The 144,179-nt window shown below is 38.7% G+C and overlaps 3 protein-coding genes across 15 annotated transcripts in view; 2 read left to right on the top strand and 1 right to left on the bottom strand.

Annotated features, from left to right (window-relative positions):
* LOC114256461 (putative LRR receptor-like serine/threonine-protein kinase At5g10290) overlaps positions 1 to 6,245 on the top strand; it is a 23,905-nt gene extending 17,660 nt beyond the window's left edge. For both annotated transcript variants that reach the window (XM_082866844.1, XM_082866843.1), the window contains 6 exons: positions 1 to 61; positions 218 to 282; positions 397 to 540; positions 2,182 to 2,523; positions 5,004 to 5,398; positions 5,791 to 6,245. The exon at positions 1 to 61 is cut by the window's left edge and continues 5 nt beyond it. In XM_082866844.1, coding sequence (XP_082722970.1) covers positions 1 to 61; positions 218 to 282; positions 397 to 540; positions 2,182 to 2,523; positions 5,004 to 5,398; positions 5,791 to 6,105 — 1,322 coding nt within the window. In that variant the 3' untranslated portion in view covers positions 6,106 to 6,245. The remainder of the gene's footprint in view (positions 62 to 217; positions 283 to 396; positions 541 to 2,181; positions 2,524 to 5,003; positions 5,399 to 5,790) is intronic.
* Positions 6,246 to 46,255: 40,010 nt separating this feature from the next.
* On the top strand, positions 46,256 to 91,146 carry LOC114278303 (ubiquitin carboxyl-terminal hydrolase 3). Its single transcript, XM_028220329.2, has 6 exons — positions 46,256 to 46,686; positions 49,075 to 49,191; positions 52,497 to 52,595; positions 84,685 to 84,873; positions 85,107 to 85,288; positions 90,269 to 91,146. The coding sequence occupies exons 1-6, from the start codon at positions 46,570 to 46,572 to the stop codon at positions 90,672 to 90,674; spliced, it is 1,110 nt and encodes a 369-aa protein (XP_028076130.1). The 5' UTR covers positions 46,256 to 46,569; the 3' UTR covers positions 90,675 to 91,146.
* A 6,950-nt stretch (positions 91,147 to 98,096) lies between these two features.
* Positions 98,097 to 123,957, bottom strand: LOC114278284 (calmodulin-binding transcription activator 3). 12 transcript variants are annotated; one of them, XM_082866838.1, is made up of 16 exons: positions 123,489 to 123,774; positions 121,933 to 122,052; positions 117,354 to 118,583; positions 116,974 to 117,144; positions 116,277 to 116,561; positions 114,887 to 115,002; positions 114,616 to 114,704; positions 113,607 to 113,649; positions 105,439 to 105,646; positions 105,179 to 105,292; positions 104,716 to 105,041; positions 101,551 to 102,117; positions 100,699 to 101,399; positions 99,908 to 100,472; positions 99,428 to 99,751; positions 98,097 to 98,456 (listed from the first exon to the last, which is right to left on the bottom strand). In XM_082866838.1, the coding sequence occupies exons 9-16, from the start codon at positions 105,485 to 105,487 to the stop codon at positions 98,343 to 98,345; spliced, it is 2,760 nt and encodes a 919-aa protein (XP_082722964.1). In that variant the 5' UTR covers positions 105,488 to 105,646; positions 113,607 to 113,649; positions 114,616 to 114,704; positions 114,887 to 115,002; positions 116,277 to 116,561; positions 116,974 to 117,144; positions 117,354 to 118,583; positions 121,933 to 122,052; positions 123,489 to 123,774; the 3' UTR covers positions 98,097 to 98,342. The 12 variants fall into 12 exon arrangements, with proteins under 12 accessions (XP_082722964.1, XP_082722960.1, XP_082722965.1 ...); XM_082866834.1 differs by lacking the exons at positions 116,277 to 116,561; positions 116,974 to 117,144; positions 117,354 to 118,583 and adding an exon at positions 122,812 to 122,918 and having other exon boundaries at positions 123,489 to 123,853; XM_082866839.1 differs by lacking the exons at positions 116,277 to 116,561; positions 116,974 to 117,144 and having other exon boundaries at positions 123,489 to 123,853.
* Between the last annotated feature and the right edge of the window lie 20,222 nt (positions 123,958 to 144,179).

Below are 144,179 nucleotides of genomic sequence, written 5' to 3'. Positions count from 1 at the left end.
TTGCTTCAAATGGTCTTAGTGGTCAAATACCTGAGCATTTATTCCAAGTTCCAAAATACAAGTATGAACAGCATTTTTCCCCCAATAATATTAGCTCCTAATTCAGACAGTCAGCAGTAAATTTCTCATTAATTTGATAATTTTCTGCTTCTTTAGTCTCTCTCACTCTCTTGTTAATCAGCATTGAAATTGATTTGACTTCTGTTAATCATTTCAGTTTTACAGGAAATCATTTGAATTGTGGCATGAATTTCACCCACCCTTGTGCATCTGATAGTGGCGGTAGTAGAATTAATCTTTTCACACAACTCGATCTTATGATATTGTAAAAATGTGCAGCTGTTCAATTCTTCCTTTCTTGGGAAAGCTTATTTTTTGACATGGCTGTGTTGGCAGGTTCTTCTCATAAACCAAAGATTGGAACTAAAGTTGCAATTGTTGGTGGAGTTACAGGTTCTCTTATTTTTGGAGGCCTGGTGTTACTTCTGTGGAAGGGCAGGTGTAAGGGATACCGGCGTGATGTCTTTGTAGATGTTGCAGGTTTGTGTTGCTTGGTAGTTCAGGGGCAGATTGATTGCCATTGCTACTGGATATTTGACTGGCTGGATTCTATAAGTTCATATCTGATAAAATATGAATCTATCATTTAACCCTATTCAATCATTGCATCAGATGGTACTTAATGCTGAATGGACTGGTTTCTATAAAATCCAGTTTGCCCTGCTCTCTGCACAAGCTTAACCTTTTCTTTTGGTTTCGTGTTGTATACACACTTTACTTTAGGAACCTGACCAAGAAATTAACCCTTAATTTCATAAAAGTTATGATATATTGAGTTCAATGTTGTAGAAACCGTACCAGACCAAACATATCGTTTCGGAAGAAATATGCCAGTAAATTCCAGCAGAAAACATGCATTCTGCTAAATTTGCTGGTACAAATATATTATTCAGCTATATATATACAGTTATTTATCTATATATATATTCATACCAAGTAATGGAGATTTGAATATTCAGTAGCTTATCCTCTGTCTTCGCTGTTGCTGCTCAGTTGCACGGTGTATCACAGGATCGTTTGAAGTCATTGGCAAGTCTGGACTCTGAACTTCTTTTACTGAGATATGAAAGTGAAGAAAAAACATGACAGCCTAGTTTAAAAGTTACTCTTTGTGCCTTGCAGCTGTTTGCCTGGCCCACCCACCCATTAGTTTTCTGAGGCTTGTTTGGGTTTGTTAGACGTAAACACACATGTTATGTATGTAGCCTCTTTAGGTGCTGGACACACTTGTATTAAATATATATATATATATATATAAAAATCATGTTCATTATCATAATAGATTCATTAAAATTTATAAAAATTTAAATGAATTACATATTATTTAAAGCGATAAATGCAAAACAGTATCTGAAAACTAACTAGTGCCGGTACATACCATACCGATGATACAAACGGCACCATACTCGTTGCGGTATTCACAATATTGATAAAGTCATCTGATTATTTTGACTGCCTTTCTTCCTGTTGTCAACCCTAGATTAATTGATGACAACATTCTGGGACAGGTATTTGTGGCAGGAGAGGGAACCTGCCACCAAATTTGGTCAATGCGGTTTAGCAGTTTTAACCTGCCACCGATCTTGGTCAATGCTGGTCAGCAGTTAGCAAATCATGCCCTGTAAGTTGCGCAGTTTAAACCAGAACAACAGAGCAATAGCCCGTGTTCTTTGTTGGGAAATGAGTTTACGGCCAGGGTGGTTTCGCCAGCAGTGCCCGGGGATTCCAAGGAATTCGACAAACATAGTTTGCAATTTGATAGGGATGTTTACTATTATTTTAAAAAACTTGTGGAGGCTGATCTGATTTGTTCAGGAAACAAAATATTTTTAATTAGTATTAAAACTGATTGTAAACTGACTTTCAAAATAATATTACCAGCTACAAATATGAAATTTGAAGTTTAGTTGGTTTAGTTTAATAGTTTGTTACGGCCTTTACATGGTTAATTATAATTTAGGTAGTTCACTGTGTGTTTTGACATATTTTTTTCTTATGTGTATTACTATTAGCATCTAGCTCTCTCATGAATTTTAACACTTGTTTGTTAGACATAAAATTTAGATGCGACTTGGGTTCCTTTGTGTATTTGCTGATGGATTATTTTTGTTGCATGCACAGGTGAAGTTGACAGAAAAATTGCATTTGGCCAATTAAAAAGATTTTCTTGGAGGGAATTACAGCTAGCTACGGACAACTTTAGTGAGAAAAATGTCCTCGGACAGGGGGGCTTTGGAAAGGTTTATAAAGGGGTGCTTTCAGACAATTCAAAAGTTGCTGTGAAACGATTGATTGATTATGAGAGTCCTGGTGGAGATGCAGCATTTCAGCGTGAAGTTGAGATGATTAGTGTAGCTGTTCACAAGAATCTTTTACGCTTGATTGGGTTCTGCACAACACCAACAGAACGCCTTTTGGTGTATCCCTTCATGCAGAACTTAAGTGTTGCCTATCGTTTACGAGGTGGTAGTTCTTTAATATATTTATCTAAATAAGAGATGCTAATAGATATCCTTTAGCTTTTCTTTTTTCTCTTTTGGGTGTAATATAGGTTTATTCTTTTATTAATTTTTTTGAGTACCATGTGTATCTGCATTTTAGGTATATATATGCATATACATATATATATATATTTAGATAAAGGATCCATATGTAATGTTAGTAATAACCAGTAATTGTTATGCAACACAAGAACAAGAGAGATAAAATAGAAAAAACAAGCAGTGAATAGAGGTAGAACCATAGACTAAGGGGATTTGGTTGCCTCCCACAAAATCATTCTGAGCATTAGAGTGATGCCATTCAAAACCCTGTTCCATCTTATAGCCCCTTCGCCGGCAATTTGTAGATAAACCTCAACAATTTGATAGGCAAAAAGTCCCTCAACCCCCCAGTGGTGCAGAGCATAAGAAGCTCAAGGAAGAATAAATTGAAAGAAGTGATGATGTTTGAAAATTGACATGATTTTAAAGAAAAAACCAATAGAAACCACACATTTTCATGTTTCTAGCATTATTAGTCTCATTTTATGATTATTTTCATGTTTTCTAGGACTTTTAGGTCAAGGATATTTTGGTAATATTTATATTTGCTGACATGAATTGTAGGGGGCGCTCATGGGTTGTCTTGTGGGTCCAGTTATTTAATTGATTTTTATATATGTTTCTTATTTGGTCCGAAATAGGTTTTGGAAGTCAATATATTAATAGTTCCTATTTTGAATCCTAGTTGGTTAAGGAAGTCTTAAAAGTCTATATAAAAGTCCTCTAATACTTTTAATTCAATAGAGTTGATATTTTAGAGAATTTCAAGAGTTTTGAAGTTTTCTTATGGATTGTGTGATGCACTCAAACCCTAGGTGCGATGCCTAAGGGATCCTAAGAGTGATTCTTAGACCTATCTTCTTCTTCTTTGCGCACATATCTAGTTACCATTCTTGGGTTCCCATTCATAGCCCTCTAAAAGTACACTTTTCAACCTCAAAATCCTACTCAATCACCCCCAAATTAACCCTAATCCATTCCCCTACCTATTAGCCTTCAATTTAACTATTAAAACCCTAAATTACTCACTGTCTAGGCCACCAAATGACCTTTATTTTCAAAATCTAACACTGTCCAACATCACTTGAGCCTCACCTTTCTTAGGAATCAAGGCTATAAACGTAGCATTGAGATTCCTTTCAAAGGACCCAAACTCATGGAAGGGCCGTAACATTATCAGAGACATCCCATCCTCTCTTAGCACCTCCCAACCTTCCTAAGAAAAGACTTCCAACCATATCTTATCTTCTCTTGAAACTAGGGTTGTAATCGGTTCAGTACGGTCGGTATTTAGGTAAAAAAATTTACTGAATCGATAATGTCGGTTTTATTATTTTGAACACTGATGCAGACCGCTTCTCCCATCAAACCGCATATAAACGAACCAATTGAAACGGTTTGGTTCGATGTGATTTAATCGGTTTAGGACCTTTCAAACTTGAGCTATTTTTAAATATAATTACTAATCCATATAAAAACATTAAATTAATTATTTGTCCACCTTTTCAAACATATCCAATCCAGCCATTTAATAAATACTTTTCAATTCCTAAATTAACAAAAAAAAAATAAAAAAATACTAAAATTTCAAGAATAATGAGTTAGAGTTAAGATTATATATAATAAGAGTTTACAAATTTAGAATATAAAGATGATAAGGTTAATTAATTAAGGTTAATAATTTATTATACTTATTAATACCATTATATTATTAGATTATATATATATATATATTATAAATACAATATATGTTCAAGCGGTCAGTTTTAGTTTAGTTCGGTACACAAGGTGTTTGAACAGATATTGAACCGAAAACCGAAAAAAATAAAATTTAAAAACCGCACAGATTAATTCTTATTAAAAAACAAACTAAATATCGCCGTTTTGGCGGTTCAATCAGTTTGGTTGATTTGTTCGATTTTTCTTACATCCCTAACTGAAACAGTAGAGAAGCTCAAGCCATACAATCTAGACCTTCTATTGGAGGACTCTTTGTAGAGAATCTCATGAGAGCTGATTACACTCTTACAAATGTCTCTTTTGAGGCCATTTTAGCCAGAAAAGGTGTGTTGACTGACAAACTGAGCAGAATTTAGTGACCACTGTAAATAAAATAAATGCTGTAAATTTTCCCTGAAGCCGAAAGCGGCTAGAACAAGATCGACTGAGTACCAGTACTGAGAATTTTGTATCATCGTCACCATCTTTATTGTGTAAGTTTACGAGTCTTTTGAACTAACACCCCTGCTTTCATTTCTGGAAAAGTAGAAATGTTACATAATCATACAATTGAACTTGGGAAATATATAAATTTTAATGGCCCTTATTCTTCTGTGAGTATCATTTAACTTTTTGTGGATTTTCTGATGATGTTTGACTAGTTTTAAACACTGAATGCAGAGATTAAACCTGGGGATCCTGTTTTAGATTGGCCTACAAGAAAACGAGTGGCTTTAGGCACAGCTCGTGGGCTAGAGTACCTTCATGAACATTGTAATCCCAAAATAATCCATCGGGATGTTAAGGCTGCTAATGTGTTACTAGATGAAGATTTTGAAGCAGTTGTTGGTGACTTTGGCCTGGCAAAGTTAGTGGATGTGAGAAGGACTAATGTGACAACTCAAGTTCGTGGAACAATGGGTCACATAGCACCCGAGTACTTGTCCACTGGGAAGTCATCAGAAAGGACAGATGTTTTTGGTTATGGGATAATGCTTTTGGAGCTTGTGACAGGTCAAAGGGCAATAGACTTCTCACGCCTGGAAGAAGAAGATGATGTTTTATTGCTTGACCATGTAAGATAACCTTCATATGTTACTATCTTCGTATGTGTTCCTTCCATGTCTGTCTATGCTCGAGTTGTACCCTGCCATTTGGGTTCCTTTGTTATCTCAGAGAGCTGAGCCCATTATAAATCTTGTTCATTGAAACATAAATCTTGCTATGTTATCTCAGACATCTATATAAAAGCATCTACTTTGATTAGCATCTCCCTTGCCACTGGTTGGTACTCATTTAATTCAACCGGACAGTCATTTGTTTCTGATGCTCTGGAAAAACTGGACTTTTGGGATATTGGATTTCCATGTAGTTTTTGAATACCATAATTCTTTACTTCCTTGGTTATCCGGCCTCTTTGCTTTTTACTATTTACTGTTATAGTTAATTTGTTTATTTTTGTTTGAAGGTCAAGAAACTGGAAAGGGAGAATAGACTGGATGCCATCGTAGATCCGAACCTGAATGAGAACTACAACATCCTAGAAGTAGAGATGATGATCAAGGTTGCTTTACTCTGCACACAAGGATCACCTGAGGACCGTCCTGCAATGTCAGATGTGGTTCGGATGCTGGAAGGAGAGGGATTGGCTGAAAGGTGGGAAGAATGGCAGCATGTAGAAGTTAATCGTAGACAAGAGTACGAGAGACTACACAGAAGATTTGATTGGGGAGAGGATTCAACTTACAATCAAGATGCTATTGAGTTGTCTGGTGGAAGATGACATGATACACAATTTTGAACCAGTGAAGTATATAACTTCTTTGTGATTGTAGTATTCCCTTTGTACGACAAGCATTTCTCTTTGCTAATATGTAACAACATTGCTGGTTCAAATTTATGGTTTTAGAATTGAGTTTTTTATTTTTTTGGGTCTATGGTTGGGGGATTGTATGAAGATGAAAGAATTATTTGTATTGCTTTTGCCTAAGCACACAGAAGGCCTAGATTTGACATAATACTTAAACCTCATGTATTATTCATTTGTATTAAAAAGTGTTAGCAATTAATAATTAATTTTTGTTCTGAAAAAAATTAATTCATTTGTCGATCAAAAAAAAATAAATTATACAATTAAATACTCATCTTCTTTTTCACCTCTTTCAAGTAACAAAATTGAATATTTGATTGTATGATTAAAATTTTGAAATAATTTTTCTGCCCATCAAATTATATTTCAATGGTTATAATGGCTTCCAATTTAAACTCTGGCCGATCCAGAGTATATGGTCAATGGTTGAACTGAGTCGCAGCCCGGACTTGAAAAATTATTGGTTGGTTTAAGGGTATCATGTGGTTATGCCTTCTAATTACAATTCCCTATATATCTCATATTCTCTATTATTTAATATAAATTCGTAAGTCTCATCTTTTTCATCAATCACAATACTATTGAAGTACCACGTGACGGTGTCCCACCAATAACTTCTCCCAAGACTCAAATAGCATAAAACTAAGCGGCTAGCCAAGTTATCAAGATCAAGGGTCCCACATGGCTGTATAACACCAGCCTTGTTTGGAAAGGATTATTTGTGCTAAAATTTATATCTATATGTTGTACAAATGAAAATGAGTTTTTAGCGAGAGGAGCCTTATAAGAGTGCTAAACCATCAAACTAAATTTTATAATTTTTGATTTTTGAATAATAAAAACATTCAATTGGTTAAACTCTCCTTTAATCATAACAATAAAACTCTAATTATTACAAAAATTACGATTTTTAAAAGGATAGTATATTCAACTATTTCAAAAGTTAAATTTGTATGCCACTATATATAGAAGTAATTCACTAAAATCTAATTATATTTTATTTTTAAAAAAGTTTATTGGTTAACACTAATTTAACCATAATAATTAAACTCAAATTATTCCATAAATCATGACTTCTAAAAGGAAAGTACACTCAATTATTTCAAAATTTAAATATGTGCGCCATTAATATGGAAACAATTTATGAAAATCTAATTATAATAATAATAAAAAAAACTCTAATTATTCCATAATTTATTATTTTTAAAAATATATATATTTTTCCATTTCAAGATTTAAAATTATGTGTTATTAAATATGATAAACGATTCAATAGAATTTAAAATTTATAAAAACCTTTTAAATGTTCACATTATCTGTTCTACAACTAATATAGAAATTATTTTCAAAATTTATAATAATGTTGTAGATCGCCCGAACTCGCTCCACGCGCCCTCTTTTCGGAGAGGGGGCGAATTGTAGTTCTAGCTACTACAGTTCGGACTCCTGTCACGGTTCTGAATCTAATCTCACAAAGTGCAATGTAAGACTGATAAATCACCAAAGAGTCCAAATCCGGCAAATCGTTTTGAAAAATTGATTTTAATCAAGAAGTGCCAAACATGGACTGCTTTGCCAGATTTCAGAGTCGCCATTTAAATATTTTGCTTTGGAAAATTTAGGAAATCCTGACTCGTACCTAAGGCCACGTGTCCGTCATCACCAAAGTTGTCTCGGCTCGGGAACTTGGGTACGAAGGGGGAAGGTCATGAAATGAGCACCCCCGCTCGCCCGATCAAAGGATCGGCCTCTACTAAACATGATATGTTGTTTTGAAAACACATGTGTCCTTATTCTAATTATTAATCTAGAATTACTATGTGATGCGCACAGCATACAAGTATAGACTAAATCACTCAATTTGGAACAAAACATCTCATGTTTGTTTTAGAAAATGGTTTGAAAATGCTACTCGCAAGTAGGTTAAAGCGCAGATTTGCTACCCTCAAGTAGGCTTAGAAAAACATGATTTTGCCACTTCAAGTGAGCTTAAAACGCACATTTTGATGAATTGTTTCAATTCAAGCAATGAAGCCTTCATCCACAGGCATTCAAGTAGTTATAGCAGTTAAGTACATAGCCTCATGGCAAGCATGCTAAACATGGCAACACTTACACGCATGCAAGGATGCTAAAGCATAAACACTCACAGTGTACTCCGAGCCAAAACAGAAGCTAGTTAGTAATCAATGCATGATCCTAGCTATGTCAACAATGCCTAATGCAACACATGCAAAAATGCAACTAAAATAGACTCGGCTAGCTAAGACAGCATATGAATGCAACACTTGATAACATGTTGTTAAACACGTATTCAAGTAAAGTATATTGAAATACAATGCAGTTTGAATGATGCGCCGAGCCCGGTACATGCAATACGAATGAATGATGCACGCATGCAAAGCATAAGTATGCTAATTGAAATATGTCCTAAAACTAACCATCAAAAGTTGGTAAATAAAAGAGAGAAAGACTTGAGGTTGTAAGACATGCACACACTCACACACACTTATTACAACATTTGCCCTCTCGACGAAGGGTCTAAGTGGAAGCTAAGCTATTCTAAGCTAAGCTACTTAACTAATCTAATAATCTAATTAGACTAATTATTACAAACCAAAATTAATTAACTATTCCTAGTTAACTAATTATTACAAAACAAATTAATTAATTAAGCACATTAACTAATTAAGTACAAAATCGACGAATTAGCTAACCAAGTAAAGCAGCTAAAACAGTTAAAAGAGGTCCTCGGGGCGAGGGATGCTGCATGCTCAATTGCCTCGCTCGGAAATCCATTGCTATGCCCAGAATTGTCTCTGTTTGCATTTGATTTGATCTCTGAAAAGTGCATAATCTCCAGAATGCTTTTTCTCCAACATGGGGACCTCCTGGTGGGCTGCCGACCAGGAAAGGAGGCTGTAGACCAGAAAAACTGGTTGTAGACTAGAAAAAGTGGTCGGTCGACCACCCCTACTGGTCGGCCGACCAGAAAATTTGCCAAGCTCCAGTTTTGCTCCAATAGAGAACAACAAGGGGCACAGCAGTGTATTTGCAAGATATGTGTGCATAACCACCCTCCCTATCATTTCTCAAGCTCAAGGGAGTGCGGTACTTGACTCTCGGGCCACCAATCGAGCATTGCAATGCGCGATAGTCGAGAAGCCAAGTTTGCACAAGTCAATGTCGATGAATGCACAAATAACACATAAGGGCCTCCACCTCTATCATGCTTGATCAAGAGGGTCGGCGACTAAAAAATGTTACACGTTTTATCACTTCGAGTATGAAACGTGCCACATTCCTTGTGTTTGGATTAACGTTCGATCCAAACACAATGCAACACATACAATATGCCTATCTATCAATGCTAATGTGACATGCACAAGGTTCTATCATGTGAACAATGCATACAAGACATGTTCGGAGGCCAAGAACATCAAAGCTAGTAAAGAGCATCTCACAAGAGGCATACAATACCAAGTTCAAATGGCTAAACCAACTATGGACAGACCTAAACCGTGCCAAAACAGTGGCCTAAATGCACTGAGATGATAGCATGAAAGACAAGACAATGATGTTCATGCATTAACCTATGAACAAAGCATAGAAGCACAACTCTCAAACGTAATGAAGAAGTGACAAATGTGAGAGTGTAGCTACACTATATGCACTGAAATCATGTGTGAAATGATACCAAATCATCCAAACAACATAAGCATAGCATAGCATCCTAAGGACCTTGAATCATTAGGCTAGTCAAAGCTATTGCACTACAACCATGTATAACAAATCCCATATGACCCAAACTACTTAAAACAGAGTTGAGGCATGCTAAATCAAAGCCAAAAGCATGCTAAAACATAGACTCAAAAGGGAAGGAAAGCATGTTCATTCATTGGCTCACAAACAAGGCATAATGCATAACCCTCAAGGGTAATGAAAGAGTGATAAACATGAGAGTATAGCAAAGACATAAGCTCTGAAATTACATTCCGAATGATGCCATATTATGCACATATCACAAATAAGGCATGCTAGGAGGCTCAAAGCTCAAGACTAGCTAAGGTACTTGCACAATAGCCATATCAAGCAAGCCCCAAAGGGCCAAGATAACTCAAAACAGGCCCAAGGCAAGTCAAAACATGGAGTAGAGCTAACACATGTTAGAATGGGAGGCATAAAGCATGCCGCATGCAAGGCCAGTGAGTGGGATCACATTACACATACCAAAACCAAGCATGAGGTGACTTCACCAACAAAAATCGGAGTTGTAACATGGTAAAATAACACCAAAACACATGCTGAGATGGTAGCCCAAAAGCTTAGGCAAGCATGCATACATATTGGCTCATAAGTGAAGCATAAGGCTCAACCCTCAAAAGGCATCGAAAGAGTGAAACATGTGAGAGTGTGTCTACACTACATGCACTGAAATCATGTGAGGGATGAGGCAAAAGCATGCAAACAACTCAAATAAAGCATACTAGAGACTTTGAAACTCAAAGCTAGTGAGGAAGATTGCACTATGGCTATACAAAGCAAGGCATGCATGACCAAAACCACTTAAAACAGAGCTTAAGCGTGGCAAAACATGAGTAAAAACTTGCTGGAGTGGAGCAAAAAACATGCTAAAATGGTGGTCCAAAGCATGATGCATGTTAAGGCTATGGGGAGGATTGCACTACAAGGGTATGAAGCATGCAAGAGGCAACCAAACCGACCCAAAACAGAGCTATATCATGTTAGAATAAGGCCTAAAACATGCTAAGATAGAGCCTTAAGAAGGTAGAAAAGCATGCCAAAGTGTTATAACACATGCAAACAAAGCACAAAATGGGGGGAGCACCCCCATCCATTTTAGGCCTCAAAACACACTTTCCACCACTGAAACTCCTTTGGAATTCAGTGGTGAAAAGGCCAAAAGAAGGTGATCTCAAAGGCCTAAAGAGATGGCACAAAGCAAGGCCAAACAAGCCACCAAGGGAGGAAACCACTCCTAACCCAAACAAAGCCTTAAACAAACATTTTAAGCACTTAAATATAAAACTTTTTTCAATTGAAAGCTAAGCCAAAAGAATCATGCAAAGATAGCTAAGTAAGCAAATAAAACAAAGCTTTAAAGAGGGTAAAGACTCACCCTTGAAGAACAACTTCAAGACCAGCCACTTCTGAGGCAAAACCAAGCCAAAAACACTCAAATGCAACCTCCAAGAACCTTAACTCAAGAGTGAAGGTGTTTCACTAGGTATTTAGTGCAAAAGTGTGAACAAAACTCACTTTAAAGCACAAAACAGAACAAATATAGAGAGAGAGGGAGAAATCAAGAGAGATAGAGATATGTATATCCCTAATCCAAATTTTCTGAACCTTGAACAAGAGGGAGGAGGCTCCCCTATATAGAATTTCATGCCTCAAGCTTGTTAGACAAGCTAGAGGCTTAAAGTAATCCCTCCATAAACGTGTATGGAGGATGCCTTCTGTGCCCAACAGCTGGTACAGCTGGCAAGGAAAATATCTGCAGAAAATGCAGGAAGGCCGCTGACCAGTTAAAGTGGTCGACCGACCAATCCCGCTAGTCGACCGACCACAAAAAGTGGTCTACAGGGAATAAAATTGGCCAGCCAGGGAGGAAGAGGGTCTACAAAGAGAGTAGAAGGTGGTGGCAGGCTGCCGACCACCTTAGGTGGTCCACAGACCACCCTCCCTAGCTGGCCAACCACCAAAAGTGGCTGGCAGGGAAGAAAAGTGGTCTACAGGGGGGAAAACTGGTCTACGCCCCTGTTCCACTCTCCAGGCAAAGGATAACAAGGTTTGGTTCAAAAACAAACCAAAAAGAAAGCAAGATAAGAGTCCGCAAGGTGAGGCACTCAGCCGGTAGCCCCGAAAACTGGTCTACAGGCCACTACAAGTGGCCTACAAGAGGGAAAGGTAGCCTACGGCTACAAAAAGTGGTCTAAAGGCCTTTGTCTCCCTCTAGGCAAAGGCAACAAGGCATGGTCCAAAAACCAGGCCAAGAAGAGAAAGTTGAGAGGTCCCGAGACAAGGCGCTCGGCCGAAGGCTCCGGAAACTCAAAACGAGCACAAACATGCACAATCACCGAGTGCACAGACGATGACGTATGAGTCTTAAGGTCGGTCAAAAATGGGATGTCTATAGTTGCCCCTCTTTGACAGAACTCGGAAGTCATGAAATGACGGGAGTGAATGTCAAATCCCAGAGACGACCCATTTTTGACAAGGCCAAAGACTTAAACAAACAAGCAAGATAACAAAGAGATGCGTTCGCAGGCAGGGGCAAGATGCAAATGACATGCACAATGCAGAACATAACTTATGATTATGCAAAGAGGACTGTAATGAAGCATTTATACAAAATAAATACAACATTTTAAGCGAATGTTATGCAAAGAAATGCTACAGCAAACTCGTACATAAGCAAGTAAACACGAACTAAACTACATCTCATGTAGAAAGGATGTAAGAAAATTATGCGATCTTAACTACGGCTCACGCAGGAAAAACTAAAAGCGACTATTGGGAACACCCAAAGTCTCAAATGAGACAACCTAAACACATATCAAAAACGAAAGGAAAAGGACATCCAAACGTGTATCAAACGTGATAGGAGAAAGATACGTCCAAACGTGTGTCAAACGCGAAAGGAGAAAGGTACGTCCAAACACATATCAAATGCGAGAGGAGAAAGGTACGTCCAAATGCACGTCAAACGCGAGAGGAGAAAGGTACGTCCTAACGCACGTCAAACGCGAGAGGAGAAAGATACGTCCAAACGCATGATAAACGCGAGAGGAGAAAGGTAAGTCCAAACGCATGTCAAACGCGAGAGGAGAAAGGTACGTCCAAATGCGTGTCAAACGCAAGAGAAGAAAGGTACGTCCAAACGCGTGTCAAATACGAGAGGAGAAAGGTACGTCCAAATGCGTGTCAAACGCGAGAGGAGAAAGGTACGTCCAAACGCACATCAAACGCGAGAGGAGAAAGGTACGTCCAAACTCACATCAAACACAAGAGGAGAAAGGTACGTCCAAATGCATGTCAAACGCGAAAGGAGAAAGGTACGTCCAAACACGAGAGGAAAAATGTACGTCCAAACGTACATCAAACGCGAGAGGAGAAAAAGTACGTCCAAATGCATGTCAAACGCGAGAGAAAAAAGGTACCCCTAAACGCACATCAAACGCGAGAGGAGAAAGGTACGTCCTAACGCGTATAAAACGCGAGAGGAGAAAGGTACGTCCAAACGCACATCAAACGAGAGAGGAGAAAGGTACGTCCAAATGCATGTCAAATGCGAGAGGAGAAAGGTACGTCCAAACGTGTGTCAAACGTGAGAGAAGAAAGGTACGTCCAAACGCACATCAAATGCGAGAGGAGAAAAGTACGTCCAAACGCATGTCAAACGCGAAAGGAGAAAGGTACGTCCAAACGCGTGTCAAACGCGAGAGGAGAAAGGTACGTCCAAAAGCGCATCAAACGCAAAAGGAGAAAGGTACATCCAAACGCATGTCAAACGCGAGAGGAGAAAAGTACGTCCAAACGCGTGTCAAACGCGAGAGGAGAAAGGTGCGTCCAAATGCGTGTCAAATGCGAGAGGAGAAAGGTACGTCCTAACACATGTCAAACGTGAGAGGAGAAAGGTACGTCCAAACGCATGTCAAACGCGAGAGGAAAAAGGTGTGTCCAAACGCATGTCAAATGCGAAAGGAGAAAGGTACGTCCAAACGCATGTCAAACGCGAGAGGAGAAAGGTACGTCTAAACGCGTGTCAAACGCGAGAGGAGTAAGGTACGTCCTAACGCATATCAAACGTGAGAGGAGAAAGATACGTCCAAATGCACATCAAACGCGAGAGGAGAAAGGTATGTCCTAACACTTGTCAAACGCGAGAGGAGAAAGATACGTCCAAACGCATGTCAAATGCGAGAGGAGAAAGGTACATCCAAACGCGTGTCAAACGCGAGAAGAGAAAGGTAACCAAGAGAGTTCGAGGGAATATGAATGATTTTACCTGGAGTTCCCCTGACCGAAACACATACAACATCATCTGGTTGTGCCAGCTTCAAATGAACCATACATACAATATCGTGCCTGCACAAAAAGAAACTTTGACAGGTACAATATAGTAGAAACACATGGTTGACGTTGCATCAAGATATAACTTCAATACAAGATAAACGCGTGCATATATGATGCAAACGAAAAGGTGCATAACAATGCAAGGGAGACATGCATAATAATGCAAGTGAAAAGTGCATAACAATGCAAATAAAATGGTACATAGCAATGCAAGTGAAACGGTGCATAACAATGCAAGTGAAGCGGTGCATAACAATACAAGCGAAACGGTGCATAACAATGTAAATAAAACGGTGCATAACAATGCAAATGAAAAGGTGCATAACAATGCAACGCGGCATACACATTTTGTGCATAATAACAATGCATTTTCAGTGCGACATCAACAACATGTTTGAAGTAAAATGTCGAATAAGGAAATACACGCCTTAACGAGACCAATTCAAATGCAACCTCCGATTTACCTCTCGGAGGGGTCACAATGTACTTAAAAAGGATACACTTTGCTCCTGACAAGTGACAATGAGCCGTGCATCGAAGACGTGAATCGAAGTTCCCGCGGGGACCTTTTAAACCGAAAATAGTGAACTTTTCTTGCACTTTCTTGAGAGCCAAGGACTCCAAACAGCATAAAAACACACAGAGAGGACAATGGGACCCTGAAGACCACCCTGGAGGGCTGCCGACCACCAAAACCACCTGTAGACCACCTAGGTGGTCGGTCGACCTGAAAAACTGGTCGGTCAACCAGTTTAGTAAAATCCGGGGCAGTTTGGTCTTTTGAGGTTGTTCTCTTTAAATACACAACTTCAAAACACAAATGCTCCCACTCAAAAGGGCGAAAATCACTCTTCTTCCTTCCTAAACCCTTTTCCCTCTCAGATCTGGGCTTTGCACGCATTTTCCAACGCCCCACGTGAAGTTGACTCACTAAGATCTTTCAATTCCCTTCACTTTGAACCGATCAGAATTTGTTTTTGGAGCTTTTTTCTCCATTTTCACCACTTGAGGTATGTTTCTCTCGAAGTTTAGCATCTTTTCCCGGGTTTTGACTTTCTTTGACTTTTTCTTTTCCCGAGAGTTGACTTTGTTGACTTTTGGCAATTTTAGATCATTTCACTCATTTTTGCTCATTTTGCACCTTCTTTTCAGATGGCTGACGATGCTCCATACGACGAGGGTCCTCTGGGGATTGAGAGGGAGCCTAACATCATTTCGCTGCCGCCTAGGATCCGGCCCTTTGACCCTACGATGTACCGTCCCGAGGAGCACATCTTACCCCCTAGCACTTTTCATCACTTTACAGACTTTGCGCGACGAGCACCCACGAACTTGCTACTACGGGAGCCGGAGTCTCACCTGTCTCACTACGCGCCCGAGGTGCATACTACACTCTTACATTTTCTGCGATGTATTTTGTATTTCTTGCACACTTCATGCTTTCGCTTTGTATTTTATCTGCTTGTTCTGAACACATTTACATACACAGCACTTCTGCTCATTCTGAACACAATTCACGCATTGCATTTCTGCTGATTCTAAACACAACTTACACACTGCATTTGCTCATTTTGAACACAACTCACACACTGCATTTCTGCTCATTCTGAACACAACTCACACTGTATTTCTGCTCATTCTGAACACAGGTAGCTTCCTGTTTTACCTGGGGATATGGGTCGATTATAGCGAGGGAGTGGTACGTGGAGCTCCTAGACGGTGTTCGATAGATTGTTGATAAGGCAGGGTTCAGCCTATTTTGCATGGGGTTATCGCGTCTTGCGACGAGTAGGACCCTCCTGGGTGCACTAGTAGAGAGATGGTGGGACATCACCAACTCTTTCCATTTCTCAGGTACCGGGGACATAGCGATGGCCCCATACGACTTTGCTATGTTGACGGGCCTCAATGTGGGAGGTCAGTCGATCCCATATGATTCCGATATGGTGCGTGGGAGGCAGCCTGGACATATCTACTTGGAGCCCATCCGCCGCTCTATCGATTATCAGGCACAGTAAGATACATCTGGTTCATAGAGTAGTACAGAGAGACTATGCCCGAGACTGTTGAGGCGACGAAGCAGTACGCCCGGGGATTCTTGATGTTCCTTTTTAGGACCACATTGTTCTCCAATAGGGGGAACACGGTTGGGCTACATCTTCTAAGTGCTCTAGTAGACCTATCTCAGGTTCGGCACTTCGATTGGGGCGGCGCTGGCCTTACTACCCTTTATTGCTATATGAGCTCGACCTTCCGCAGGTGCGGGAACATAGTAGGCGGCTATTGGAGACCCTAGAAGGTACATTCTGCCCTTTTGATTTACATTTCTACTTTTCATTACCTGTACACTGCACACTCCACACATTGCACACATTACATTCTGTACTCCGCATTCTGCACTCTGCATTCTACATTTTCTGTATATTCTGTATTCTGACTGCCAATGTCTTGCCTTTCACAGTTGTGGATATGCGCCTATTTCTCAACGCTTGCTCCTGATCTAGAGGTTGAGGCACCACTTGAGGTGCCGTACTCGCGTAGATTTGAAGGTCAATGCCGGCCCAAACCCCGAGAGACCTTGCCATATCTCAGGCATTATTTTGACACAGTACAGGTGACCGAGGGAATCCAGAACTCTCAGTTCTTCATGCTTTCAGCTTCGGTTCATCTTGCATATCTATGACAACTAATCAATTCATGCACTTGCTATCCGTAGATCACCTGGCAGCCTTGGGTAGCGATGCCAGGGTTTTCTTGGTTCCAGTTTGCTGGGGCATGGGGCGCCTCCCGATACCAGATTCTGTTTGAGGGACCAGTTGGCAGAGCCTGGTTTCTCAGGGAGCGCTTCATGTGCCAGACACTGGACCATCCCGTTCAGGAGATCCCTTCACCACCTCCATTAAACATGCGGACCACAGAGAGTCTCTCTCCCCAGGAGGTTAGCGATCTTATGCAGGGTGCTGACGCAGTCCTTTTCCATGAGGAGGGGGAGTACACGATATACCTCCACACATACCAGATGCCCCCGCTGATAGGTGTTCGTGCCCCCATGAGGAGAGCTGCTGACATTCCTTCATCGAGCCGTGCCTGAGCTACAGACATCCCCTCGACTAGCAGGGCCAGCACATCGAGAGATAGGACTAGGGGGATGCCCCCCACTAGGCGGTGTGTTAGGTGGCCAGATCCTCCAACCGAGCTAACAGACTGGCGGTATGGGACGCCTTATCAGATTTCGCTTGAGCCTCCATTGCTAGATCATCGATATGTTAGGGCCCCTGATTCAGCATCGGTATGCTTCACAGCTTTCTTCTATCATTAAGATATTTAAACATTCACTGATGACTTGAACTTGCATCTGCAGCCTTCCACGGGATATGTTGAGGGGTTGCTTGAGGCGATGGCCTCACTTGAGTTTATGGTTTTAAGGGCAGAGACGATGCTGCACTCCCACGGCATCCCAATACTTTCCAGTTTCCTTGCATTTATCATACTTTTGCTGATATATAGAAATTGAACATTTCACTGCACTGATTCACTGCATGTATAGATCACATCCGATACATCACATTCACATACTATATCTGCATGCACTCACTTCATGCACCATACTTGCATCTGATATACATACCCTGGCTGATGTATTCAAACTGCCTTTTCAGGTCACACCTCTACAGCCCAGGCCATCCGGGCCTTCTCTAGTAGCAGGGAGAGGGATCCCGACACGCGGCCGAGGGAGATGTCGAGCGCCTGCCAGACGTGATGACCAGTCTAGTGAGGAGGAGGAGCCAGCAAATCCTCAGTCAGAGACATCCGAGGACGGAAGTGGTGACACTGGTTCAGGTTCTGTGGGCGGAGACGACGCTGAGGAAGATTCCGAGGATGGTGGCTCTGGTTCAGACGAGGGTGCCGACAGCGGTGGTGTAGGGGCTGCCTAGCCGAAAAGGGTGAAGAGGACCTCTCGATCCTGAGCCAGATAGCACCGACTTAGATGCCTTTTCTTTTTTTTCTTTTTTCTAGTAGTTATAGCACATTGTACAGCGTTAGGCAGTTTTATTTTCCTTAAAACTTGTATCCTGTTATAAAAAGAAACCATGATAGAATGAAAACAGCCTTTTGTTCAAAAGTGTTACATTTTATATTCCGAGCATCGCATCGCATCGCATCACATAGCATGAAAATGAGATTGATGGAATTTGAACATTTGTGTATTACCAAGTCAGGTAGTGAACCCACGTAACAGACAAAACAACTTAAAGAACAATTTGATAAATGAATTACAACAACTCGATAAGCAAAGAGCAACAACTAGATAAAAAAATCGCAACAACTCGATAATCAAATAGCAACAACTCGATAATCAAGGAGCAACAACTTGATAAGCAAAACTTAACAATTTGATAAGCAAATGCATATTGGATAAACAAAGCAACATGAGGCACCTAATGCAGAAATGAACTCAGATTTTTTAGCATTCTCAGCACACAGACAGGCTAGGGACTTCCTGTTGGAGACAAGAAGTAACTGTAGACCGCCTAAGCTCATTGCCAACCACCACAATAGATTTGTCGACCACTTTTGTGGTCTGTCGACCAGAAAAAGTGGTCAATCAACCAGAAAAGATGGTCAGTCGACCAGTTATGTAAGGGGTCTCCAGATTTTTGCCACTTGTCCTCTAAACAGTGCCTTATCCTCTATAAAGGTTCCAGCTTTGTGGTTCCCTCATTCTAACTCAGTTTTTGCACCAAATGGAGGCATTTCTTGTCCAAAATCTTACAAATTAGATTGCTAACTTGGATGGCTCGAAAAAGCTGAATTTCTAGGGCTTCGGAATAAATGCACTATTCACGCTGAGCCGCACCCCACTGCGTTTTCTGTTCCTTCATGCCGCAGTTAGGTGTTGGAATCTGGTAACTCATGTTTTTAGCTTTAGCGGACAAGAGATGTGTCCTACTTTCGAAGATTTCCAGGCTTTGATAAAATCTCAGCGCGATGAAGAGATCTTGCCCCAATTCCGCTTCGGCCACATCCAAGCCTTAGGACGGATGTGCGGGCTCACTTTGCATGATGCTCGGTCTTTGATTCGCGACGGAGAACTGGACATTCCGAGCCTGATTCGTCGGTTTTCTGATGCCGGTGACCGCGACGATCATCACTAGCAAGGTTTTCGGTGACATGCGCTTTGTTTGTGCATGTTGTCTCATTTCTTGCTTGCCCCAGGCTCCGGAGGGTCTAGAGTCTGTTTGATTGAGGTTGCCCAAGGTTTAAAAGAGGACAAGAGCTGTATTGCCATGACACTAGCTGAGACACTGATGGGTCTGGATGCCTTCCATCGCCGGGAGACGACTAGATTCGCGGGAAGTCCACTACTGCTGCAGGTAATGTTTCTTACCCTATCTCACATATATTTCTCACATCACTCGGCCCTCAGGCTAGATTTTTCTCTCAAAACCCTTTTCTCACTTTTTCTCTCGACGTACACCTCTCTATTCTTTAATCTCTCATTTTTCACCCCTCCCTAGATATGGTTGATGGATAAGTTGAAGGTCGTGGACTCATGCCCAGCATATTCAGCTCGCGGTTATTTCTTTCGGTGACACCTAGTTGATTCCCCAGATGAGGGATGATGGTGCGAATAGATGTACAGTCTGTCCGCTGTCAGCATTGCTTGGAGCTGCCCCTGGCTAAATCTGCCGATGATGAGTTACAGAATGTCCCGTCAGCCCGGGATTTAGTTGATCGGCCTGACACATTGTGTCTTTTACTTCCCATTTCGATTCCGGCGCCAATTTGGGCATGATCAGATATGCCCGGAAGAGGGGATAGAGTACCCTGCCGTATTTCCAGTCCGAGGCGCACAGCTAGCTCGGTATGCCACAGCATGGAGGACGAGAGAGCTTCTGGCCCCCGCTCTCACTTTCAGTTGCACCCTTTTTGATGAATGCATAGCTTGGCTTGATGACGAGGCGCAGGTTGGGCCTATTTTGGCATCAGAGGCTTTCACAAGCTCTGGGAGGGGGCGCAGGAACACCTGACTTATCCATGCCTCGAATTTATTGTTTTATCAGTACTTTCAAGTTTTCTTTATGAATGTAATAAAAAACTTCAATTTGTATTCAAGAGTAGGAGAACTCTGCACTTAAATCAATGTAATTGAAGGTTGTGGGTACTGAAAATTTTCCATTTGGTCCAAAAATGGTTTAAGTCGTAAAAAGATTAATTTGAGCAAAATCAACTTTTATTAAAACTTTTCAAAACCATTTTCGATATGGATCAAAACTGGACACGCTCGAGATCTATCACTGAGATATACAACCCCAGATCCCAGCAACTGGAAAGTTGCCCCTAGTCTGAATAGCACTGCACTAGAGATCACAACCGAACTCTTGGATGCAGAATAGACAAAGATGACCAACATGATCATACTGACAAAGTTGATTTGGAAGTGTTTATGGCTGGACTTCGGAATAAAGTTGCCTACTTATCCCGAAGATGGGAATCAAGCCTTACGTAGTTCGATTCAAGTTCACTCGTGTATTGACCCTCTCCTTTTGCGCTCTACCTTTTGCCAAGGCCGCCCTTTCTGGGTTTTTAACCTTGCGAGCTTAGTTTTTATTATTTCAAATTTTTCATGCTCTAACTTTTGCCTAGGTCACCTTTTCGGGTTTTCAACCTAGCGAGCCACTTAGGGATAGTATTTCTTCAACTTGTCCATGTTGATTTGCTGGGAGAACTCAAGGCCATCTAAGTCCATCAAAACGACAGCTCCACCTGACCAGATAGACTTGATGATGTAAGGGCCAGTCCAATTGGGTCTGAACTTGCCCCTAGGGTCGTAGATGGGAGCTCGATTGTCTTTGAGCACTAGATTCCCCTCTTTCAAATTCCTAGACTTAACCTTCTTGTTGAAAGCCCTGGCAATTCTTCGTTGATAACCCTGGACGTGATACAGTGCTTTCAGCCTTCTTTCGTCAAAGAGTATGAGTTCTTCGAACCTGCTTTGCTGCCAATCTGCCTCAGCTATCTGACACTCAGCCAATACCCGTAATGACGGAACCTCAACTTCGATAGGCAGAACAACCTCCATCCCATAAACCAAGGAATACAGAGTTGCCCCAGTAGAAGTTTGAATTGAAGTCCGGTAGCCCCAAAGAGTAAATGGCAGCTTATCTGGCCAGTCCCTGTAGGTTTCCACCATCTTCTGCAGAATGTGCTTGATGTTCTTGTTGGCGGCCTCAACAGCTTCATTGGTTTGTGGCCGATATGTAGATGACTTATGAAAAGCCACGTTGTACTTCTCCAACAAGTCGATCACCTCCTTCTTGAAGTGGGAACTATTATCCGAAATAATCTCATTCGGGACCCCGTAGCGATAAATAATGTTGTTCCTGATGAACTTAGCGACATGCGATATTTTTAACACAGCATAAGATTGGGCCTCAACCCACTTCGTGAAGTAGTCTATCACTACCAGAATGTATTCATGCCCGTTAGACCCCTTTGGAGTGACAGCTCCAATTACATCAATCCCCCAGACTGAAAAAGGCCATGGCGAAGTCATATTGTACAGCTTCGACGGCGGAATGTTCATGCGATTTGCATGGATCTGGTATTTGTGGCATCACCGGACAAAGCCAATACAATCCTCCTCCATGGTTGACCAGTAATAACCCTGTCTAAGGATCTTTCGGGCTAGCATCACCCCGCTCATGTGCGCTCCACACTCTCCTCCATGGATGGCCTCCATCAGGCGCTTAGACTCTTCAGCATCAACACACAGCTTATGCATCTAGAGATGACCCCTCTTGTACAGTTTACCCCTGCTGACAATGAACTGAACAGCCATTCTTCGAATTGCCTTATTATCTTTGGCATTTGCCCCTGGTGGATATGCCTCCTTTTCCAAGAAGTTCCAGATGTTGTAATACCAGGGGTTTTGATCTTGTACTTCATCTATGGCAGCAATCAGCTCGTAGGTCGGCACGAATTTCTGTTTAATGATGATCGGACGCATCCGGACTCCAAAAGGGATGTCTATCATAGAAGATAAAGTTGCTAATGAATCAGCGAACTTGTTGTTCTCTCTTAATAGATAAGCGAAGTTCAGTTTCTCAAACCGAGGAATCAGAACGTCCAAGGTCTGGTGATAAATTCTCATCTTTTCTTCTTTAACTTTCCAATCTCCTTTAGCTTGAGATACAACAAGGTTCGAGTCCCCAATGTCATCCAACCATTTTGCACCTAGTTCTAGGGCTGCTTCTAGTCCAGTAATACATGCCTCATATTCTGCCTCATTGTTTGACACTTTGAACTGGAGTTTGAAAGCTAAGGGTATGCGGGAATTGTCGGGCGCTATCAGTAACACCCATATCCCATACCCATATTGGTTTGACGCTCCGTCAAAGTACATCGTCTAAGTCTCTTCTTCGACATATAGAATGGCCTCGTCTGGGAACAGATATTCTACTGCTTCATCCCCTTCAACTGGGTGGTCGGCTAGGAACTCCGTTACCGCTCTCCCTTTCACTGACTTGCGCGTCATGTACTTCAGATCAAATTCGGAAAGCAGAAGCAACCAACGAGCTAGCCTACTCGTAAGTGCTGGTTTCTCGAAGAGATATTTGATAGGATCTAATCTTGAAACCAATATTACAGAGTGAGCTAACAGGTAGTGCCTCAACTTCTGAGTAGCCCATGCCAAGGCCAGACAAGCTTTCTCCAGCGGAGTGTAGCAGGTCTCGTAATCCAGTATTTTCTCGCTTAGGTAGTAGATAGCCTTCTCCACTTTGTCCTCAGACTCCTGTGCAAACATGCAGCCCATTGTCGGTTCGGTCACTAATAGGTATAGAATCAACGGTTTCCCTGCTCAGGTGGTGACAACACAGGTAGGTTCTGTAAATATTGCTTGATTTGCTCAAAAGCAACTTGGCATCGGTCGTCCCATTGGAACTTCTTTCCTTTCTTCAGGAGACCAAACAGTGGTTCACAAGTCAAGGTTAATTTTGCAATAAACCGTCTTATGAATTGCACTTTACCCAGAAAGCCTCGCACTTCCTTTTCAGTCCTCGGTGGTGGCATTTCTAAGATGGCCTTGATTTTAGAAGGATCGACCTCGATACCCCTTTGTGTGATCAAGAACCCCAGCATTTTCCTTGCTGTAACACCAAATGTACATTTCTGAGGATTTAGCTGCAACTGATACTCTCTGATCCGTTGAAAGAATTTTTGCAAGACAGTGTAGTGGCCCTCTCTTTTCTTGGACTTGACAATCATGTCGTCCACGTACACCTCAACCTCTTTATGGATCATATCGTGCAAAATCGTGGTCGCAGCCCGTTGATACGTAGCCCCAGCGTTCTTCAAGCCGAACGGCATCACCTTATAATAATAGGTTCCCCACGGGGTGGTGAAAGCAGTCTTCTCCCTGTCTTCAGGTGCCATCAAAATCTGATTATAGCCTGAAAACCCATCCATGAACGAGAGCAGCGCATGCCCAGCAGTGAAGTCCACTAATTCATCGATATGTGGCAGAGGAAAATCGTCCTTCGGACTGGCTTTGTTCAAATCCCTGAAGTCCACACATACCCGAATTCTGCCGTCCTTTTTCGGCACCGGAACTATATTGGCCAACCAAGTAGGGTACTCAGATACTAACAGGAATCCTACGTCGATCTGCTTGGTGACCTCTTCTTTAATTTTCAGAGCCCAGTCTGGTCGAATCCTTCGGAGCTTCTGCTTAACAGGTCGGGCCTCTGGGTCAAGAGGGATCCGGTGCTGTACAATCTCAGGATCGATTTCAAGCATGTCTTTGTAAGATCACGCGAAAACATCTTTGAAATCTTTTAACAAAGCGACTAAGCGCTCGCGCTCCTCAGAAGACAACGTGGACCCGATCTGGACCAGCCGCAGGTCTTTCTCAATACCAACATTAATTGTGGTGATTTCATCAACTAAAGGTTTTACAAACCTCTCCTGCTCTTGATCAAGCAAATATTTCAAAATCGGAGGAATTTCTTCCTCGTCGTTTTCATTAAAATTTTGAAAGTCTTGATTAATGCAATAAATTAAAGGCACAGAAAAGTACTCGGAAGCCACAACCATACCATTCTCTTTAATAACATCCAGTCCGCCTGATTCCTCTATTACAACAAACTCAAAGGAAAAAAAAAAAGACGACCTAAACAGGACAGTGGCATCCAGGTTATCACCCCCAAGAATACCGGACTCAAACTCAAAAGAGCTGGAATCTGATTCCGACTCCACAGACTCAGTGGAATCAGATTCCGGCTCACTACCTGACCCGGAACTGCTCAATAAAAAACCCTCCTCGTATTGCCAGACGAGGGAGGGTGCGATGGATGCGTCAAGAATGCCTGAAGATGGGCCCATAGCCGCTTCATCCCCGATCATGGAAACTGAGAACTTATCCCCCAAACACTCTGGTACGATCTGAGGATCTGAGAGGAGACAAGCCAGTGCTACCCCCATCTCAATTTATGTGCTCTCGGAATTCTCCTCCTTACACTGCTCAGCTTCAGCTGGTGGGACTGTCTGCTCTTTGGCAACTTCATCCCCAAACAACTGAAGATCAAAAAAGAATTCGAAATCGGGCAAGCGCCACTTCTCTGAATTCATCCAGGGCTTCGGAAAGCCACAGAATGGGAAGTCTTCCCCCTCTCGGACAAAGCGTCCGTTCAGGGTCCCCTGGATAGGTCAGTGCATCAACTCATAATGCTTTCCAACTTGCTTTGTCCTGGCTCTTTCGGCTATCTCTCTTCATTTCCTCTCGCAATCTTCTTTGGTAGGCAGATAACCTAAGCCAAAGGTATATGGGTTGTACAGCACTTCGGCCGATGCTGCAACGCTCTTCCAGCCACTTCACCCTAATCTCATCCCAAGCATGTGCTGCAGCTTGTTCATAAGGTAGACAGACTGTGCATTGACGCATAGCCCCTCATCAATAGCTAATATATCCTATATAACCCGGGCCTCAGCTAGGGTAAATCTTGAAAAAAATACATCTTCCGCGCCATGCTCAATCTCTAAAACTGGTGTAAAAACCTCTGGCGGCGGATGTATCGAAGAATTCTCAAAAACGATTGCCACCCCCTTCCTGTGGGGGTACTTCAGCATTTGGTGTAAGGTGAAAGAGACAACTTTCACCTGGTGCAGCCATGGCCGCCCAAGGAGTAGATTGAAGGTTGCTAGAACATCCAAGACATGAAACTCAATATCCTGCTACCTCGGACCAACCTGAGTCTTAATCCATACAGTCCCCATCACCTCTCGGCTGGTATTATCATAGGCCCGTATCACCTGGGCCATAAGCACGAAATCTGCGGGCTTCAACCAGATAGCATACGTCGTTCTAGACGGACATACATAAATTGCGGACCCCGTATTGACCAGGACCACCGGTATTCATTTCTCTCTACACTCCACAGAGATGTAGAGTGGTTTGTTATGATCTGAGCCCTCGGGTAATAGTTCTTTGTCAGTGAAGGTCAAGGTTGGGGAAGCTCCTTCTGGAAAAACCAGCCCTACCAACTGCTCCGGAGTTGTATCGATTGAAAGCTTGGCCTTATCCATGGCCATAAGGATGGCCTGTCTGTGAACCCTCGAGGCCATAAGTAGTCCCTAGATGGAGATGTCTGCTTGGATTTTCTTAAGCTGCTTCCGCACAGCTTCCTCCTTTAGCAGCTTTTCTTTCTGCCTCTCTGCTTCTTTGTCCTTCCCGGACGCCTCTAGCTGGTCTAAGTGTGGGGGTTTGAAATACCGCCCACTCCTAGTCACATGGTCAACCTTCTCAACGTACCAGGTGTCATCTGGTTGGTTCTGTCCCCAATCTTCGTCAGTGTGGGCAAGATGTAAGTTGTCGTCTTCCCACCACATCCCGTCGGCAACCGACAGACAGCTGTTCGGTTCCGTTGCAACTGTTTCTGTGCTCACAGCACATTCCGTCCCCGCAGGGGCCTTGGCCTTCCTAGCCCTCTCAAGATCCTCGATCTTTTCTTGCTCAAGTCACTTCAATGCAGCCTCCTGTTTAGTGTCTACTATACTCAAACTGCCCGAATCCCGAGCAAAATTCTTTGCACCAGTGCTCTCCTGCGATTCTTCCTGATTCTCAGCCATTCCGGCCACAACTGATGTTCTCGTTCCTGACGGTCCCTGTTCTGGTTGAGATTCTTTAAAAACATATGGCTGGTCACTGAGCCACCTCGTATTCTCTGCCGATCCATCCAAGTCAAACCAGTTGATGTTCACATCCCCTGAGTCCTGCTCTTCAAAGAACTGCAGATTTGCAATGTCTTCTTCCAATTCTACTAGGTCATCTAACCCCTGACTTGGTCCATCTTCCCGGACCACACTGATCTCTGCCCCAGCTGGCAACTCTACCCTCGGTTTGACCTGATCTGTTGATGTGATATAACCACTCGGGTTGTACACAAAGCTCCCAAACCCCTCCGGCTCTAAATCAACATTCACATCTGCCTCCAAAGTTATCCCAGTTCTGTCTTCGACAATCACCACCACTGGTTCAGATTGGGTTTGGGAGATGCTCAACATGCACAAGTCCATGCTGTCTGGGATGAACACCTCAGGCTTGGGTAGGTGGGAGGGTGTGATGTATATGCTTGGGTCATATGGAATGGCCACAGTTTGGATCAGGTTGATGTGTTTGGGTTGTGGAGCTTAGTTATGTGGTGAAAGTGAGTTGGTGGTGACATTTGGTTTTTCTGGGGGTGCAATCACCTTGTTGTCAATGAGATCCTGAATCTCATGACGAAGTCTGTAGCACGAGTCGGTGTCATGACCGTGTTGTTAGTGAAAGGCACAGTATTTGGCCGGGTTATGAGAAGGAAGAAGTTTGTCTGGTAATGGCCGCGGCTCCAGGGGCTTCAAATCCCTTTTCCTGATTAGAACCCCCAGAGCTTTGGACAGAGGCATGTACAGTGAAGTAAAGGTTCTCTGGCCTCGGGGTGGATATCTAGCTGTTTGTGAGCAGGTTCCAGACGCACCGATGAAGGGTGTAGTTGTAGGTGTTTTTGGAGTGGTGGTGGTGACCATGCCCACATCAGAAGTTCTGGTAACTGCCGCACTACTCGTGCCTGCATTCGAACTGCGTGTAAATGCCTGCTTAGGCTGTTCCCTGTCTTGGTCGATCAGACCCTACTTCATAGCGTCCTCAATCTGTACCCCAATCTCATATAAGTCCGCAAAGGTGGGAAGGGGTAAGACGATCATTTTTTGCATCAGCTTGGGTTGAAGGTTGAGCACAACCATCCTTATCTGGTCCTTCTCCAATGGCCGAGTTGTCATCATGGAGGCCTTGGCCCTCCATCGAGTGACAAAGTCAGAAAAGCCTTCCTTCGACTCTTGCCTAGTTGCTTCAAGATCACGGGTCGTGACCTCAATCTGGGTGTTATACGAATATTGTGCGACGAAGGCCTCATTCATTTCCTCCCAGCTCCTTTCACTGAGTCCTCCAGCTTGGCGTACCAAATGGCCGCAATACCCGATAGGGTCCGGCCAAAGAGTGATAGTTTCTGGAGTCTCGTTAAGCCCATCGGGCGCAAAATATCCGAGAACAGCCTCAGATGAACCATAGGGTCGCCCAAGCCATCAAAACGGTCTATGTGGGGCATCTTGAATCTGTCCAGCAATGTTACCGCCGAATCAGTGTAACCATCCTCTATGTCTGGAATGGAATTGACCCCCTGGGCCCATTTAAACAGCTTTTCAAGCTTACTCATCTTCAGAGCAGTCGGGTCCATCTCAGATTCAAACGGTGTATCTGTTGAGAAGGTCAGTGTCTTTGAAATCTGCGATAGAACCGGTGGCGGAACTAGTCCTGTTGGGGCGTCCGTATCTTCCTGGACATTTGCAGTATCCCCGAGTGCTGGAACTTTAGGTGGGGGCGTGGGTGGATGCGAAGTAGATGCTCCGACTTATTGTGGTTGCTGCTATTGCTGAAGTCCGACAATCAGCTCTGTCTGTTGAGCCACAACCTCTGCTTGACGCGCGGCAAACTCTGTCTGGCGGGCAGTATCCCGCTGCATGGCTTGCATGGTCTCTTGGAGCTGACGCATCATGTCCTCCATGCTGATCTAACTGAACAGTTATATCGCTCTCTGTGGTAGAAATGGAAACCTCAACCCAACTACTCACTGGTGGGGTGGACAATGATCGCTGAACCAACGACTGTTGTATCGATACTCTCTGCCTAACTGCCCTCCGTCTTGTAACCGGGGGTAATGAAAAGAACACTGCTTGTTCGTCAACTAGATCCTCGGATCGATGAAGCCTTCTACCTCTAACCCAGAGTGCTTTGAGGGAAACTGCCTCTTCGGAAGCAATGATGCTAAACTACCTTGCAAAAAGATAAATAAAGCAAAATAAGAAAAAAAACAAGCAGAAAAACGGACAGCATTTCGACTTAAATAAACACAACACACAGTTGATAATCACAAGCTGAACACACTGTTCTCAACACTGATTGTTGTCTCCAATCACTGCCTCAAATCTGATACCCCCAAATACTAATGTCCTCAGACTGATACCCAGACTTGTAAACTGATACATGCATTCCTATAGAGACACACTCTAAAAGCACATAGCAAGTAAGTGAGAGCCAAAACACCCCTATGAAAGGGTAAGGTTTCCCTGTCCTATTTTGTTAGGAGCTAAAGTTTCACTACACACACGGCGGTTTTCAAACAACCCATAATCGGGTAAGCAACCTGTCCTAGTTTGGAATGGTCTTTACGGATTCCGATATGCACTAGGTCGAATGGTCAAAAAGGGTGCCTCGGTAAAAACTGAGGTTTCCATCGTAGCAGAGCCCGTAACCGGTTAGCCTTATGGCATGCTTTTCCAAGAAAGCATCCGGCAAACTATTCAGGAATAGAAAATGGCAAACACGGTGTCCTAGGCGCACCAATGCAAATGTAATGCAAAGAAACATATAAGTGTAGACAAAACAACGTATCATGAGTTCGAGTCAAGTTCTCTAAATCCCCAGAAGAGTTGCCAGAAATTGTAGACCGCCCGAACTCGCTCCGTGCGCCCCCATTTCGGAGAGGGCGCGAATTGTAGTTCTAGCTACTACAGCTCGGACTCCTGTCACAATTCTGAATCTAATCTCACAAAGTGCAATGTAAGACTGCTAAGTCACAAAAGAGTCCAAATCTGGCAAATCGTTTTGGAAAATCGATTTCAATCAAGAAGTGCCAAACATGGACTGCTTTGCCAGATTTCAGAGTCGCCACCTAAATATTTTATTTTGGGAAATTTAAGAAACCCAGACTCGTGTCTAAGGCCACGTGTCCGTTATCACCAAAGTTGCTTCGGCTCAGGAACTTGGGTACGAGGGAGGAAGGTCATGAAATGAGCACCCCCGCTCGCCCGATCAAAGGATCGGCCTCTACTAAACATGATATGTTGTTTTGAAAACACATGTGTCCTTATTCTAATTATTAATCTAGAATTACTATGTGATGCACATAGCATACAAGTATAGATTAAATCACTCAATTTGGAACAAAACATCTCATGTTTGTTTTAGAAAATGGTTTGAAAGTGCTACTCGCAAGTAGGCTAAAGCGTGGATTTGTCACCCTCAAGTGGGCTTAGAAAAGCATGATTTTTCCACTTCAAGTGGGCTTAAAACGCACATTTTGATGAATTGTTCCAATTCAAGCAATGAAGCCTTCATCCACAGGCATTCAAGCAGTTATAGCAGTTAAGCACATAGTCTCATGGCAAGCATGCTAAACATGGCAACACTTACGCGCATGCAAGGATGCTAAAGCATAAACACTCACAGTGTACTCCGAGCCAAAACAGAAGCTAGTTAGTAATCAATGCATGATCCTAGCTATGTCAACAATGCCTAATGCAACACATGCAAAAATGCAACTAAAATAGGCTCAGCTAGCTAAGATGGCAAATGAATGCAACACTTGATAACATGTTGTTAAACACGTATTCAAGTAAAGTGTATTGAAATACAATGCAGTTTGAATGATGCGCCAAGCCCGGTGCATGCAATACGAATGAATGATGCACGCATGCAAAGCATAAGTATGCTAATTGAAATATGCCCTAAAACTAACCATCAAAAGTTGGTAAATAAAAGAGAGAAAGACGTAGGGTTGGAAGACATGCACACACTCACGCACACTTATTACAACATTTGCCCTCTCAACGGAGGGTCCGAATGGAAGCTAAGCTATTCTAAGCTAAGCTACTTAACTAATCTAATAATCTAATTAGACTAATTATTACAAACCAAAATTAAGTAACTATTCCTAGTTAACTAATTATTACAAAACAAATCGATTAATTAAGCACGTTAACTAATTAAGTACAAAACCGACGAATTAGCTAACCAAGTAAAGCAGCTAAAGTAGTTAAAAGAGGTCCTTGGGGTGAGGAGTGCATGCATGCTCGATTGCCTCGCTCAAAAATCCATTGCTATGCCTAGAATTGCCTTTGTTTGCATTTGATTTGATCTCTGAAAAGTGCACAATTTCCAGAATGCCTTTTCTCTAACATGGGGACCTCCTGGTGGGCTGCCGACCAGAAAAGAAGGCTGTAGACCAGAAAAACTAGTTGTAGACCAAAAAAAGTGGTCGGTCGATCACCCCTACTGGTGGCCGACCAGAAAATTTGCCAAGCTCCAGTTTTGCTCCAACAAAGAACAACAAGGGGCACAGCAGTGTATTTGCAAAATATATGTGCATAACCACCCTCCCTATCATTTCTCAAGCTCAAAGGAGTGCGGTACTTGACTCTTGGGGCACCAACCGAGCATCGCAATGCTCGATGGCCATGAAGCCAAGTTTGCACAAGTCAATGTTGATGAATGTACAAATAACACATAAGGGCGTCCACATCTATCATGCTTGATCAAGAGGGTCGACGACCAAGAAATGCTACACGTTTCATCACTTCAAGTATAAAACGTGCCACATTCCTTGTGTTTAGATTAACGTTCGATCCAAACACAATGCAACACATACAATATGCCTATCTATCAATGCTAATGTGGCATGCACAAGGTTCTATCATGCGAACAATGCATGCAAGACATGTTCGGAGGCCAAGAACATCAAAGCTAGTAAAGAGCATCTCACAAGAGGCATGCAATACCAAGTTTAAATGGCTAAACCAACTATGGACAAACCTAAACCGTGCCAAAACAGTGGCCTAAATGCGCTGAGATGATAGCATGAAAGACAAGACAATGATGTTCATGCATTAACCCATGAACAAAGCATAGAAGCACAACTCCCAAACATAATGAAGAAGTGACAAATGTGAGAGTGTAGCTACATTATATGAACTGAAATCATGTGTGAAATGATGCCAAATCATCCAAACAACATAAGCATAGCATAGCATCCTAAGGACCTTGAATCATTAGGCTAGTCAAAGCTATTACACTACAACCATGCATAACAAATCCCATATGACCCAAACTACTCAAAACAGAGTTGAGGCATGCTAAATCAAGACCGAAAGCATGCTAAAACATAGGTTCAAAAGGGAAGGAAAGCATGTTCATTCATTGGCTCACAAACAAGGCATAATGCATAATCCTCAAGGGCAATGAAAGAGTGATAAACATGGGAGTATAGCAAAGACATAAGCTCTGAAATTACATTCCAACTGATGCCATATTATGCACATATCACAAATAAGGCTTGTTAGGAGGCTCAAAGCTCAAGACTAGCTAAGGTACTTGCACCATAGCCATATCAAGCAAGCCCTAAAGGGCCAAGATGACTCAAAGCAATCCCAAGGCAGGCCAAAACATGCATGGAGTTGAGCTAACACATGTTAGAATGGGAGGCATAAAGCATGACGCATGCAAGGCCAATGAGTGAGATTACACTACACATACCAAAACCAAACATGAGGTGACTTCACCAACAAAAATCAGAGTTGTAACATGGTAAAATAACACCAAAAACATGCTGAGATAGTATCCCAAAAGCTTAGGCAAGCATGCATACATATTGGCTCGTAAGTGAAGCATAAGGCTCAACCCTCAAAAGGCATCGAAAGAGTGAAACATGTGAGAGTATGTCTACACTACATGCACTGAAATCATGTAAGGGATGAGGCAAAAGCATGCAAACAACTCAAATAAAGCATGCTAGAGACTTTGAAACTCAAAGCTAGTGAGCAAGATTGCACTATGACAATACAAAGCAAGGCATGCATGACCAAAACCACTTAAAATAGAGCTTAAGAATGGCAAAACATGAGTAAAAGCTTGCTGGAGTGGAGCCAAAAACATGCTAAAATTGTGGTCCAAAGCATGATGCATGTTAAGGCTATAGAGAGGATTGCACTGCAAGGGTATGAAGCATGCAAAAGGCAATCAAACCGACCCAAAACAGAGCTATATCATGTTAGAATAAGGCCTAAAACATGTTAAGATAAAGACTTAAGAAGGTAGAAAAACATGCCAAAGTGTTAAGCCAACAACACATGCAAACAAAGCACAAAAAGGGGGGACCACCCCCATCCATTTTAGGTCTCAAAACACACTTTCCACCACTGAAATTCCTTTGGAATTCGGTGGTGAAAAGGCCAAAAGAAGGTGATCTCAAAGGCCTAAAGAGATAGCACAAAGCAAGGCCAAACAAGCCACCAAGGGGGGAAACCACCCCTAACCCAAACAAAGCCTTAAACAAACATTTTAAGCACTTAAATACAAAAATTTTTTTAGTTGAAAGCTAAGCCAAAAGAATCATGCAAAGATGGCTAAGTAAGCAAATAAAACAAAGCTTTAAAGAGGGTAAAGACTCACCCTTGAAGAACAACTCCAAGACCAGCCACTTCTGAGGCAAAACCAAGCCAAAAACACTCAAATGCAACCTCCAAGAATCTCAACTCACGAGTGAATGTGTTTCACTAGGTGTTTAGTGCAAAAATGTGAACAAAACTCATTTTAAGGCACAAAATAGAACAAATATATATATGTATATAGAGAGAATTCAAGAGAGATAGAGATATGTATAGCCCTAATCCAAATTTTCTGAACCTTGAACAAGAGGGAGGAGGCTCCCTTATATAGAATTTCATGCCTCAAGCTTGCTAGACAAGCTAGAGGCTTGAAGCAATCCCTTCATAAACGTGTATGGAGGATGCCTTCTGTGCCCAACAACTGGCACAACTGGCAAGGAAAATATCGGTAGAAAATACAGGAAGGCCGCCGACTAGCTAAAGTGGTCGACCGACCACTCCCCCTAGTCGACCGACCACAAAAAGTGGTCTACAGGGAATAAAACTGGCCGGTAAGGGAGGAAGAGGGTCTACAGAGAGAGTAGAAGGTGGTGGCAGGCTGTCAACCACCTTAGGTGGTCCACAGACCACCCACCCTAGTTAGCCGACCACCAAAAGTGGCTGGCAGGGAAAAAAAGTGGTCTACAGGGGGAGAAACTGGTCTACACCCCTGTTCCACTCTCCAAGCAAAGGATAACAAGGTTTGGTTCAAAAACAAACCAAAAAGGAAGCAAGACAAGAGTCCGCAAGGCGAGGCACTCAGCCGGAAGCCCCGAAAACTGGTCTACAGGCCACTACAACTGGCCTACGAGAGGGAAAGGTAGCCTACGGCTACAAAAAGTGGCCTACAGGCCTTTGTCTCCCTCTAGGCAAAGACAGTAAGGTATGGTCCAAAAACCAGGCCAAGAAGAGAAAGTTAAGAGGTCCTGAGACAAGGCGCTCGACTGAAGGCTCTGGAAACTCAAAACATACGATGACGTCTGAGTCTTAAGGTCGGTCAAAAATGGAATGTCTACAATGCTCATTTCAAAATTCAATATAGTAAAGCTTTCAAAATTATATTTAAAAAAATAAAAATTATGTTTATTTTTTATTTATTTCCAAACCCACATACTAAATTTCTTGATTAATTTTTATTTATTATTAAAAAAATTTTAAAAAAATCTATTGGGTAACACTTTTTCAAAAATAAAAATATAACTATCTAATGATCTTTAAATTTGAAAGGAAAGTATACTAACCCATTTCAAAATTCAAAAGTGTGCCATCTAACCAAAAAAAAAAAAAAAATTCTAATTTTCTCATAATTTATGACTTTTAAAAGTAAATAACACTAAATCAATTTTAAAAATTTTAAATTATTTATCACAAATTGAGAAGCAATTCACATCTCCCATAAATCTTCTCTCTTGCACTCATTGGATTCAAAAAATTAGAATTGGCGTTCATCAAGTGTTGTAATTGTTGGTGATGGGATCAATTGTGAACAATTCAACTAATAAATTTTTTCACTGTAAGTTTTTGCTTTTTTATAGTGATCAATTTCTAATATTTAGTCTCCCGTATCCCTATTTCTATTATGCATCTAACAACTATGTTAATTCATAAAAATTTATTGCATGCTTATTTAATCTAAGTGTATTTTTATAAAATAAATCTCCAATCTCTTTTGTCGCAGTTCAATGGTTTAAAATCTATATTTATCAAGTGCATAAATATGAATAACAGAGGTTATTGAGAAAATGTGCATATTTATTCGCAATATAGCCAGTAGCAAATTTTCATTGTAAGTTTCTTCGTCTTCTGAAGGATGAATATGGTTATAACATTACTTATGCATTTATGTGTTGCAATTTTCATGATTTGACATTTCAAAATTTTTATAAGGTTTGCTTTTAATTTTCAGATTTTATAGTTGGTGCATTTTTTCTTGAGTAATGTTATACTTATTATATTTTATTTTATTTTATTATGTGACTAAGTTTATTTGGTTATAATTTTAAATTATAATTTATTTGATATTTTTATAGCTTATTTGGCTAAAAAATAGAGGTTCTTTAAAGGGATATTTAGTCTAACATCCATCGCCAACTCCTAATAACGGGAGAGGTCCACATTATTTTGTTTATAGCCTAAGGTCCCTCACTCACACCCATACATCACATCCTCTCTCTCTCTCTCTCTCCATCTTCTCTCCAGGTCTAGAGCCGTCAACACAGCAGTGCCGTAGGAGCAATGGTGCATGGTGGATGTCCTCGTTGTTGCCTTCACTTCGCCTTCTCTTTTCTCTCCATCATCTTTTGTGTAGGCAGAGGGCCATGGAAGAGGAATACTCCATTAAAGTTAGAGAGAAGGTTGTTGTGGCGAGAGATGCAGTGGTGAACGGCGACGAATGGAAAAAAGCAAACTAAAAACACCACCACCACCACCACTCACTCTAATTGATTTCAGTTTCTTCAAGGTAAAAATATGGGTTTAGTTCACTGATTCAATGGTGTGTTTGTTGATTTAAGATTTTAAAATGTATAGCAATGTGAAGAATTTATGTTGATGTATTGGCAGTAGCTTTTCTTTGTTCGAGTAGGTAGAAAAAGCTTCTAGGATTGAAGAAACTTTACCTCAACAACCCCAAGATGACCTGAAAACCTAACCCAACAAAAGCATCCTCTTCTCTCTTCTATACTTTTTATTATTATTTATTCTTAAATATGTTTAATTTTTTCTAGTTAATCAAAACACAAAAACAGAGAAAATTGTGGGTAAACTAAAGAAATTTCAAACCAAAAAAAATTGGTCAAAACACAGAGAAATTTATGAGCAAACCAGAGAAATTTCAAAATACGGAGAAAATTAGAGAAATTTCGCAAATCAAATAAATTTCAAACCAAAGAAATTTCAAAACACAGAGAAATTTATCTGTGTTTTAATATTTCTCTAGATCAAAATTTCTCTGAAAAAATGTTGAGGACTATAGCTTACTTTTCGTGCTCCTTTTGGATACGACTAGCCCTACAGTTCAGACTCCCGTGGTTCTGAATCTGATTTCACAAGTGCAATGTGAAATAGATAATCACAAATGAGTCCAAATCTGGCAATTCTTTTGGAAAAATGATGTTTGAATCAAATACCAAAAATAGACTGCTTTGCTAGATTACAGAGTCGCCACCTAAATATTTTTGAGAGATTTAGGAGACCTGTGAGTCGTGCCAAAGGCCATTAGTCCGTCATCACCAAAGCGTCTCGGCTTGAGAACTTAGATATAAGAGGGGAAGGTCAAGCATTGAGCATCCCCCTTACCCGATCAAAGATCGGCCTCTACTAATCATAATGTGATTTTTATTTACATTATATGCTCTTGTTCCAATTTATTAGCTAACATTACTGAGTGATGCACACAAGTATAGACTAATTTGCAAAAGTTAAAACGTTTTGATTTCATGTTTGCTTGAAAATTGTTTTTAATACTCGTCACTTGAAAAAGTGAGTTTGTATGTACATTAATCAATTTATTCTAATTTTAGCAATTAGCTTTCATCCACCGGCATTCAAACAAGTATATCATTTAAGCAATTAGCCTTATGGAAAACATGCTCAATATGGCAATTTAGATATTCAATGCAATGTGCTAAAGCAATAAGTGCTCACCTAATACTCCAAGGCAAGCCAAACAAAGCAAAACAATTAGAAAAGAATGCATGTTCCTAAACAATACAATGTGACTAATGCAACACACACATTTATGCAATTTTTATAGGCTTGGCTATGAGCATGGCATACGATTCAATTCAAGACATGCAATAAATCACGTTTTCAAACAATGAATTGAAATTGACATTGGTTAATATAATGAGTCGAATCTGAATGCATGTGAGACGCGTGTATGCGAACATGAGAAAATGCTAAGTGAAATATGATGCTCTATACTACCATCATAAGCGGGTAAATAAAAGGGAGAAAGAAATGGGAATTGGAAAACATACACCGTTATTACATATTTTGCCCTCGTGCAAGAGAGTCCGAATGAGTGTCCAAATGTTCGGATTAACTAATAATTACAAATTCGAATAAATGAATTAAAACTAGCTAACTACTAACTAGATATCTAAGGTATCAATTAGTTGTCTAAGTTATTACAACAAGGGTATTTCTAATAAACAACCATAATTGCACAAGGATATTATAATAATTACAACAATAAGAATTATTACAACAATGATAATTACAATAATGCTAATAAGAAATTTAATCCAAGCAGCCATGAGACATAATGATCACATGCACTGTACCCAGAAGTTGTTCTGCCTACCCAGATTGCTTTGTCTTACCCTTAGCCACTGCCCTCTGTTTTTGCCAAAACGTCTCTGCTTACCAAACATTGGGAGTCGGCTAGCCCCAAATGAGATCCGCCCGGGCCAAAAAAGTGTCGGCTGGCTCTAAATTTTAGGCCAAAAAATGTTTTGTGCTCTGAGGTGAGAACAGTGCAGACAGAGCCTTTCTAGGTCCTGTTTGTCCCTTCTATCCCTCTTTGTCATAGGAAACTCAAGAGAAGAATGATTTCGAGTCCGAAACCACCAACGGGCACCATTTGATGATTTGATGATTTCGAACACGTTTGGACAAAATTGAATAAATGTAATGGGAAACCACCCCCTTATCATGACGGCTCAAAGAGGGAAGTAGACACGCTCTAAGTCTTATCAACATATCATGTATTGATACGTGACAATTCTCAGAACAATGGACTCAGCATAACGTCCGGCCGAATCTAACCAACTCAAAACATTTTCTTTATGTCGATTTAGTTCATTTTAAGCCGATTTTATTAATCTTTACAATTCTTTAATCAATTTGTCCAAAATGATGGTTAAGTCCACTAAATGAGAAGAAACGTCAAACAAGAAGTGATCCTAAGCATGAAAGAGAGCCCATGCCTTAACGATGAACCTCCATAGAAATTAAGCCATTGAGCATATGTTTCTTTCTCATGCTTTGAATAATCGTCGATCAGTTGAAATGACTCTCAAACAAAAGAAGAGAAGAAGAGAGGGAGGTTGCAAAAATGATTGCGGGATCAATTATCAGAATGAGATTCAACATGAAAAATTAACTATAAAAAAGCTATCGAAGTATGTGTAACATAACACAACGAGGTAGATATGAAGACTTACAACACAACAAGCTAGATATTCAAAGCATACAATAATTAAATAAATTACAACAGCCCTAAACAGCTCCTAATATGCTAAAAACAGTAGCTAAAAATCATGTTAAAGAGCATAAAAATGTAGGAAAGAACAAGGAAATGCAAGGCTAGTGAACAAGAGTAAGGAGAGGTGGCTAACCTCTCCATTTTTGAAACCTTAAACCATGTTTTTTAGCCTTTTTTAAACTCTGAAAATCAGTTTAGAAGGAAAAGAAAATAGTGTAAAACAAGGTTGTGAGTTATGAAGTAGAGTGCAAGAAAGGGTGTTAACCCTTTCTACCCTTTGGTAGCTATTCAAACCCAAGTTCCAACACTTGAAATAGGATCAAAACAATACAAAAACACAAGAAATAGGCAGAGAAAAATAGAAATGAAAGCAATAGAAATGTGGTAAGCCTATACCTCTTGAAGAAGGTAAACTCTTGTTTGTGAACCAAACTTGGTCCAAACACACTCTCAAGCTTGAATTGTGATTCACGAAGCTCAACCAAGGTTCTAAGTTATGGTTCCAAGGTTGTGTATGGCATATAGATATGGTGTGTGGATGATATAATATCTCAAAGTTGGCTTGCACAAGAAGAAGGAGTTCTCAAGGGTTATTTTACTTCTTTGAAAATTTTCCAACCTTTAACACTAAGATATACGTTCGTATTTATAGAATTTGAGCAAAATTGGTTGAAAATATCTTCAAAAATGGACAGCTGGCTCATTCTTGCCCAGAACAGTGTTTCTCGCTAAAGAGAGCCAGCTAGCTCCCAATGGCTACGGCCGGCTCCCAATGTGGTACAACCAGCTCCCAATGTATTCCCCTGTTCCACTATTTTAAACTCAGCGTAGGGTGGCATAATGTTCAAAAATGAATTTCTAGGGTATGAATAGTATGGATATATGAAAGGTTTGGGATTGGTTTTGAAACGCGAGCTTACATTCATTCGTTGAGAATTCGAATCACACACAACACAATTTCATAATCAAGTGCCCAGAACAAAGTGCCCAAGTCTTACGGACGATCAAAAATGAGGTGTCTACAAAGACCCTAACCACTATGAAAATATTACATATCCTGTATCCTATTAAATTTTAATACTAGGGACATTAAAAAAAAATCCCCTATTTTAAACTACAATTTGTAAACTTTTTTTTTAAAAACTTATTTGAAACCCTAGAATACATATAAGCATAAGAGTCTCATATCTTTCATTTTAGTAATAACTTTTGAGGCATTATGAATATTTACACAATAAAAATGTTATATAGATTAAAAGTTACATTGCACCAAATAAATTTACAACTTGTTTTAAGTTAATAATTTAAAATTTTACTTACAATTTATAACCATTGACGGTAAACATGGTGCACTAACACGTGGATAGTTTTCCTAAATAAATATTTGCCAAAATTTTAAATGAGAAAATTTTGCTTAAAAAATAGGTTGATAATTAGATTTAGAGCATATTTTATAAAACTTAATTATTGATTTTGTAATGCTAAACGTTTAAATAAAGTATAAAATTTTCAAATTATATAAATTTATTCATAAATATTAAATGTGAAAAATGCTAGGAGTATTTGAAAATATTAAATTTATTCATAAATATTAAATTTTCAAATGCTAGAAGAACTATTTGATTAAGTATAGATTTTTTTAATAAAAATAATTTATTAATAAGGTTATTTCATACATATTTATAATGTATCATGCCTATTTTTTCTTAAATTTTTTTGATTAACTATTAAAATTTTATAAAATTCTTGTTTGAAATGTGGATTATGCATAAATCTATTAACAAATGAGAAATTTTTTTTATAAATTTACATATAGTACATACATTGCCTTTTATTTGAACCATGCTAACTGTATGTCAAGTAGTCATTCTGGCTCAGACTATCCACTGTATAAATATCGAGGTTTAGGTACTAGCCATTAAAATGGTCTAACACATTTTCAATTAAATACACAATAAAAAACTTAGGCCTATGGGTTAGAGTTAAGTTGTTTTATATACATACTCAGTTTGATTTATTTGTTTAATATATTAGTTCTAAATTTTTTAATATATAACAATTAAAAAATATAAAAAATCAAAAATTAAAAATGATCTATAGTGGTGATCAAATTAAGAAAATGATTTTAGGGTTTGCAGAATGTTCAATTGGTCTGACCTCTAAAAAATTAGTAACTAATATTTAATGAGACTGTTTTAGAGGTTATACCTAGCAGCCTAGCAGGATCAAAGTTATCGAAGTATTATTTAAGGAGTGGGTTGAAGATTGAGGTTATTGATACTCTTTTTTTTTTTTTCTTTCTATTTTTTATTTATTCTACAATTTGATTGATTGAATTCAACAAAATAGATAGAATAATGCTAGGAATTCTAAATGTTTTACTAAATATTCTACCAAATGTCTCACATAAGTATGAGATGTGGGTTTACCAAATGTTAAATTAAATTTTTTTTATAATATAAACAATTTTTTTGTAATAAATTAGTTTCAAAATTATTTTTTAATTATTTATTTTAATCCGTACATAGCACGGGTATTATGCTAGTTGTCAATAAAGAGAAAATAATTTAAAATAATTAATAAGAGAAAATGGCACATCTAATTCATAATTATTAGTTTTTTCTCATAACCATCAAATCAACTATAAAAAAAAAATTAACTATCTTCCCAAACATAATTTTTTTAATCAAATTAAAATAATCAAAAAAAATTAAAATCAGCATGGTATAGCAATAACGGGGTATTTTGAGGAGATGATTAAAAACTGATTTTTAAATTTTTTAAACTTTTTTTACTATTTTATGTGAAAAATAATATGACACAAAGTAAATTAAAACCTAACTTTTAACTTTTAATTTTTGTCCCAAAATAGGCCTACTTAAGATCCTCCTAGATTATAGTTAAACGGTCCAGATCAATGGAATCTGGTTGACCCGTGTCCGGCACAAAGACAAATCGTGTGGGCATGTCTTAGGGTTGGTTTGGGGTACACTATATAATCCATCTTTTTATCTTTTTTCCATTACATCACCTCTCTACTTTTTTGCACATTTTTTCATAAAATGACTAAAAGTGCACTTTTTGTGGACGAATCCGGATCCTCGGCCGCCCTTCTCGGCTGCCGTTCCCAGCAGCCCCCCAAAACGACGTCGTTTTGGGGGTTTTCTGATTTTTTTTTTTCTTTCTTCTTCCTTCTTCGCAGACCAGAGTAGAGGGGAGGGGAGGGGAGGGGAAGAAGAGAGAGAGAGGAAGGGGAGGGGAGGGGGTCTCGCCGTCGCAGGTCGTCCGATCGTCGCCTCGCCTCGCCTCCGCCTCGCCTCGCCTTGCCTCGCCTCCGCCGTCGCAGGTTGTCCAGCCGTCCGATCGTCGCCTCGCCTCCGCCTCCGGCCCGCCTCCGCCTCCTCCTCCTCCTCCCCCGGTGATTATGGCCCCCTCCAGTCCGGCCCACCGGCGGCTCCCCTCCCCTCCCCCTCTCTCTCTTCTTCCCCTCCCCTCCTCTCTGGTTCGTTCGAACGAGGAAGAAGAAAGAAAGAAAAAAAAAATCAAAAAAACCCCCAAAACGACGTCGTTTTGGGGGGCTGCTAGGACGGCCGCCGAGAAGGGCGGCCGAGAATCCGGACTCTTTGTAGACACCCCAAACCAACCCTTATTATTTTGGAATCTGGTTGACACATGTCCGCCGCTTCAGTTGCAATTTGATGGTGAAGCTCTTAGCTAAATAAAGCTTTTCCAGCTTTTCTCATTACTCCGACGTGGAATCCATATCCATCAGATTATGTTATCAGTAATAAAGAGTCGAATTGTGATTGCAATCATTCCCAATCATCATTCTTCATACTATGCCAAATCCAAGCATTATTTGCTAATTAATTAATCGCCATTTTGCAAGCATGCATGCAAGATTGTCGAATCACCTTCAAAATGGCTTCCTATTTCCTGCAAATTTGATTTCATTCCAATTTTAACATCAAAACAGTTTAATTTTCAAAAAATGAAAAAATATCCTTTGAAGCCACTAACAAAAGTAACATATTAATAATGTTAAATATCACCATACTACTAGGTCTGCCTTTACTATTAAAATTTTCTAAATCAACGACCACTTCATTATTCTCAAGCACGGTGATGAACTGCGATGATTGTTCTTTCATGATTTCAAACAAGCCTTATGCAATGGTCATCAATTGCAATTGGCTACATTTATCCTATGACTTTTCAGGCCAAGCAATTAATTGAAACACTATTTTGAAACTAACAACGAACAATACTTATCGTAAGCCATATTATACCAAAATCAAATCTTTGATCTGCAAACTCACAAAAGGGTGTTGAATGTCATAATCTATGGTTTTGTATGGTTCAAATATTTTGTAAAATTCAACATTTTGAATGATGTCGAAAATATTAAATTCATCATAAATGAATTGTTCATCATTTGTAGCCATTGTTGGCTTTAAATTACACTTTATAACCACATTATTTGCATGGCTCTCTGGACTAAGAGTTGCAACAAATGGTTGATTTTTTTCCTTCACACATCAATGGATTAGAAACATCTTTTGAACATCCAAAAAACATTAGTTGATTTTTTCTTTTAGACAATAATGGGTAGGAAGCATTTTTTGAAAATCTGGATTGCATTTCCTCTGTGTGAAATTGCCCCCTACCACAAGATTTATATTCTCATGGCCTTTTATTTTTTTAAACCATAACAATCGATGGAATAACTTTTTCATAATGCACAACCTTTAATGGCGTGAGAAGAACAACCAAAAATTTGGGAAATGTAGGACATAACCGCCACTAATCACCTATAACTTCCAAAACAATAATATTACGAACTCATAATTAATTGCTTAGAAATTATACAGAATTATTATCTTATGATTTATTCTACATATGAATATTACACTACACAAATTTAATCTCACCACATAATCACCCACCTAAAAATTTGGGTGGATAAGTCTGGATTCCCATACTTATTTGCTTCCAAAAACTTTTTGCATTGCCATTTATCATCCATTTCTTCAATATCACAACTTCCTTTGAGCTCGTTTGGGATGCCTCATTGGGGCTAAAATAGCTATATAAGACAAAATAGGCTATTTTAGTTATATAGGATAAATTGTCACGTCCAATCCATAATCATTTCATTTTTTCTCCAATAAAAGTCAAAAAAGACAAAAAGCTTATCCCAAATGAGACTTTTTAGCCTCAAGCTAAAATAGTTAAAAAGCCAACCCACTTCCCAAATGAGCTCTTTGCAACTTCTAACCTCTCGATTGAGTGAACAATTAAACTAACAATTAATTTACCTCTATTTCTATGCTTCGAAAAGAAAATACATAAATTAAAGTGCAGAAAATTTACCTTTATTCCTATGCTTTGAAAATGAAGTGCATAAAATAAAGTATAAAAAATTAAGTGTAAGAAATATAAATGACAAGAAAAATAAAAATTAATTGTCTTTGATTTGAGTTCTTAGTCTTCTACAATGTAGTTATGACTGGCTATTTATAGGCAAACATTTGTAAGAAAAAACTACTTAATAACTACCACATTCTTTCATTTCCTACTCCATAATCTTCCATTTCATTTTTATGTTTTCATAACTTTTTTTAACCTCTAATTCATGCTTCATGATCCTCCACATTCTTCATCATCTTTTCACATATATTTAATGATTCATAATTTCTTATAACCTCCAAATGAGTAGGAGAGCACCACATATTCTGTAATTTATCAATAATAATAACAATAATAATAAATTATTTGTTTATGGTGCCAATAGAAGTGCATAATGTAAAAGGATAAATTTTTTTCTCCATTCTTAGTTATAGATTGGACTACATTTATATTATTATGAGAGTTGGAAGACTTAAATAAATAACAATTAAGAGTTTAAGATTTACACTTAAAGTTCAAATGCCGCATTAAAAACTAAAATAGAGTTGGACGGCTTAAATTAAAGAATTAAATATACTAATTTACTTTTTATGAAAGTTGGAAGACTTAAATAAAAAAAATTAAAAATTTAAGATTTACGCTAACGTCGTGATTGATTGAGAGATTTGAGAAAAAATTTTAAAATAAAAAGGAAAAAGATATGTGAAATTAAGTGAAATATACATATATTTTATTCACATTTTATTTATCTTTTCTATTTTTTTTTCTTCTAAATCTCTTCTCAAATTTCCTAACCAAATATAATGTAAAAATCCAAATGTCACATTAAAAACTAAAATGGAGTTGGACGGCTTAAATTAAAAATTTAATAATCACATTGTAAACATGAGAAGTTGAATGCACCAATTGATAGTTTACCTGCAAAGCACAAAGAGAAAACTAATACATATAAATTATTTCAGTAACTAATATCATCAATTTGAGATGACTTAGTTGGTTTGATTGCATCTAATGCCTACGTATAGGAACAAGTCTCTTTTGTTTCTCTTATTTTTTAACTTCACCGATCCGTCCCAAAACTGACTAGGAACAATTGGGCTATTAACCAACACCACTTTTGACCTATGAGGGAAAAACTGCTCGGGTCCGCATCAAGTATGATATGGGGGAAAGAATCAATGATGCTGGAGATCTTTAATTTAGAGACTCTAAATATATTTTTAATGAGGTAAAAAAAAAAAAAATAGACACAATACTGACAGTGGCAGTGGGTGCCACATCACTAGTGACACCTCTAATTAGAAGTCCCAAGCATTTTTGGGGAAAAAATTGCCCAGCCAGGTCCCATCAGGTAGGAGATAAATTGTCCTTCCTAATTATGTTGATTCATTGTGTTTCATGTGGTGTCAACACTAGGGGTGGTAGTTATGCGGATCCATTAACCTTTAATTTGTATTTGGTTGAGGAATTTGAAAGGAAAAATAAAAAATATAAGTGAAATATGAAAAAAAATATATCTATTGTGGGGACATGTTTTCTGAGTACTAACACGTGCCCAATGTGACGCCGACGTGTCAGTCGAGGAGCCACGTGTCTCGATCGTAACGCCGAGGTAAGTTCGGCTAGGCCGAGGTTATCTCCGAAGATATCAGAATTCAGGATAAGCGAATAAGGGAGGGATAAGCGGATAAGGGATAAGAGTCCTAGAATGAGGAAGGACTTCAGCCTGGATAAAGATAAAGCTCTTAGGGAGTTTATCTTTATCTATTGGAGAGTCCAAGATAAGCACTGAGCAGAAGTCCATTGAAACTAGGCTTTTATTGGGACTAGGATTGAGTTTGCTATAAAAGAGAGGCACCCCCATGGGTCTAAGGTACGCAATTTATATTCAGAACAGTGAGTTAAGCACTATTGATTATCTTTGAGAGATATTTGATTATTGACTTAATTATCGGAGTGCCCCCGGGTGGACGAATCACCACCAAAATCTCTTCTTTCTGTTGCAGGTCGTTCGGGCTTATCCTATTCTGTCAGTGTTTTCCAGCTGAATACTTGAGTTGGCAGTGTGGTCGGAAATTAGCTTATCCTATTCTGCCAGTGTTCTCCAGCTGAATACTAAGTTGGCAGTGTGGTCGGAAATTCACTCACACACCTATATTTCATTTATATTGTATTTAGTTAGGGGGTTTGAACAGGAAAAGAGAAAATGTGTGTCAAACTGAATGAAATATAAGTATATTTTATTTTCATTTCACGTACCTTTTTCATTTCTTTTTCTAAATCCTTCTTCAAATTTCTAACCAAGCACAGCCTTAGTTTTACACACATTTTCTTTTTTCCTTTTCAAATCTTTCCCTAAATTCCCCAATCAAACTCATCGTAAAAATTATAAATTTTTTTAATTAATTTTTTTAATAATATCATATTATTGCTGTCATTCTCACCTCTATCATTATTACTACTGCCAACTCCGTCTCACAAGCGTCCACCATTAAATATATAAAAAAAAAATTTAATGTAAAATCAACACATAAAATGTGTGTAAAGAAAGAATGAGAAAAATAAAAAATCACAGCGTGACAACAAGGATAAACGATGTTTAATATATTTAATTCTTATATGATAAAATAAAAAAATGTTATTGATTTGGTCTATTTATGCATTTGTTATTATTCTTCTTCCTTGCTCCATCAACAAAAAGCCTCATTTTTTTTTGTTCTGTTTTTCCAATCATCTTCAAATTCTCTCTCAGACAAACCCTAACATACAATTCACTCAGATTTACATACGCATATACATACATATACATCATATTTGAGAGAGACAGAGAGAGAGAGAGAGTGTGTGTGTTTGGAATGTGCTAAATGGGTGCTGCGGGCTCGAAACTTGAGAAAGCTCTGGGTGACCAGTTCCCTGAAGGCGAGCGATACTTCGGACTCGAGAATTTCGGCAACACATGCTACTGCAACAGCGTTTTGCAGGTTTCCCTACATTTTCCTCTTTCATTTGCATTCAAATATTTTTTTTTCAAAATAAAAAAAAAAAATTGCTGATTTTGATGGCCGATTCGTGCTAATTGTGCTCTCTCATTGTTTTAATGCTGTTGGGGTTGTTCTTCTTCTTGTTTGATTGATTCAAATTTCAATTTGACGCGGTGTGTTCGGTTGTAGTTTTGTCTTGGAGAGGCATTTTCTTATTAGTTTGTGCTTGAGGTCTGCATGCATCCTTAGGAAATGACATGGTTTCTATTATCTTTTTCTCTCCCTGTTATTTGAGGCGTAAATCTGATATTGGGAGTTGCACCATAAATAGAATTTGAAGCCGATGCTGTATGCATCATCATCTTTTTCACATTTATTGAATGATAATCCCGAATGCTAACTGTCATTGATGGTGATATGGATGTCATATTCTGATATAGTCCCATTCATAGTGATGGATTTTTTCTCAAAATTATTTATTTAAGTAAAGAAAAATCGGAAAATTCAATTTTGATGGAATCGCCAAATGCACCGTATTAAATTTTGTCTGCATCCATCACCCTTTGACCATTGCTTGTAGGTCCCATTGGAACTCATGGATGGTGATTTGATTACTCTAGGATTCGGAATCAGAGAGAACCAGGCATTCTGCCAAATAAACTTCTAGGGTCATTGAAACATAATGGTTTATAAATATTTTAACAAGACTTTAGAAACATGAACAAAATGTCCGACTTATAATTTTCAGACGTTAAGGATCTACTTTCGGTGAATTCCTGACCTTGGGGTTAGGTGAATCAAGTGGAAAACATTGGTGTAGGAACTTTGAGTTTAAAACTTACTGCAGGATGTTGATTGGTTCATATTAAGTAGTTCCTTCCTTGGAGAGGTGTTTTAGACCATGGTTACCTTTTCGTAAGTTTGGCAGCCTATCATAAGACACTTATGGTGAATAACTTGAGAAGGAAAGATCCTTCCCAACTGGTGTTTCATCTCGAAGAAGGTGGGAAAGATTTGGTCTTTATAGTTATTATAGCTTGGGTTATGCCTTGAATTCTAGTTGTATTTCTTGACTTTTAGAAAAGTGGCAGAGATAAGAGAAAGAAGACGACTTAGGATTTGGCTGCTCTTTGCTTGATGTGGATAATTTAGGAGAAAGGAACCTATGTTTTATGGAGTGGAGGAGTTAGTCCATGGATTAAAAAATATATTTTTCGTAAGTTTTACTTAGGGGACAGTGAGTGTGAACCCACCTCTTGAAACCTTTTTGTATTTTTAATAGAACTGGGATTCATTTCAATTAACAATTATATAGGAGATACACTGCTAGATCATATACTTTGTGTATGCATTGGGCATGTGTACATTGATTGCGCACCCTTCGGAAGAACCTTGTTTTTTATTACTCTAATTTTGAGGTGTATCTATAAATATGTTGGAACAAAAAAGGCCCGGCTAGGGAGTTGTTTGGAAAGTGCTAGATTAGTATACTTTTTGACTTTTTACAAAAAAATGTGAAATATGGGTTGAGTTTGAAGTGATGTGATAGAGAGATGATATGACCCAAATAAGATGGTTGTGACCCAAATAGGATAATGTGCTAAAATAGCATGTGCTATTTTAGCACATGCCAAACAAGCACTAGATCTTCGAGACATAGAGCGTGCAGGCCTTTGAACCCAAATATATTGCCTTTGATGGAAGTAAACACGTTAATATCAAAACCTTCTTCAAAAAGGTTCAAAGGATACGCTACATAAGCAATTTATTGATTTTCTTTTCCAGCAACGGGGCTTGACGTGGTAGCATCGCCCTTGCGTTATTCCCATTTGTTTCATCTATTGGTGGGGAGGTTCTCAGCTTCCCTTAACCATCATTCAACAAATTATACTTTTTTGTCAGAATTTAATGATGGCTAGCAGGAAATCATTTTGTTTATTAACTCTACCAGTTGCTACAAAATGTAGGAAAAAGAAATAAATTGATATCTTACTGAAAGGAAGTATATCAACAATTAATTTCTTGAAATTTCCACCTAACCTATTATATCTATCTGGTTATTTGAATTTACTTTTTATATTCTGGGAACAATTTTTTTTTCCCCCTTTTTTTGCAACCGAATCTAGGTTGGGGAAATAGCAGCCAATGTCCTTTTGAAGCCTATATCCACTGTGTATGTAGTAATTTAGAAGAGGCTCCAGGCATCACAAATAATGTTATAAAGACTACTTCAATGATAATCTGCTTTTTATTTTTTTTCATTCCATATTAGAAGTTTAAGAAATTGTTTGTTTTGATATACATCTGACTCTGATATGTATTCCTTTCTAATATCCCTGTCTTATGACTCTGATATGTATTCCTTTCTAATATCCCTGTCTTATGCAGGCTCTCTATTTTTGTGTTCCATTTCGTGAGCAGCTATTAGAATATTATGCGAATAGCAAAAATCTTGCAGATACAGAAGAAAATCTCCTGACGTGTCTGGCAGACTTATTTACACAGGTTTAAGTATAATTCTATCCATTGCTTTACTATGTGGAGTATAGTCTTACTTCCTTGACCTTTGGTGTAGTTTGGTTTTGCTTTCGAATTCACCTTGGTGATTCTTTTCTCAGACTACAAGATTTGATCACTTAATTGTAGCATGGTTATGTGAACAAGACTATTTTTGCTCAACTATATTCTGCTAATGCTGTCTTATATTCAATGAAGGGGTTGGGTATACAGTTTTCCAAATAGATATGTGATATTTAGAATACTAATGCTTCAAAAATAAAAATTCTGAGGTTCTTTTGATTTTACTTGGGCAATTTGGTTTTTATCTTGGCTTCTGCAGTGTAATAGCCCCCAGTCTAGACATCTAATTAAACTTAAGAAATCAGGAGATCATCTTTCTTTTGGATCTTAGTTATTAGAATTATGTTCAATAAAACAGCAGCCAAAATTGTGTATAAACTCAGGATGTTGACCAATGCTATCTTGTTTTTGTTTCCTTATACATTACTTGTAGATGGGCATGTGCCCCTTTGTCTCTTCCAAATGTTTATTTATTTGTTCAAAGGGAGACCCACATTTGTCAGCGAAAAAAAAAAAGAAAAAAGGGGAAGACACTTACACATACACCCAAAAAACAAAATAATAATGAAAAAGAGGATGTTAACTGTTGTAACTTGTAAGCAAAACTTTTTCCGCTGAGATTTAGATAAAATATCCCTAATTATTTTTAAAGTCTCCCATATCCTATTGCGTGCATGTGTTTGTGCATGTGTGTGTGTGTGTGTGAGAGAGAGAGAGAGAGAGAGAGAGAGAGAGAGATACCTAATTTGTCATATTTGGGTGATGATTGGGTCAGATTTGTGAATTGGGTTGATGAAGCCTGAATTGCAAATTGGGATTTTTTGAGAGAGCAGATTTGAAACTTTGGCGGAAGTCTAGTAAAGTTTCCTTTTTAAATGCCAAGGTACAAAGCAATGAGGTGACATGACTCTGACTTCCTGATCATGGAAGCACTATCATTTATATCACTTATCATTTATATTGGGTTGGCATTTAACCCATATCATTTTCTTCCTATAATTTACATGAAGGCTTATTATATTAAGACACTATTGTTCTTGTATGTGCAATACAATTATATAATATTTTCATGCTGGGTACCCTCACACTCTCATGCTGTTTTAACCACTTACACCAGCTCACTCCCCATGAATATTGGTATGGGACTTTGGTAGCTGTTAAAATTATGCATCTACTAGAAGAAGATGCAGAATAGGAGTCTGTTTTTCCTTTAGTTAGCTGTTGTCGTTTCTCTCTGATCATGAGGTCTATAGTTAACTATCTTGGGATGCACTACTTCATATCCCTATCATTTGTTTCATTTTCAATTAAATAATGCAGTTAAAGAAAAACATAATTCTACCTATGTCTTGGTTTGAAGTTTCATTTTATCCTTTTTTGTGATATTTGGATTTTCGAAGCCTTCTATGGTTTTTTGCTTATGTTTTGGTTTGCAGTTTAATTCTGCCCTTTTTGTGGTATTTGGATTTCCAAAAGCCTTCTCATTTCTTATGTTTTGGTTACTTGGTGGATTTTGTTGTTAATGATAGAGTATTTCCTATTTGATTTCAGGGAACTTGGATTTTTTAGCGTTTGGCCTTTTTATGAGGTGAAAAAAGTTAATACATTTGGAATGGTTTTTTTAGTTGAATAGAAAGTTGTGAGGGAAAAAGTTTTGATTGATGTATGATGTGATATTTTAACTTATTGTGGCTTTTTGACTTTTTGTGGCTTTTTGTCTTTTTTAGCCAAAAATATATATGCCAAACAAGCTCTCAGTTTCTTTTGGCATATACACAAGCAAGATGAACCACAACTGATTTGAAGTTTAATAATTTTTTGTATAGCTTTAGGCAAGTTTGATCTGTTACATGTACTGTCTTGTAGTATATACCTCTTATCCAAGTCAGATGGTAAAATTATGATAGCTTGTTGCTTATAAAGTAGATTCCAAAGTTTAACCTGGTGGTATGGTTTGAAGGAAGGAGCTAGTTGTAATTCTAATGGGTGATGGGTTTAATTTTGCATTAGGTTGCACATGAGCACCACTGATGTTTTATGCATTGAGCTTCCAATATTGTGAATGGTAAGGGAATCTGAAAGATATTGGAGCTTCCCTCATCAGGGTGCCTTGCTCAAATAACAGTTTCACAAAGATGGAGACGAACTGGATTAATCTGTTACCTTGCTTTTGTATTTAGTGAAAAGGGATATATGAAGTTTGTTCTTTCCCTCTCTGCATCACTGTGATGGGTAAATCCCATGAAAAGTGGCAATTTTCATTTGTGAAAGTACTACAAGAATTATTTTGATCATCCGTGGGTCATTTACTACGGTAGTGGTGGTAATTGTTCTTTAGATGATTTTCTGTGGTCTTCTATTCCAAGAGATGCAAGGGTTGGACATTTTGTTCCCAGGGAAGTTGTCTAAGTCTGTTTCTTTTTGTCTTCTGCTGACATTGCTTCCATATGTGCTTCATCTTGAGGTTTTATGTTGACTTTGACTTTGATCAGTTACGAGTTTGATGATCTTGAACTTTTTGGATTGGCAGCAATTGTAATGAATTAGAGGTCCTTCTTTTGGTTCTCCTTTTATGTATTTTCTCTTTACAATTTTTTGAACTTCTTGTGGGCTTTACAGTCACAAGTTTCAACGTCTTAATCAATGTGCCTGTGAAAAATATTATTTGTTCTCAGTTTTGAGCTGGCCAATAGTTGGTCCATGAGATGAGATACTTTTACATTACATTGAATATTATAATTTTCTCTTTGATTGTGACTAACTTTATAGGAATTTGTGCAATAGTCAATCTTGATGCAAACTCATTAGTTCATAGGGGGTTAATTAGTTTTTAGGATTCTAATGGTCACTTTTGCCTGCTTTAGTTTCTTCCTTCTTGGATTATTTTTTCGTAGGCCATTTTTTTGTCCCTTTTGTTTTGACAATGAGTGGCAGGATTTACAATTTAACATATTTTCTTTTAGTAGATTGAAATTGGTGTTAAACATTTGAATTTTGATGGCAGAAGACCTATCAGAAAAAACAAATAAATCAGTAATGGATTTAATAGTATATTGAGTTTCTTAAATTATATCTTTTGGGAGGATTACTCCTTGTTCAACTAGGTGATGCTGTTGGGGTCTTATTTAATCACACAAAAGCATCCATGTGCATGTGTCCACACATATACAAACTCATATTTGTAACCTTTAACTAGTTATTTACCTGAGCCAACACTTGCTCCTGTGTAGATAAGTTCACAAAAGAAGAAAACGGGTGTCATTGCTCCAAAACGCTTCGTACAGAGATTGAAGAAGCAAAATGAAATTTTTCGCAGTTATATGCACCAGGTATGAGCTTAACATGAAACTTTCCTATGTTGGTTTTGGCATATTGAATTCAGACATGCAACCACCAGGAATACTTTAGTATACTCTTAAGAGGATTACTTGACCATACTTTTGTCTTGTTGTGTTATCTTTAGCTTCAACTTTAACTATGTGTATTGAATTCAGACATGCAACCACCAGGAATACTTTAGTATACTCTTAGAGGATTACTTTACCATACTTTTGTCTTGTTGTGGTATCTTTAGTTTCAACTTTAACTATGTGTCATTGGGTTACCCTAGTGGTTCTAAAAGGGGTTGATGATTTATCAATACAAATTTATTGAATGAATTTAGGCAAATTTATCGAAAACATGACACTTGCAATGCCTTGTTTTTTGAAACACGTTCTTTTCCATTTGCGAACACTTATTGTTTATACAACATCATATATAGCTGCTATACCAATGGTTAATGAGATAGGTTATGTTACAATCTATGTTACATGGACTAAACTCGAGTACATGTATCAGGTGCGACACATAGTTGTCAAACAGTGAATTGAATCCTGAATCGAAATGGCCTTGTACCGAATCGCGAATCAAATCGTGAATCGTAAAGATTTGGTCATTTTTTTAAGTTACTTAGAAAAATATACTTACATACTTACATGTTAAATATATCTTATAAATCTATATTTAGACTTAAATCAATGAAAATGTTGTTTTGAACGATGATCACGTGGTCTGATAGGTAAGAAGTTAACATAGGTTTTCAAGTAAGATCACCATCTTACCTTTTCCCTTTTAAGATATTGATTATCAATCATTCTTAATAAAGAAAGTAAACAAAGACAAACTCTCAATTTTCAAGTAACAATAACTTAACAACGATTTTGATATTTCATAAGCATACATACCTTTATAAATAACAATGACCCTAATAATAAGAAAGAATTAATTGAAATATAAAGCATTTTAAAATGTATATATGTTTATTTTTAAGTGTTTTTTATAATAATTAAAAAAAATAAAAACTTGCAAAACCATTGGGTTTAACTGACATCCATCATTCATGTAATATTGAAGTATATTTATTTTGCAAGTTACTTTAACCTTAAACATTTTTACAAGATACATTATGATTTTTTTTAAGGAAAAAAAAATGAGAAGAAAAGGTTAAAAACATGTTTAGTTTGACTGAATCTGGTTGGATCCTATTAAAAACTCTCTTATCTCAAAAAAAAAAAAAAAACAATAAATCATGTGTATGTATTGGTTATTTTCGTACTAAACACTGTTAGAAGTTGTATTATGTCATTTTAACTAGAAAAAAATGGAGAAAAAAAGAAAAGAAATATGTTGGATATGATAGTTTCAATAATTACATCAATGGTAAAAAGTAAATCGATTGTGAATCATGTGATTCACTAGAGATCCATTTCCAAAATAGATTCACCCATAGATACGTATTGATTTTGCAAAAATCACAAATCGAATCGCGAATCGTAAGATTCTAATAACAAGAGAGTGCGAGTACGTATCCAATCCTCAAACCTTCATAAACCTATTTCTAGGATATTGGGATATGTATCCAAAAGTCAGACATGAGTACAATGAAGCATCATGGACACATATATATTGCATATTGTAAATTATTTAAAAATATACTTGAAATTAAATAGGATTTAGGGAAATATGAAATATCTATCTTTCATCTATGTGAGAGGCTAGAAATATTTTTTGACTAGCAAATGTGAGTTTTTTCTTCTTTGAACATTATAAAAAAATTTAGGGGATCTAAGTATCTAAATTGAATATAGGTGTTGTGGGTGAGAGGTGTGGTTAGAGGTAGTCCGGGAAGATGGCGGGCACTTCAATGGCCTAAGATCACCGGAGGTGGAGAGGAGGAGGTCAAGGCAAGCTTGGAGAGGGTGAGGTTGGCAGTGATAGACCTTGAACACTAATGTAGAGTGTGAGTGACGCAGCAGAATACACAGGGACTAGATATCGTTCTAGTAGACGAATGGGGTTCTCGAATCCACGAGAAAAATAGAATCTTGAATCCACAAGGAAGAGAAAATATCTTAATATTATTGATTGAATGAATAAAAGTTGTCTTTGCCATGAGGCTTACATAGCTATTTATAATAAACTAAACCTAATACTTGTAGGAAAAGTAATTCTAAAATAAATTAGGAAACTTAAATCAATACAAATAAGGAAACCTAAGAGAATAGGAAACTAAAATTCTAAACTATTTAAATTCCTTATCAAAATCTAATTCCAAAATAATAAAATTAAGAAACCTAATAATTCTAAAATATTTATACTAAATTACAAGAATCCTAATATTAAAACTAAAAATATAAAAACTCTTAAAATCTTGTCCTACATCAGACTCCTCTTCTTTGAAAGAACTCGTCATCGAGTTCATATTAGAGATTTGCCATTTTCCATGCCAAATAAAGAGATATTTTGAATATTTCAGTAGTTTGCCCCTCTTCCTAAAGTGTATATAGAAAAGTTTTCTTTCTGAAAGTTCTTCTCTATATGCTTCAACTGGTTGACAAGATTAATTAGACAAGTATTGAAAATCAAATTAAATTGCTTAACACCAAGAAAATCAACGAAGGGTATTTTATGTTGATGTTGGATACTCTCTGGACTCTGCTCTGTCTTAAATTCAGTTGGACGTTCAATTATCAATCTTGGAATATCAATTGCATCCTCAATCAACTTCTCTGGTGCACATGTCAACTTTATTACTTCATCTTTTATTTCTTCTTTTTCATTGAGTTCAACTTGATCTCCTTCTTTTGCAATCTCATAACCATCATAATAATCAAGAGATGATAGTTCCGTCGTTAGAAGCTCTTGGCTAACTTCAATGTTTTTCTCTTGCTTCACCTCTTCATTATCTTCTTCAAATTTCTTGATCAAACTAATTTCAGTGACCTCTCTTTCATCAATTTCAATGTTCTCACCATTGTTGAAATCAACTTGATTTTCTACTTCAATTGAATGTCTATTTGGGTCTTCAAAATTTTGAAACATTGAGGTACTCAAAATCTTTTCTTCTTCAATGCGTAGTGGAGTGTGACAAATTTGTTGACCTACAAGACTTGATTGACCCAAACTTGGCAGAGCTATAGTCATGTTTCTCGAATAATCTGTATCCACAATTGCACAATAATTATTGAGTTGCGAAGAATATTTTGAATTAGAATTACCTTGGAACAATTGTTTCGATTCAAGCTTTCTTTGATATTGTTGATACAACATTTGCTCATGATTTGATTGAAGGAATCTAGAACTCATCAACTTCTTCATCTTATGCCACGTTCTAATGGATTGTTTGTATTGTCGCTTTCGATCATACTGCAATTGTTTCCACCATGTAGAAACAAAACCTTGTAACTTACGTACAACATATTTGGCTTGCTTTTCTTCAGAAATTTCCATACACTCAAGGAATTTTTCAACTTTGCGAAACCAATAAATAAGATCCTCGACATGACAGGACGCATTAAAATAAGGAATTTCTGGTGGTACTTGATAATTTGAAAAGTCATGATTGATGCAATCATTCCTATTGAACACATCACTAAATCTTCGTTGTCGCCTTACCAACTGATATTTACCATAATCCTCGAATAACTCATCTTTAGATTCGTCCTCACTATCGTATTGATAACAAGAAGATCGTCTTAAGACGTGGTTAATAGATTGGCCTTGGGCAAATCACATAGCGCGGTTCCTATTAACATTGTGATTAACAGGTTGGCCTTGGGCAAATCTCTTGACTCAAATCCTATTAGATCTTTCTCTATGATCATCGTCAATAGAGCTTGTGCTTCCTCTTTCGATGAATGACATCAAGTCAGGAGAAACCTTGCCTTGATACCACTTGACGCAGCAGAATACACGGGGCTAGATATTGTTCTAGTAGACGAATGAGGCTCTCGAATCCACGAGAAAAATAGAATCTTGAATCCACAAGGAAGAGAAAATATCTTAATATTATTGATTGAATAAATAAAAGTTGTCGTTGCCATAAGGCTTACATAGCTATTTATAATAAACTAAACCTAATACTTGTAGGAAAAGTAATTCTAAAGTAAATTAGGAAACTTAAATCAATACAAATAAGGAAACCTAAGAGAATAGGAAACTAAAATTCTAAACTATTGAAAATCCTAGTCAAAATCTAATCCAAAATAATAAAATTAAGAAACCTAATAATTCTAAAATATTTATGCTAAATTACAAGAATCTTAATATTAAAACTAAAAATATAAAAATTCTTAAAATCTTGTCCTACATCAGTGAGAGAGGGTGTTTAAACATGAGACTTGGTTGTATTGTTGTTGTGTCTCACTGCATATACGATACGTTATATAGGCCACAGGAGTATTGGAGCCCAAGCAAACTGTTGGACAGGTGGCTCGTTCTCCTCAACTCTGCCATAAGTGATATAAGCCCTTTTGTCGTCTGTGGCTTGACGGCAGGCAGAGAACAACGTTACATGGCAGGCGGAAAGTAACGTTTCGTATATGCATCGGATGACATGAACGTAAGGTCATTGTTGCCTCTTCTTCAAGCCTGATCGAGATGGAGTCGTCTTAGCAAGAAGACAACCATCTCGACGATTCCATGACCTCAGCCGCCAGTCCAGTATCGTCTGATGATCTTGAGCAGTAGTGCCTCGGTCCTGCTCCGAACCCAGGCATCCAAGTAGGTGAATGGGCTAGGGCCCACCTTAATGTTTAGGAGAGCCAGGGCTCGCTTCCAAGCGACCAAGCAGGAGAATGGGCCGCGGGCATATCTCAATGTTTAGGAGAGGGGCTCGCTTCTAATGGACCAAGTAAGAGAATGAGCCGTTGACCTATCTCAATATTTAGAAGAGTCGGTGCTTATCAATCCAAGTCCATTTGAATCGGGGGTTGATTGTATTGTTGTTTTGGTCTTGGAGCGAGGTATGAAGGACCATGGGTCTTGCGGGGCCATGGTGCTGCTTGTTGTAGGGCTCCTCATATTTGGATATTATATATATGCTCCCGCTTAGGCTAAGCATTGGCACATGGCACCCGTTGGGCTCGCCATGTATCAAATATACGACATGCCTGCGTGGTGCCTTATTGGTCTGCCACGGGGGTGGGGTATTGGTGATGTGACACCTGTAAGGCTTGCCATGTATTGGGTTTGATACAAGTACCCACAATAATGCCCCCCTGTACAGATGCTCTTATAGCTAATGAGAGTATTTGTACATGACTGTGTTAAAAAGTTTTGAAAATATTAGCTCATGCAGACAAGTATTCAGATAGAGTCATCTAAAATTAGGCTTTTGATACGATGGGGGAATTTGGATTGCTCATGGAGAGTTTACATTTTAAGTTTCATCTGATGCGAGCCGGCCGGATGAAGATGTGGGCTTGTTGGGCGATGGCTTGATTCCACGGAATCTCTACCACTTCACAGGAGATTTCAGCTTTGTTCCATAGGCACCAAATTCCGCCCATCACCCTTTCCATGCCGCTAGGAGGGGGGGCCTTGGCCATGGTGTTAGGATAGCCCATGATTTGGCTAGTGAACTAGGCCTTACTTCCCCTTTTTTTCGTGTTTGTGATGATGACGAGGTGGAAGCGTCCTCTAGAATGTAGGTGCATGTAGTGTTGGAGGAAGTTAGGACGAGTGAGGCCCTTAGTGTTGAAGAAAAGGATGTTGAGCGGAATGTTGTGGGGGATGTTTGGCTGAGCGTTGTGGGAAGCGCTCTCTTCTCCCATGTTGATATTTGCAAAGTTCTCTATGTCCCACCCAAGTCCCAAATCTTCATTTGGGTTTTCCAACGGTGCTGACATGGAGATGTGGTGGTCTAGATCTCTTTTTGTCGGTCTTTGCGAGAGGATATTGATGCGGATCCTTTCGAAATGTGAGATTAATACCTGATTTGCCTGGCAGATGGATCCCTGCAGAGTGAGGTTGATTTCTTGGTTTAGCAAAAACAAAGTGTGGGATAGTGGTATTGTGTAGAGTTCTGAAATGGTTAGTGCCTTGTACCATCCTCTCATTTTACCCCGGAATTCTTTCGGCACCTCTACGACTGTGTGAGTGGATATTGGGTGTTGGATCCATGGGGATTCGAATAGTAGATTTTGGAATTGCCATGGAGGCATGGAGAGCTTCTTTCGAAAGAACTCACACACTGGGCGGCGGCGGCGGTGAGTAGGAGTGGAGCTTGAAGCTCTAGAGCTGGAGCTTGAAGCTCTATATTTTGAACCTCTTTGGTTTGGAGCCTTATTCATTGGCCGCCAAACGGTGTTATCTCAGTGCCCCTCTCCTCCGGAAGCCATTTAGAGAGAATGGGTTGTTGAAGTTGAGAGGAGAGTGTTGATGAGTGGATATGAATTTGCTTGCGTTTTTTTTGTTGTTGTCCTGCATTTGTTCTCCTATAAAGACGGGGTTGCATTGGGAAAGAGGGTGAATTTACTAACTTTTGCAGCTTTTTGTTGGGAAAGAGCGATCTATGGAGAGGACAACTCATCAATTAGAGTTACTCATCAATTGGAGTTATAGCTTTAGAGTAGACCATTAATAGTTGCCGATTTAGAGCTGCCATGGTAGTGTGCAATAGCTTTTTGGACTCTAAGGTTGTTGCATTAGCAAAGAGAATTTTTGATTGGTTTAAGGATTTTTCCTTGGGAAGGTACAATCTCAGTATGTATACATATTTATAAATATATATATAATTATTATTATTATTATTATTATTATTTTTGGAACTCCTTGTTCTGCTTGAACATTGCATTTTTGCCACAAAGAACCTATACTCCATATGAATTAAAAGGCACTAACCATTCTAGAACTCTACACAATACCACTGTCCCACACTTGGTTTTTGCTAAACCAAGAAATCAACCTCACTGTCCAGGGATCCACCTGCCAGGCAAATCAGGTATTAATCCCACATTTCGAGAGGATCTGTATCAATATCAATATCCTCTCGCAAAGACCGACAGAGAGAGATCTAGACCACCACATCTCCATTATGTCAGCATCGTTGGAAAACCCAAATGAAGATTTGGGACTTGGGTGGGACATAGAGAACTTTGCAGATCTCAACATGGGAGAAGAGAGCGCTTCCCGCAATGCTCAGCCAAACATCCCGCACAACATTCCGCTCAACATCCTCTTCTTCAACATTGAAGGCGTCGCTTGTCCAAACTTCCTCCAACACTACATGCACCTACATTCTAGCGGACGCTTCCACATCGTCATCATCACAAACACGAAAAAAAGGGGAAGTGAGGCCCTATTCGTGAGCCAAATCATGGGCTATCCTAACACCAAGGCCATGGCCCTCCCTCCCAGCGGCATGGAAAGGGTGATGGGCGGACTTGTTTGATGACAATGATGAGGGCCCAACTGATTTTCTTTTTGGTGGGGTTGAGCCAGAGAAAGGGGTTGGGGCTTTTGTTTCTTCAGAGTCTATTGTGCGTTTTCATGTGGAGAAGGGCACTTATCCTTATTATTTTCCTGCTTTTGAGGATTATACGGTTCTCACAGAGGTCTTTGATGTCTGGCGCATAGCTATCTTTCGCCATCCCTCATATTGTGAGGTACTTGCTCGAGCTAAAATTGCTACTGTTATTTCTCAGTGTATGCGGATTAGACGAGAGCCATCTTGGCTGGAGTTCGCATTGTCACGTTGGAGTTCAAGCTCTCACACTTTTAGTGCGCAGTGGGGCGAGACGACCCGGGGTTAAAGCACCTTGGATCAGCGAATCCTAGCACAGAAAGTTTGTCCCTTAACCAGATGGCTATGTTGGGAGGTTGGAGGAGGCCGTGGCACCGGCAGGGAAGTTATTGAGTCGTTATCAGAATAAAGTGTTGGTTACACCTTGATCATGAAAACGATCGAAACACACTTTTGGGGGATGGCTTCAGTACTGGTTTTGAGATCCTAGCCATCAGGTCCAAGGAAATGTGGAGGGTGGATTTATAGGTCCAGGAATGGAAGGGGACAAGTGGGGGAGTGTTGAACATTTAGCTGCTTTCATTACCTATTGGCTATCACGGTACGTCTTGATGGGTAGACCTCAAGACGGTATTTGTCATGAGTTCTTTCCTCTTACTGCGATTCTTGCTTCCGGCCGTCCGATTCCGTTGGCTCCTTTGTTTCTGGGGGGGCTATATAAGAGGTTTGAAATATATCAGGAGGGTGTTGATTGTTCCAAAAGTCAGTATGATGTTACTAGCTTCCTCGCTACTACCTTTCTGCAATTATTTTTGTATGAGAGATTTCCTAACTTGGCCCCTATGCTATGGGTATTTTCCATTGAAGAAAGTGAGCCGCGTTTTGCTAGGTGGGCTGAGAGATGTGTACAGGGGAGTTTGGCCAGCATTTTTGATTTTGAGGACAAGTTTGTTGCTCGTCTTCATGCCAAGCCAGTTTGTGAAGTATCTTCTACCATTGCCTACCGCTTAGATGATTGCGAGCTTATTCTTGAACCTGGCGTATCTTATTTGGGGGATGCGGATTCAGTAATGGTTCTTAGCACCATTTCTGGGTATTTACCTTATTTTGTGGATGGCATATACGGTGTGGCAGCCTATAATCCTCTAAGGGTTGCTCGATAGTTTGGTTTGGACCAAGGGATTCCTTAACATCTTCCTTCCCCTGTGCTTTCTACGGCCGATTGTATGCAATTGTATGTGTACTCATTTTTTTCAGAAGAATTACGGCGTCGGGGTCAAGTTGTGCTAGCAAGCAAGGGTAGAATTGGCGGAACCACCCCTAGTTGGAGGAAGTATTGGAGATGCAATCTTGTATCATTTCGGGATTTCTTAAGTAGCGATCTTGCGCCCGTCCATGTAGAGCTCATCCCGTCTAACAACTCTGAGTTATGTATGGCTCGCGGAGAGTGGGGCTTGTTAGCTGCAGATAAGGGGGAACTCAGCCCACTAGCTTGCCTAGTTGAGGTGGCTATTGCTTTGGAGCAAGCCCAGATAGTTTCTCCTGACCATCCTTCTTGTGCCAAGCGTAAAAGGCCGCCCCTTGTTTTTGTTCTTGTTCCAGTGCCTAGGAGAGTACCTCCGAAGGTCGGAGGTATAGATCCGCCTAGTAGAACCAGGGTTGCTCGCCAAGCGAGGGGTCGCTCTACTGAGACCATTGATTCATCACAGGTAAACTCACATTTCGTATTTTGAAATTATTTGTGTGTTTGTGGCTTTTCCAATATGTTTGTATTAAAATACCTGTATTGTTTGCGAAGGTCAGCTGGCGTGTGTCGGATAAAATTGGCGCAACATAAGGCCTTGCCCACAGGTGGAGGTGGGTCTCATGATGGTGCCCTCCCAGTCCCTCTAGATCCCCTCGAAGGGCTTGATGTTGTTGGTGAAACAACTATGGATTTGAGGACGGAGTGCCTTCCGGAAATTAGTGCTTTTCCTTTGACAGTTCCTACTTCTGAGATGGGTAAAAGCAAGGCAAGACTTTATGCTTATAGATTGTCGGGGAGTACTGAGGATGATGTAGAAAATTTAGAGGATGATAAAGAGGGTTCAGACTAGAGTCTTGAAATTATGGGGGAAAGGGATGATGTTGAAGACGATATTGGATGTGACATGGTTAGTGCCAGGCCTTCTTTGTTGGATACACCAAATTCTAGGGATGCATTGGTTCCTTTGCGGGCCAAGATTGGAGGTGGTGTCCCTATTGCTTGCTTGTTTGAAGGTGGTTGTAATTTTTCACATAGCGATGTGCTTAGCTTACGAGTTAGAGGTGCGAGTACATCCGTGAGCTTGTCATGTGGTGTTGGCTCTTCTGCACCCATTTCTTTACATGCTTCTACGACCTCTGCAAGCCTAGAGAGTAATGTGCCCACCATTCCTTCAAGCTCTAAAGTTGGAGTCAACTCATCTATTGTTTCAGCTGGTTCGGACTTGGGTGGTGTGCTCGTACGTGAGTTGTTTGACTTTATTCAGAAGGGTGCTAGTGATATTGAGGGTAGCCTTCAAAAGCCATCACTGCCAGCTATTGATGGAGATTATTCCCTCATTCAGGCTACTGATGGAGATTTTTCTCCTATTCATTTTCCCCATGGCAGTGTGATTCTTAAAGGGGTCGATGGGAAGGAAAAGCTACTGGATCCAACTGTGTTGTTTACCGGCTATGTAGCACGGACACGGGACACGACACGGACATGCGGATACGCAATTTTTCAAAAAATGGGGGACACGACACGCTGGGGACACGTTTAATATATATAATTTTATTTATTTATTATATGTCTAAAATAAAATAAAAAATCATTAATTCTTATACAATTATAATAATAATAAAATTAATAAACATATATTTTTTAATTTTTTTTAATAAAAATGAGTTTTTTTTTTAAAAAAATAATTTATTTTATGAATTTTATGTTTAACAAAAAAAAATAGGGATAAAAAAAAGAAAGAAGAAAAAAAAAGAGAGGGAGAGAGAAACCAGATCAATATAAAGGGAAAAAAAATAAAAAAGAGAAACAATAGAGAAGAGAGAGAGAAAGAGTCAGAAAAGCAAAGACGAAAGGGAGGAGAAGAAAAGCAGAGACGAAAGGGAGGAGAAGAGGAAGAAAATGAAGAGAAAAAGGAGGAGGAGGAAGACGAAGACGAAGAGAAGGAGAAGGAGAAAAAGAAGAGAGAAGATGAAGAATATCACCTCAGGTTCTTCGATTGACAGGTTCAGCTTCTTCGATTGACAGATTAGGTTTCTTCCTCCCTCAATCTCTTTCTCTCTCTCTGTCTCCTTCGATCTCTTTCTCTCTTTCTCTGTCTCCTCTGCAACAGTTAGGGTTTCTCTCTTTCTCTGTCTCCATCGATCTCCTTCTCTCTTTCTTTGTCTCCTCTACAACAGTTAGGGCTTCTTCGATCCACTCACGCGTGTCTGGAGAGTGTCCCGGCGTGTCTGACTGGAAAATTTCAAAAAAAAAGGGGATACGTTAGAGAGAGTGTCGGACACGTGTCTACTGCGTGTCCGACGCGTGTCCGTGTCCGATGCGTGTCCGACACTCGTACGTGAGGCCTAGGGACGTGTCGGTGCTTCATAAAAGTAGAGTTAATTCCTCGACTACTCTTTGTTCTTCATTATAAACCGACCACTTTCATGCACTTGAGTAGCTCCTATCTTTGGACTTATTTTTTGGACGGTTTTGAAGAATTCCTTAAGGAGCTTTACAAGTTGTCCCCGGAGACAGCTTCTCTTGATGGGGTGTTGGCCCAACGTGATGTTTTGGGCAAATTTCAAGATGGCCGGATTAACAGGTTGGAGGTGGGTTGGCTGGATGATTGGTTATCTCTTCTTGAATCCCGGATCAAGAGGAGGATGACTAAGGTTGAGCTAGGCGAGGTAGATAAGGCTTTGGTTGCTGCTGTGCGAGTGGAGGATGAATGTAAGCTATCTTTTGAGCGAGCACAGAAACTTTGAATGAAGCAGAATTGGCGACTTCCAGCTTGAGGGAAAAGAAAGCAATTCTTGAAGCAAGATTGGCGGGTGAAGAAGAAGACCAAAGAGGGAGAAGATCAAGCTTCCAGAGTCTTGATTTGATTTAGTTGGGTCATAGCTTTGTAGCATATGATAGCTTTATATGATAGTCTAAAACTTTTTTGTATGTTGGAGATTTGGGCCTCCCTTTCTTTTTTATAATTGAAAATCTTCACCTACTTAATGGAGCCGACTTTATAGTTAGAGCGTTTGCTTTTATTATTTGTGATTATAGTTAGAATAAGTGTGGAAAAGGACGATAATCATTGAAGAAGCCCGAATGGGCACAATACATCTTGGTGTAGTACATCATATAGCAATGAGTAATTTTTGAGGATAGTAAGTCTTTAACCATTTCGCATTGATGGGGCTCAGGAGGGTTTGAGAGTCAGGCTCAGAAATTCTGTAATAGCCATTTTCATTGACTTCCCTTACTACATAAGGACCTTGCCACTTGGGTGTGAACTTGTGGGTTGATGTTCCCCTCATGACGTGAGGTGCGGCCTGTGACACTAAATCACCTTCTTGGAACTATCTTGGGCGTACCAGAGTATCATAAGCTCTAGCTATACGGCTCTGGTAAACTCTAAGATTAGTCTGGGCTTTGTCCCTTCTTTCATCAAGGATTTCCAGCTCTGACGATCTGGAGTACGGGCTAGTTCCACTTCGGAGGGCCATGCGAGCTGAGGGTATGGCAATTTCCACTGGGAGGATTGCTTTCGTGCCATATACCAACAAAAAAGGGGTCATTTGAGTTGGCCTTCTTTTGGTTGTTCTGTATGCCCAGAGTGCCATTGGGAGCACATGTGCCCAGTCCCTTTGATAATCCTTGAGAGTCATTGAAAGGATTCTAAGTAGTGTTTTGTTGGTTGCTTCAGCTTGTCCATTCTCCTGGGGATAGTAAGGTGTTGATTTATGGTGTGTGATGTCGTAGGAGACCAAGAGTTGCCTGACTTGGCAGTTGACAAAAGGGGTCCCATTATCTGACAGAATTACTCTAGGTATACCAAAATGACATATAATGAATTCTCGAATGAAATTGGAGACAGTTGCTTCTGTTGCCTTCTTCAAGAGGATGGCTTCTACCCACTTAGTGTAAGTCTCTGTGGCCGCTACAATCCATATGTGTCCCTTTGACGGTGGAGAGATGGGGCCAATAAAATCCATAGGCCACGTGTGGAAAGGCGTGAATAAGGTTTCCATGGAGTTGACAAGATTTGCAGTTTTGGCATACATTTTGGCGTCTACTTCCATGGTAGGCCAATAATAACCTATATGCAAAAGATGTTGGAATAGCTTGGCTCCACCTTGGTGCTTTGACCTGTGAGCAAGTTCTAAAACTTCATGGATTTCTGCTCCTGATAAGCAACGTAAGGCTTCCCATCAAAGTCATGCCTAAAAAGTTTCCCTTCCTGCAAAAAAAATCTTGGAGCTCGCTTATTGATTATTGCAGCTGCAGAGCAGTCTGGCGGCAATGATGCTTCTTTGAGGTAATCTATATACACCTGATGCCAATCGGAGGTGATTTCTGTGAAATTGTATTCAGCTTTTGGAGGGAATTCCTGGCATTTGGTGCACTTTCCTTAAAGGTCGTTTGCTTCCTTGGCCATGGTGGGCCAATAATATCCTTGTCATTGTAGCCTCCTGTAGAGGCTTACGTCTCCTGTTCCGCAAGAACGGTTGTGAACCCCTTCTAGCTTAGACTTGGCTTCGGTAAGGTCGATGTATCGTGCTAGCACACCCCCAGGCCCTCTGTAGTAGAGGACTCCTTGGTAAATCGTGAAGTGTTTGATTTCGCACGAAGGTAGTTTACCTGAGGGGGCGCGGAGCTCGTCGATGATTGGGGCTCTCCAATCGGCGGGTTCTTTTTCGGGAAAGATAGTTGCTACCGAGCACGGCATGCAGTGCTTTAGAACTTCTATCTTAGTTGATTCTTCCACAAATTCTACCTTAGAAGCCAAGGTAGCAAGGGCGTCCAGGTGTCTATTGTTGGAGCGAGGAGCGTGTTCTATCCTTATCGTGTCAAATTTGTCTATCAACCTTTGGACAATGGTTCTGTATGAGGCCAAAGGGGGCTCTTTGATAGCATAGTCTTCATTGATTTGCTTGACCACTAGATTAGAGTCGCCTTTGATACATAGGAGACTTACTCCTAGGTGGAGTGCTGCCATAAGCCCTAATATCAGGGCTTCATATTTCGCCTCATTGTTAGAGCATTTAAAGTCCAGTTTATATGACAAATTGACTTCAGTTTGATTTGGGAAAATAAGGAATATTCTAGCTCCTCCCCCTTTAGAGGTGGACGATCCATCGAAGCTCAAACTCCATTCCCCTTCGGTGTTTACTTCAGCCGCTTGGAAGTTATCTCCTGGCAATTCATCTGAGGGCGGCTCATGTTCTCCATTGGGGAAGTGAGCCAAGAGGTCGGCGAGCGCTTGACTCTTGATGGCCTTGGGAGCTTTGCAAGTGATGTCATATTCTGCTAATGATAGGAGCCAGCGGGTCGGAGAACGCTGGTCTAGTGAGGAGAAATCAGATGGGATCTTTCCTTTTCATGAGATGGATAGGGTAAGAAAGAAGGTAATGGCGGAGCTTTTTAGCCGCAAAGACTAGGGCGAGGCAGTGCTGCTCAATGAGGGAATATTGGATCTCAGCCCCTTGGATGACTCTGCTTATGTAGTACACAGGTCGTTCAAGTCCATCAATTTCCTGGGCGAGCAGAGCTCCGACTGATTTCGGCGTGGAAGTGATGTAGAGGAATAAGGGCCTCGCCGGCTGAGGAGGAGTCATGGAGAGAGAGGAAGTTAAAGCTGGCTTCACTCCTTCAAATGCTTCTTGGTGTTCCTCATTCCAAATGAACCTAACATCCTTCTTTTGTAATGAATTGAAGAGTTGTGTTATTTCGGCCATAGCTGGGATAAACCGTCTCAAGTAAGATGCCTGGCCAAGGAAGGTTCTCAACTCGTCTAGATTCGTTGGTCGTGGCATATTTTTTATGGCGGCGACCTTTGCTGGGTCGGGGTCTATCCCATGGCGATGAACGATGCAGCCAAAGAACTTGTCGGCAATGACTCCGAATGCGCATTTAAGCGGGTTCATTCGGAGTTTGTATTTCTTACAGCATTCAAAGACTCTTAGGAGGTCTCTAAGGTGACTAGTCTCCTCTTTGGATTTTACTACCAAATCATCAATGTAACATTCAAAGGATTTGTGTAACATATCGTGAAAGATGGCTGTTATAGCTCTCTGGTATGTTGCTCCCGCGTTTTTTAATCCAAAAGGCATTACAATATAGAAAAAGTTACCTATGGGAGTGCGAAATGCCGTCTTAGGGTCATCCTCTGGAGCCATCTTGATCTAGTTATAGTCGTTGAAGCCACCCATGAATGAGAATATATGGTGCCCCACCGCTGAATCAATCAAGGTGTCTATGTTTGGGAGTGGGAACTCATCTTTGGGGTAAGATTTGTTTAGGTCTCTGAAATCGAGGCATTCTAGAATTTGACCATTCTTTTTGATAGCTGGGATGATGCTAGAAAGCCAGGTGGGATGTTGGATGGGTTTGATAAATCCTGCTCCAAGCAACTTCTCCACTTCGTCCTTGATGTTGAGCTCCTCCTCGGGCTTATAAAATCTTACACCTTGCTTGACTGGGCGAGCCAGGGGAATGACGTTCAAACGATGCATGGTAACATCTTTGTCTAGTCCTGGCGTTTCTTCATATGTCCATGCGAAAAAGTCTGAATACTTCTTGATCAACTCGATGAGGGGCCCCCTTTGTTCTGCTGGCAGATCTTTGCAAATGAAGATAGGATGCTTGGGTTCTCCTTCAGGGGCAATGTTGATTTCTTCCAGTTCTTGCTTTTGGGGTTGAGGGCCGTCTTGTAAACACTCCGGAGCAGGTCGGACTTCTTGCAATCCATCTTGCTTTAGGATTGCAACCGAGTTGGCGGGAACTTGGTTAGGAGATGAAATGGCTGCCTTGGCGAGGGCTCCATCCAAATGAGTTATTGCAGGACAAATGAATTTGTCAAAGTGTTTACCTGTTGCCAGAAAGCCACAACTTTTTTTCTCCTTCTACCCTTCTTGTCTCTGTTTTTTTTATTCTTTGCCATTGGCTGTCGTTGGGCCAGTACAGATAAGGTGTAGCAATAGTGATCTTCTCCACTTGGTTCACGATGGGCAATTGCTACTTCGTCTAGTTGGGGGTCGGCATTGGTAACATTTGCCAACCCCACGCACCGTCATAAACGGTGTGCTATTCTACCATCTTTTGTTTGAAACCTGGTGACTTTAGGGAGCTTTCTTGAGGGCTCTGATTTGGTGAATGTCTTTCTGCGAGGTGGTGATGAATCTTCTTGAGAGGTCATCCCAGTTGGGTATGGGAGTTCCTTGAAGTGGCAGGGGAGGTTCATCTTCATTGACATGATTGTAAAACACTACATCTGCCATGTGAGCTTCATCTACTCGAAAGGGTTTTTGAGAGCCAGCTATGGCTACTACCTCATTGTTGTAGATTGCTTTGACACATTGATGGTAGGTAGAGGGGATCGCAGCATATCTGTGAAGCCAAGTTCTCCCTAGGAGAGCCTGATAGGTCGTCTCTGCTTTTATAACATGCAACTTAGTGGTAGAGCGGATTGGTCCCACTGCTAAGTCTAACTGGACGTAACCTATGGTTTTGATATTTTGGCTTCCAAAACTGGTGATGGAGATGGGTTGTCTAACTAAGTGCTTTTGTGGGATCCCAGCTGCCTGGAAAGTAGAATAAGGCATTATATTAAGTGAAGCCCCTCCATCCATGAATCCCGTTTAAAACTCCACCCCATTGATGAATACTGGGCCGTAGGGGGGACGGTTATGTGGGAACAGTACTTGTTTGGCTGCCTCGGTAAAGGTTATCGCCAAGGAGTTATCCCGAAATGCTTTCCTTACCGATCCGCTTACACTCATGCATGCTTCACCATTTTGCTCTGCAAGTCTTAAAAAGGCCTTTGGTGGCTTCAAAGCGTGTTGCTTCAGACAGGCCGAATTGGTCGAAGAACCATTTGAACTTTATTGATTTCTTAAGCGCTATCACATGCCTGGTCTCAAAGTCCGGACAAGTGGGAGCTGCGAGTTCAAAGAGCTCACACACCATCAGCTCTTCCATCTCGTCATAATGCGAAAGCATCATGACCGTCTTGCCGTTATCCTTGTGGCGTGGGAGAGGATCTTTCAAGACATCTTCTGTTTGGCAGGGTAGCTCCAAAGCGTCGTCAAACATCATTTTTCGAACTAGGGATCTGAGTGCCCAACATATTCCGTAGTAGGATGTTTGATGGAACGGTGGTATATGCAATAGTCTGCCCACGCTTGATCCTTTTTGGTGATAGGTCGCCTTGGCTCGGGGAGGTGAACCTTTCTATTTTCTACCCAGGCGTTGAGGAGTGCTTGTGCCTCGTCCACTGAGATAGGTAGCGGCGGGGGAATTTGATCATACTTTCTTTTTTTTGGCTGCGAGTCTCCTCTTCCTCTAGAGGAGCCTTTGGCTTCATATATAGCGTGGTTGCGTCAGTTAGGCCTCCATGAGGAAGGTTGAGGTGCCGTTGGCTGCCATGAGTGGGGTTGTGATGCTGTCATTCGTGCCCCTGATCTTACTGTTTCACTTATGTTTCGGGCCGCAACACATAAAGCGGAAAAGTCAGGGAAGTGGTGGTTGACCAACTGGAGTTTATAAGTCGTGAGCATCCCTTCGATGCACAATGACACCAGTTGGTGTTCTTCCATTGGGTCTTGAATGTCTACTATTTTTTCCCTGAAGCGGCAGACGTAAACGAGGATGTCCTCTCCAAGTCGTTGTGTTTCCCTCATAAGATGAAAGGTGGTTAACCTTTCTTCAACGTAGAAGAACTTGACGTAAAACTTTTTTACCAAGTCTTCCCATGAAGAGATAGAGCCAGCGTTGAGGTTGGCATACCACGAGAATGCTCGATCTGTGAGGGATTTGGAGAATTCTCTTATGTGAAGGTTTCGGTCCTCTCGGTGAGCTCCAAGAGCGTCAAGAAAGCGTGAAACATGCTCCGTGGCATTCCCTTTTTGTCCGTCGAAACAGACAAACTTGGGTACTGTATATCCTACCGGATATGGAAGACTTGCAATGTGGATAGGGTAAGGGGGACAAAGGCCCAATTCTGGAAAGGCAAGGATGTGACCTTTGTTCATTTGGAGTAGGCTATATATGTGCTCTTTTACTACATCCAGTATTAATGGCTGGGAAGGGAGTTAATCCGGCGAAAGAGCTAGAGAGCCAGTCGAAGCCACTACGGTGGGAGCTCTACTAATGGATCCAACTTGTGGTGGAGGTATTTGGCTGGGAGCTAATGAAGGGAGCGGGGCGACTGTTTGTCCTCCCACTTGGGTTGGCTTCTGAGCCGTTCTAGGCTAATGGTGGAGTGCCATTTTGTGATGATGGAAGGGGGTTAGATGCTGATGGAAGTGTAAGTGCCCTTTGTAAGGCTAGTAGGGCATCCATTAAGAGTTGCTGGTTCTGTTGAATAGAGGTGATGCTCTCAGTTAATACACGTAGCTGATCCGCTATGGCTAGTTGAGAGGATTGTTCTTCTGGAGAGCCGCCAGAGTCATGTTTCGAGGTCTCCGCCAGGGTCTCCCTACCGCCACCTTGGGATGTTGCTGCTCTAGTTCCAGTGTTCTTTTTGGGTGCCATGTGAAGTGAGCACCACTCTTCCCTATTAGAGTATAATGTGGGTGAGAGGTGTGGTTAAAGGTAGTTCGGGAAAATGGCGGGCACTTCAATGGCCTGAGATCACCGGAGGTGGAGAGGAGGAGGTCAAGGCAAGCTTGGAGAGGGAGAGGTTGGCAGTGATAGACCTTGAACACTTATGTAGAGTGTGAGAGAGGGTGTTTAAACATGAGACTTGGTTGTATTGTTGTTGTGTCTCGCTGCATATACGATACGCTATATAGGCCATAGGAATATTGGAGCCCAAGCAAACTGTTGGATATGTGGCTCGTTCTCCTCAACTCTGCCAAAAGTGATATAAGCCCTTCTGCCGTTTGTGGCTTGACGACAGGCGGAGAGCAATGTTTCATGGAAGGCGGAAAGTAACGTTTCGTATATGCATCGGATGACATGAACGTAAAGTCATTGTTGCTTCTTCTCCTAGCCTGGTCGAGATGGAGTCGTCTTAGCAAGAAGACAACCATCTCAACGATTCCATGACCTTAGCCGCTAGTCCAGTATCCTTTGATGATCCCGAGCAGTAGTGCTTGGGTCTTGCTCCCAACCTAAGCATTCAAGTAGGTGAATGGGCTAGGGCCCACCTTAATGTTTAGGAGAGCCAGGGCTCGCTTCCAAGCGACCAAGCAGGAGAATGGGCCGCGGGCATATCAATGTTTAAGAGAGGGGCTCGCTTTTAAGCGACCAAATAGGAGAATGGGCCGCTGGCCTATCTCAATATTTAGAAGGGCTAGTGTTTATCAATCCAAGTCCAAGTGAACCAGGGGCTGATTGTATTGTTGTTTTGGTCTTGGAGCGAGGTATGAAGGACCATAGGCCCTGCGGGGCCATGGTGTTACCTGTTGCAGGGCTGTTCATATTTGGATATTATATGTATGCTCCCGCTTAGGCTAAGCATATAGTCTTGGTTTTACATAGTGCCTTGGCACATGGCGCCCATCGGGCCCGCCATGTATCAAACATACGACATGCCCGCATGGTGCCTTATTGGTCTGCCACGTGGGTGGGATTTTGGTGATGTGACACCTGTAGGGCTTGCCATGTATTGGGCTTGATACAGGTACCCACAGGTGTCAAACATATATCCGACACCCACATATTTAAAGGGTAGTAGAAGAGTCTGTGTAGCACAAATTGCAACTTACAATAGCCTTATTAGATTAGTTTCATCATATTGGTAACAAAACCTTTTAGTTTTTACTAGATGGAAACTATCTCTTGCTTTGAGAGCCAGACATGGGAGATGCATTCCATGAGAATTTTGTCTGACTTTGTCTATAAGCAAAGCATTGTTAGGTACATGGTGATGTAGAATGCCTTAAGAAAAGAGAAGAGAGAAGAAAAGAGGGAAAAGAAGAAGAGGGCCGTTGCCCTACACAATAGGCTACAACAGTGGTGTGCCTAGAAATTTCCTGTACGGTGTTCATTCAACGAGTCATCATCAATGTCATTATGTAAAAAAAATTAACTTCACACAATTTGTCAAAAATTAACTTTCACGTGAGACATTAATTATATATATTGCCAATCACATCAACAAAAATAATTTAAACACGTCAAATTATATGCAACAAAAAAAAAAAACTCAAGTCATTAATATTATTGTTTTAACAAAAATCAAGCAAGAGTTACACTTTTTGCTAAACAAAACTTCTCGAAATTCTTGAATCAAGTTAATTTTCAAATCTTTTAGACATCAACCACTGAAAAGTTTTTCTTATTTTTTATTTTAAAGATGGTGACAAGAAGAGTTGGCATAAGGGAATGAAAATTGAGAGAGAGAGAGAACATTGTATGCTGGTTGCTATAATCTTGATGTGTCAGTTTCAGTGTTTGATTTATTAGAATAAAAATAGAATGAAATAATCATTTGATTAGAATGTTCATTGACACCCTTTGTTTACTAAAAAAAATGATGTAAATGCATTGCAAACATTGTAATCATTCACCATTATAAGCAACGATTATTTTAAGGGAGGTTAAGAAATAACCATTCTAGTTTCATTGCAGTGACCTAAACAATACTTTTATATATATATATATATATATATTCCCATTCCATTGGTGTCAATTTGTGAAGCTTATAAAGTTTTTTTTTTTTTTTTTTTTCCTTGTTTTAATTTTTATGTTTCCTTATTCTACTGGGATAATCTTGTAAACTCTCCAAAAGTTTTAGACAAAATATACATATAATTCAAAAGCATTTCTCAACTTTAGTGGGGTCAAGTGACACCATTGTTGTTGTTATGACTCCACCCCTAGGCCACAGTCTAAAACTCAATATTTCATTAATTCGAAAACTAATGATTACCATGTAAATACCTAATATTTATAGGCTAGAAAATCTAACCAAAATCAAGGTTGTTAAGATCGGGATCCTATACAGGATCGTTTTAGGGGTCTATCGAATCGGATCGTAGAATCGGATCGAGGATCGTAAGATCCTACCAAAATGATAAAAAAACGCAATAATTTTTGTATGACTAAGTAATACTATCAAAATGTATATAGTATGACCCCCCCCAAAATAAAAAATTATAGCAATTCAAGTAGCATTCAAGCATTTTTTCTCAAAAAACAAAGTCAAAAATATAATAAAAGAAATTTGTTCTCTAGCATCATTTTTCCTCTACCTCCCTTTTCCTAAACCAGAGGTTGACATTGTGTTGTGATGCTACTATGCTAGCTGTGTGCTTCAAATTGTGGACATTAAAAGAAATTTTTTCAGCAAAGTTTAAGGAAAAAGAACCAAAGAAGAACCAAGAAAAAAGAAGTAAACAAAAAAGGACTCCCTTTAGTTTAGTTTTAAAATCATGATTTGAGTGTAGAGTTGTGATTTAAGTGTGGAGTTGTGAGTTGAGTTTTAAAAAAAGAAAATTTGTTTGGTTATGAATTTTGAAATTTTTTGAAATTATTTTTTTAATATTTAAAAATGTTTAAGAATTTTTTTTCATTTTTATTTTAAATATTTTTTTTTATTTTTTATTATTTTTATTTTAAATATTTTTTTATTTTATATTTTAAATATTTTATTTTTCTTTTTATTTTTAATATTTTAAACTCAAGTTTTGGTTTTAAGTCTTCCGCTTTGATCAGGACAACACATTCATTCATGCAAATATATATATATATATATATAAAATATTCAGAAATAGACAATCCAACTACAGAGATGAGAGAAGAGGAGGAAGAAAAAAGTGAAGAGAAGAAAAAATGGTGATTCGAACTACATGCGAGGAAGATTCGAAGAATCGAACACATACAAGGAAGATTTGAAGAAGAGCAGTGAACAAAAAGAAAAGGAAGAGCAGCGAAGAAGAAGACCAGCAGCGATGAAGAAGACAGAAAAAAGCCAAAAAAAAAAAAAATAGAGAAGGAAGACTTGAAGAAGATGCATACCTAGTTACACAAAATCTAAAGCTTTGATGTCCAATTTCTCTTTCCCCTATTTCTCTTGCCCTAATCGCAGCTTCTTTTATCCCAATTTTTTGTTTGACTTGAAGTTGTCAAAAAAAAAAAACCCTATTAATCAGGATCGCATGGAATCACGATCCTGATACGATCCCGTCGATCCCAACGATCCTACCACGATCTTGTCATCGGCTCAATCCAGAATACAAGTCGGATCGAATGGTATATATTGGATCGTAAGATCGTACGATCCTACGATCCGGATTGTGATCTTAACAACCTTGACCAAAATAGGAAACTAAATCTTAGTAGAATAGGAAAGTTAATATTAATAAAAATCCTAATTAAATTATAATTAAAATAAATACAAATAAAATAATAAATACTAAAGACAAATCTCCATGCGTGCACATTTTGCATCATTTGAGTTCTCCTTTAAGTATTGCACTTGTCCACGCTAGAGCCTCAAATACTTCAAATGTGCAAATCGCTTTATTTTCTTCTCTTGCCAACTGATCTTGGTTTTGAAGGTGTTGATGAAATCCACTAAATTTGGATTGACCGCGTGAAGAAATTCATCAACACCAATAAAATCAATCTTCTCTCTTATGATGAAATAAGTGATTGGTGACGTATCAATAAAGATCTGGCAATTTTGGTGCATCTGCCTGTACAAGCTTTTCTTTTGGTAGAACTGCTTCCTACATGAAATGTTCTTGCATTGCAATGACGATTTCTGAGATATTGACCTCTTTTGAACTTTCTTCGAAAATAATCACTTTTCTCGGGCATGGGAACAGGGTGAGCAACAATTTTCACAGGATCTTTACAAGCACTTTAAGAAATTTCTGAATTTCCTCCTAAAAAATAGACCACCAATTTATTCCAAATGGCTTGCATTTGATGCATCTGCTTTGTTGTTTGGTCATCATAATGGTCCAATGCTTATAGCCTCAGCTTAGTTCTTGTTGGCTTTGAGAAAATATATCAAACTTTGAATACAACATTTGAGTTGGTCATCATGATGTGATAAAGATGAAAGGAGTAAATATGAAATGACTGAAATTTGGATGGTAGTGCGGAGTTGCTGGACAAGAGTTGGTTGGTGTGGGCTAAAGTGGTTGTACACCAGGATAAGGGTTTTAAAGGTATAATGGACTGGTTTGGTTAGTCAGAATCTTGGGCCTGATTTGGTGGGCTATGGGTTTATTTGATTAAGCTTGCTGTGAAAGGCTGAGTTTGGGTTGGCTTCGATATAGAGTTGGGCCAATGTTTGGGGCTGGGTTGAGGCTGGACATGTGGTATATAATGGGTTAGGTCAGGTTTAATATAACCTAATTTCTGATCTGGTTGAGTTCAATGGGCTTGAAGAATGGGTTGAATATAGGACTTGGGTCTAGCTTCTTTTGTTTTTTTTTCAGTGGTCAAAAGTTTTGTAAACCCTCCACTGCAGTGTCGTCTTCCACAAACATAGACGACTAGCAGAGCTGTGATGAAGGTTCCTGCAGCGCAACTTTGATGGCAAATACTCAGCAGATCTGGCTAAAGAGCTTCGGCAACAACTGATTACAGACAGGCAAGGCACTTTGCAATGGAGATTAGTCATGCAATGAGAGTTTTTGGTTTGTTGATGTGATACTGTGAGAATGGGATTGCACTGACTGTAAATAAGCACAGCAAAGTCAAAATCGACGAAAAATATATTCCAGACAGGATCTGACTTCAATCACAGCGGTCAAAACAATAGCAATAGGTTGATCGTGATTGTAAGACAATAATAGACAACTTCGACAAAGTATTTGTCAATGTCAACAGTAGCAGTCTTCCCACTCACGATGGATGACAATGTTGAAGACAGTGACAATTGATCAATTGGAGAGGGAATGGCTGATAAAATTTCAGCAATAGTGGATGTTAGATGGAAGGCAGTGATGGCAAAGAAGCAATGTGTAGATACAGGGTGTTGGTGGTTAGAACCAATGTGGTTCAATTAAGAAGGCAACAGCTTGGTTGAACAAAACAATAGATTGAAGTTGGCTCTGATACTAATTGATGCAGAATGCCTTAAGAAAAGAGAAGAGAGAATGTTAAAAATGATATATTATTGATTGATATCTGATGTGTTGTATTGATCTATTACAAGATTGATTACAACTCCTATATATAGAAGAGAAGGTGGTAGTAGGTGTAGTGTAGTGGAGGTGGTAGGTGAAGTGGGTGCTAGTGGAGATGGTAGGTGGAGGAGTAAATTGGTAAATTCTAACAGCCCCCCGCAAACTCAAGGAGGATAGAAACTAACCAACTTGAGTTTGGAGAGAGGAACAAAACAAGAAAATATAAAAATAAAAATAAAATAAAAAGATAGGAGACACTGTATGGTCGTGTCAGACCGTGGTAGAGGACACTGTATGGGTGTGCCATAACGGTGTAGAGGACACTGGATGGTGGTGTCAAACCGATGTAGAAGACAGTTTATGGGGTCATGTCGGACCGTTGTAGCAGACAATGTTCTGACAGTTGTTGTGGCAGTTTACTGAGTCATGCTGGACCCTTGTAGAAACTAACCGGAATCAATGTCGGGACAGTTTACAGAGTCTTGTCGGACCCTTGTAGAAACTAACCGGAATCTATGTCGGGACAGTTTACAGAGTCTTGTCGGACCCTTGAAGGAGCTAACCGGAATCAATGTCGGGACAGTTTACAGAGTCTTGTCGGACCCCTTAAAAAATCGCATTCTTAAAAGGTGCGCCCAATTTTTCAAAAGGCGTGCCATAAAAAGGCGTGCCCAATCCATAAAAAGGCGTGCCATCAAAAGGCGTGCCCAATTCATCAAAAGGTGTGCCGGACATGATGGCGAGGCACGTGGGCGCCTTGGCTTGCGTGCCCGTTTGTCGGCTGGTGGCAAGAGGCACGCGATGCGCGTGGCTGCCTTAGCTATAAGACAGAGACTGAGGCTGAGGCAAAAAAAACTGCGAAAAAACTTCTGAAAAACTTCGTTGTGCTGAGAGAGAGTCTGAAAAACTCTTCGTTGTGCTGAGAGAGAGAGTCTGTAACACTCTGTTGCGAGAGATATTCTGTAACACTCTGTTGCCCAGAAAATGGCCTCGTCCTCGTCTTCCCGTGGACTGCTCACCCTCTTTCCCGACCTCAACGAGTCAACAAGAGAGAGAACTGGTGCGGTGGCACTGGAAACTCAACCAAGCGCTCCGGAGTTTGCTCCGTTGAACTTTCCGATGCGGTCGGTGGAGCAAAGAATGGCAATGCAGTCGGATGTGGAGGCCAATCAGTATACGCTGAAGGCATGTGTGGAAAGTATGACGGCGGTCACAAACTTGTCGAACCGGCTGCAGAGTAGGACAAATGAGGTGCAGCATTTAAACTCCCAGCTGGCTCTGCTCCAACGCATGTATAAGGATGCGCGAGCAGAGATAAGCGTGCTAAGGGCAGAAAACAAGGAGCTGAAGCGGAAGGCCACCGTGATGTTCCGATTTGGAGGGCCGCCATATGCGGCAGTGGAGGAGTATGGGGGAGTGAACGTGCTCGGCGGCGTGGAAAATACGGAGGCAGCACCGTCAAGGGCCGCTCAGGACGGAGGCAAGAAGAAAAGACCGGCGGCAGAGTAGAGAAGAAAATCCTGGCTGTGGATGTGGTTGATTTGTTGCTGTTGTTGGTGTTTTGTTTTTTTTTTTTTTTTTTTTTTTTTTTTTTTTTTTTTTTTTGATGTAAAATTGTGATCGGGGTTGAGCCCCTGAGATGAATAAAATGACAAGGTGGTGGAATGTGGTTGGTGTGATTTTGTGAATGTTGTTTTGTGAATAAGAAAAATAAAAGAAAATAAAACAATGGATAAAGAAAAAAAAAGAAAAAAATTTGTGGATGGGGGATAAGAAAAATAGGTGTGTATGTTTTTTTTTTTTTTTTTTTTTATAATAAAAAATATATATACATATATAGATATATTAAAATAAAAGAAAATGGTGAAATCGTGGGTGGAAGAGAGTAAGGGAAATGAGGGAGATGATTAAAGGGGGTTTGAAAAAGTGGGAAAATGTGATGATAGTGGTGAGTGGAGCATAATGTAGAATAGAAAAGGTGGATATAATAATAAGAAGAAAAGTGAAATGGTGTGCTGTGAAGAATAGATTAGAATAAACATAGATTAGAATAAACATAGACATAGAAAAATAAAAGAAAAGAAAGTGGAGTGGAGTTGGAGGAGAGAGAAAGAGGGTGGCGTGAGGGACATGCCCATGTGAGGCAATTGCTGTAGCAGCAGTGTCTGTGCCAACATTAAGGGCTCATGGACAACCTGTTTAGATTCTGTTTAGATTCAAGAACATAAACTTTTCCAAAAAAAAACCACATAATTTAGTCTTCCACGGCCATGAAGCCCCGTGAATCAGACCCCTTCTTCCCTTTCCCTGTCCTCCTCCGGCTACCAGAGCCGCCGTGATCATGGCGGTAGTAGTTCCCGTCGTTGAAGATCAACGGCAACTCGTTGGCTTCATCGCTGTCGTCTACAGCGGCTATGCGGATGCAAGAGCATCGTTCCAAGGAAGCGAAGAATGCGCTTGCGACTCCATTGACGAGCCACATGGCCACCCCATCGAGCTTTCCGCACCCACCTGGTGAGCCATGGGTTGGGGGAGACTGGACCCTGGGCTCCACTGGGTTGGCTCTGAGGTTGCAGAAGCTTGTGCAACTGGTGGATGTTGTAGCTGCCATGAATTGTGAAGAGAGAGAGAGAAATGGTTGCTTACTCACAGGTAACGATCAACGCAGAAAGCGAGTGGCAAATGCATATTTTGCACTGTTTATGGTTGCTTACTCACAGGTAATGATCAACTATTCCAAGTCTCAACCAATCTTTTATTTATACCAAACAAGCCTTCACTAGTAACTTGATTTTTCACACAGTTGTAGGGTTGCAATTCGGTAGCAGGATTTGAAGTAAACAGCAACTCATGAATGGCTAATCAACCCTGCAGGCCAATGATACCAGGGCTGTTAAAAAAACTCCAGCGGGCAGCGAGGGCATGGTTGCCGGCCGACTGCCCGCCGGAAAGAAAGAAATATAGGCCTAAATCTTATCGCTCTGATACCATGTTAAAAATGATATATTATTGATTGATATCTGATGTGTTGTATTGATCTATTACAAGATTGATTACAACTCCTATATATAGAAGAGAAGGTGGTAGTAGGTGTAGTGTAGTGGAGGTGGTAGGTGAAGTGGGTGCTAGTGGAGATGGTAGGTGGAGGAGTAAATTGGTAAATTCTAACAGAGAAGAAAAGAGGGGAAAGAAGAAGAGGGCCACAGCCCTAGCACAATAGGCCACATCCAAAAACTCAATATCTCATTAATTCGAAAGCTAATGATTACAATGCAAATACCTAATATTTATAGGCTAGAAAACCTAACCAAAATAGGAAACTAAATCCTAATAGAATAAGAAAGCTAATATTAATAAAACTCCTTACTAAAATAAAACACCTAATTAAATCATAATTAAAATAAATAAAAAGAACTGAATAAAATAATAAATCTTGAAGACAAATCTCCATGTGTGCATGTTCCACATCACATGGCTTTGGAGGTTTGGAGGATAATAATGTAACTTCAGTAGGGTGATAATATCTGTGGGTATAGATATTCACTTCCCCTACGTGGATGGCCACGTCATCTCCACATCGACCTCTCCTAGTGATATGGTGTTGTGTCAGCTTTGGAGGTTGCACTTGGGTTAATAACATATCTCCAAATGCACCCACATCTCTTTCTTGATGTCCAAAGATGGAAGAGATTGCCTTACTTCACTTAACTCAACCAAGATCTTCCCAAGTAAGCGATCTCCAACATTGTTATCTCCATGACTTCTCCAGGATTGTTGACAAATATAAACGATCACACCTGGTGATCATATATTCACCTAACATTTAAACTCTCAGAACAAGTTACCTTGGTTGGGAGTATGACCTAGAATCTCCACCCGAGATCATTGGAGGATTGTGACTTGGAGGCTAGATTCAATGGATTGTCAAGCGTGCTTGACTCACCCTGTTGGAGTGGTCCCCTTTGACCAGCCTTAAAGGGAAAGAGAGGTGTTGACCAAGAGGCATTTGATACCCTTGATACCATGGCATGTCATTTGTCAGCCAAGGAAAGCATAGGGTGACAGAGATTTCCATGTCTGGAGATCCCTAGTAAGGGGATCTCATGTTAAGAGATCCCCAGGTTGAGAGATCCCAAGACAAGAGATACCAATTACAGGGCTAAGGGGATATCAGGTTATCTGTCCCCTTTAAGTTGACTTCAACGGCCCAACTTCCCCATAAAAGGGATCCTCTCCATGCATCAATGGAGCACAATTGTTCATCCCTCTCTCCGGTAAACAAAAGCTCGATGCTCTCTCTCTACTGCCATCCTCTCTCTCTTAGTGTTGCCCCTGGCCCACCGCCTCTGGTTGTCCTTTGTGTAAAATTTGATGTATATTATTGATTGATGTTTTGATGATGTATATTACAAATGGTGAGTGGCTCATTATATAGGAGAGGGTGAGTGTAGTAGGTGAGGAGTAGGTGAGTGTAGTAGGTGAGTGTGTGGTAGGTGATGGTAAGTGTGTGGTAGGTGATGGTAAATTTTAACAGCCCCCCGCAAACTCAAGGAGGATAGGAACTAACCAACTTGAGTTTGGAGAGAGTAACAAAACAAGAAAATACATAGAAATAAAAGAGGATAGGAGACACTGTATGGTCGTGTCAGACCGTTGGTGAAGACACTGTATGGTGGTGTCATATCGTTGTAGAGGACACTGTATGGGGGTGTCATAACGTTGTAGAGGACACTGTATGGTGGTGTCATAACGGTGTAGAGGACACTGGATGGCGGTGTCAGACCGATGTAGAAGACAGTTTATGGGGTCATGTCGGACCGTTGTAGCAGACACAGTGTGGTCGTGTCAGACCGTTGTAGAAGACGATGCGCGTGGCTGCCTCGGCTATTTAACCACGACGGAGCTTGAGGCCGAGACAGAGGCAAAAAACCTGTGAAATCCGCTGAAAAACTCTTCGTTGTGCTGAGAGAGAGAGTCTGTAACACTCTGTTGCGAGAGATATTCGGTAACACTCTGTTGTCCAGAAAACGGCCTCTTCGTCCCGCCCTCTGCTTACGCTCTTTCCCGACCTCAACGAGTCCACAAGAGAGATAATTGGTGCGGTGTCCCGTGAACCTCAACCAAACACCACTGGGTTTGCTCCGTTGAACTTTCCGATGCAGTCGGTGGAGCAAAAAATGGCAGTGCAAACGGATGTGGAGGCTAATCAGTATACTTTGAAGGCATGTGTGGAGTCCATGACGGCGGTCACAAACTTGTCGCACCGGCTGCAGAGTAGGACAAATGAGGTGCAGCAGTTAAACTCCCAGCTGGTTCTGCTCCAATGCATGTATAAGGATGCGCGAGCAGAGAAGCGTGCTAAGGGCAGAAAACAAGGAGCTGAAGCGGAAGGCCACCGTGATGTTCCGATTTGGAGGGCCGCCATATGCTGCAGTGGAGGAGCAGGGAGTAGTGATTATGCCCAGTGGAGTGGGAAACACGGAGGCAACACCGGCAAAGGCTGCCCAGGACGGAGGCAAGAAGAAAAGGCCGGCGGAATAAGCGAAGAAGTGAGGTCGGTTGGTGGCCGGCTGCAGAAAAGAAAACAAATTGTTTTGTTTGTTGTGGTTGTTGTTTGTTTGTTTGTTTGTTTGTTTGTTTTTTTTTTTTTTTTTTTTTTTTTTTTTTTTTTGTTTTGATGTAAAATGGTGATCGGGGTGAGCCCCTGATATGAATAAAATATGAGTGTTGGGCAAAGTTGTAAATTGTTTGTTTGTTTGTTTGTTTTTTTTTTTTTTTGTTTTGTATGTTTAATGGGACGTGTGCCCCTCTTTACAAAACAAAAACAATAAAATAAAAGAAAATAATAAAAAAAGAGATATATATATATATATATATGGGGTAGGGAAAAGATGGGTTTTAAAAAATAGTGGGTATGGGAAAGATGTGGTGGAAGTGATGATTATGTTGTTTTTTTTTTTTTTTTTTTTTTTTTTTTTTTGTTCTGTCAGTGAGCACATGGATTTGGAAGAATGGGTGGATAATAAAAAAGAAAAAGAAAGGGAGCATGGTGGGTATGTGAAGTAGGTAATAAAATAAAAGTGGGTTTTGTGTGTGTGTGTGTGTGTGTGGCCCTTGTAAAGAAAAGAAAAGTGGGAAATCACATGGGTGTTGTGTGTGTGTGTGTGTGTGTGTGTGTGTGTGTGTGTGTGTGTGAATATGATAAAATGTCAGACAAATTTGGCTGAGTAGAAATAGTGGTGGTACAAGAATCATCCATATCATCTTCTGATAGAAACGTAGGGAGGGAGCCATGGAAGGCCCTAAGCCAATGAGATCGATTGGGTAAGACCTAAAGGAGCCGAGATGCAAGGGAAGCCATTTGAAGGAGAAGACATTGGGGCTCTAGAGAGAGGTGGAAGTACAGGAAGAAGGGTTGAGGAGGTGGTCATGGCTTTTTGACATTTCAGAGAAACCTTGGTAAATCTGAAGAAAAATGAACCTTGATTCGATTGAACAAATCTTCAGAAATTGAAAGAACTATACAAGATCACGAACAAACCAGTTGATGGCAGGAGACGATCTCGCCAGCGTTCTGCTTCTTCTCCGCGACGAAGCGGCTCCAGAGTTTGTATGGGTTCGACTTATCGAGTAAGTTTTGGTAGAGCTGCGTCACGGCGAAGGTCCACCGTGACACGACGGCCGCCGGAGACGAAGACGAGAGATCGAGAATTGGCGATTGCTGTTGGCGTTGGGGTCTGAAGATGAGTCGCGAAGATGAGTCAAGGAGCACCAGCTGGAGCGAAGGGGAAGAAGAAGGGAGCGATGTTCGTGATCGACTGTGCGAAGCCGGTGGAGGATAAGATCATGGAGATCGCATCACTGGAAAAGTTCCTCCAGGAAAGAATCAAGATCGGCGGGTCAGAGGGAAGAGAGTTGGAAGATGCAGGAAACTGAAGGTATGTGTAGAAAATTTTAACGGACTAGGTTGAGGTCCGGCGGGCGGCCAAGGCGAGGTTGCCACCCGCCAGTGAAGCGAAAAATACTAGGTTCTAAACCTGCTCTGATACCATGTAAAATTTGATGTATATTATTGATTGATGTTTTGATGATGTATATTACAAATGGTGAGTGGCTCATTATATAGGAGAGGGTGAGTGTAGTAGGTGAGGAGTAGGTGAGTGTAGTAGGTGAGTGTGTGGTAGGTGATGGTAAGTGTGTGGTAGGTGATGGTAAATTTTAACACTTTGCCATCTGAGTGCTTACCATCTTCCCATATCACCTTGTCCTGGCCATCCTAGACACCATCATCTACAATATATAGGCAATGGGAACCTGCTAATGTGGGATCATCAAAATTGGCAGGGCTTCATTGGTATCTCCAGTGCTAGGACTTGGGAAGTTTTTCCAGGATGAGTCAATATTTCTTGGTTGGACTCAATGTATGGATGTGTTTCCTCTCCAAATTAGACAACTTTGTTTGTCCGGCTGTCATCATGCATAGAATCCCAACTTTTGTACTTCGTATTTGTTTCACACATGCTGAATCAAACTATTAGAATATTTACTAACCTATTGTTGAATGGGATTCATGCTCAGGCTTTTTGACTTAATGCTATGTTGAGCTCAGTAATGACTTCAAAAAGAGAAGGGAATAGACAAAGTATTTAATTTCAATGAATTACAAGGCCTCCAACCTTGTAGATTGATGCCCATCCATGTCTCCCCTTCTCCTTGTTCTTTTACTTCCTTCTTATTGCTATGATTTTTATCTCACCAAACCTTATAATCCTTGATTTCTAGATTTAATAAATATTTCTTCTTCATATTTGACAGGGAAATTGATTTAAATGGGAAAGCTGAGTTCCTTCAAATATATTGAAATAAACATGATAAAGTTTACCTTCTTTTTATAATACATAAATTGAGGAAATTTAACAAAAATAAAATTTGAACTGGTAAAATGTTTGACTTCATTATATGAACATGGAAAGAAGCTTTTGAAGAAAATAAATCTTCTAAATCAATTACAGAACAATTGCATTGCCCATGTAAAATTTTCATCTTGATTGATGGTTGTCCAATAGTGTGCACTGCCAGATTTCCCTTTATTTTTATAGAATTGGAAAGAAGTGTTTTTTATTTTTGTTTTTTATTTGTTTTTTTTTTATAATTTTATTTATTTGTTTATTTTAGTTTGGGTGGGTGGGGCATTTCAGGCTTTAGGCAACTGAGGTTGCATGATTTATCAGCTTTTCAGCTTGGCATATAGCTATGTTTGTACCATTTTGTCTGCTCATGTGATATGAGAAGCAGACCATCTTCCTCTTTCTGTGTAGGATGCCCATGAATTTTTAAACTATTTGCTGAATGAGCTTGTTGACATATTGGAGAAAGAGTCCCATGCTGCAAAGAGTGATCCAGAAACTTCATCACCATCTGAAATGGTTGCAAATGGCCCAACTACTATTCATGCCAATGGTGCTCAAAAAGAGCCTCTTGTCACTTGGGTGCACAAAAATTTTCAGGTAACTTCTCTTTTCCATATATTTGACCTCTGCAATGATGCTCATGATATATCATGTGGGGTTGAATGCAATTTATGAACTGCAGATCAATTTAGAAGGTTCAGTTGCTGGACATTTAATAAACGAAATACCACTACTGTTTTCTTGGTTGCTTGCTACATTGCATTATGTTATTATTATTTTTGTTTGCATTATTCCTCAAGAATCTAACTTCTCTGACGGCTGACGTTCAGGGTATACTCACAAACGAAACAAGGTGCCTGCGTTGTGAGACAGTAACAGCGAGGGACGAAACCTTTCTTGACTTGAGCCTTGATATTGAACAGAACAGTTCCATAACGAGCTGTTTGAAAAACTTTAGTTCCACAGAGACTCTAAATGCTGAAGACAAATTCTTTTGCGATAAGTGTTGCAGGTTGGTGGCATTTGCTCAATTCTTTGTTGGTGTATTTGTCGCAATTCATTGTCGTTGATAACCTTAGTATTGGTTACTCTCTCTGTCCCATTTTGTTTCCTGACAAGTCTATCCCCCCGTCCACTCCACGGCTCTTCCTCTCCCACCGTGGCACATCTTCTGGGATTGGTTGTTGCATGCCATACTGCCTGAGGCAACGATCAGGGAGGTGTCTTTCTGCTTTGTCAAAACAAATCAACATAGTCTTTGACCTCCCAAGAATTAGATTATTCTTTGTTTCTTCTGGTATAACATTATTAATATCAGCATACCATGTAAAATAAATTGATGTATATTATTGATTGATGTATTACAAGATTGATTTAATTACAATTCCTATACAATCTATATATAGAAGAAAATGTGGTAGTAGGTGTAGTGGAGGTGATAGTGGGTTAGGTGAAGTGGAGTGTGTGGTGAAGTGGAGGTAGGTGAAGTGGAGTGTGTAGTGGAGTAGGTGAAGGTAAAGATGGGAAATTCTAACATATGTAAAATAAATTGATGTATATTATTGATTGATGTATTACAAGATTGATTTAATTACAATTCCTATACAATCTATATATAGAAGAAAATGTGGTAGTAGGTGTAGTGGAGGTGATAGTGGGTTAGGTGAAGTGGAGTGTGTGGTGAAGTGGAGGTAGGTGAAGTGGAGTGTGTAGTGGAGTAGGTGAAGGTAAAGATGGGAAATTCTAACAGCCCCCCGCAAACTCAAGGAGGAGAGAAACTAACCAACTTGAGTTTGGAGAGAGTAACAAAACAAGAAAATACATAAAAATAAAAAAGGATAGGAGACACTGTATGGTCGTGTCAGACCGTTGGTGAAGACACTGTATGGGGTGTCATAACGTTGTAGAGGACACTGTATGGTGGTGTCAGACCGATGTAGAAGACAGTTTACGGGGTCATGTCGGACCGTTGTAACAGACACTGTTGTGACAGTTTACGGAGTCTTGCTGGACCCTTGTAGAAACTAACCGGAATCAATGTCGGGACAGTTTACAGAGTCTTGTCGGACCCATAAAGGAGCTAACCGGAATCAATGTCGGGACAGTTTACAGAGTCTTGTCGGACCCATGTAGAAACTAACCGGAATCTATGTCGGGACAGTTTATAGGGTCATGTCGGACCGTTGGAAAAGTTGCACCCTCAAAAGGTGTGCCCAATTTTTCAAAAGGCGTGCCATCAAAAGGCGTGCCCACTTTATCAAAAGATGTGCCATGAAAAGGCGTGCCAGTTTGTCGGGCGTCAAGAGGCGCGCGATGCGCGTGGCTGGCCCTGGCTATTTAAAACAAGGTTGAGGCGAAGGCTGTGCATACTAGTCTGAAACCTCTGAACGCTCGGAGAGCTTGTCTCTGCAAATCTTGAAACACCCGGTAACCAACCTTTCTCTGAAACACTTAGCAACCCAAAAACATGGCCTCTTCTTCCCGTCCAGCTACCCAGAACCTGCTCACGCTCTTTCCAGAACTGAACGAGCCCACAAGAGAAATAACTGGTGCGGTGGCCAGTGAACCTCAACCAAACACCTCTGGTTTTGCTCCATTGAACTTTCCGATGCGGTCGGTGGAGCAAAAAATGGCGGTGCAAACTGATATTGAGGCTAATCAGTATACTCTGAAGGCATGTGTGGAAAGCATGACGGCGGTCACAAATTTGTCGAACCGGCTACAGAGTAGGACAAATGAGGTGCAGCATTTAAATTCCCAGCTGGCTCTGCTCCAACGCATGTATAAGGATGCGCGAGCAGAGATAAGCGTGCTAAAGACGGAAAACAAGGAGCTGAAGCGGAAGGCCACCGTGATGTTCCGATTTGGAGGTCCACCATACGCTGTAGTGGAGGAGCAGGGAGGAGGCAACTTGCTTGGTGGTCTAGGAAGCACGGAGGCAACACCGTCAAGGGCCGGCCAGGACGGAGGCAAAAAGAAGAGACCTGCAGTAGAGTAGAGAAGGGAAAAGAAAAATCCCTCCTGGTGGAGTGATTGTTTTTTTTTTTTTTTTTTTTTGTGGTTTTGGAGTTGTGGTGGAAAATGGTGATCGGGGTGAGCCCGACATGAATAAAAGGAGTTTGGTGTGCAGTTCTTCGTCCGCTTCTTTTTTTTTTTTTTTTTTTTTTTTTTAAACTGTTGGTGTTGGGTTGTTGTGGTTGTGGATAATAATAATAATAATAATAAATAGAAAGTGGGCAAAATGATGTGTGTCGCCGGTGCTCAATAAGCTTTACAGCTGTTCAAGGGCGTGGGTTCATATCCCACTCTCAACACCAGAGAATTAATTATTTATCACAGCGGCTTTTGATAACATCCAGGCCAATCTGAGTTGGATCCGTGTGTAAATGGAGAGAGAACAGCATGTGTAAATATGGGACTTTGTTGTTTGAGAGAGAGAGAGAGAGGGGACAAGTCACATGCGTTTTTTTTTTTTTTTTTTTTTTTTTTTTTTTTTTTTTTTCATCAAACCCACTAGAATTGGATGCTCCATCAAAGCAAACAGCATATCACTTTCCTGAGACGAAGATGCTGAGCCAACAGAAAATGGAACTCCGCCAACATATATCATGATTCTGATCGATTTTAGAGAGAGAAAGCTGCAGACGAAGAACAGAGATTTACAAGGACAAGGAGAGAGATCCGAGCCACGTGTCGATGCAGGCGACATGGAATCCGTGGCCGCACGGAGGAAGCAAGCGGCACTCGCCGAGCTTGGAGTTGGCGGAGGAGGAGTAGGTGCTGCGGCGGAGCCAGGCGCATCGGGCCACGGCAATGAAGCCGACGACGCAGATTAGGGCGCAGAGTAGGGCGGCGAGGATGACGACGAAGTCCGACTCGACGGCTACGGCCTCCGGGGGTTGCGCCGCCGCAGTGGCGTTTTGGTGGTTGCTGATGACCTCCAAACATTGAACAAAAATTTACAGTCTATTGTTGGTGCAGACAACCCGGTTTTGATGTCTGCCGCTGAATAGATTTTCAGTGCCGGTGGGAAGAGGATGAGGCCAGCTTTGGTGTTACTAGTGTCAAGAGCAACAGCAGAAATTGCAGGCTTGACGGAACTTACCAAAGAACATAGGCGCTTGGCAGAGATTATTGAGATGATCCATACTGCAAGCTTGATTCATGATGACGTATTAGATGAAAGTGACATGCGCAGAGGAAAAGAAGCTGTTCACCAACTTTTTGGTACAAGAGTGGCTGAGGAAGAGGAAGATGAAGATGAGCTGAACCCGCCGAGGTATGGAGGTTTTGCTCTGGCGAGGTATGTGTAAACAAAAATCTTAGCGGACTAGGTTGAGGTCCGGCGTCCGGCGTCCGGCGGGCGGCTAAGGTGAGATTACCGCCCGCCGGGGAAGCGAAAATAGTAGGTTCTAAACCTGCTCTGATACCATGTAAAATAAATTGATGTATATTATTGATTGATGTATTACAAGATTGATTTAATTACAATTCCTATACAATCTATATATAGAAGAAAATGTGGTAGTAGGTGTAGTGGAGGTGATAGTGGGTTAGGTGAAGTGGAGTGTGTGGTGAAGTGGAGGTAGGTGAAGTGGAGTGTGTAGTGGAGTAGGTGAAGGTAAAGATGGGAAATTCTAACAGTCCACCTTTCCATTTTCGTCCGTCCCAAAATATTTGTCCGCCTTCTATTTTGGGATATACTAATTTTTGTTAGATTTCCAAAATTGCCCACTATAAATTATTATAAACACATGTTAAAATTTAAATAGAAGGGCAATGGTGGGAGGGGGAGGACGATAGTTTGGGGAGTTTTAGGGACTAAAGGTGTTTTTTCAGCCTCGTCTTTTTACTTGTCCTTGTGTGACGGTGGTGGAGGGGGAGTTTTCCCTTGGCGCGGTGTGTGGGTTTCTGGTGTTCTATCGAAGGTGGTTTTCTTTGCGTGGGCAATAGCTTTTGGTAGGATCTTGACTATTGATAATCTGATCTGTCGCCATCATATTTTGGTTAATTAGTGTTACATGTGTTGTGCGGATGCGGAAACAGTGGACCATTTGCTGCTCCATTGCCCATTTGCTTCTCGTTTGTGGGTGCTTGTTTTCTGTCTGTTTGGTGTGGTCTGTGTTCAACCAAGGCAGGTCATGGATGTGTTGCGTTGTTGGGGGGTGGTCCAGTTGTGAAGCGGCGGTGGAAGGCTTGGTTGATAGCACCTTTGTGTTTGATGTGGTCAGTTTGGCTAGAGCGGAGTCGTCGGATTTTTCAGGGTAGTGCTCAATCCATTGCATGTTTAGAGGCTTGGTTTTTGGGTGTTTTGTACAGCTGGGTGTCAGAAATGGTGAATCCAAATTTATTTGTTCTGTTAGACTTTGTTGATGATATAGTTGGTGAGCCCCCCTGTTTTGCGGGGTTTGGTTTTGTATTCTTTTGGCATCTTCTTGATTCTATGGTAATAAAATTTCATTTATCAAAACAAAAAAAATTGAATTAAAATGTAATGATTGCATGTCTCCTTAATAAGTTGGGTTTTTTATAATAGACAAACAGATTGGGACGGAGGGAGTATATTTTTAGCTTTTGGTCTTTTTTCTGCCTTCTTTTTTAATGGGAAAGTGTACTTGATGTTCTCATGTTAGTTCTTATGCAAGGGCATAGCTAACCATTGGTAATGACATGATAGCCTAGATGTGTCAAGCTTTTGAGGTATCCAAACAGCCATTTACAGCCTTTCAAATGGGTTGATAGCATAGATGTGTCCAGCTTTTGAGGTATCCAAACAGCCATTTACAGCCTTTCAAATGGGTTGCTTTTTTGCCGTCACTGGATGTTAGATGAGTTACATGCACGACGTCATTTTTAGAAACAAGACTATTGAAATTGTTGAGCATCTTTTTGTCATTCATGTCTTTGTAGAATGTTTATATATTTCATAAGCTGGCTGCAAAAATAGATGTAAGTCAGATAACTGAGCTTAGTGTCTTGTTTCATAATGTAGTTTGCAAGAGGCGCAGAAGAGAATGAAGATAAAAAAACCACCTCACATTCTGGTGATCCATCTAAAGCGGTTCAAGTATATTGAGCAGCTGGGCCGGTACAAGAAGTTGTCTTACCGTGTTGTATTCCCTCTTGAGCTGAAGCTGAGCAATACAGTGGAAGATGCAGATGCCGAGTATTCCCTGTTCGCGGTGGTTGTTCATGTTGGGAGTGGACCCAACCACGGACACTATGTCAGCCTTGTGAAAAGCCATAATCATTGGTTGTTCTTTGATGATGACAACGTGGAGATGATTGATGAGTCTGCTGTGCAGACTTTCTTTGGTTCAGCACAGGAGTATTCTAGTAATACAGATCATGGCTACATCCTGTTCTATGAAAGACTTGCTGCTGGTCCCACAAGCTGAATAGAGGAGAAAGATCATTTTATTACGAGTTTTTTAACTCATTTTTACTCTGATTTCCATGTTTATTGCCGTTTTTACCTTTCCTTTTTTCCCCCCTCCTTGCATCTTGTGGGGAGTTCTGATGTTTCTAGTCAGGTGAGATGAAATGTGAAGAAATATGTACACTTAGTTGGTTGCCCTGTACAGTGGATGGTGGAAGCGCACTAGTCGCTATCCTTGGTTTTTTTTCAACAATAAGGTGACCAAAAAAAATTTGTAGTGCATATGGTGGTGGTGGGGTGAGAATTTAGTGGCTGAGAATGTTTTACTTGCAATAGGAATCCAAGGAGATCCAAAATATACCTGCATATTGTTCATTGGTGGTGTGGAATGGAAGGTGTGTTACAACATTTGATATCAAGATTTTGTAATTGTATACGGATTTTGGCTATCTAAACCACATTTCTATCTATACCTAAAGATTTGCTTCTGATATCAAGCTTTCGTATTTTCAACAGCTCCAGCAGATATTTGACCACTTGATTTGTGCCTTCCTCCCAAATTCACTGGTTTAGTAGTGTGTAATAATTCACTGGTTTATTGATTACTCTTAGGACATGTTTGGTTGGGTGAATTAGAGCATGGAATTGAGAGTATTAATCCGTGGGCCCAATTATCCTATGTTTGTTTTAACGTTTTAGTTTAGGATTATTAATCCAATGGATAATTAATCCAACAAATTTGTAGGATTATTAGTAATGGGGTAGGGGTGAGATTATTAATCTAATGAATATTAATTTAATTGGATAGTGAATACCACATTAATTTAATAGAATTATTAATATTTCACTATTAATTTTATGAATCAAATATGACCTTAAGGTTGTAGGTTTGAGCCGAGGGCAATCACATATTATTATTATGTTAGGTTAGGTCTCTTCTCTACTCATTTTCTCTTAGACTTCATTTAATGGAAACTAAACTAAACTGGGTGTACGAGTTTTCTGCAACTCTTTGATGGTGGCTTGTGGTTTCCTTTTAAAATTCTGAGTCTGGATTGTCATTGTTATTGTAGTTTGTATTTAGAGTTTAAAAATAAAATAAGATAAAGAGCTGAAATTTTTATATCAGAGGAAGATCTAATGTTGTTAACAGCAGTACATGGATTGATGTTTTATGTCTTTTCCTAACGCTATTAATGCCATAACGAGTTTTTCGGCTCGATAATATCTTTTAAATAACTATTTATTTATAAAAATACTGCACTTTTATAACCATTTGTGTAAAGAGAAACGTTAAAGATTTACAATTTGAATTTCGCAATTTATCAACAATGACATGACAATAGAGTTAGATCTTATATGATTAACTTTATAGCAAATAAAAAATTAGCACATAAACTGTCATGTTATTATTGATAAAATTATGAATCTCATTCTTTTTTCATGAGCAAAAATACGGCACTTCCATAAATATATGTTCATACAATATATCATCACCTACCACCTCCACTCAACTCACCTACCACACACACTCACCTACTTCCCAATCCTCTCCTATATAATTAGTACCTCACCATCTGTAATTTACACATCAAAACATCCATCAATCAATCAATAATACATCAGTTTATTTTACATGGTATCAGAGCAAGGTTAAGAACCTAATATTTTCGTTCCACCGGCGGGCGGCAATCTCGCCTTGGCCGCCCGCCGAACAAACCCAGCAGCTCACACACACACCCATCACCTCTCCCTCTCGACCACTAGCTCCTTCTGTTGTGCCCATTGATTAACTGGAATGCTAACCTTCAATATGTTTGTTACCAGAAAAGCATTAATGGGTTGGTCAAAGTTCATAGGCCAAGTAGCTATAGGCACTCCCATGGAAATACTCTCCAAGCATGAATCCCAAAATTTGTAAGTGACTCATGAACCCACCTGTTGATGGTTGTCCCAAAATTTGTAGTTGAGGTGCCCAATCTCTCACCACCATTCCAACTTCTTTCATTCTCTCTTCATACCCTTCTGGCAGTTCCATCTCTCTTGACATCTTCTAAAAAATGGATCCCTCACCTGCATGTCTGAACACCCAGATGAACTTCTGCTCACTTTGTTCTAACCCAAATGCAAGCTCTTTGATTTGTTCGTATGTCATTGAAGTTGTCGATCCGAACGAAACATACAACACAGAATCACCACCAACAGAAACTTCACCTGAATCTGGCTGTGGTCTGCCAGGATCTCCACCACCACCCGCCGAGCCCATATTCCCGATCCAGACACCATTGCTTCGAGTTCTCTTTGCAAGTATGGGACTCTGTTGTTCAAAGCGAAAGACCGGAGAAATCCCAATCTCATCTTCACCAGACTCTGTTCCCGAATATCATCCTATACCCATACGATCATTAGAGTCAACACCCCCAAAACCAGCCCCATCTCTTCCTTTTCCAAAACGTGCTGCTTCTTCGTCTTTTTTTCCAACCCATAGGTCCCAATTCTCTCTCTCCTTTTTTCCAACATAATCATCCATCCCAACACACGCACATGCATAAAGAAACCCATTTTCTTTTTTTATTATTCCAACAACACCACTTTCACACCACACCGTCATCCCACTATCCCTTTTATTTATTTTATTTTATTTTATTTAAAAAAAAAAAAAAAAAAAAACCAAATTTATACAGATTTGCACAACAACTTAGTTTTATTTATCTTAGGGATCAACCCTGATTACAGTTATCCACAACAAAAAAAAAAAAAAAAAAAAAAAACAAAAACAAAACAACCACATCCACAAGCAGGATTTTTTTTCTCTACTCTGCCGCAGGTCTCTTCTTCTTGCCTCCGTCTTGGACAGTCCTTGACGGTGCTGCATCTGTGTTTTCCACGCCGCCCAGCACGTTCACTCCCCCATACTCTTCCACTGCAGCATATGGCGGCCCTCCAAATCGGAACATCACGGTGGCCTTCCGCTTCAGCTCCTTGTTTTCTGCCCTTAGCACGCTTATCTCTGCTCGCGCATCCTTATACATGCGTTGGAGCAGAGCCAGCTGGGAGTTTAAATGCTGCACCTCATTTGTCCTACTCTGCAGCCGGTTCGACAAGTTTGTCACTGCCGTCATGCTTTCCACGCATGCCTTCAAAGTATACTGGTTGGCCTCCACATCTGACTGCACTGCCATTTTTTGCTCCACCGACCGCATCGGAAAGTTCAATGGAGCAAAACCAGAGGTGTTTGGTTGAGGTTCACTGGCCAACGCACCAGTTATTTCTCTTGTGGGCTCGTTCAGTTCTGGAAAGAGCGTGAGCAGGTTCTGGGTAGCTGGACGGGAAGAAGAGGCCATGTTTTGGGTTGCTCAGTGTTTCAGCGCAGGGTTTCAAGAGTGTTTCAGACTGCCAAAATTTCAGAGGTTTCAGAATGGTATGCCTCAGCCTCAGCCTTCGTCTTGGTTAAATAGCCGAGGCAGCCACGCGCATCGCGCGCCTCTTGCCACCAGCCGACAAACGGGCACGCAAGCCAAGGCGCCCACGTGCCTCGCCATCATGTCCGGCACACCTTTTGATGAATTGGGCACGCCTTTTGATGGCACGCCTTTTGAGGGTGCAACTTTTTCAACGGTCCGACATGACCCCATAAACTATCCCGACATTTGATTCCGGTTAGCCTTTTACAACGGTCCGACATGACCCCATAAACTGTCCCGACATTTGATTCCGGTTAGCATTTTCAACGGTCCGACATGACCCTATAAACTGTCCCGACATTTGATTCCGGTTAGCTTTTCCAACGGTCCGACAAGACCCCATAAACTGTCCCGACATTGATTCCGGTTAGCATCCAGTGTCCTCTACCACGTTATGACACCACCCTCCAGTGTCCTCTACACCGTTATGACACCGCCATCCAGTGTCCTCTACAACGTTATGACACCACCATCCAGTGTCCTCTACACCGTTATGGCACACCCATCCAGTGTCCTCTACCACGTTATGGCACCACCTTTCAGAGTCTTCACCAACGGTCTGACACGATCATACAGTGTCCCCTATCTTTTTTTATTTTTATTTTTATGTATTTTCTTATTTTTATGTATTTTCTTGTTTTGTTACTCTCTCCAAACTCAAGTTGGTTAGTTTCTATCCTCCTTGAGTTTGCGGGGGGCTGTTAGAATATATCATCACCTACCACCTCCACTCAACTCACCTACCACACACACTCACCTACTTCCCAATCCTCTCCTATATAATTAGTACCTCACCATCTGTAATTTACACATCAAAACATCCATCAATCAATCAATAATACATCAGTTTATTTTACAGTTACACTTGTATGAATATAGTATTATCTTCTAAAATCGGAACATGACGGTACAATTTCAGATTAAAAAAATTCCTTTTTTTTTTTTTTGACTCTCGCAAATATTAGGATGACAATTTTGAACCTGTGAGCTTGTTATGGATTTAAATAGTAGCAACCCCATGCTCCCATCAAGGGAGGTAGACTAATAATGAAATTGCAAAGTTCAACCTGCAATTGTCTTGATGAAATCCAGAGACTCCACCTACAATTTCAACCAAATTAAAATCATGTCTGAGTGAAATCTGGTGGGAAAGAAAAGAAAAGAAAAGGAAAGAAAAAGAAACGTAAAGAGAGTTCAACATGAGATTTCACCCATAGTTCAATCATCGGCTGAACTTGAAGTCTTTTTTTTTGTGAAATCTTGAATTGAAGTCATTTAGAAAGTGCTACTACATTTTTCATATAGCTTCAAATAAAAATAATAAAAAATTAATAGTTATTCAAAATATATGAGTTTTTTTGTTTTTGTTTTGTTTTTGTTTATATATATAGCCAAAAAGCTCCTATAATAAGAGGGGAACCAAATAAATTACGCAATGATGGGTGCAACTCACTCTGTGAGGGTGCAATTTTGAGTCGGATGATTCTACTTATATTACTAGTTTACCTCTTTACGCTTTCCGTATGAGATTGGAGTGATTCTACTTATATCACTAGTTTATCTCTTTACACCCTCCATCTCATTACACTACTAAAAAAATGTGATTCTCATTACCCCTATTACACTACCGAAACTAACCCTAAACATAAAAACTCTTCAAAAAAAATTCAATTTTGTCTCTTTACACCGATAGCTTTTGATAATACAATGCTAAAGAATTTGAATTAATCTAGTGCCGTGGTACCAGACAAACTAATTTTTTTTAGCCATTTGTTGTTCAATTGGATGATTTTACTTTACTTTAACAAAAAATTAATCGGAGCCCATTTATAGAGTGTCTGTTCAGTGATACGTTATTATACAAATTAGATTACTCCAGTATCATATTGCTGAACTAAAATAACTTCGTCAAGCCATCTATCACTTTATGTGCGTTGTAGATTGTCTTTATTGTTGTCGCATTAAAAACATCCTTTCATTTCAATGTAATCAATATCTCTTTTGGTTACACTATGCTTTTTGGCATGTCAATTAATAAGGATGTTTCCTCTTCAGATAATCTACTAACAAATGAGTACCCTTCAAGATGTTTAGCAGCCGGATGATTGTACTTGTATTGTTACAATGAATAGAAGTATAATCATTCCAAGCAAAAAACACAAAAAATAAATTTAACAAAATGAAACTGAAAATGCACGATAATGAATAACTAAACAAATTAAAAATGTTCAGCCTTAGGTTACTGGAAATCTATCTTTTATTTGGCAGTTGGTTACCGAACATATATTTTTGTTCGACAATGTGATTCCAGACTATTTTATTTTGTTTGATTTTAACACACCGAACAAAAGTCGAAGAATTCCATCAAAAAACGAAACGAAAACCTATCAAACAAATAGAAAAAAAACTCACAATTTCATTTTTTTGATGGTTTTTCATCACCGTTTATTCATTCATTACTTTCTTCTATGATCAAAACACTATGATTCTCACTTTTTGAAAAAAGATATGTAGTGGAGAAGAAAAACTAAGGGAAGAATAGCAATAGAGATTGAAGAACAATGGGTGTAAGAAGATAATAAAATATATTTAATTTTAGTCTTTTGTCCTTAAAAGTAATTTCACACATGGATAAAATTGAAAAAAAAAAAAAAGAAAAAAAATCTGATAGAGCGATTCTACTTACACTGCTAGTTTACCTCTTTACACCTTTCAGTGATTCTACTTACACCACTAGTTTATTTCTTTACACCCTTCATATGCTTTTTTTTTTTTTTTCCTTCAATTGTAACTATGTGTGAAATTACTTTTAAAGATAAAAGACTAAAATTAAATATATTTTATTTTCTCTTTACATCCATTGCTCTTCAATCCCTACTGCTCTTCTTCCATCTCAATTTTTCTTCTCTTCTACATCCCTTTTCAAAAAGTAAGAATCATGTTTTGATTATAGAAAAAAGCAATGGATGAAGAAGTGAAAAACCTTAATTAAAAAAAAAAAAACGTGAAATGGTGAATTTTTTTATTTGTTTGGTAGGTTTTCATTTCATTTTTTGAGAGAATTCTTCGACTTGTGTTCGATGTGTCAAAATCGAATAAAATAAAATAATCCGAACTTACATTACCAAACAACAAATTTATGTCCAATAATCCACTGCCAAATAAAAGATACATTTCAGCTAACCCAACGACGAACATTTTTAATTTATTCGGTTCCTCATTACCTTGCATTTTTCATTATATATATATATATATACATTTTGCTTAGGAGTATACTTTTATTCATTGCAGAAATGCAAGTACAATTATTCGGCTACTGAACATCTTGAAAGCACTCATTCGCTAGTAAATTATCTAAGGAGGAAATATCATTGTTAGTTGACATGTTAAATAATATTGTGCGACCAAAAGAAACATTGATTACATTGAAATGAATGAATGCCTTTAATGCAACAACAATAACAATGCATGTAAAGCCATATGTGGCTAGACAAATTTATTTTAATTCAATAACATGACATTGGAATAATCTAATTTGTATAGCAATGTATCACCGAACAAACACTTTACAAATAGACTCCAACTAATTTCTTGTTTAAGTAAAGCAAAATCATCCAATCAAACAATAATAAATGACTAAAAAAAATTAATTTGTCTAGTAACACAACACTAGATTAATTTAAATTATTTAACATTGTATTATCAAAAACTATTGATGAAAGAGACAAAATTGAAAGAGTTTTGAAGAGTTTTTAGTTTAGGGTTAATTTTGATAGTATAATGAGTGTAATGAAAATCAAAAATTTTTAATGGTGTAATGAGATGAAAGGGGTAAAAAGATAAACTAATGGTGAGTTGCACCATTCCATATCTGTGTATTTTCTTTTTTCTTCCCCTAATAAGAACAGTGAGGGTTCATAAAACCAAAAGGTTTTCGAGTCCAGTTAATTGAGCCCACATATTGTTAGCTTCTGTAGTGAACAAACTATGAGCACAAACTTCACATTAGCACCACAGCTTGTAACTGCAACAATTCCTAACACACACTGGACGTATTAAGAGGGGAGGTCAAATGGATCAAAGTGTAGTGTACAACATTTACAAAATGAATTATCAATACAACCCTATTGTTATTTAAGTTCTAGGAGAGTCAATAGAGAGGCAGATGCCAACCCAACCATTTACAAGAGCTAGAAAGAGAAAGAGAGCGAGGTCCAATCCAATCATGAAGATGATGTAGGCATGTATGTATCATCATCCAAAAATGCTTCAAGATCAATCATATCATCAAAATCAGCTATCTCTTCTGTACTGTTTAGAACCTTACCATACACAGCCTGAAACATGGATCAAAAAGGAAACAAGAATCTCAGTGCGAGACAAGAATCTCAGTGCAAAACGATCCTGCTTGAAAATAGAAATCAATGTTGCCATATATGCAAAGAAACTCTATGCTGTCTAAGGAATCTAGCGGTGGTGCTACATGCACTAACTAGTATACCAACTAATGCTATAACATTATTATTGACCCCACCTATTATACAAATTACAAATTACAATTACCCAAAACCTCTAAAATTGTGTCACATCATCTATTAGTACACTAGTTAGTACACTAATTGGTGCATATAGCATTATTCGGAATCTAGTGAGGAAGAATTCTGTAAACTCAACTTGCACATCTATTACTGATAATGACCACAAACTTGCTTCCTAGGCTTAAGATTATGGCCATATTGACAGTATGAGCATCAAGGGTATTTTCCTCATAACACATGACTCTTAAGTTCAACTAAATATTTATGTACAAAGGTGACACATTCCCCAAAGTCACCATTTCCAGTCCTGGACACATGCATAATTTCACAAAATCAGGACATTTTTAAGTATTTCTTCTTGGTGAAATGCCTATGTAGCCATCTGTACTGCTGTCCTTTCTCTTACTGTGCATGCGAACCAAAACTAACTAAAATTGTGAACTAGAGGAGGTATGATTGTAATTTGTGATTTCTAGTTCAAGTAACAGGTGCAACTGTGGCCACAGCAGACAAGCATAAATCAAGCTTTTGGTGAATCAGCTTTACAAGTGCTTACATCTGGCTAAAATTTATAGCGACACACAAGCATAAATCAAGCTTTTGCAGCATTAGCTTTTCATGATACTAGCATGAGATTAAGACCCAAGTCCTAGACTCCACAAGGCTTTCTATATTGCATATTCTCTTTCCCTGGGAAAATACAAATTTAAATTTGAAAAGGTTGGGTTATTACACTTGGTGGCATCTGAAATGTGCAGAAGTAGAAATACCTTAGTTTCCTGCATCTCTGAGACAACATTGAGCAGCCTACGGTATTGATCTCTTGCTTCTGGATACTGAACCATGGACTTCACCCTAGCAAGGGCCTTTTCCAACCGTTGTTCTGTTTGCTTTCGGCCTTCTTTCAGGACATCATAGTCATCTTCCTTGGAGGATGTATCTTGCTTGCTAGAGCCTTGCGTGAGTGTTTCCTGTTTGAATCCACGCAAACCACTCCCTTTCCGTCTCCACCGTAAAATTACCTTCTCTAAAATTCCAACGGACCAGGTTATCTTTCTATGATTCTTCCTCACCTGGTGTCCTCTCACATGGGCCTGTCCACCATAAAAGCTCAAACTTAGAATTTAAGCTCAGACCTTGAACGAAGGAGAAAATTTGTATGACAATATTCAAGAAGAATAAGTGCATAAAAAATTTAAAATAAATAAATAAACAAAAAACCCAGAACTTCGTATAAGTGCATGTCACACCTGAATTTTCACAATTTGCTGACGAATTGTCAAAAATTCTTTTCGGCCCTTCCAACTACGGAATTTATTTTGTATCCGTATAGCAGCAGCATGTACTGGCTCATCATGTTGGCCCAGCCTGCTTGTCTTGACGGTAACAAGTGAAAGAGCACACTCGTCTGACATTCCAAATTTATTGTCACCATACTCTTTGAGCTGCTTTCTTTGGAATGACTGCACCCTAAAAACTTGATGAATGCGAGCAGCAGCTTGAGTAGCATTACAGACAGCAGCTAATGAATCCTTCAGGGACAGTGACAGTCCATGTGACAAGTCTCCATCACTGATTGGAGTAGCAGTTCGTTCTGAAACAGTTTGTACAGCATCACCTCCTGAACTGTTCTTCAACTTAAGTGATGATAGGTGAGAGCTCAAGGAAGATTCTGCAAGATAACCAGCAATCCCTTTGTGCCCTTTGCTGGAAGCTAGATCAGCTGGTGGTTGGCCAGAAGGAAATATGGGAGTAGGGTCTGTCAATGCTCCAGGAGCTGCATCTAGGGAAATGAGAAAAGCCACTGTCCGCTCTCTAGTATCATCGAGTATGAGCAAGAGCAGAACCACCCAAAAATAACAAAAAATGGAAAGTTCTCTTCAGAATTAATTGCAAGTTGAATGTCATTGTCAAAAAATGTAAATACTAAAATTTCCTGAAAATCAATATTTTATATATGTTGCATGGTCCATGAAAGGAAGATGAGATATTTAAGAGTAGGAGAAGAAAAACAAATAATAAAAAAATCCAAAGTCCTTACCTGCCACAAGATGCTGCCCAATGTAGTGCTGTCCATCCGTTCACATCACGGAAGTTGACACTTACACCTGCAGCTAGTGTGGGACGTATAGCCCAATCATAACCAAGTGCTGCTGCAAAATGTAGGACACCTTGGCCTTCCTCATCCAATACACTAGGGCCTTTTCCACCTTCAGCAACCTTCTGAAGCAGCCATACATGCAGCTTCTCCTTCAGTAGCTTTTGTAGAAGCTGCTCCTTCACTTTCTCAAGGGAGAATTCATCTTCAGAAGTAAGCTTTAACATTTGCTCCCACTCATTGTTGTCTTCTTTTAGTAGTGAGCTTATTTTACTGTTCAAATGGGAATTCTCGCCTAGAGTACTGGAAATAGAACTTGGGGAACTGGCAGATTCCACAGACAACAATTTTCCAAATCGCATACGAAGAAGAATTTCATTCATGGTGCCGCAATAGATATCCGGTACATCCACATCTTGAATGTTGTTAACTCTGTATTCAAATTCTCGCACCTCACTACATGCTAACCTATTGGAACACGTTACATAAAAAGGAACCCTCCCAGCCTTGTGTAATGGAGCAATGCAACGAAGTACGCCATCCGCTATAACTTCTGCTGGAACTTCTACTTCTCCAAACATACATGACCACTTACACTTCTCCACATCTTGTTGAATCTTCAAGAATTTTCCCGTAATCAATACCTGGTGATCAAATACATGACAAGAAAATAAAACAATTGCATTGCTTTGTGATATATAATCCATTGGTCATTTATCCCATTGATAGTGAATGAAAAAGACAGTCAATAGCCTAGTTAAAATCAGAATGGGAAGTACAAAGATTACAGTATACCTTTATCTCTGAACCTGCATATGCCCAGTTTGGTGAGAAATCAATAATGCTAAAGAGCTGGTCTTGCGACAGAGAGGGACCCAGCATATAAGTGTCTAAGTGCACTTGGGGGGAAATGCTGGAATCATCTACTCCATCTTCAGTTTCAACAGTCTCCCAGTAGGTTCCCGAGCTGGAATGCACATGCGATTCGTTCACATCTCCCAATTCCTTACTCATCCATCTGTCAAAGCTATCAAGCTTCTTCAAACCTTCCCGTACAAAGCCATTTAACAGAGGCTGTTTCAAAGGAAGTTGTTCAGCTTTTCCCTCTACTGTCAGATTTCTCTCTAATTCTGATTTCAGAGCACTTCCACCTTCTGTATATGTGCGCTGTATTGGAAGGTCATTCTGTGCATAATGCTTATTCTGTTCAGCAGGATGCGTCTGACAGGGCCCTGAAGATTTGAGTAAATCCACACAATTAACTCCTCCATGAAGCCCAGTGGTGAGACGATATTCCGAGTCCTGATACGACTTCTGATCCATTGACCACTTGGATACATGAGAAGAATCACCTTCAGAAGTCTGTTTGTAAGGTAAGTCAAAGCCTGAACATAAATATTCAATTTGAAGAGGCGAATACTAATCATTACAATTGGATGTGATGGATATGCTTAAACTGATAGATGGACTAGCTTTTGGAGGGTCAAACAACAACTCGGTTAAAAAGCATTAAGATTCGAACAAATGACATGATGCTAAAAAACCAGGAGGAAAAAAGAAAAAAAGAAAAAGAAAAAAAGAAGACCAGATTCAGGCAGAGCATCCCAAGGACGGTAAAAACAGAATAAAAATCATGATACTGTATAATAACTTTCCTAGTTGCCATAATGCCTGGACAAATTTCTTCAAGAGAGCATGGTTTTTAACACCTGGGAAAACCAATAAAAAAAATGATAAAACCAACAACTAAGAAAGATCAGGCAATGTTACTATCCAACAACATGGAGACATTACCAGAATAAAGGACTTAGCGTCTAAAAACTTCCCCCCAACTACCTCTTTATAACTTGTATATCTACCCTATGACATAATCAAGATAATCATAAAATGCAGCCAAACAATCTAGCTTTTACCTGCTCATAGAAAGTGGGTAAATGCATCCCTACGGTAATCATAAGGTTGATGTGGACATGTCATGTCACTGCCGATCCTATAGGTATAAAAAGTATTTAATCAAATGGACCTCATTGCATGGTCTGAGCCTTAGTTGCACGAAGCGGGAGCGGGAGCGGGAGCGGGGAAGCGTGAGCTGATAGAAGTTTCTTAGGTTGGGAGCGGAGCGCCTCGGGAAGCAGTAATATATATATATATATATATTTTTAATAGTTATTTCTAAAATATATTTATTATTTTTATCTTAGGTATTATTTTTATAGATAATATTTTTAATTTATTTATATAATTTTTTTTAATTTTTAATTGATATATATTATAAATAAAAAACAGTAAAATAATAAAATATGTTAAAAAACAGTAAAATAATAAAAAATAGTAAAATAATGATTTATTTTATAAATCTTATTAGATTTTTTTTATTATATTTAATTTAATTAGATTTATTATTATATAACAAATTATATTATTTATTACATTTATTATATGTTAAAAACGGGAGGGGGGAAGACAGCACAAATCGACAAGAGAGAGAGAGAGAGAGAGAGAGAGAGAGAAGAAGAAGAAGAAGCTGAAGGAGAGCAGATCGAAGGCGATGGCGATGGCCATGGCAATGTCAAGACGATCGAAGACGAGAGCGAAGAGGAGTAGATCGCGAGGCGAGAGCAGATTGAAGGTCGATGTCGAAAGTCCAGGCGATGTCGAAGGTCGAGGTCGATGTCGAAGGAGAAGGCGATAGTGAGACCAGGTCTCTCTCTCTCTCTCTCTCCTCTTTACGATCCCATCTTGGACTGAATCGCGTTTCTCTCTCCACAGAAACGCGATTCTTACACGTTTCTTTCTAGGAAACGCGGAATCGCGATTCTTACTAAGAATCGCCACCTGTTTGCACGATTCCTGCAACTAAGGTCTAAGCATGGCTCCCATGGCTTAATCTATATAATGGTGAAAATTAGTTTATCATGCATGCTGCATGAAATAAGTACCCTAAGATTGCAATTCATACCTATTAACTTTTTTAACCAATGCTAGAGTGTGGGTGCTTAGAAGCATTGCTGGCCGCAGTGGTAAAAGCTCAGTCTGCCAAGCATATGAGGGGCAGACTCGGGTCTGAGAGCAGCCACTTTGTGAAAACAATGCCATAGGTTAGGTCTGGACTAAGGTATGAATATATCGGGTGCAAGTATGTGCCTAAAGTGTTGGACTCAACTAATTCTCATGTCCAAGGACAACAAACACAGCTAGGTTTCATATTTATTAAATACTTATTTTGGAAAAAAAAAATTGTGAAATGGTGTTTATAAACTAATATAGAGTATGTTATACATAAAATAGGAGCATTACGCTTAGTTATCATGTAAACTTGACTATTTAGGCATACTTAATGGGTGCATGTCCAACTAAACATGTTGGACACATATTCCATATCTTTTGTTCAAGTGTCAAGTGTCCGACAAAGAGAACTTCATAAATTTAATATAGGTAGCACCTTCAGCTAACAAGGACCAACACAGGGTCTGTGTGGGTGCTGCTGAAACAAGTTTGGCGGGCTTCCCTAGAACTTCTCGCAATGCAATAACATAAAAATATGGGGTTCATCAAAATTTAATGATTGCACCATTACAATAGAGTCCCAGAATCAACTTATATATATCCACGTTCCAAGAGCTTCTTGTCCTGGGCAGAGTTCATTAACTCAGTTAAGTAAAATATAAATACCCCTTTGATATATCTGCTGAAATTTAAGGGAAGTCACTCAGAGCACAGCCATAAACACAACAAGCACACGTGTTCCTTATTAGCATCAGTTTTCTTTTTTAACAAAGCAAAAGAATTACTATCAGTTTTTAAGATAAAAAAGATTAAAGAAATCGAAACAACTTCCATTGAGCAATTATCAGCAACTATCACATATTTACTATGCAATAAGCATGTATTACCCTATAAGCAAATGTTACAATTTCATGGGATACAAGGCACGGACAAAGGGTTTGAGGCATTCCATACCTGCCACTCAACTTGCCGATGTGGGTAAATCCCAACCTCCTGCTTTTTAACAAAGCCGTCTCTCAAAATGAGCCCTCGTATTTCATTTGCTTGTCCAGGATTAACACCTATGGAATCAGGTTCGTTAGAGGAAATTGATGGCTGAAAAGGGACAGACTGAATTCCACGACCACTGTTTTCCAATACATCCTCCCATGATGGGAAGTCCAGGTGTTTCTGGTGCTCATATGTTAAAGCAACATTGGCATTGTTTTTGCCCTTATCTCCTAGAGCGAGTGGGGTAAAATCCATCCCAGGAATAGCAGGCAACTTTCCTTGATAATCATCTGCTAACAGTTCTAAGTATTAACCTTTTGATTTGTCTCATCATGTACACACTAAATTATGCTCAACTATCAAAAAGAACCGGAGAAAAGATAAAAACTAATGATTTAAAATAAAAAGAATGGAGAAGACATAATACGTGAGAACGGCACTGGATAATAAGGGGCAGAGACTCCATCATCCATCTTCTCCGTTACACATGGTTGTAACTCAAGAAAAGAGTGATATCCCGAACTTGCTTGATGATTATATACTGCATCAAATTTATTCATCATGAATGATAATTATAATCAATCAGCAACTTAGTATCCACAAAGTATTGATTAACTGTCAATATGACATAATGTTAACCATTTATAATGAATTAGAACTGAGAAATGACAAATGTAACATCAACACCTGACTCAGCATCTTCATATTCTGAGGCCTGAGTGCTGTTCAGACTCATTGTATCTGCAGTTTGTGAAGTTACTTGGTAGCTGTATGGGTTAAATGTAGAAGATACAGAGCTGTCCACCTCGGAATTGGGTATAATTTCTTCACTTTCTTGGGAATTGGGAATAGCTTCTTCAGCCTCTTTAATGCGGTTAAAGTTTGCCCTATTTCCCTAATAACAGAGTGCAAAAAATAGTCTCTGAAGATCTTCAATTTCAAAAATGAACAAGAATCTATAAATTCAGGAGATTTTTTGGATTTTCCAATTTAAGCACATAGATAATAATCAATCACATAGAGAGACGTGATATAGGTGGAAAACCCTAACTTGAAAAAAACCACAGGAGCGACAAACCCACTAGTGTACCAAAATTAAGTACAAAACTAACCAAAGCCAAACGTGCAGATTTTACCTACTCAAGCCCAGAGCAGCAGCATAATCCAATCTGTTATCCATGCATGTTCTAGCTTCTCAGTTTAACTTCAATCTTCACTAGCTTCGTCCACTATACGATCATGATTTTCTAAGATCCACGCTCAATCAATGACCATGTAACCACTAAGTCTTTATGCACATACCTAGCACTCTCTCAAAGCACTGAAGAAACTAGACTATATGAAGGCTCTCAAAGGAAAACCATAACCCAGTATTATGTGTGTAACCTAATCAATGGAGCATAGGTCTCAATATATAACACATAGCAACCTTAAATGAACAAAGAATCAATTTCCTAAGAAATTAGTCCCAGATACACAAACCTGAGGCGTATCAAACAACATGCATTCGAACAAAGTACCCATCAGTTTATTTAAACAGATAAGCTACTGTCAACCAACAGAGCTTCATGTGTTAAAAACAAAATGATCTGCCTACGAATGAAACACTTTCGCATTTAAACAGTTGATACTCTAGAAATTAATTGCGACATATGAAGACGTTCTCGTTCGAACTATTCTCTCATGAGTTCTAACAGGCACATCATTATACGAATCTGAAGCTAAGGCTTCATTTGGCATGTGAGGTTGGGGCTAAAATAGCTATAAAAAATACAATATAGGCTAAAAAGGCAATAAGACAAAATGTCACACCCAAGGTTCTGAAAAGCGGTTGCAGTTGCTATAACGGTGGCGGTAGCGCGGATGCGATAACAGGGTGCAAAGGCCGCAGCATAACGGTTGCGGTAACCGGAACCGTGCATTTTTTTATTTTTTGCACAATTTGAAAAAAACTTACCAATACGCATATTTTTTTTCCATAATCATATTTATTGGGTTTTTAAATAAATATTGTTAGAATTTCCCATCTTTACCTTCACCTACTCCACTACACACTCCACTTCACCTACCTCCACTTCACCACACACTCCACTTCACCTAACCCACTATCACCTCCACTACACCTACTACCACATTTTCTTCTATATATAGATTGTATAGGAATTGTAATTTATCAATCTTGTAATACATCTATATCATCAATCAACTCATCAATCAATAATATATTTATTTTTTACATGGTATCAGAGCAAGGTTGAGAATTTAGTGATTCCGCTTCACCGGCGGACGGCAGCCTCGCCTTGGCCGTCCGCCGGACAAACCCAAAATTTTCTAATTCTCTCTCTCCTTCCTCAACAAACTGATTCATCACCCAACCCGTGAAGCAACGGTCCAGATTCAAGCCTAGTCTGCTATGACCAAAAAAAAAAAAAAAAAAAAAAAAAAAAAAAAAAAAAAAAAAAGCTCCAAGCCTGGAAACAGCTTGGCCGAAATCCTCCCTCTCTCCGACACCCCCGGCGGCCCATGGCAGGTCTACGGCGTCGCTCGCCGCCCCCGCCCCGCCTGGAACGCCGACCACCCCATTGACTACATCCAGTGCGACATCTCCGACCTCACCCATATCTTCTACGTCACCTGGACCAACCGACCCACCGAGTCCGAATGCTGCGATGCCAACGGAGCCATGCTACCTCACGCCCGTCTTCGTCCACCACCGCCAGCCCATCAGCCACCGTTGTCTACCAGCACCATCACTTCCGTCCTCTTCCATCACCGTACTCCCAGACGCTTGCCTAGGGCCCCTCAAAGCTACGGGCCGCCCCTCCAAGCCATGGCGACGCAGCCAGATCTCTGCAAACAGACCTCCCTCCGCCATATTGATTGCCCATGGTTCACATACAGATAACAATTAATTGCAAGCCAAAGTATATCTATCTATATCCTTCTATTTTCTGTGAGGATCGATAGGTGGATAGAGCCAGCCAGATCTCTGCAAAAGCAACCTCTTTGTTTACTTCTATGCACATGGTCCCTTTTTTTAATCATCCCAACCAATCCTCTAAGCTACTTGAGCATATAACCCAAAAGGGGACGATGCTCTGTTATTACACTTTATCATCACGGGGCTTGAAAACAGCACTACCAGCACTAGCAATAGCACACCATCCCTTTCTTTTCTTTTCTTTATTCTCCACTCACAAAACATTATCATCACCTTTTGCACTTCACCCGTTGCTCCACTTTCTTTCTTTTCTTTTATTTTCTTTATTTATTTATTTATTTATTTATTTTCTTCAAAAAAAAAAAAACAAAAAAAAACCGGAGGAAGAAGACGAACTGCCAACTCATTTTATTCATATCGGGCCTCACCCCGATCATCATTTTACACAAAAAAAAAAAACAAAAAAACAAAAAAAAAAAAAAACAAAAAACAAAACAACCACACCCACAGTGGGATTTTTCTTTTCCCTTCTCTATTCTACTGCAGGTCTCTTCTTCTTACTTTTATCTTGGGTGTCCCGTGCCAGTCCGGTCTCCGTGTTTCCTTGTCCACTGAGCACGTTCACTCCCCCATGCTCCTCCACTGCCGCATATGGCGGCCCTCCAAATCGGAACATCACGGTGGCCTTCCGCTTCAGCTCCTTGTTTTCTGCCCTTAGCACGCTTATCTCTGCTCGCGCATCCTTATACATGCGTTGGAGCAGAGCCAGCTGGGAATTTAAATGCTGCACCTCATTTGTCCTACTCTGCAGCCGGTTCGACAAATTTGTGACCGCCGTCATGGTTTCCACGCATGACTTCAGAGTATACTGATTAGCCTCAATATCAGTTTGCACCGCCATTTTTTGCTCCACCGACCGCATCGGAAAGTTCAATGGAGCAAAACCGGAGGTGTTTGGTTGCGGTTCACTGGCCACCGCACCAGTTATTTCTCCTGTGGGCTCGTTCAGTTCTGGAAAGAGCGTGAGCAGGTTCTGGGTAGCTGGACGGGAAGACGAGGCCATGGTTTTGGGTTGCCAAGTGTTTCAGAGAAGGGTTGGTTTCCGGGTGTTTCAAGATTTGCAGAGACAAGCTCTCCGAGCGTTCCGAGGTTTCAGACTAGTATGTACTGCCTCAGCCTCTGCCTTCGTCTTGGTTAAATAGCCGAGGCAGCCACGCGCATCGCGCGCCTCTTGACGCCAAACGACAAACGGGCACGCCAACCAAGACACTCACGTGCCTCGCCATCATGTCCGGCGCACTTTTTGATAAATTGGGCACGCCTTTTGATGGCACGCCTTTTTTAAAAAATTGAGCGCACCTTTTGAGGATGCGATTTTTTATGGGTCCGACAAGACTCTGTAAACTGTCCCGACATTGATTCCGGTTAGCTCCTTTATGGGTCCGACAAGACTCTGTAAACTGTCCCGACATAGATTCCGATTAGTTTCTACAAGGGTCCGACAAGACTCTGTAAACTGTCCCGACATTGATTCCGGTTAGTTTCTACAAGGGTCCAGCAAGACTCCGTACACTGTCCCAACATTGTCTTCTACAACGGTCCGACATGACCCCATAAACTGTCTTCTACAACGGTCTGACATGACCCCATAAACTGTCTTCTACAAACGGTCCGACATGACCCCATAAACTGTTTTGCTACAACGGTCCGACATGACCCCATAAACTGTCTTCTACAACGGTCCGACATGACCCCATAAACTGTCTTCTACAGCGGTCTGACACCGCCATCCAGTGTCCTCTACACCATTATGACACCACCATACCGTGTCCTCTACAACGTTATGACCCCCCATACAGTGTCCTCTACAACGTTATGACACCACCATTCCGTGTCTTCACCAACGGTCTGACACGACCATACAGTGTCTCCTTTCCTTTTTTATTTTTATGTATTTTCTTGTTTTGTTCCTCTCTCCAAACTCAAGTTGGTTAGTTTCTCTCCTCCTTGAGTTTGCGGGGGGCTGTTAGAATTTCCCATCTTTACCTTCACCTACTCCACTACACACTCCACTTCACCTACCTCCACTTCACCACACACTCCACTTCACCTAACCCACTATCACCTCCACTACACCTACTACCACATTTTCTTCTATATATAGATTGTATAGGAATTGTAATTTATCAATCTTGTAATACATCTATATCATCAATCAACTCATCAATCAATAATATATATATTTTTTACAAATATTTATCAATTTTTGTAAATTTTTAAGTATGATCCAATATATTTCATATTTTTAAATCTCTATAAATTGATTTTTTTACATTTTATTTTAATAATTAATGACTTTATATATCATAAATCTATATTTACGCTTGTGGCAAAAAAAAAATTTATTGGATTTAGATGTATAAAATTATTTTTTTAATTATTATACTTGCAGAAGCATATGCAAATTTTAACTTGAATAGTTTAAAAAAATAAATTATACATGCTAATATAATCATATAAAAATTAAAAAATAAATTATAAAGTTTTTTTTTTTTTTTGGATCACTTGAATATTCATTCTCTTTTTGGATAACCTGTAATTAAAAAACAAAATAAACTAATCAAAAAAAATTGACATCTATAAAATATGTATTAATATATAATTATAGGTGTTATGTTTTCTAGACATTTTACAAAAAAATCACTCACTAACTATTATATATAAGATAAACAATAACAAAAGTAAGAGAATAAATAAGATCCTAAATATATATATATATATATATTTTTTAATCAAGCTAAATAGATAATGACCACACTTATTATTATTATTATTATTGTTATTATTTTCAAACAATATATAGATAGACACACACAAACAAAATGGTTGAGTGATAGCAGCTGAATAGAATAGTATAGGTCTTATACCTTCAACAAATCAATAACATATTCTTCATCTTCCCTCTTTTCTCTCTATCTCTATCTCCTCCATCTTCCCTCTTCATCTTCCCCCTTTTCCTATTTTTAGCTTTTTTTTTTTGTTTTTTTTAAAAGAAGCAGTTCGGAACCGTTATGTAACGGTGCGTAACAGGCCGTTACGGCCATTACGACACTGTTACGACTGCTACGGCAACCGCTATAGCCGACACACTTGTGAATCTCAATCACACCGTAAAAGTGGTCATAACGGGTGGCTGTAACCACCACAATCGTTATGTAACGGCGTTACATAACAGTTGCAGCCACTTGTGGTTCAACACAAAGGTGAGTCCAGAGAAGCAACTTTTTGAAGGACTTTGTTAAAATGACTCACTGAGAGAGGAAGTTTGCATCAGTAAAATTAGGTTATACTTCTTAAGAGACTTGACCCAATCAGAGTTTGACCTAAATTCTTATAATCCATAGTATTCATATATTTAGCTAGGTTTCTACATATGCTGTATACTTTGGCAACTATTAACATATTGCACAGTGAGGGCTCAGGAGCACAACATCATGAAGATATAATACTTTTACCTTAATCATAATCAATCTCTCTCTAAAATATGAAAGTAATAGTAGTTGTGGTGAAACCTAAACAGGAAGAAAAGTTACCTCAACAAAAAAATAAAGAAGAAAAAGGGCACTTAGTGACATTATAATAAACATGTAAATGACTGAAGTTGTGTTGTCATGGTAATAAGACATCTCAACAATTTAGATTTCATACTTTACCTGATTGAAAAGATATATAAAAAATATATCCACCAGTAAAATGCTAAAGCTAGCAACAAGAAGGACAAACCATAGTACAGCAGCAAACAAAGATATAATTCAACCAAGCATGCCACAAAAAGAATGCTAAAAAATCAGATTTTTCAGGTTGTTGTTAATACCTATATCACCCCCCTCACCACTGGTCTTTACCATTCTATTTAATCCACAACTTGCATGCGGTTCACGCACTTTGACCAGATTTTGGGTGGGGTGACAATATTGGGTGCTCTGTTGTCCTAGTAGATGTTTTCATCCTGCTCTCTATTGGCCTGAGGTTTTGAGGACCCCAGGCAAGACATAAGACAAACAAATAACATGAGAGAGAGAGAGAGAATACAACCTGGTGTTTAATATTCTCATTCAGTGGTTTGGATATTGGACATCAAAATGAAATATGAATGAATGGTTATAAAATAAATTAAACCAGTAATTCATGAAATTATTATTGCAGGACATGTGAGTCAGCAGCGCAGATAAATCATTTGAAGTACAGGAAGTAAATTGTGTTGAGGGGGTAGAATGTTACTCCATATCAGTTTCTAAGCCTGATTTGTCTTGGATGTCAATAAAGTTTGGCCCAGATCATTTTGAGAAGTAAACTTCACCCTTGTTGAGCACATCATTCAGTCAAGATGCAAAATCTAAGAAGCACGAATATTTAAAAGAATGTGATGTGTCCGTGACTCGTTGGACACTTCCCAACATGTGTTTGACACTTGTCCAAATGTGTCCCATTATTATTTATTTTATTTCTTTAGACCTGGACATGCTTCGGACAGTTGGGAGACATGTGTCCATCGCTTAGAGACACAAAATTAATTATAAATTTAAGTAGAAATCGTATCTTAAATTCGGTTGAAATTTATATGCCGACAATAATGATAAAAGAAAAACAATACTGATTTATCGGAATTAGTGTTATATCATATTTTTTATCATCCTAGAATAATATATATTTTTTTATAAGTATTTATTATTAAAAATTTATATTATTCATCCATATGTGTCATTTAATAAATATACCAAACTATATATTTTGTGTGTCCCTTGCATGTCATGTCCTGTATTTTTTGAAAATTATCATGTCAGTGTGTCAGCTTGTCAATGCAATGCTGTATGTCCGTGTCCGTAACAGGATACTTCTAACTAATTTTCCACCAAAATATCTATTTTCTTTTCACATATTTAAATTGTCTTTTAAGTTTTGTTTTACGTAACGTTTGTTGTTAAAGATCACTTTAAAAAGAAGAAGAAGAAATTAAGCAGTTCCTTAAAAAGAGTGGCTCCTCGTGCCACCATTTAATCTAGTATGAACCAACTGAATCCATTAGCCAAACGGATGTCCTAATCAAATTTCAAAGCATTGCATTGTACAAGCATTTACATGACAACTGATACAACACAGTAGGAAAATTGGAGCTAATGACTTCCATGGTGCTAATAAATCCAAAAGCTGTTGTGGTTCCTGCAGATTTAGGCAGCCAATTCTATTCAAATAAATGTTACGAAAGATCAATTTGCAGATTATTAAGGTTTGTCACTTCAACCAAGAGATCAACAACTAGTAAAATGAAATATATATATATATATATATAATAAATAAATAAAAGAAACCAGAAGAAAAATGCCTACAGATAATATTATATCTGAACGAAGTTGTTCTAAAATCTAGGGAGGAACTTTGCGAATCAGAGAAGTGCCGAGTCAAGAATCTTATGAGTAATATGAACATTGTAATGAGCATTAATCCAAAAAGAAAAGTGTCATGGATGTAAAAAGCTGGGTAATAAAACATATTAGGTTATATTTTTCATAGCAAAGTTCCGTAAAGCCTAACCGAATCAGCAACTTTCTAACGAGGCAGTTAGCCATCAAAAAGACTCAGGCTACACCTGCTGCTCAAGGAACAAACCCTCCATGTACCACCCCGGCTTGGGGGATACAGATCCGCAACCACAAAGCCGAGAGCAGTAGATAATAGACCTTTATAGCCAGTACCCCATCCAGTTCAAAATCAGACGCCAGAACACTATACGTTATTTTAAACTAGCAAGCAAAACACATAATATACAATGGCTTTGGAATCATCTATATGATATTCAAATGACTAATTGTGAATATATAAAAATAAATGAAGCAAGAAAAGAACAGATTGTAACCTTTACTTCTCGGTAGTGGACAAGAACAATGTGTGAGAGCTCCCTGCAGCAGATGTTGTCCAAATGTAAGCAAATAAGAATAAGCAAGAACAGCCCTTACAACAAAAAAACTAAAAGAAACAAAAGTGGTAACATTTTCTTGAACTTCCATGAATTAATTCCACTTAAGTTTATAAAAGTTTATAGCTATAAATGTGGCAGTAACTCCAAAAATTATAATGATTAGCATGACGAGAAATTCGGTGGAAAACTTTAAAATCTATTTTCTCCTTTAGCACATAAAGACAAAAATAATGGGACTTCCACAGTAGCAAAACAAATCCATAAGCAGATATAACTAATATTCCGAATTCTATTCAACAACTGCTGTTTATCCAACTAAATGATGTCAGCGTCTTGTAATTATGCCTGTACATGTCCGTGATGATACTAGTAGGTATTTACATTCATGTATTGGCATTCAATCAACCATTATATGCTAATATGGATAAGAATCAGGGCAACTGCCCAGAGGAGATCCATAAAACAGACATACTATTATGGTAAGGCGGCAACCCCCCTTGGTGAAGCCTGTTTTTGAATCCCTGCCACATTTTTTATTTCCAAAAATGTCCATAAGAATTGATTAATTCATATGCATGATGAGATTTTTTCAAATCACTTAAGGATTAGTATGTAATTTGATAGATACAGTTACATAACCACCCGTCAAGTCCTTCCCCCTTAATCTCTCTCCATTTCCAGTCCCACTATGTGTTCATCCTATTCTCTCCTCTCGCACTCCTATACTACTAGGTAATATATACTCATTTAAAACATAAAAATAAAAATAAAACGTAATATGTAATATGTAATATGTAATAATCTTAAAATGAAACACAACTCATGTGCGTAGTGCGGAGACCTTTCTAGTATATATATATATATAGAGAGAGAGAGAGAACAACATACAACAATTAGACAAAATAAAAGACAAACTTATAGACACAGGGCCAACTTTTAGACTCACTCTTCAAGCAACCAATAGCTGCGCCTTTGAAAACTTTCATTTTCTTCTCCATGGGCATAGTAGCAATGCAACACATCAACACTTCCTGCCTGAGAGAACATTATACAGATACATTACTTTGGAAGTGCAACGTAAACATACATCATGAACTACAAGATGGTGCAAAATTACCAAAAGATATCAGCAAACTTTTGTCTGTTCTAAACATAATAAACATTGAAAATAAAGCTTGTCTTTAATAAAAATATAAGCACCATCCTTTGGCACAAACCTTGAGCCTCTCATGCGCTTCCTTCACTGTCTTTCCATCTTTCTTCTTCCTCCAGTTATGACCATCTTTTCTGAAATATCTCAACACCTTCCGATCAAAAAGAAAAAGCGAACCACCTGAAAAGGGACATAATTTTCAATCCAAGTTTTCTAATTCCTCCTCCTCCCTTTCTCTGCTATCCAATTCTAAACCTAAAGGAACAGCCCCAACAAAATTTAATGGAAAACAAAAAAAAAAAAGGCCACAAAATGAAGATAATGACAATTTCGAATCATAAAAATGACAACGATACATGCAAATACAACTTTAAATTATGTTTTCATCTGAACTATGAGCTAAACATAAACTTTATGCAATGTCTAACTATCTAGAAATATAGATTAAAAAGATGAACTAAGCAGTACAGCTAATTTATAAAACTATGAAGGCTCTACTAACCAATTGTCAGAGGATCATGATAAATAGGAAAGTAAAGGATAATGACAATGCAACAAGTGTAATTTAAGAGAATACAAAAGCTTTTAGAAATGATTATGATATTATCACGTTTTATATTAATCAATACTGTTACAAAAAGAAGTCCTAAGGCACTGATTAAGGAATCACCTTTTGTATTGATTGATTGATTGACTGATTAAGAAACCACAATCAATTAATCAATCACAATCTAATCTAAATAAGGAAATATTCTAACACTCTCCCTCAAACTGGTGCAAAGATATCTCGTATGTCCAACTTACCTAGAACGTCATGAAATGGTTTACTCTCAACTCCCTTGGTGCGGATGTTTGCAAGTTGTTCGCCTGACTTCACAAAAGGAGTACATAACATGCCGCTAGTGAGTTTCTCCTTGATGAAGTAACGATCAATCTTAACATGCTTTGTCCTGTCATGTTGAACAGGATTGTGAGCTATGTTGATGACAGCCTTATTATCACAATATAGCTGCATATAGTTTGTCTGGCCCATCCCCAGATCACTCAACAACAGTTTGATCCACAAGAGTTCACACACCTTGGGCCATAACTTGAAACTCAGCTTCTGCACTCGATCTAGCCACCACATTATGTTTCTTACTCCTCCAAGTAACAAGATTGCCGCCCACAAAGGTACAATATCCTGATGTAGATCTCCTATCAGTTGGTACAATATCCTGATGTAGATCTCCTATCAGTTATTGACGCGGCCCAATTAGCATCTGTATAGGCTTCCACTCTAAGGTGATCATGTTTGGAAAAGTAAAGGCCATTTCTAGGAGACGATTTCAAGTGCCTCAGAATTCTCATAACAGTCTCTAAGTGAATTTGATGAGGAGCATGCATAAACTGGCTAACCATACTGACAGCAATAGCAATATCAGGACAAGAGTGAGATAAGTAAACGAGCTTACCCACTAGTCGCTAATAACTCCCCCTATCAACAGCTGCTCTTCCTTCATCATCACTAAGTTTCTGATTAGGTTCCAGTAGGGTATCACAGGCCTTACATCCAAGCATCCATGTTTTCTTCAAAAGGTCCAGAACATATTTCCTTTGTGAGATGAAAATCCCATCCTTGGAGCGAGCAACTTCAATTCCCAAAAAATATTTCAAGTTCCCAAAGTCTTTGATTTCAAACTCAGTAGCTAAATATTTCTTCAACAGGGGTATTTCCTCCCTATCATCGTCTGCAAGCACTATGTCATCCACATAAACAATAAGAGTTATAGTCTTACCACGTGAGGAATGTTTTACAAACAAAGTGTGATCTGACTAACTCTATTTAAAACCATATTTAAACATAGCCTAAGTGAATCTCTCAAACCAAGCCCTTGGAGACTGTTTAAGACCATATAACGACTTTCGAAGCCTGCATACTTTACCCTCTATCTGATGATCCTCAAAACCAAGAGGAATGTCCACATATACCCCTTCTTCTAGATCACCATGTAAGAAAGCATTCTTTACATCAAACTGATGAAGTGGCCAATCTAAATTAGTTGTTAGAGAGAGAAGTATTTTGACTAAATTCATCTTAGCCACTAGAGCAAAAGTCTCATGATAGTCTACTCCATGAGTCTGAGTGAAGTATTTTGCCACAAGTCGAACCTTGTAACGCTCAATGGAATCATCTGCTTTGTGCTTCACAGTATACACCAATTTGCATCCCACAGGTCGTTTGCCCTTAGGTAACTCAGTTAATTTCCAAGTGTCATTCTTACGAAGTGCTTTCATTTCCTCAATCATGGCAAGTTTCCATTCAGAAGTAGCGAAAGCATCCTGAAAATGGTTAGAAATACTAACAGAGGAAATGCTTGACACGACGGCTTTATAAAAGAAAGGCAAATGAGGGTAGGACACAAAGTTTAAAATAGGATGTTGAGTACAAGATCTCACACCCTTTCTCTTGGCAATAGGAATATCAAGATCAGTAGTGTCAAGAATAGCAATATCAGTAGACTCAAGAGAAACAAGAGGTTCAAAGTTACCTGGACCCTTATCAGAAGCAGGAGATGGCAGTGGGTGAGCAGAAGTAGTCTTTGTATCCAAGTGACTTTCTATCTGTCTTTGTCCCTAACAAAACTTGCCCTTCCCTGTCCTTGGTGGCATTGGATTCTATAGTTCCAGTAATAGGTGGTGCAGGAACAACTGGTTCCACCATAGGCACAATAGGGACAACAAGAATCTCTTCACACCAAGGCTCCCTCTAAAGGGATGACTATGACACCGAAGAAGACAAGAAGTAGGACTGCGACTCAAAGAAGATGACATCTATGGACACAAACCACTTACGAGAAGGGGATGATAACACTTATACACCTTTTGAGTAGACGAGTATCCGAGGAAAACACACTTGAGAGAGCGAGGGTCCAACTTACCGCGAGTAGGAGAATGATTGTGGACAAAATAGACACAGCCAAATATTTAGGGGAAATGGAAAACAAGACTCTGAACCAAGAACTTGAAGTGGAGCTTGTTTTTGCAAAACTTAGGTAGGAAGACGATTAATGAGATAGGTTGCAATGAGAACAGCCTCGTGCCAGTAGGACTAAGGCACACTCATAGAAAAACACATGTAGCGAGCCATATCAAGAATATGACGATTATTGCGTTCTACAACCCTATTTTGTTGAGGGGTATTGGTGCAAGATGTCTAATGTATAATGCCATGAGTGGAAAAAAATAGCTCTCTAACCTCGAATCGATGTATTCACCCCCATTATCAGAATGCAAGATTTTGACAATTGCCCCAAACTGAGTACAAATCATTTATGAAAATTTTGAAACACGGAAAAAACCTCACTTTTTTCTTTCATGAGATACACCCAAGTAATACGAGAAAAATCATCTATAAAGGTAGCAAACCATCTATGGCCTTTTAAAGGCATAACACGAGATGAACCTCACACATCATAATGTATTAAAAAAAAAGGAGCTAAACTTTTATTAAGACTTGGAGCAAAAGAAGCTTGGTGTTGTTTGTCAAGTTGACAAGACTCACAAAGAAACTCAGACATATTATTGTTTGTAATAACAGACAAAAATAAATGCCTAAGTAAATGAAATGAAAGATGTCCAAAACGCCGATGTCACAGCCATAAATCCTCCTTGGTGGTTGGGAATTGAATGGAATGATAAGCAAGCTTGTTCGGCTGATCCAAGAAATAGAGACCATTTTCTGCACTACCACTGCCAATTGTCCTCCTCGTGATAAGGTCCTAAAAAAGACAATGATCAGGAAAAAATGTCACACTACAGTTCAAATCCTTAGTAATACAACTCAAGGATAGAAGATTAACAGAAGAATTAGGAACGTGGAGCACTAAAGACAGATGTAAGGTAGGGTTGACATGAATTAAACATTTCCTAGAGATAAAAAGAAACAGTACCATCTGTAATCCTAACTTTGTCTTTACTTGAAGACGGCTTATATGCTGAGAAAAGGTCAGAAGACCCAGACATATGATCTGAGGCACCAAAATCAATAATCCATGACAAAGACTTACAGGGAAAGAAAAGTATTAGGAGAAGAGGCTAAGTTACCTACGTGCGTAAACGACGAGAAAGATGCACTGGGAGCAGTAGAAGACCGGCGAGTCAGCCAACGAGGCAGAACAACCTCAAGCTCAGGAGAAGTCATGTTAGATAAACTATCAGAAGTTGAACCAACTGAAGCAGAAGTAGAATCAAGAGTGTCAACGGCACTAGACTGATGGGCTCGTGGATTAGAATCACATCCTCTAGACTGGCCTGATCTACCACATCTAGTACCAGACCGATCACCCCGACTCCCTAATGGAGTCCCATGAAGCTTCCACCACATCTCACGAGTATGCTACGGCTTGCAGCAGTAATCACAGAACATAATATCCTTCCCTAAAGGATGGGAAAGAGGTAGTGACAAAAAAGTCCCATCTTGAGGAGCAAAAAGTAATGTTGAACGGTTTCCAGTAGCCGGTGGTAACATAGCAGAACGACGACTCTCCTCATTCTGTACATATGCAAAGGCCTCTTGAAGCGATGGAAGAACATCCATGACAAGGACATGACTTCGGACCGGATCAAACTCCACATTGAGACCGTCCAAAAACTTGAAGAGCCTCTCCTGTGCAAGAAACTTCTGGTAACCAACTGAGTCAACTGTACAAACAGACTTGTAATCCAGGAGATGATCTAGGTGTTTCCAACCATTATTCAGAAAGGTATAATACTGGAGAACTGTCTGCTCCTCTTGTACTGAGCGCTCAATAGACCGGCGCAGCTCAAAAGATTGAGAAAAATTCTCTTTTCGAGAATATGTAGCAACGACTGCTTCCCAAATATCTTAGGCAATATCCATGGATAAGTAGCCTTCACCAATCTCAAGAACCATGAAATAAATGAGTGACCCCATGATTAAAAAGTTGGTAATCTCACATTGGTCATAGCCAGGATCCGTAATACCTGGTGCTTGACCTCTCCCAGTAACGTATCCCATCTTTCCCCTACTCTTCAGAAAAAGTGTCAAACACTGAGACCATGAAAGGTAATTCTGACTGTTAAATAGAGCGGTGGTAATTTTGAGGCTAGGGTTCAGGTTCTCAAATGTAGTAGTCATAACTAGACTGGAGCTCTCCCTTTTAGATGGGTGAGAACTAGTGGTTGATGAACTAGTTAGGTCAGCCATAAGAACTCTACAATTTCAACACAACAAACCTTGTATGAATCACAAGAATGGAAAGAGGAATGGAATGGGTTGGAACAAGTAAAATCACATACAGACCATTATGAGAGCATAACAATCAGATTAATGGGTCATCTATGGACCCAAAAAATAAATCAAATACAGAAAAACGAACCTCCAATCAAAACAAGTGCTGAACTATGTTCAAGAAAGTAGAAGGAAAGAAACTTGAGGCAACAAAAAATGGACAGCCCTCAAACACTCATCCACAGGAACCAAAATACATAAAGAGAGGCTAGGACAGCCCTCACAAGGGTCGACTAGGCTAGAGGGGCCTTCGGCTAAAGCCGAAACAGCTTTGTGGGACCTTGACTGGTTCCGACAGAGACTCGGGGACTAGCGGTGGAGGATGGGTGATTGGTGGCAGCAGTTGTGTGGGTGATGGTTTTCAGGGTTTTGGCTCTAATACCATGTAATTTAAGAGAATACAAAAGCTTTTAGTCATGATTATGATATCATCAGGTTTTATATTAATCAATCAACTGTTACAAAAGAAACGCCTAAGGCATTGATTAAGAAATCATCTTTTGTTTTGATTGATTGACTGATTAAGGAATCGCAATCAATCAATCACAATCTAATCTAAATAAGGAAACACAGAAATATTCTAACAAGAAGCTATGGGTATCAAGTGTGGAACAGCATAACCACTCTTTCAAAAACAATTACACAGGCCTTGAAAAGCAAAGACCCCAGGGCCATGATTGATTCCCGGACACGGGAGACCCGGGATAACATTATCCCACATTTGGTTCACACTTATCCAACATATACGTGATAATTTTGTCCACTAGGGGTGGGACAACTTATCCTAAGATAAGGATTTCGTTACAAAATGACTAACTACCCTACTCAGAATAACTCATCCCAAGACAAATTATCCCTCCTCATCCTATCTGCAAACCAAACATGGACTAGATGAAATTTTTTAAAATGACAAATATCATAATCTCTGCATCAAATAATGCAATTGCATTTTTCATGACATAAGTTGTGTGGAGAATGATATCCCAAGAAGATTGTAAACTCCCAATGGGTTTAAACAAAACAAACAAACAAAAATGAAAATTAGCAAAATTAATGAAGAGGCAAAAATGAGGTAATACTAAATCTGCTTGCCAATCTCATTGAATTTGAAAAAGGTTACAAACAGGAATCTCCGTCATGATGTCTATAGGAAACAAAAGATAACTATATTTGGCAATTACAAATATGAAGGAACAAGGAGTGGAAGTTTAACACAAAAGAGTAGGGGAGAAGGAGCACACAATTATGTACTAAAAAGACCCAAGAATGTACGAGGGTGAAAAGATATAAATAGACCAAGTGAAGAGCTGTTTAATTATAGAAGTGCAATGACAAGTTGGAAATCCAAGAGGGAGAAAAAAGGAAGAGGGGGGGGGGGGGGGGGGGAGAATTAAAAGAGGAGGTCATCCTTGGCCTAAAACTGCACCAAAGACATACAAGGAAAATATTTTCACATAAAAGTTTAAAGGAGTTCAGTAAATCTATATATATATTCCCAAAGTTCTCTACTTTGTCCCATTCTAAACTTCTCCAATTTCTATCCATGTGTGAATGATTGGCCTTCTACAACACATGTTACAAGTGTTGAGAGAATAATTGTCATCACACAAGTTGCAAAACATGTTTGATCTTCAGCACTATAAAAATGAAGAAAGCTTGAGAATTTCATAGAATATAAGCAATTTCACCAAAATATAATTTTTAACACTCCAATCCATCCACAAGGTCATGAAAAAATCAAAAATATATATCTATATATATTTGTAAAAGCTTGTTTACATGCTTATTGACCAACCAAATGCAGCTAAGAATCCTACTTGGAGGCATATGTGCAGGCTCTGGAGCAATACGGAATTTTTTGTAATTTTGAAGTATTTCACAAATTTCAGCAGGACGTAACCATCGATGCTGAGCCTCCAAGAGTATTTGCTCAATATCTGCATTCAACCATAACCTCAGTTAATAATCTGGTGAGTTCGAATGCCCAAACAAAAAAAGAAGCACGGAAATAAACAACTAATAAACCACCAGGTTAAAAACAATGCATAAATAATCCAAATCAGAGAAACACTTATTGGTTTCCTTCCCCAACCCCTCCCCTCCTTCTCCTAATGACTTTCAATTTTTTCAATCTCTCTAATTTAGTCTGCATCCAACTCCGCAACCCTTATTTTCTCGTGTCAGATTCTCCAATCACTTGATACATTCATTCCAAAGAGTATTATGTTTACCAGTGGTATGGCTTTAAATGTAGGGCAAGTTTCCAAGTCTATTCTAACTAACAACTCAAAAGATGCTTGAGCATACGTGGAATGCCAGCTTAGTAAACTGGGAGTCAAAATGAGGAAACAAAAAGACTGCAGGCCATAAAATGTGTAAAGTAATCCCTTTTCACTTAGCCTGTAATGTTAATCCATTGGAAAGGGAAATTGAAAAAAACAACCATAAAAAGAAGTAGAGGGACATGGCTTAACTGAAAATTGCCTGTGTTATGAGCTTGAGACATAATAATCATACAAAAAAGAACTCTTATTATGCCCTCAGGCAAGTTATACTTTATAATCAAGATCATCCTTGAAAACAATGTATATATAATACATAAGGATTGCTGAAATACAGATATTTAAAAAAATAATGATATCAGAAAGTATAGTAAACCAAGCAAATATATTTATAAGAAGATAGATGTAAAATACCAATTGTAGACATGTTGAGTTAAAAAGTCTATGGTGGTTTGCAGAAAATTGATTGCCCTGCACTGCACTATCAGGGTTGACTTATTTCCATTCAAGTTGACTGTATTCTGAACAAAATAAATACAGATTAAACAGCCAACAGGGCCTTACAAATTGGATAAAAATGTCATAAATAATTTATGTTGCTGACTGAAGTACTAAAAGAATTCTCTTATATTTTAAGTCTGAGTAAGGAAGGGGTGTTTGATTTCTGTTACAATCAGCAGCCCACTATAATAAGATGACAGAGATTACACCATTTCTCTTCTCTTTAACCTTATTCATCTTCTTCTATAGAAACATGATTTTAGTATAACTCCACTTAATAACTATTTTGTCAAGAATTATTATTAATCAAATATGTTTCTTACATAGCAATTTACCAAATATCAACTTTTCAACAAGTTCCAATTAAAAATAAATAAATAAAAAATCAACAATACTTAAACTTGGGTGTCTTTGTACAATAAAATTTACTGAACTTTAGAAGAAACTAAAACAAACCCATATAAGATGGACAAGACTCAAGACAATAAGATACTAACAAGCACAACTCAACATCATCATCAGTAAAGCAAATGAAAAGAAAAAAAAAAAGAAAAAAAGAAAAAAAAAAAGACACCTTTTCAACAACTCACCTAATTGAGTACGGAGACCGTACCGCCGAGACTCCGCCATGAACTCACAAGCTCCCTCACTCTAGTTATGTTCTCTATTGGGGCAGATCTCACAACTCCAACTGTGCAAAATCAGAATTTGTCCGATTACTCAAGCTGTTGAATCGAAACTGATAAGTGCGATCGAACAAAACAAAATGAATCGCAGATTATCAATCGTCACATGCGATCGTGATCGAAATAGAGATCGAGATCGAGATCGAGATCTTGCGTGTACAATAAAGATTTGAACAAAAAGGGTAAAAAAAGAAGAAAAAGAAAGTAGGAAAATTTGGTTAAATAGGAAGACTTGGGGAGTGAAGCAGCTGGCGAGGGAGGTGGGATCTGAAACAGCCGCCGAAATGGAATACTTTTGATTACAGACAGCCACTTTCTCCATGACGTAATCAATATTGGGATATTTTTCAAGGAAAATTACCCAGCAGAGGATAGGGGAAAAAATAATTACACCAACATGTCGGCGTAACTTATTTTGTGATACAACAATGATTCATTTTTCTTTTTCTCCTATCTTCTTTAATCCCTTCTCTCTCTCATTGGTTATATATTTTTTTTTTTTTCTTTTTTTTTTTCCTCCTCCAATCACCACCCGTCACGTGGCAAAGGGGGGTGAGGGGATGACCTCCAAAAGGGGGTCCCAAGCATTACTCTTTGTGATAATGTGTTACTCGAATTCGTTCCGCCACCTGGCTGAATATTTCCGAGCTCGAAATTAGTCTGAATCTAAAATGATGTTGCTTTGGAATTTTTTTTTTTTTTTTCTCTTTTGTTTTTTTGCTGTTTTTAAGATGAAAAAAAAAAAGAAGAAAAAAAGAGAAGAGGGAGAAGCTGGACACATCATCATCACCAACAACAACATCTTCATCAACATCATCATCATCAACACATCATCAACAGCAAACAATTTTTTTTTTCCCCTTCATCTTCAAATCTAGATCCACTAGCAAAAAAAAAAAAATCAACATCTTCATCAACACATCATAATCATCAACAATTATATCTTCATCAACACCACCATCATCAACATTAACACATCATTGTTAGCCAACAATTTTTTTCCCCCCCTTTCATTTTCATATCCAAATCCAGATCTACTAGGAAAAAAAAAAAGTAGAGTGCCAATCGGCGATACCCACCGGCCATCACCGCCATCACCGCCATCACCGTCGATCTTCTTTCTCTTCTTCCTCCGTCATCACCGTCTCCATCCTTTCCCCTTCTCTCTTCCTCTTCTCTTCTCTCCTCTCTCTCTCTCTCTCTCGCTTCTTCTCTTCCCTCTGTATTCAAAAGCAAGAATAAAAAAATAAAAAAATAAAAACCCAAAACGACGTCATTTTAGGTTTCGAGTCATATTTCAGGCTACCAAGTATTATCATACTCGAATATGGGAGTGATTTTTGTACGGGGATCAAATGAATGATGGGTCATTCAATACTTTTTATTATTGTGATTGAATTTAATAGTAGAATTTATTATATTTATGTTAAATGTTTGTGAAATAATATGAACTAAATATATTTATTAATTAATAAGAAATAATTTCACGTAATATGCTATTCATATATTAAAAAAATATTTAAATTTAGAGTGTATCTCGGAGTTATATATTTATATTTGTATATTTTTAGAGTATAACTCACAGTAATAATTCTCTAAAAAAAAAGCAAAAAAATCTCTTAAAGAATTTTTGCAAATACCATACATACACACTGTCAATCAATTCTTTCAAAAACAATTTATTATTTCTAAAATTTAGAACAAATTTTCTATGATCATTGGATTAGTGATTGATGATTGACGGTAGTATAGAGCATGAGACACAGAATGTAGGATTACAAAGGGTTGCAATAGGGGAGTTCGGGTTCACAAAAACCACACAAACTTATCCTTTACTGTCAAAACCTACTCCCGATACCAAAAGGTTAGGCATCACGATTGGCCAATAACCGTAGATACTCAAGACCAATTACATAACAAATCAAATGAACAAGCACAAATCAAAATATTTATTTAAATAGGGTAGTAAAATATATATTAGATTTTCTATTTGTTTGGCGACATTTACAAAATAAGAAATTAAAATTGTACAAAACAAATTTATACATGTTACAAAGTGCACTTATGTGGTTGTTCTATAACCCCATTCTCAAAATAAGCCATACACTCATCCTCTAATTGTTATCTCCTGAAAATTAATAAACAATTATGGGGACATAATTTTCTTTATGTCCACGTGGCAGGGCCTTAGGTCAAGGTGCCACATGGCAAAGGGCAATTAGCTGAAGTATGGAAACGATCTACACCTAGGCCAAGACAAATGACAAATGACACAAGTCCTAGTAGAGAAATGACTCTTAGGTTGGGTCAATTAGGACTCGTCAAAGAGGTTAATCATAATCCAACTAGGAGAGATGAGTCTTAGATAGTGTGTTATTCCTAGAGGGAATAAGTGTTTTGACTTGAATACTACTTCTAGAAAAAGGAGGACATTCCTATATAAAGTCAGACACCCCCATAGGTGGGAGGTACGTGAATTTATGTGTGTTAATTTTAGTTACTATTATTTTATTGCAATACCTTGAGAGATTTGTTTACTGACTTTTATCATCGGAGTACCCTCCTAGTTGACGAGCAACTGAGTTAGTTATTTTGCTCACATAACAACTTATAAGCATATTGTAGAGTAATGACTATTATACCGAAAGCATAAGGATCATAAAATCACCATGGATCATAAAAATCACCATGGATAAGCATTTAGGTCAAAACTAATCAAATGATAAATATTTTAGTCAAAATAGATAAGTTGTTTATGTTCATTTCAGATAATAGAAATCCATTTCAAAAATCATATATATGATATTATACGGAACACATAATCATACCCATTGGTAGAATAGTATAGGGGTCATAGAAGTGACAATCTGATCACGGGTCATCAAAGTGGCAATCAAAACACAGGTCACCGGATTGATAATACAGGGGTCAATGGATCAATGACAGTACAAATAGCCACCAAATTAACTAAAGAGGAGCTAATGGTCAAAGGCATAAGAACTTCGTGGTGATATTTACAAAAATATTTGTTCAGATGATTATTTACTAAATCGTTGTCAAAACCATTTTTACCAAATAGTTATATCTATGGATTTTTTCCTTTTTACAAAATATACTCAATATACAAATCAATTGCTTTTTTTTTTTGGTTTTGTTTTGGGAAAATAGTAACAAAGTAATAAATTAGATAAAATCTTTGAAACAATAACAGAGTTTACAAAACATGATTTAACATAAAATAATTTGGGATAACTCAAGACATAATGTAACTCACCTTAATTAGAACAATGTTTTTCAATACTCTCTATAACTTATACTTTCCTCATAATTCTATACAAATGATAATAAAGGTAGGTTCAATAATCGTCAATAGTTTTGTGACAACCTTACTCTGTGTTATGCTAATTAATCTTAATTATGCTTATAATTATGTGCTTGACATGATTTTGCGTGCTAATTACACAATTATATGTGTTTTTTAAACTATATCTACTGTAGGAAAATTTGTTCTGTATGCTTCTATAAATTGAAAATTGAGGGCCGTAGAGGCGTTAGAAATCAAAATTGATTGTACCATTGTGATTAGCATATTTTTTAAAGCCTATAGTGAAATTTAATTAAAAGTTGATTCAGATCGAATTAATTAGATTAAATTGATTAAATTAAGCACAATTAATTAGCTCTAAGTAAGTTTGATTAGGGAAGTGTATAAATAGAAGCTAATTGCGCTTAAGCTCATTACATGAGCTCAAAATCTAATGAGAAGAATATATATATATATAGAGAGAGAGAGAGAGACGGTTCTAGAGAGAGAGTGAAAGCGAATTTGAATAATTGAGCTAAAAGCTTGAAGATTGAGAAGACTAACTCGAGAACTAACTAGAATTTGGAAGACTGAAGCTCCTAGGTGAGTAATTAACTCATTATTCTCGAGTAAGAGTTTGTAATTAAGTGAATTCAAGGCATATATGAAGTTAGTTATATGAATTAAGCTTAAATGGATGAATTTGAGATTAATATAGACATGTATGCTTGGATTCATAATGATTTCTCATGTTTGAGCATAAACCTTAATAATCATCTTAAATTAAGGGGTGTTTAATACATGCATGCATGAATTGTTGAGTTTGAAAGCCTTGAAGCTTGTAAATGCATGATAAAGAACATGGACTATAATTATCTATAGTTTTCGGTTCAAAGTTTGATGAATCCATGGAATTTTGAACTATGGTTGAAGTCATCTTCAAATATATGTACTTGGGAGTGTTCTTGCATGTTTGAGTGAGTTTAGTACGAAATTGGACCTCTGAATGTGTATTTGAATTTCAAACACGGTCCTGGAAATTTCAGAATTCGACTTGTCCACACGAACGAGGAAAGCGTCGCTCGAGCGTAAAAATCAAGCTCCCAGAAGTTTTACAGAGAATTGCACGATAGCTCGAGCGGCAAACCTTGCGCTTGAGCGAACCCTATTTCTTATGGCTTGTCACTTGAACGACAGAAGTCTCCCTCGAGCGTAAAATTCATGCAACTAGTACTTTTACAGAGTTTTACAGGCCGCTCGAGCGACTAAAGTTGCACTCAAGCGAGGTGCCCTATTTCAGAAATTTTTGAAAAGCTGTATTATGTTCCAATTTCCGTTCTCTTCCATTTTTGAGTATTCTTAGACACACATTGAGCATCCTAAATGAATTAACGAACACGAAAAAAGCCTAAGAACATTAATCAAACTAAAGAACGAATTGAATTATATTATGACCCAATGTGTTATGAATTATGTAGGGTCAAGTGCAAAGACAAATCAAGCACCGAAACACTGTGAGTAATATCTTAGTAAAGATAATTTGTGTATATATTATTTTCTAAATGTTACCTGTGTGGTAAGTTTCTAAACTTCTGATTTGATACTGTGAATGAGTATTTACCTGCTTGGTTCGCAATGAAATATGTAAAGTATTGATATATGATTATGAAATGGGCCCAAGGCTGTTCGGTTTACTTGAAGAGGATATAAAATGGGCCTAAGGCCATTTTGTATAACTATGAAATGGGCCAAAGGCCGTTTCGAATAAAGAAATGATTGGACCTAAGGTCGTTTTGAACGTAAAGGCAGATGTGAACATGATCATGGATTATGAGTGCGCACAAACGTGAATATGGATTGGTTGGATTTAAGGTCGTTTTATACATAAATTGGATCCAAGGTTGTCTTACATATGATGGACCCAAGGTCATTTTGCATATATTGGACCGAAGGTCGTTTTGTAAATACGAGTTAGACCTAAGGTCGTTTCGTATATGAATAAGAATATGACATATGATGTGTTGCACCTAAGGTCGTTTTGCGTTGTTATCGATCAACAAGTGTAGTTTATAACTTATGATTAAATGAATCTCATTTATGAACTCCTTTACTTTGGTATTATTCATTGGGCATTTGCTCACTTCTTATTTATATGTATGTAGGTGAGCAGCAGGATGTCCAGCCCCAGCCCCAGTGAGCAATGAGAAACCAAGGTTTGAGGAGTCAACCAAGGTCACCTCACGCAAGAGGCCTTATTTTTGTTTTGCTTTTCTTTTTGTTCTTTTGTGGTCATGTATGACCAATCTTGTGTATAACCTTGGTTTTTGTTAATACTGACTTTTGAATGATCCTGAACTTATGCAATACATACATAATATGGATGTTTGTATAGTGTGAGTTATTACATATATGAGAATGTTTTGGTTGAGCCATGTATGCACAGCTCATTAGACAATCTTCGTAGATTTTGCGTCCGCAATTTGGCCCCCTATTATTAAATATGATTTGATTTTTGACTAGAATGTAATCTCATAATTACTGGCCGATTATGACTATAATCCATAGGGGCGGGTTTGGGTCATGATAGTTTTATTAGTGCTTTTATGCCTGTTAACTTCTTAATGTAGTTGCTTATAAGTTACAAAAGTCTATAACATAGAGGGTCAAAAAACTAGATTTTGGTCTAACCAATCAACCGTCCGATCTTCCAAATAGCTTCGTTTGTGAACTTTGATTAGACATATTTTCCACTCTTGAACTTGGTTTCTAGTATAGTTTATGTCTAAATTGAATCCCTAAAAGTCTAATTTCTAATAGTAATGGTCTCATATCAAAATTCTAAATATGGATTGAGATATGTCCCTTTTAGTGATGATTACTCGTTTTATTTCTATATAAACATAAAGAAAATTGTATGTTTTGTATAATTGGTGTAATTTGGAGACCTCAAGTCTAAATTTAACTTATAAATGTTTGAGAATAATGAGTTCCTTATTTTCCTTTGTTAATTTCCTTCCTCTTTCTCAGTTTCCTTATTTTATTTTATTTTATTTCCTTTTTTTCTTTTTCTTTCTTTTATTTTCCATATACTTTTGTATTGTCTATGTATACATACATATAGAAAGGACAGCACAAAGTATTTGACTTCTTTTCTTTTATTCCTTTTTTTGTTCTTCTATCTTTTATTTTCCATATACTTTTGTACTGTCTATGTATATATACATATAGAAGAGATAGCATAAAGTTTTGAGAAAATATCATTTTACCCCCACATATTCACGCATTTTTCAATTTGATCCCCAAATTTTGATTAATATCAATTTTCCACCTACAACTTTCAAAATTTGATCAATTTGACCCCTATCGTCACATTCCGTCTAAAAAGTTCTTTTGAAATTTTATTTTATCCCCAAACTATACTTTAAAAATCAATTTGGCTCCCAAATTAAAAATCAATTTATCCCTCAAACCATACGTTAAAAATCAACTGGCCCCCCATATCAGCACATTCCGTCTAATTGTTGACGAAATGTGACAGCAGGGGCCAAATTGATCAAAATTTCTAAAATTTGGGCGTAAATTTGATATTAATTGAAGTCTGGGGATCAAATTAAAAAATGCGTGAAAGTTTGGGGGCGAAATGATATTTTCTCTAAAGTTTTTGACAATCTCAAGTGGACGAGTTAGGACAAATTTAAATAATTATTAAATTAACAAGTCACTATTAAGAATAAGTTAATAAATAATGAGAATACTATTCTAGAACTTGAACTTCAACAACTCATCACTAAAAAAATGGAAATTAGAAGTAATATTACATAATTCACCTGCATAAATAGTAATGAATTACATATTGCAGTGTGTACATAGGTTTTGAAAATTGTCTTATACTAATAAGTGAGAGTGTAAGAGTTCAGTGAATAGAGAAATTATAATCCACAAACTTGAAAAGTGCAAACTTTTATGTCCTTTCAGTTTGTAAGAAAATTATAATGGTTCACAACTTTTTTTCATTATAATAGTTCATAACATAATTATAATAGTTTATAATTAAGTCTTTCTTATGGTACACCATTAATAAGTGTTTGAATGTTTACATTTAAGCCTCTAAAGTGTATTTGTTAAGTCTTCAATTCTAATCACTTGATGTATACTAATACATTTTTATTTGTTGTAGGTGTTCATAATGTCAAAATGCTATTAATTTGGAGATTTTAAAAGCTTGATGAAACATACAATTGGAATTAGGATTTGACGGACCAAATTTTAAAAATAATAAGATTTATTAAAATGTAAGAATATCTTATGAACTAATTGAAATACAAGTACATAAAGGATAATTTTCTACTAAATTTCCTTTTAAAAAATCTAATTAAGTTTATCAATGAGTCAATCGCTTTCATGATCTATGATTGAAACATGTATACTCAAATTATTAGTTAGTTCTAAATAATGCACGTAACATTAAATTTTTCCCTTGTAATTATAATAAGAAAAACACACAAAACATTGTTTAAAAAAAAACACAAATTTTCTTGAATTAAAATTTGAAGTGATTACTCGATATGTATATGTCACTATTGCTGAATGATATGTGTAATAAATTTTTGATACATCTATGTTATTTGTTTTAAACACAAATTATGTATTTTTTTTAAACTTACTAAACTTGCAAATATGAAGAAATTAATATTAAAATGTAAATAAGATAAACGTAAAAATATTAAATATCTTTAATATTTAATTAAAAAATTCAGAAAAATGAAAGAAAATTAATTGTTGAAGTATTTTTTAGTACCTATAATTTTATGGGGTAATTGCAGCCTAGTGTAATGAGGGAAATTTTTTTTACATATTCATAGAAAAATTTATAATTTTAATTATTAATATTTATAAAAAATTTCATTAATTCATAATTGTTTTTTTAAATCCTAATTTTATTAGGGGGAATTACATCCCTGTGGGATATAAAATTTGTTTTTACACAAATATAGAGGGGTGCAACCCACATCTTTTCAATTGTACCCCACTACAGAATGACTTACACTTCACATGCTTTTGTAATATATTTTTCTCTGTCTCACTGTTCAATATTTCTCCCATTTTACTAAGGTGTAAGGGTATATTGATATGTCATTTAAAAAAAAAAAAAGAGAGAGAGAAAAGAGCCACGCTACATAGGAACATAAAAACTTGAGAGACACTTTTTAATGATACATATATATGATAGAATGATAATTTGAAATGATGTGTGTCATATGCAGGTTAAGTCATTTGTGAGTTTGATCATCACAAATGACATAACTTAATAGGAAATTTTTTTTTAAGGTCCCTAGTATTCAAATTTTATAGTATAAAAGATATCAAATATTTTCATAATGTCTAAGGTCTTTCAATATCGATCCAGAGAAAATTGCCAAATTCAGAGAAAATTCAAGGGTAATCTAGAGAAAATTGTCAAATCTAGAGAAAATTCACAAGGTTTCATTATTATTCAGATCTTTTCACTATTTTCTTTAGTTTACAAATTTCTTCAAGCTTTTAGTACTCTTTTCCCACAATTCATCTTTGATATCTCTACCACTGCCTTTGATGAATGCAGTGGTGGTTTCAAATCAGAGAAAATTGAGAAATTCTGGACTTCCCAAACTCAGAGAAAATTAAAATTTCCCTGAGTTCAAATTTTTGCAACCTACAACTCGAAAACTAGTACCAATTGTGGAGGTAAATACCAACATTATGACAATCTAATTCACAATCTTTTAAAAATGACTCACAACTAATACTGATCTTACTTCAATAACAGGATTCTAACTTCTATTACTCAACAAAACGCACTTGAAAATTTCTCTTTTGTCCCATTTTGTCACATGATTCTAACATCATAGAGAAAATTGTGTTTTCACTCAACTAGAGAAAATTGATCAAATCAGAGAAAATTACAGTTCACTCTTCTCTTCCAGAGGAATCCAAAAAAAATTAAAATCACAGAGAAAATTAAAAAATGTCAGAGAAAATTGTGTTTTGACTCAACTAAAGAAAATTTGAACAACCAGAGAAATTTGAACAAACCAGAGATCGACTAGAGAAATTTGAACAACCCAAAGACCTACTAGAGAAATTTGAACAACCCAACACGTAAAAAAGCCACTCGGATCCCTTATGAAAATGAATCCTACGTTGAATCGTTTAAATGCTAGGTCGTTCCCCTCAAGTGACGCGTTGCGCCTGCCTCCGGGTGTTTCGAAAAGTGAACAAGGGGCGCCGCATCGACGCCTGGGTGCAGTGAAAAATGGGCAAAGATTTCTGCGCTTTTCTGGACGAACGCGGGTAAAGAAGCTAGTCCAAGACTATAGGTTTAGGGTAGCCACTTGGAACATAGGAACCTTAACTAGTAAGACGATGAAATTGGTAGATGTTATGATTAGGAGGAGAGTTAGTATAGCTTGCATACAAGAAACTAAGTGGACGGGAGAGAAAGCTAGGGAAATTGAGGATACCAGTTTTAAACTATATTATAGTGGTAAGGATAGATGCAGGAATGGGGTAGGAATCATAATTGCCAAGGGTCTTGTGGAAAGTGTAGTGGCGGTCACTAGGAAAGGAGATAGGATTATGCTAGTTAAACTAGTTATTTGAGGGAATATAGTGAACATTATTAGCGCATATGCCCCTTAAGTAGGGTTAGATGATTAGACTAAGAGGGATTTTTGAGAGCAAATGGATGAGATCTTACAGGAGATACCCGTATGAGAGAACCTGGTTATAGGTGGAGATTTTAATAGCCATGTGGGCATAGATAAACTAGGTTATGAAAGGGTGCATGGTGGATACGGTTTTGGTGACAAAAATGAGGCTGGAGAGAGTATTTTAGATTTTGCGTTGGCTTCTAACCTGGTGGTGGCCAATACTATGTATAAGAAGAGGGAAGAGCATTTGATAACCTTTAAGAGTGGATTAGTTAAGAGTTAAATAGATTACTTCTTAGTGAGAAAAGTGGACTGCCTAAAATGCAATGATTGTAAGGTGATTCCTGGAGAGAGTCTGGTCTCTCAACATAGGATTTTGGTACTAGATTTATACTTTAGAGGGCAATACCAAGCTAAAAAGGATAGTGGGCGTCGTAGGATGAGATGGTGGGACCTAAAAGGGGATAAACTAGAAATATTTAAGAATCGAATGGATAAGGAAGGTACTTGGGACTTAGAAGGTGATGCTAACACTATGTAGAACTCGATGGCTAATTGTATGAGGAGAATCTCAAGGGAAGTGCTTGGAGAGTCGAAAGGAATGGGACCCAGCTCTAGGGAAACTTGGTGGTGAAGAGAAGAGGTTCAAGCGGTAGTTAAGGCAAAAAAAGAGTGCTTTAAAAAGTGGCAGAAGGATAGAACTGAGGAAAACCTTAAGAGTTATAGATTGGCTAATAAGGAGGTCAAGAAAGTAATGAGAGAGACGAAGTTGAAAGTATATGATGACCTATACACTAGACTAGATAGTAAGGAGGGAGAAAAGAGGGTATACAAACTTGCTAAGATACGGGAGAGGAAAACAAGAGATTTTAATCAAGTAAAGTGCATCAAGAGTGAGGATTCTAAGGTATTGGTAAATGATGATGAGATAAAGGAAAGATGGAAGAATTATTTTGAGAAACTATTAAATGAGGAACATGGAGGTACGACAATAAGGGAAGAAATAGCCAGTAATACGATAAACCAAGACTATAGGTTCTATCACAGGATTAGGAACTTTGAAGTGGAAATTGCACTTTAGAAGATGAAATCAAATAAGGCTTTAGGACCCGATGATATCCTTATTGAAGCTTAGAAGTGTTTGGGTAAAAAGGGAGTTGGTTGGTTGACTAGGTTGTTTAGCAAAATTTTGTTGACTAGGAACATGCCAGATGAGTGAAGGAAGAGTATTTTAGTGCCAATCTATAAGAATAAAGGTGATGTCTAGAATTGTAACAACTATAGAGGAATCAAGCTAATGTGTCATATAATGAAAGTGTGGAAGAGGGTGATGGAACACCGATTGCGAGATATAACAGAGGTGTTAGAGAATCAATTTGGGTTTATGCCTGGTAGGTCAACAATGGAAGCGATCTATCTTTTGAGGAGAGTAATAGAAAAGTATAAAGAAAGGAAAAGAGACATTCATATGGTGTTTATCGACCTTGAGAAAGCATATAACAGAGTGCCCCGGGATATAATATGGCGGGTGTTAGAGAAGAAAGGGATGACAAAAGGTTACATTGACGTGATTAGAGACATGTATGAAGGGGTGGTGACCACTATTAGATCGCCAGCTGGAGAGACAAATGAATTTCCTATCACTGTAGGGTTACACCAAGGATCTACCTTAAGTCTTTATCTTTTTGCGTTAGTTATGGACGAGTTGACGATAAATATTCAAGATGACGTGCTATGGTGCATGCTTTTTGCAGACGATATTGTGCTAGTGGATGAGACTAGAGAAGGAGTTAACACAAAGTTAGAGATTTGAAGAAAAGCTCTTGAATCTAAAGGATTCCGGATAAGTAGAACTAAGACAGAATACATAGAGTGTAAATTTAGTAACAGTAACAATGAAAGCAGAGGAGAAGTGAAGATTGAGAACCAAGAATTGCCTAAGAGTGAACATTTTCATTATTTAGGGTCGATTATCACAACAGCGGGAGAGATTGATACAGATGTGGCCCATAGGATTAAGGCGGGATGGTGTAAGTGGAGAAGTGCGTCTGGGGTATTATGCGATAAACGAATATCCACTAGATTAAAAGGTAAGTTATATAGAACGGCTATTAGACCAGCTATGTTGTATGAGACGGAGTGTTGGGCAACCAAGAAACAACATGTAGATAAGATGAGTGTGGCTGAGATGAGGATGCTAAGGTGGATGTGTGGTAAGACTAGACAAGACATGATTAGGAATGAGTGTATTTGGGAATGGGTAGGAGTAGCACCGTTAGAAGATAAGTTGAGAGAGAATCGTTTGAGATGGTTTGGTCATATTCAACGGAGACTAATAGAGGCAGTAGTGAAGAGATGCGATGCTGTAACGGTAGATGGAAGTGTTAGGGGACGGGGTAGGCCTAGATTAACGTTGACTAGCGTTTTAAATAGAGATATGAATCTACTTAATTTGACTAATGAAATGGCCTTTGATAGGGCTGCGTGGAGAAGAAGGATTCATGTAGCCGACCCCATTTGATAGGACTTAAGGCTTAGTTTGGTTTGGTTTGGTTTGGTTTAGAGACCTACCAGAGAAATTTGAACAACCAGAGAAATTTGAACAAACAAGAGACCTACTAGAGAAATTTGAACAACCAGAGAAATTTGAATATCAATCTATCTGTTTGTTTCCCATCTTGTGACAATGGATTTGTACAAGTGTTTTCTAGTTGTTCTCTCTTTTGATCTGGTAGGTCTCCTCTACCGCTTGTACAAATCCCCCAAACTCTCTTCGGTCTCCAATTCCTTTTCATGGAAATCAAAACTCTCTCCAAGCCCGAGAACCAAAGCCAAAAAGAGAAATTTGAGCAACTGGAGAAATTTGAACATCAATTGAGGGATCAACGCTCTGAAGAAGCTTCGGCAGTGGTCGGAGATCTTCGACTCGAAGCCGTTAGAGAAACCACTCTCGGAACAGTGAGGCAAAGTTTGAAAGCATGACAAAACTTCCAAATTTCTAATCTAACTTCATAATTTTCATGCTAACAATAACGCATTACCTGTCCTACAAACCCAGAGGGAAGTGGAAATCCCACAGCTTTGTCATTGCAAACCGTTTCTCATGCCATACGTGTGTTCTCAGTCACTTAGTCCCATCTCCAAAAGTACAATAACCAGTCTTAGGATTCTTTCTAAGTTCATTTCTCTGATGAAATACGACGAGGAACTTTCTTCTAACCTTTCTCTGAAACCACAACACTGCTTAACCCAACCACTCCTAGTTTTTGCCTCTTTCTGTGCCTTTTTTCGGCAACTCGGTTGTCAAACCCAGTAGTTCTTCTCCTCTTGTTTCTCCGATAATGAAAATCATTGTTTACACGATTCGAAACAATTGAGTGAAGAGTCTCGAGTTCAACAGCTCTGGATTCTCTCACGAAATCGATTCCCAAGGTCTAAGCGGAAGCCATGGATCTTCCAGCTTTAAGTTCTTGAACAGTGAGGCGAAGTTCATGTCAACCACCATTGGAAGATCTGCAGAGACCTTTCAAAGTTCTAAAAATCCCCAATTCTTGTGTTCGCCGATTATTCTTCAGAGAGAAAGCAGTATTGTAATCCCAAATTCAAACACATTCAAAGCTAGAGAGAGAGTTGCGAAGGAGAAGCGCAAAGGACGAAGAGAGAGAGAGATGAAGAAAAAGAGAGGCAATTTGATTTAGGGGATCAAATTTTTCTGTGATATATGGTTGTTGAGGGTTGAGGGACCTTAGACATTATAAAATAATATTGTGAATCTTTTCTATTATTAAAAATGAGAAAGGAACATTAGACTAATTTGCCTAACTTAATATTTTAATAATTTCCCCCACAATTTGAAAAATTATTAATTCGTCCTTGAGCGCCACTTAATGGTACTCCTCTTCAATTACAAATAATTATTCTTCTTTTATATTCTCCATCTATTCAATACAAAATCGCAGAAGCAGCAACACGCGGTGGCCTAGATCAACCAATAAATATCCTATAATTTACCATGATGTTATGATATGATATGTTGATGATGATATAATGGAGTCCGGATTCTCTCCAGCCAAAGACTCCTTTCGGTCCTCCGGTCAAGGGCCACGATTTGGCCACATGGCTTAATGAACATCTACGGCTCAGATAAAATAAACAAAAAAAAAATTGAATTTCGTTCATTTCGACCCAGCACAAAACTTCCCTCAACACAGCCACAAAAAAAATTTGAATTTCTTCAGCTTCGGTGAACGGCGACGGCATGTCGTGATTGACGACGGCGAATCGAAGTTGGCGGCGAATATCGGTGGGCTCTCCCTTTCTCCCTCTGTCTTACTCCGAACATTTGGACTGCAATTTGAGCTGTGATTGGAGCTGCGAACCATAGTTAAAGGTAAAAAAAAAAAATTGTTGATGTTTGTTTAGATTGAAAAAATCTAAAGCACCATGATCTCAAATATTTGTTGATGTCTGTTTAGATTGAAAAAATCTAAGGCACCAGAGATGAAGGAAATCTGAGATGGAGAGACCACCATTTTAGGTTGAAATGTTTAGTGAAATTGAAAAAATTTGAAGCACCATTTTAGTTAAATGTCTGTTTAGATTGATAATTAAATTGAAAAAAATCTGAAAATAATGGTTCTTTTTGAGGAATCTGAAGCATTTTGGAAAATAATGGTTCTGAAAATAATGGTTCCCAACATTTTTTAATGGTTTTCTTCCTTTTAGTTAAGTATCAATCTGAAGCAATTTGAAGCACCATTATCTAAACTGCTTCTGAAAATAATGGTTCCTTTTTTCAACCTAAACAGATATTTGGAAACTAACAGAAAACAAATGTTAACAAACAACCCTTTAGATTTTCAAAATAATCAGTTCACACATGGCTTTTGAAAGTATAGAATGTTGTTAGGAAATGACTTAATGAATAGCCAAAGGACATGCACAAGTTACAAATTCCCAAGATAGCTTACCCCCAAGTTTCTTAAGCTAGCAGTAACATCCTCTTACTGCTGCTGGAGAGTGGTCCTCAATTCTTGAAATTCCTAGTTTTCATGCAAATAAAGCAAATTTACACATACGATTCTATATAATATCATATATATATATTAAAAGGTTAAACTAGGGAAAATATTGAGTGTTGCTCACTGATCGAAGTTGGTCAACTTCAACATTGAGTGATTTCTTTAGTTCTGAAAGCTCCTGCATTGAGTAAGAAAAAAGTATAGGAGTTGCTGGAAGATAACATTGACAAGTTTAAATAACACCTGAAGCACAAAAAACTGTTTGCAATAATCCAATTGGCAAGGGTTAGATGAAGAAAACTAATGTCTACAAAACATAAAGGTCTACAAAGTATCATTTTCATTTTCTACATTTCCGTTTTTCCTGCTTTCGAAAACAAAACAATGAAACATTAAAAAACACATAGTTTGCATATCATTTATATTTTTGTGCGAAAGTAATTTTAGAAAACAATTTGGCAAACAAATGAAACTATTGAAAACAACTTCAACCACAAAAAATGAAACTTCAAAACGTAAATCTCACAAATATGCTACATTTCCAACAATAACTACAACCAAAAGAGTGACTGTCAATGCAACTTAGGCTTTTAACAAGGCAATTTGTTCAAGGACAACTATCATCCAAGTCAAGAAAAACACAATTTTGTCTATTCACAATAGGACCACCCCAATAGAAAACCTTTAGCAAATGCTAGGCTTCCTACAAATTTGGTAGCTGCAATGGAAAGGATTGCCCTTTTGACAGGGCAGTCCAAACATTTTGCCAAAACAATTAATTTATGGAAGAACAAAACTGTCATCCAAGTTAAGATTCTAAAAGATCTTAAAATATAGTTTTGCTCATTCATCCAACTAACAGATATTCACCTTAGATCAGAACAGTTATACTTTAACTAAAAAAGAATAGTATCCTTTTAATAAGAGTTCATGACCTAAAACATTTATCCTTTTGATAATTTTTTGTAGGTTAATGTCAATGTCAAGCACAAATGCAAGTATGGACAACATGCATGAAGTCAGATTCGAAAACCGCAATTGTCGATGTGGCAAAAAAGGTATGATTCAGATTTCTCAATCAACGGATAATCCAAATTGCCTTTATTTTGTATGCCCCAATTATCTGAATGGTTGTAACTTCTTTCAGTGGTGGATCCTTCCACATATGCAGCATAATTTGCAAGTTGTCGATAATGATATTCTTGAAGCACGTATGGAAGTCTTGTCTACTCTTAGAGAAGTAATTATCGTGAATGGGGAGCTCAAAGATATGACTATGAAGAGTAGGAAACAATATAGAGACTTGGCATTGGTGGTTGAAAGAGTTGGTGAAAAATTGAATTACGCCTTTGCTTTTTTGGTTTTGTTGTTGGTGGTAGTTGTGATTCTAGTGTATTTGAAATAGTGTATGTAATGTAAGGTAGTATGAGCATGACTTGTATTGTAGGTTGAATGTGTATGTAATGTAAGGTAGTATGAGTATGACTTGTAATGTACGTTGAATGTGTATGTAATGTATGGTGGACCACTACCATTTTGTTCAAGTGGTAATGAATGTAATGGCTTTTTTTGTTTGATGAAGTGGCAATGATTTATTTGCTTAAAAGTTGAATGTAATGGCTTGTGATCTGCTTGTGAATGAGTATTATTTATTGGTTGCTGATCCCATATCTTCTATTTAGGTTGCTTAAGAGTTGAATGTAATGGCTTCTGTTCATGGGAACCATATTTGCACCTTTTGTTTTTTCCGTTAAATTCTGATATGATGTGATGAGAAATTCTATTTCGGGATTGACAATCAGTACAACAATTTATATTGATGTTGTGATGCAAAATTATATTTGGTAATTCATAAGCATTACAACAATTTCTATTGATGCTGGTTATATACAGAAGATGAACTGGGGGAATTTTTAAATTTTTTAGAAATATTTTAAAGAACAATCCTAAATTTAAATTCATTCCTATCTATAGGAAAACTTAACTTCCAAGTTTTAGCTCTTGACAATTTTCTTTCGAATATGAACATAATCATGACAAATAAAGATCATATAACAGCAACCAAACAAGCAGCCTCAATTTCTTCTATAGTAAATGTTGTAAATACTGTAATAACTTTTATACAGAGTAGTAACACTGTTTTGAAGAATCAGTGTTAATACTCATTCAAGTTTCAACAAATGCTGTGAATCAGTATTAACAAGTTTCAACAAGTTTCACCATTCAACAAGTTTCACCATGAACATCAACATCAACAAGTTTCAACATTCAACATCAACATCAACATTAAATATTTAACAAGTTTCAACAAGTTTCACCATCAACATCAACATCAACAAGTTTCACCATTTAACAAGTTTCACCATTAAATACTTCAACTTCAACATCAACATCAATGTTAAATATAGCAGCTCAGAGGCATCTCCTATGCATGAAATTTGAAGTGCCTTCCACCTGTTCATGCCCATCCAAACCCTGAAAAAAAAATCAGCACCAAAACTATACTTCAGTAGCACAACATGACGGTATTTATGCACCAAAAAAATGACCAAAATACAGCAGCTCAACAACACAAATTCAGCACCAAAAAGAGCATTTCAGCAGCACAAAATCAGCACCAAAACTAGCATTACAGCAGCACAAAATCAGCAGCAAAACTATATTTCAGCAGCACAACATGACAGTATTTCAGCACCCAAAAAATGACCAAAATACAGCAACTCAACAACACAAATTCAGCACCAAAAGGAGCATTCTAGCAGTAGAAAAACCAACATAAACAGTACCAGATTAGCATAAACAGTACCAAATCAGCAGCAAAAGTACCTTAGTATATAGCAGCAAATTATTTGTTGGCCGAGAACCTGTCTGTGAGCCTTGAGAATCTTGAAACCTAATGTCATACCCACCTTGAAGCATTGTCATAAATGTTGGTTATCCACAATATGCCAAATTGTTTGCCTGCAATACATTCATATTATATTACGATTCATAACAAGATGCAAATGGAAAATTAATTGACAAAACACAAATTAGTTGGCTAAAAATTTGACTCACATTATATGTGGGATATATTAATGGAGGAGGAATTGTACCACCCATGGCAATGGAATGAGGATGAGGAGGGGGAGCATGAGGAGGATGAAGAGGAGTAACATTTTCATGAATACTTACATCTCCTCCAATAGATAGAGAAGGTCTCACTGTTGGAGCAGCAACAGGTTTTGAAGAACTCACAAATTGTGCACGAGACTTCTTTTTAAAGCTTGCTTGCAATGCCAGCTCACATGGACCTTTTATCCTTCTTTTGCCCTTACTAGTTGGATGTTTTTTCTTCAATCCTATTGGAATTTGCACAACATGATTGTTGTCTTCAGAAGGCACTTCCAAGGTTTAAGGTTGATCATTAATACTTACTTCTTTTTCGGGACAAAAATGTGCACTTATCTTGCTTTCAACATGTGCACCTAATGCAGCGACTTGTGAACAACAAAAATCACAAGTTTTCTCAGTTTCAGCAGCTCTACATGTTATTGATCTAAATGCGATCATCAATGTTTTATACTGTGAGGCTTGTTTGAATTTGACATCTACTTGAATCTTATTCCCGAACTTGTCCGTCACAGCTTCTCCTCTTGCTTGTTTGGTCCACTTCTTCATAATGTATTGTAAAGGAATCTCTTTCAACTTCAATATTTCTCTCATAACCTTCAAACAGTGATTGCACAAAATCCCTTTCCTTTCAAACTTTGAACAACTACAAGCCAAAGAGCCATCCATCTCCATTTTCACTTTCCTTGCATTTTTCCCAATAGCATCAACAACTGTGTATAGGCTACAACCATCAATGTATTCAATTGCTTGTATGTCTGATTCAACCGAAAGAAAATACTCATCTTGAAACTCCTCAAAAATATTTTAGTGTACACATTACCCATTTGACTTAACATTATGAATAGCGCTCTCACCCTTGGTAACCTTTGGCATAAAGCATATCCAGCTTCTAACTCCTTGTACCTCTTCTCACAAAGTATCCTTTCAAAATGCATGAAGAATTCATTTAAATTAAAATCAGAACGAAGGTAATCTTTCAAAAACATATTAAAAGATTCACTAAGTTGTGTTGTACTCATTCCCGCAGCCCATGTTGATCTAACATATGGCCAGCCCCATTTTTCCTTCACCCCAAAAATCAACTTCAACCAATGATTGTCATGAGCATCATATGTATCAAGCATTTCCCCTCACTTCATTTCCCATTCATTTTCATCCTTAATATCAAACATGAATCTATTTAATACACCTTTCACCCCCTTATCTTGAAAGAGACAATTACCATGTCTTAATGCATTTTGCATCAAGTGCCAAGTGTACAAACGGTGACTCGTGTCAGGTATGACAATGGGTATGGCCTTAGCCATTGTAGCATCTTGATCGGTAAACAAAGTTTTTGGTGCCTTTTTGGACATAGCCTCTAAAAAGTTTGAAATAACCATACAAATGTTTCGGCAGTCTCATCATATAACAACGCAGCACCAAAAACAACTGTTTCTCTATGATGATTAAATCCCACAAAAGATGCAAATGGCCTATGCTCTTTATTTAACTTGTAGGTAGTATCAAATGTAACCACATCGCCAAATTGGGCATAATCCATGACCATTTGTGCATCGGCCCAAAACATATTCGTTATTTGCTCCTCATTGTCTAATTGGAAAGCATAAAAAAAAGATGGATTCTCCAAAGATTTTTGTTGAAAGTATTGCAACACATTACCTACTTCCCCATACGCTAAACTTTTTTGTCTTTTGATTTTCAAGTAATTTTTTTGATCTAATTTCATAAAACCAAGAGACTGCCTCCCTCCAGCTTCCCTACCCATCAGTTCAAAAGACTGCCCTAAACGAAGACCAGACTCTAAGGCTAAGTCTAAGTCTAACTCAATTGCTTGGGTATCTGATATCTTTCTTTGCGATGGCAACATATGGGCACAATCAAGAGATACAAGTTCATGGTTGTGTTTTTCTTTGAAATCAATCACAACAAATTTCCCACTATTGACATCCAATTTAACAAAAAGTCGGGCCTCACAACCAGTCCTAGTTTCAGTTCTAAGGATTTTTGTCAATGGGTCTCGCTTGTCAACCTTTCGAAATCCCTCTTTGTTGCAAACCAAATTTCTAGAAATAATTTGTTTTGTTAACTTGTTCTTCTTACAATATTCCCTTCTTATGCTAAATCCCATGCTTCCTCCATATGCATTATAAAAATCGTACGCACCTTCTTCCGAATCAAAGGTCATTCCTTCTTTTGGCTTCCAACTACAATCATTATCAGGTTCCATATCCATATAAAAACGCAACTGAAAAGTAGAGGCAATCAAATGGGAGAAGTATCAATACACAATAATAAAGTGATTATTTTTTTTTTTTTTGGGTAAAAATGTTCTGTTTCCTCTTGTTTTCTAAATATCATGTACATGCTTTAAGAAAGAATGTGTACTTGTAAATTGTTTCAAGTTGAAAAAATTAGTACAAGATTGAACATGACAGGATAAAATATTTGAGCTCTATATTTATAG

This window comes from Camellia sinensis, chromosome 4 (assembly GCF_055761805.1).
Source record: "Camellia sinensis isolate YWXY chromosome 4, ASM5576180v1, whole genome shotgun sequence".
In the NCBI taxonomy this organism is placed as follows: domain Eukaryota; kingdom Viridiplantae; phylum Streptophyta; class Magnoliopsida; order Ericales; family Theaceae; genus Camellia; species Camellia sinensis.
This window is presented reverse-complemented; position numbering and strand designations above follow the sequence as displayed.

Bases quoted from the DNA above. Each gene is read 5' to 3' on its own strand.
- LOC114278303 (XM_028220329.2), top strand. From the start codon at position 46,570: ATGGGTGCTGCGGGCTCGAAACTTGAGAAAGCTCTGGGTGACCAGTTC. The intron at 49,192-52,496 runs GTTTAAGTATAA...GCTCCTGTGTAG, and splicing joins TGGCAGACTTATTTACACAG to ATAAGTTCACAAAAGAAGAA. The intron at 84,874-85,106 runs GTAACTTCTCTT...GCTGACGTTCAG, and splicing joins GGGTGCACAAAAATTTTCAG to GGTATACTCACAAACGAAAC.
- LOC114278284 (XM_082866831.1), bottom strand. From the start codon at position 115,951: ATGTGGTGGCTAGATCGAGTGCAGAAGCTGAGTTTCAAGTTATGGCCC. The intron at 114,705-114,886 runs GTTTGTGCCAAA...ATGTTCTCTCAG, and splicing joins AAGCGCATGAGAGGCTCAAG to GCAGGAAGTGTTGATGTGTT. The intron at 105,042-105,178 runs GTATTATGTCTT...AACTGTTAGCAG, and splicing joins TTATCCAGTGCCGTTCTCAC to ATGATTATCAAGGAAAGTTG.